The sequence below is a fragment of the Lottia gigantea genome (genome assembly GCF_000327385.1).
Source record: "Lottia gigantea unplaced genomic scaffold LOTGIsca_26, whole genome shotgun sequence".
Lineage (NCBI taxonomy): Eukaryota > Metazoa > Mollusca > Gastropoda > Lottiidae > Lottia > Lottia gigantea.
This window is the reverse complement of record NW_008708797.1, coordinates 2489288-2633466: the sequence shown is the minus strand read 5'-3', so window position 1 is coordinate 2633466 and position 144179 is coordinate 2489288. Positions and strand designations below refer to the sequence as shown.

General features: G+C 32.3%; 14 protein-coding genes across 14 annotated transcripts; 8 read left to right on the top strand and 6 right to left on the bottom strand.

Annotated features, from left to right (window-relative positions):
• Nucleotides 1–4406: 4406 nt before the first annotated feature.
• LOTGIDRAFT_160899 (hypothetical protein) lies at nucleotides 4407–7044 on the bottom strand (the record flags this gene model as incomplete). The annotated part of the gene is made up of 2 exons (XM_009056075.1): nucleotides 4407–4747; nucleotides 6234–7044. 2 exons carry the CDS (start codon nucleotides 7042–7044, stop codon nucleotides 4407–4409), a joined length of 1152 nt encoding a protein of 383 aa, XP_009054323.1.
• Nucleotides 7045–11785: 4741 nt separating this feature from the next.
• On the top strand, nucleotides 11786–15594 carry LOTGIDRAFT_117519 (hypothetical protein; the record flags this gene model as incomplete). The annotated part of the gene is made up of 4 exons (XM_009056074.1): nucleotides 11786–12173; nucleotides 12515–12651; nucleotides 12929–13112; nucleotides 15317–15594. Coding segments are annotated over 4 exons (987 nt in total), but the record flags the coding sequence as incomplete, so codon positions are not given.
• A 19511-nt stretch (nucleotides 15595–35105) lies between these two features.
• Nucleotides 35106–41055, top strand: LOTGIDRAFT_215301 (hypothetical protein; the record flags this gene model as incomplete). The annotated part of the gene is made up of 10 exons (XM_009056073.1): nucleotides 35106–35178; nucleotides 35430–35524; nucleotides 35850–36055; nucleotides 36274–36384; nucleotides 36589–36916; nucleotides 37860–38063; nucleotides 38405–38650; nucleotides 39021–39203; nucleotides 39559–39716; nucleotides 40118–41055. The coding sequence occupies 10 exons, from the start codon at nucleotides 35106–35108 to the stop codon at nucleotides 40341–40343; spliced, it is 1830 nt and encodes a 609-aa protein (XP_009054321.1). The 3' UTR covers nucleotides 40344–41055.
• Nucleotides 41056–41757: 702 nt separating this feature from the next.
• LOTGIDRAFT_189008 (hypothetical protein) lies at nucleotides 41758–43367 on the top strand. Its single transcript, XM_009056072.1, has 3 exons — nucleotides 41758–41826; nucleotides 42005–42760; nucleotides 43009–43367. Exons 2-3 carry the CDS (start codon nucleotides 42029–42031, stop codon nucleotides 43195–43197), a joined length of 921 nt encoding a protein of 306 aa, XP_009054320.1. The 5' UTR covers nucleotides 41758–41826; nucleotides 42005–42028; the 3' UTR covers nucleotides 43198–43367.
• A 209-nt stretch (nucleotides 43368–43576) lies between these two features.
• LOTGIDRAFT_215291 (hypothetical protein) lies at nucleotides 43577–58131 on the bottom strand. The gene is made up of 23 exons (XM_009056071.1): nucleotides 57602–58131; nucleotides 56971–57034; nucleotides 56652–56756; nucleotides 55968–56008; nucleotides 55808–55859; nucleotides 55372–55518; nucleotides 52221–52316; nucleotides 51853–51934; nucleotides 51384–51537; nucleotides 51101–51145; nucleotides 50652–50738; nucleotides 50244–50294; nucleotides 49673–49731; nucleotides 49452–49529; nucleotides 49166–49237; nucleotides 48977–49037; nucleotides 48618–48687; nucleotides 48309–48413; nucleotides 47942–48013; nucleotides 47549–47625; nucleotides 47362–47460; nucleotides 44992–45228; nucleotides 43577–44959 (listed from the first exon to the last, which is right to left on the bottom strand). Exons 1-22 carry the CDS (start codon nucleotides 57716–57718, stop codon nucleotides 45109–45111), a joined length of 1854 nt encoding a protein of 617 aa, XP_009054319.1. The 5' UTR covers nucleotides 57719–58131; the 3' UTR covers nucleotides 43577–44959; nucleotides 44992–45108.
• Nucleotides 58132–58239: 108 nt separating this feature from the next.
• Nucleotides 58240–62027, top strand: LOTGIDRAFT_189002 (hypothetical protein). Its single transcript, XM_009056070.1, has 4 exons — nucleotides 58240–58385; nucleotides 59991–60167; nucleotides 60830–60970; nucleotides 61879–62027. The coding sequence occupies exons 2-4, from the start codon at nucleotides 60000–60002 to the stop codon at nucleotides 62002–62004; spliced, it is 435 nt and encodes a 144-aa protein (XP_009054318.1). The 5' UTR covers nucleotides 58240–58385; nucleotides 59991–59999; the 3' UTR covers nucleotides 62005–62027.
• Nucleotides 62028–63523: 1496 nt separating this feature from the next.
• On the bottom strand, nucleotides 63524–77438 carry LOTGIDRAFT_232214 (hypothetical protein; the record flags this gene model as incomplete). Its single annotated transcript, XM_009056069.1, has 12 exons — nucleotides 63524–66102; nucleotides 69316–69479; nucleotides 69755–69875; nucleotides 71491–71602; nucleotides 72386–72496; nucleotides 72746–72966; nucleotides 73186–73321; nucleotides 73673–73818; nucleotides 74237–74420; nucleotides 74660–74831; nucleotides 77080–77196; nucleotides 77368–77438. The coding sequence occupies 12 exons, from the start codon at nucleotides 77436–77438 to the stop codon at nucleotides 66053–66055; spliced, it is 1605 nt and encodes a 534-aa protein (XP_009054317.1). The 3' UTR covers nucleotides 63524–66052.
• A 1699-nt stretch (nucleotides 77439–79137) lies between these two features.
• Nucleotides 79138–101031, bottom strand: LOTGIDRAFT_160891 (hypothetical protein; the record flags this gene model as incomplete). Its single annotated transcript, XM_009056068.1, has 17 exons — nucleotides 79138–79170; nucleotides 80803–80926; nucleotides 82674–82781; nucleotides 83106–83206; nucleotides 83480–83656; nucleotides 83984–84139; nucleotides 84491–84655; nucleotides 85403–85492; nucleotides 85673–85794; nucleotides 86514–86578; nucleotides 86817–86887; nucleotides 87043–87198; nucleotides 89717–89810; nucleotides 91372–91477; nucleotides 91852–91875; nucleotides 99543–99597; nucleotides 100993–101031. The coding sequence occupies 17 exons, from the start codon at nucleotides 101029–101031 to the stop codon at nucleotides 79138–79140; spliced, it is 1686 nt and encodes a 561-aa protein (XP_009054316.1).
• Nucleotides 101032–102183: 1152 nt separating this feature from the next.
• Nucleotides 102184–103626, top strand: LOTGIDRAFT_160890 (hypothetical protein; the record flags this gene model as incomplete). The annotated part of the gene is made up of 4 exons (XM_009056067.1): nucleotides 102184–102316; nucleotides 102594–102793; nucleotides 102986–103078; nucleotides 103558–103626. 4 exons carry the CDS (start codon nucleotides 102184–102186, stop codon nucleotides 103624–103626), a joined length of 495 nt encoding a protein of 164 aa, XP_009054315.1.
• Nucleotides 103627–104091: 465 nt separating this feature from the next.
• On the top strand, nucleotides 104092–109028 carry LOTGIDRAFT_160889 (hypothetical protein; the record flags this gene model as incomplete). The annotated part of the gene is made up of 6 exons (XM_009056066.1): nucleotides 104092–104219; nucleotides 105370–105442; nucleotides 105911–105994; nucleotides 106387–106526; nucleotides 107523–107560; nucleotides 108904–109028. The coding sequence occupies 6 exons, from the start codon at nucleotides 104092–104094 to the stop codon at nucleotides 109026–109028; spliced, it is 588 nt and encodes a 195-aa protein (XP_009054314.1).
• Nucleotides 109029–112372: 3344 nt separating this feature from the next.
• LOTGIDRAFT_74414 (hypothetical protein) lies at nucleotides 112373–112600 on the top strand (the record flags this gene model as incomplete). The annotated part of the gene is made up of 1 exon (XM_009055895.1): nucleotides 112373–112600. A coding segment is annotated over one exon (228 nt), but the record flags the coding sequence as incomplete, so codon positions are not given.
• A 3270-nt stretch (nucleotides 112601–115870) lies between these two features.
• LOTGIDRAFT_232212 (hypothetical protein) lies at nucleotides 115871–119708 on the bottom strand. The gene is made up of 8 exons (XM_009056065.1): nucleotides 119630–119708; nucleotides 118812–118832; nucleotides 118359–118466; nucleotides 117826–117920; nucleotides 117504–117606; nucleotides 117243–117416; nucleotides 116760–116920; nucleotides 115871–116484 (listed from the first exon to the last, which is right to left on the bottom strand). The coding sequence occupies exons 1-8, from the start codon at nucleotides 119700–119702 to the stop codon at nucleotides 116386–116388; spliced, it is 834 nt and encodes a 277-aa protein (XP_009054313.1). The 5' UTR covers nucleotides 119703–119708; the 3' UTR covers nucleotides 115871–116385.
• A 2247-nt stretch (nucleotides 119709–121955) lies between these two features.
• LOTGIDRAFT_160886 (hypothetical protein) lies at nucleotides 121956–125161 on the top strand (the record flags this gene model as incomplete). The annotated part of the gene is made up of 7 exons (XM_009056064.1): nucleotides 121956–122001; nucleotides 122412–122432; nucleotides 122701–122802; nucleotides 122973–123073; nucleotides 123461–123554; nucleotides 124744–124904; nucleotides 125063–125161. 7 exons carry the CDS (start codon nucleotides 121956–121958, stop codon nucleotides 125159–125161), a joined length of 624 nt encoding a protein of 207 aa, XP_009054312.1.
• Nucleotides 125162–128986: 3825 nt separating this feature from the next.
• LOTGIDRAFT_117641 (hypothetical protein) lies at nucleotides 128987–136892 on the bottom strand (the record flags this gene model as incomplete). The annotated part of the gene is made up of 12 exons (XM_009056063.1): nucleotides 128987–129113; nucleotides 129672–129877; nucleotides 130120–130205; nucleotides 130579–130681; nucleotides 131121–131234; nucleotides 133058–133155; nucleotides 133396–133444; nucleotides 133562–133647; nucleotides 133898–133948; nucleotides 135789–135883; nucleotides 136213–136349; nucleotides 136656–136892. 12 exons carry the CDS (start codon nucleotides 136890–136892, stop codon nucleotides 128987–128989), a joined length of 1389 nt encoding a protein of 462 aa, XP_009054311.1.
• Between the last annotated feature and the right edge of the window lie 7287 nt (nucleotides 136893–144179).

The window sequence follows — 144179 nt, the reverse complement described above, 5'->3', positions numbered from 1 at the left end:
AACATTATAATGTGGATGTGTTTAGGCTGAAATCTTAGATTTAATTTTGAAAATCCATAAGTTATTACACTTGTCTTGAATTGAAATGACTTGAATGTAATGGAGGATAAGATTTTGATGTCTTTTTTGATTATTAAGGTTTTTTTTTTTAAATATTCTACAAAATTTCTTACTTTTTGGTGACCATTCATTTTACATTGCAGAAATTAACATGGGTGAAAACGGAATAGCAGTAACATCTATTAGTACCGGTAACTCAAACATACGTTATATTATCCATGTTGATTCTAATAGATATAAGGATAATTGGAAAAAGGCAATAAATCTGTGTTTGAAAGAAGCTGATGATTTGAAACAACATTCAATAGCTTTTCCAGCTCTTGGAACAGGTAAGACTAATAGTGTTGGAATGATATGTTAATACAATATGACATGACATAATATGTACTGTATAATGTGCTCATGTATTGATAGTTAGTGATGCCAGGTGAACCAGACAAACATGTACATAAAACTTAGACATCATCCAGATATATAAAAATTCAAAAGTTCAATTTGTGAAAAAAAAACAGTGGCCATTGACACTTTTCTTTTTAGCACAATAAAAGCTACAAACAAGATATAAGGTACAAACCTTTGTGTATCTATTTGCAATATATTATATCTATAGTCAGTATTAGTCAGTTTATATACTAGTTCGAATGTTGGCATCTTTATTAAAACAAAATCTGTATTCTCTTTTTCAAAAATGATTCTGTTTCACTGCACCTTTAAAAACATTTCATATTAAGTATGTCAATGAAAAGGTAAAGATTCTTTATGTCGTTTTTAATAATGATAGTCAATCAGCTATTTGGAATCACTTGTAGATATAATATAACGTATATTAAAATACATAGTGTATTACAGGGGTGTGCATTTCAGTCACACTCAGCACTTTGCATTAGAGTTTACAATAATTTCAATCAGACTTTAAACTAATATTTATCAAAATATTTCTTTTCATTAACTGTCTTGCTCCATGAACTACTACAGTACTAATTTTTTTATGTGTTATAATCAAGAGGTTGTAATTGTTATTTACTAGACTGTTAATATAGTTACTTTTCTATATTGGTGTATATTGTTATCTTGCTAACCAATACTGCAACATGATTTTATTTTTTATGGTTCATTTTTTATTTTATTTAATGTAGGAAAATATGGAAATTCTATGGTGAAAATAGCTGAGTCATTTTATAAAGCTTTATCTGATACAAGTAATTTGAAAAATCTAAAAACGGTTGAAATTGTAATTTTCCAATCTATTGATCTGGATACTTTTGTAAATGGATTTACTACAGTCTTGAATGAAAAGAATAAAACAAAGAAATCTTTTATAAGAGGTAAGTTGATATTTGGAATTTGGTTTGTATTTGTATTAGAAAAAGATAACATTTTGTCTTAACTTGTTTTGAATTTTCTTGAATCAAGGCAAAAATCCATTCTGTAAAGTTTTCAGCTACTTATTTAAATTGGTACATGTATATTGGGTATATTATGTTATTAAAGAAGTGTGTTATACCATAATATATTCCCTTGTGTTTCTGCTACAATTGGGCATATTGTCAAATAAGTATAAAAGTATAAACGCTAGAAACATTTTCTGAAATATCAACTAAAATGCAAGTAAATATCAATACATCACATGGGTAAAGGTTGACAACTTACATGTATGTACCTGTTATTGTATCAAAATCTAGATTTGCCCATTTGTTGCATGTTGACCTACTATAAACATATATCACTAAGATTATTATTGATCAAATAGCATCAGAATAAATTAGAGATACAATTTGGTGCACCTTTCCTTTGTCTGGCAATATGTTTTCATGTTTGTTTTTGTTTTTATTGTAGGAATGCCTATAATAGGTAAACTCTATTCCTATTTAACAGAAGATGGTAATGATGATGGGTATGAAGTGGTTCCAGAAGAATTTGAAGACATAGATGAACAAGTAGTACCTGTCCCTAGTAAAAGTATTGATGATGTCTCTTTATCATTTTATTCTGATGATACTAAAGAAATTACAAAAGCTATGAACCAACTTGACAAATCAATCAAACTAGAAGTTCAAGAGTTAAAAATTCCTGTTGATGATGTTAAACTAACTGATGCACAGGTAGTTTTTATGCATTCACTCACTTTTATTGACATGAACTTTTGATAAACAGTTGTGTAGATGATGCCATCAACTTAACCAAAATTTATTCAACGTATTACATGACATTGAAATAGGACCACAGTGTCAAAGACAATCAAATGTGAAATATATTTGAAATTTATTATGTGTTATGCACAGTTGAATCAAAATGAAATATAAGGGTGGTCTGTTATCTTCACAATGTCAAGCTATTGCAAACTTCCTTTTTATACGCCCACACGTAAGATGGGCGTATATTGTAATCACCCCGTCGGTCCGTCATCCGTCCGTCCGTCTGTCCGTCAGTTCACATTTGGCTCGTGCTCACCCTACAGGCTACAGTTCTTTATGGATTCTTTTGATTTTTATTTTGTGTGTCAATGTCATTATGAAGATGATCCCTATTGATTTTCGTGATGATCAGATAATTTTTCACCGAAATATCGTGTCTGACTTGACGTTTTACTCTATTAGCTATATTGTGCAACTCATGCTCACTCTACAGGCTACAATTCTTTACTGATTCTTTTGATTTTTATTTTGTATGTCTATGTCGTTATGAAGATGATCCCTATTGATTTTCATGATGATCTATCGATTTTCATGATGATCGGATAATTTTTCACCGAAATATCGTGTCTGACCTGACGTTTTACTCTATTAGCTATATTGTGCAACTCGTGCTCACTCTACAGGCTACAATTGTTTACAGATTCTTTTGATTTTTATTTTGTATGTCAATGTCATTATGAAGATGATCCCTATCGATTTTCGCGATGATCGGATAATATTTCACCGAAATATCGTGTCTGACTTGACGTTTCACTCTATTAGCTATATTGTGCAACCCTGTAGTCACTAAAGACTGTTTAATCATTTCTGACAGCTGCCAGTGGGCGTATTTTACCTTGCCTGGCAAGCTATCTTTTACCTTGGTCCCTCTGTCAACATTTGTGTGCACAATAGAGACTTCAGTTTTCAACTGATTTTGATGAAGCTTTGGAATTGATAAGATGTTGGTCAAGTTCGAATTTGACAATTTTTCACCAAACAGATTTAGAGTTATTGCTCTTGACTTAGTAAAATGGTGTCAAACTACAATTTTTATACTCCCATATGGAAATGTGGACGTCCTTATCTGTCGGGTCTTTCAACATTTCTTATTAACACAATAGAGAAGACTACAGTTTTCATCTGATTTAAATGAAATCATTGATATTGATGCGATTTTGGACTGACTTGAATATGAAGGTTTTTCGATGAACGTTTTTTGAGTTATTGACTAAAGAAAAACGTGTCAAAGTTTGTTTGTGAACACTATAGAGACTACAGTTTTCAACTGATCTTAATGAAATTTGATGTCAATTATTCTAATCGGAATTTCAAGAAACAGTTTTTGAGATATTGCTCTGTATTAATAACATCAGAGCCGACTGATTTGATGAATTTATTTGATTTATTTGGGTTACAGATATTGATATTGAAAAATGTGTAAAAAAAATTTGGCATAAACAACTAACAGTAAATATATAATAAAAACTCCAACACAAGTTTCTAAACATTTTGACCATCATGGCCTTCTTCATTGGAATTAATTTACAACATTAAAAAATAAGCATTACATCAAAACGTTGGGAAACTTGAGTTTTTATTTTTCAATTAATCAGAGACTCTATATATAATAGTAATATCAAAAATATCAAACTACAAATGCATTATAAAGACCTTTAAAATTAAAAAATTCATATTTTACTCACTAAAGACTCGATTAACATTAGCATCAAAAACGCATAACATTTGATGTGATCATAAATATTGATGAAATATCGAAAAAGTGTGCATTTGACTAACAGTTATTGAGTTCTTGTACTTGACGTAAACATGTCAAATTTGTTCATGCGCTCAATGGAGTCCATTTTTTATTCGATTTGAATCTTTGTGTTAAGAGTGAAGAAGTTCCTAAAAACTTCTATGTAAAGCACTGGCCAAGGTCACAAATAAAGAGATAAATGTTCAATACAAGATAAGGTGAAGTTAGCATAGTTAGTATTAAGTTAAAAAAACAACCACGAGTAATCTAAATAAACAAAAGTCTATAATATGAAAGTTTTCTTGTTACCAGTTCTAAAAGAAAAGAGTATTTATAGGTTCTGAAAAGATAAACATCTATATATAAGGATTAGAATATATTAAACTTAATGAGCTAGAAAATAGAGAGGGGGGTCAAGTATTATTGGATTCAATGGGATCGAGTCTACCACGGACCAGAAAATTACTAAGGTTTTTATTGCGCTTATAGGCAATTACAAGACGTTTGGTATATACATTCGGAAGTCTGTTCTGTAATTCACTGTAATACTGTTTGACGATGGATGAGGTTTTGGCAGCTGTATGATTAAAGGTGGCAGCAAATGGAATCATTTGATTATCATGCTGGATGTTAAGTCCATTTGGAGCCACTGTTTGGAGTTGGTCCATCCAGTAGCTTTCTCTCTGTAATCGTTTGGTTTTTGGTTTGATAAGATCAGAGTCAGGAATTGATTCAATAGGCATGATAAGTAGGTCTTCAATGGAATGGTCAGGTAAATTAAAATGATGAGAAATTGGTCTATTTTTGCTATGAATTATATCAAAGCGATGGCCGCTAAATCGAGTTCGCAACGCGTTCTGGGTTTCGCCGACGTATTGTTTGTCACATTTTTTACACGAAATTAGGTAAATGATGTTTTTATCCGTACATGTGAGACGTTCTTTAATTTCAAATATTTTTCCGTTTTTTTTATTTTGAAAATAATGAGACATATAGATATGTTCACAGGTGCGACACCGAGAACCTCTACATGGTATTGCGCCAAAGTTATTTATTGGAGGAGGGGGTTCATTAATTTTCAAAAGGTCCAAAACAGTGTCATTTTTAATTTTGCGCAAGAATCATTTGGAATAGCCCCTCTCTCTTAATTTACTGAAAACTAGTCTACAAGCTGCATCAAAATCTACTTTTTGAGTGCAAATTCTAAAAAAACGCAAAATTTGTGATTTGATTATTCCTGTAAAAGTATGTTTTGGGTGAAAAGAGTTTTTATATAAAAGTTGGTGAGTATCCGTTGGTTTAAAAAATACTTTGATGTCTAATTTGTTTGTTTGAGAGAAACTTGGTCCTTTGAATACCGTAGTATCCAAAAAATCCATACTTTGTTCAGAAATATTCGCAGTTAGTTTTACAGAAGGGTGGTGATTATTTAAAATTTCAAAATATTGCCAAAAATTTGTTAAAGACTCGGTCCAAATAATAAAAATATCGTCAAGAAACCTTCCATAGAAGAAAGGTTCAAAAGGGGAAATGGAAGAAATTTCCAGTATAAATGTATAAAAGTATAAATGTGACGTTGACGGACTTCGGGTTTTGCTGAAAGATATTCATATTGGGAATCAGAAATAAATTGTTTGTTTACTAAAGTTTTTAAAATATTGTTTATCTTTTGCGCAGTTTCCATGAAAATAGGTTGATCAAGTACACGGTAATGATTAACATTGTTCAATTGTTTCTCTAATTCAAAAATGTAGTCTTCGCGATCCTGAATGACACAGCAACTGCCTTTGTCACTCTTTCGTAGTATAATGTTCTGATCGTTTTTTAGGCTATTCAAAGCTTTCCTTTCAAACTTGGTGAGGTTGTGTTTTTCATTCACCAGAGGTAAATGAGATATTTCTTCATGTAATTTATCGCAAGTAGCCAAAATATCTGAGTCAATCGCGCTGTCTGGTGGAGTCCAACCAGACTTTTCAATGAACGGTATTCGCTTGCCTCTGCCGAGTCTATTCCAAAAAAAGAAATTTAACTTAAAAGTCCTATTGACGTGTTCAACCGACGATAAAATTGGTTCATGGGAAAGAGTTTTAGATGTCGGAATAAATGTTAGACCTCTATCTAAAACTCTTTTTTCAAGGGGAGAAAGTTTTCGCGAACTGAGGTTAACCACAGTTTCTCCTAATTTTAGAGCATTTTCCCCCGCGTTCAGTTTAAATGGGAGACCCATGAAAAATAAATACTTTTTGCAGTGGGAGACATCCAGTGGATGTTATCCGAAATGACACTGACCACTCCTTTGAAGCGAGGAATAGTATGGGCATTGGTAGACGGTTTATGATATAATAGACTGTTGAACTTCTGGAGGTTATTGACTAAATGAGGTTCAGCTAATTGTAGCTCCTTTGAGTAAGGAATCTGTGTGACGTAAAGGGTAGGAGACGGAAATTTCGACTTGGCAAGTTTGAGGAGTTCCAGCATTCTTCTGTGTATGGATTCTCCTGATGCCTGTTTATTATTTAGGCCAACATGAAATAACACCTTTTTCGGAATGGTTGTTGGAGAGATCTTGGAGAGTAATGTATTGATATGCTGAATTCGGGCACCAGGGTAAGATTCGGCTTGGGTATCTGGATGTAGGAACGGGATGTTGCTGATGTTGGAAGATCCAATGATAACTGTTGGGTTGGTGAGTGTGGGAATAGACCATTTGGATTTATCCTTCTCATTATTATGACGTCGTGGTTTACAGGCTGGAGATGAGGGTGAGGTGGTTAAACTTAAGCGGCGGCGAGTATTGGTACGTTGAGGTTTCAGTGTTTTAGGGTTCGATCTTGGCGTCGTCATTGGTGTGGATGGAGTTGCAGTAAAAGTTGGTAATGATAAAGTACGTCTATCAGTGTGAGGTTTCTTGCTTATGGATAGTGGTTCTTGCGAAGTACTAAGGCCAGAAGGTGATGGAGTTCTTTTGCGTTTCGGCGTAGGTCTTACATCTGCGATTAATGGTAACTGGTGTCTGTTTGGTGTAGAAACTGGTTGAGATTCAGCTTCCATGTCTTCCACCACACCTACGTCTTTAAAAGAGTCTATGATTTTATCAAATTGATCAAGGTTATCTTTTTGGAGTCGACGATATGACTTCTTAGCCCAATTTATTGCTTCGAAAGTGAATTGTTTAAATTTGATTCCGAAATATTGCGTGCTTTGATCAAGGAAATTTTTTCAGCCAGCTGTGAATCATAATGATTCTTAAGTGCTATTGCCACGTTTTTAGTCCAAACATTATTTACTGTCTCGATAGCCGAGGAAATAGCAGAATTTTTTAAAGCTAGTTTAACAAACCGATTGAGATCCGAAATTTTAGAGATAAAACCACGTGTGGGAGAACCACTGACTTGCTTTGAAATGACGGAAGCATGGTGAAGACATTGTAAGATTTGGAATAATATCTTCACTGCTGGATTGGTCTCCTGTCTTTGGTGGTTATCAGGATTGTATGGACGACGGTAGTTGTTCTGGCGGTTGGGATTAGTGTTTCCTCTCTGATGCTGGTTTTGTCGATAGTTTGGTTGATTATGCCGATAGTTTGGTTGATTATGCCGATAGTTGGGTTGATTATGACGATAGTTGGGTTGATTATGACGATAGTTGGGTTGATTATGACGATAGTTGGGTTGATTATGACGAAAGTTGGGTTGATTATAGAGATACGAATGCTGGGGAAAGTAATTTTGCCTGGGATATTGCCAATGAGATCTAAAGCGATGGTCCATGGTAGCTCAAAGAATAAATAAATATGATGAAAGTACTTAAAAAGCACAAAAAATACTTAAAGGGTAAAAAGTACCTAAAACGGTAAATTTTTATTTGAGAAAACAAAAAAGTGGAAAAAATATATAATAACTTACAACAAATATCTTACAAAAATTAACAAAAAATGGGGGGCTCCTCGAAATATACGATCCGGATTTCGCTATATTAGCTTCTTCAGGTATAATGTGAGTTAGATGGTGATGAGAACATAGTCTCATGAAAGCACTGGCCTAGGTCACAAAGTAAAGATTTATGATAAAACAAGGTACAAATTAAAGGTTAAGATAATGAGATATGTTAACTAAGGATGTCTCTGTAATACTATCTGTGGTAGTATCATTTCTTTAACTGAAATAGCTGAAATTATAAGAGTCAACATTTTTCTGATATATCAATAATCATCTAAAGATAAAACCTGTATTGTGAAACAAAATCTTTTCAAGTATCTATAAGAAAATAAGCATTATTTTGTGTGATCATTGGAATTGATAAGATATACTCCATTTCATTCCGTGGGAAAAAGTTCATCCAATCTGAAAGCTCAGAAAAAAAGACATCTATACCATACATTCCATCAATTCACACCCAAAAAGACCTATATACCCTACTTTTCATCATCAAATTAACTCATTTAAAAATAGGATGAGTTTAATTTTAAAACACGAACAAGAAAGATTTAAAGGAGATGGTTTCATCTCAGCACTAACTTCTCTAATTCCAAAAGTAGCTATCTTTGTTTCAAACAACAAATCACTTAATTCATCCGGAAATAAACTCTGGGGAATGACGTCATTTATGATCAAAGATATACTCTACCATGTCTACACGTTATCTACATAGACTTTCAGGCCTTTTCTCTTGTTTACAATGATCGTATAAACGCCACGTTTTAGTTCAATAAAACTGTAAACATCTTTAGTGTAAATTCATATTCAGTTTTAAATTTGTTGTCAAATTTTTTACGAGGATTCGTCTAGATAGGAAGTCATGCAATCCTGTCTAAAATACTAAAATAGTACTAGTAGTAAAATGGCGAATCAATATGTGCTTGAATGCAAATTCAAACCCATGTTCCTTTAGCAACGGTACGATGATTATTCATATCTAACCATAGCTTGAACAAACCCATATCCTCGTTATTAGAGACTAATAACCTCCCTTGGCAGACCATACGTCACCATTGGATATATCCAATTGGGAATCTCGTAATATGTGGAGTTAAAGGACGGTAATTGAAAATGCCGGTATTCTTTGAATCATTGGAAACTGATGCAGATTCCCACCAACCCAATTGTCAATCAGTGATCGATTTGAAACTTGACAGAAAGGTACATAATGTGTACCAATTTCAATTACATTTTTGAGTCATTGATTCGCAAGTCATTTGGAATAAATGTGAATATTATTCGAGGAGCATAAAAATTGTTTTATTCTTGTTCTGAAAATTATCAAAGCTGTTTGGCACTATGACAACATCTCAACCATGAACTTTGAGATTTAAAAGAAAGTAAATTTGGTACTTCAAATTATGCGCAAAATGTTGTTTGAAGGAATATAATTCGTAGAGATGTAAACTCTCTACCAATCAAAATTAATGACAAGAATATGGGATTGTGAGAGCAACAGCTAGATGATCATTATCATCGTACCATTGCTAAAGGAACATGATTCAAACCTGAACATATTATGAACTATTTTCTATCGGCTTATGAAAATTGAGTTGTAAATCAAATTTCGTGGTATGATAACATTTCAGACAGATAAGAAATCAACATCTATTTCTTTAATGCTTAATTTTTGAACAGAAAAACATTGAGTTAAACATGGTGAAATTGCAGGTTTCACTTACAACATTCGTGTTGAAAAACTCCAGGCCCAACAATCTAGACCCATACTAGAGAATTTATTAACATAACGTTAACGGCCATCGCTGTATTATTTACCTCGAATGTCTGACTACCAGATTTGTTCATGTTACAGTCATATATAGGTGTATTCAATCGAGATAGATGGCATGATTATTTTCATTAACACCGCATCGCCATAGCCATGACACTCAGTTTTCTGAGTTTTAGATTTTAGTTCTCATATATATTGACATTAAATGCTGTCATCGGAACTGTTGTCGAGCTCTAAAGAGTTGTGATCCTTGTCTAAAAAATCCAGGCATTTCCTTTAAGAAAGTGATGGATAGGCGAAAACTGAAACGGGATTCTCACTACTACTCACTATTGAATCAACTGCGCTTCTTGTCTTGTTTGTCTTCTATGTCATCACTCGGTCACGTGAGGTGGACCTAATTAAAGATCGGCTGGGTTGCACAGCTTGATTAGAATTGTGTCTTTTTTGCAATTTTTGCACTGCAGATATAATTTTTTTTTCTACCTAACCTCATTAGTACATCTAGCCCTGCGCCACACATTTATTCCTTTATTTCGATCTTGTTGTAAATGTAAACATGACTTATTGTTTACAGACTTGCTATCGAGAGCTCTGATAGACTGTATTTGCCAGCATACAAGCCAATCAAATCGCTGATTTACCAATTTCCATGATACAAGAAATGTGGCTAGGTCATGGTAAAAAACGAAGTTTGTAATAGCTTGATACTATGAAGATGGGGGTATATTGGTACCACCAATGTCTATCAGTCAACATGCACTTTCACAATTGCTTGCAAACACTCTACAAGGATGCAATGCTTGACAGGTTTTGAGAAAACCTGTTGACTATGACCCAAAGATTAACCCTATCAAAAAAAAAAGAAAGAAAAACCTGTTCTTTAAAACCTTGTCAATTTTTAACTTATGTTTATTCCAAAAGATACAAGTCAACCCTTATCAAAATGTGAGTAAATTGTGGCTCTCAATTGTGATGGTACAATTTCTTACAAATTTTGAGGAAAGTCTATCCGATGTCAAGAAAGAAGAAATATTTTTTCAGTGTTATGGCTCTTTTTCTTTAAAATGAATTCTAATATTAACAAATCCGCAGGTGAGCTCGCCTCTTTAAAGTCAAATGTACTGTACATGTATGTAGGATAATCAGTTTAAAGGAACATTCCCCTTTTTTGTAGGTCGGAAATCTTTTTGCTCATATTTGTGAAAAATATACATCAAAATCTAGAGAAATGTGTCCCTTAATGTATCCAAAAGTTTTATCTGAAAAAATCCAGCCATTAATTTTTTAACGCCAAAACTATTTCAAAGTTTACGTAAACTTTTAAAGTGTTTATTTAGAATCTGTTGGAAAACCACTGTACAGATTTAAGTACAGCAAACGCCTAATTGTAGAGAAAAATGTTTCAAATGTATGTTCTAACGTTTTCAACTAATAATATTGAGTCAAAAGCAAAAACTAGGTCAAACTGCTTAAATAACAAATGTTACTCTCCGTTTGTAATTAGGGAGCCGCGGTGTCTCAGTTAGTTAGACGTTTCCTCGCTAACCTGAAGGTCCAGTGTTCAATCCCGGCATAGGTCGAGATAATACCTCTGGATTTTTCAACCCGGTTTCCCCCTGTCAGTGATGCAGGTAAGAGGGGCTGACATGGAAAAAGCGTCTAGTCATTCGGATGGAACAATAAACCGAGGCCCCGTGTGCTACAGGCTGTGCACGTTAAAGATCCCTGGACAGTTGGAAATCGAAAAAGAGCAGGCGAATGCCGCTGTCCTAGCCAAATTTCCCTCATGGCACTCTGCATGGCATTGCCCGTTTTCATTAGCCCACAAGGTGCAGAAGAGTAGGAAGTAAATCTCCATTCATTTAATTTCATTTCATTTTCCGTTTGTAACTATCCCTTTTAAAACAAATTTAGTTTGATCAAGTAGATACATAGATATACATAGCATACTTAAGAAATATTTTCAGGTATAATTTATGATGTTTGTGATAATGAAAATGTTTTCCACAAGAAAAGCAGAATGTCCCTTTAAACAGAAAACTACCTTTAATTTGATTGTACTTTTCTGCTTCAGAAGCGAAAAATACTGTCTTATGAAGAATCACATTCAGTGGTTGTGAAAATAGATGAAAGATTATTCACTATAGTTATTCGAGGTCTAATGGCAGATATAAATGAAGTTAGTAGCAGAATCAACAGTATATTACGCAATGCATTAACCAAAGAACATGAAGCGAAATATTCAGCTGTATTAAAAGATGTTATTCAATGGAGTTGGTTAGATAATGGGAAAAGAAAAGAATATCCTAAATTTGCGAACACTAAAATTGAAGGGGCATATGTCAGTAAAGATTCAGATTTCAAATTGAAGTATTCAAATCAAAAGTTAACATTTGATTTTGATAATATGGAAGTAATTGATGAACATGGAAAAACAAACCCATTGTTACGTCAAGATAAGATAAAAGGTAAATTAATGATGCTATATTATTAAATAATGAATTTTGTTTATCAACTCACTGTTGATAGTTTGTATAAATAATGTCTGATGGAATATTTTTATGAATGTTTTATACTGTTTTCAATCTTGTCCAATGGAATGAATTGATAGACTTGTTTTTGTAGAACTATGATGACAAAATCAATGTAAATTTATGGTAAATTCATCTGTGAGTATGCTAGGAAAGATGAACCGAGTTGACAATGTTTATGATAGGGGTGGATACACAGATAGATGTATCAAATCTAGATTAACATGGAATCATTCATCATTTTATTCATTGTTTATTTACTCCAGAAGCTACAGAAGCAACAGGATTACCTACAACATGGACAATAACAAATGACACAAATTTGAACATAATTAAGTTACAAGCTGGAAGTCCCGAATACAAACAAGTGGAGAGCAATTTTAATGCAACACTTGGAGGACCGGCCATACCAATAGTTAAGGTATTTGAAAGATATAATACTATGAAAAAATCTAACTATGAATGAAGGATTGAAGGTGATTTATACAGCAACATGAATATGCTGAGATAACTGTTTGTTTTTCTGTCTAATAAGTTAGTTTGAGTCATAATATTATGACAATGTAATTCTTTGCTTGATAGCATTTAGGATAAAGAATATAGTCTGTGTGACTTTGGTTTCTAGTCAAATATTGTAATATCTGCTTAAAGACAATACAATGAATACTGAAAGTGTTTATGTTTATTTACAGATTGAAAGAATAGAAAATAGTTCAGTTTATCAACAATATATGGCCAAAAAGAAGCATATGGAATTGGAATTGAAAAACACGTCTGCTACAGTGGAGAAACCTGTATTATGGCATGGTACTGATCAACAGGCTGTACATAATATCAATAATTATGGTTTCAATAGAAGTTATTGTGGTAAAAATGGTATGTTGTGTTTGTTGTTATTTCTGTTTTGTTTGTTGATGAGTATCAATAATCCAAATCATATACAGTATACTCTGCGTAATCCGACATACACTGGGACTACAAAAAAATCTCTAGATTAGCAAGAGTGTCGGAGTACTCTACATTTTTTAACATTTGCCACATGTTACTATTTATAGCTCAGTGACTCACATTCTACAGACGGCACGTTTCTAATAATAAGACAATAATAAAAGACAATTCAGTTGTATTTGTTACTATCATTTAATTGTTCATATTTTGAGCTACCGTACATATGCTTTTTATTATACGCCCACATGAATCTGTGGTCACATATTGTCGTCGCCCCTGTCCGTCGGTCCGTCTGTCAACACTTCTTGTGAGCACTATAGAGACTACAGTTTTTGTCTGATTTTGATAAAACTTGGTGTGATGCTTAAGATTGATAAGATCTCGGTCAAGTTTGAATTTGACATATTTTCGATGAACGGTTTTTGAGATATTGCCCTTGACTTAGAACACCTTGAAATTTGTTAAAAATTGATCATGAGCAGGATTGAAGCTACAGGTTTCAACCGATTTAGATGAAACCTTGGTGTGATCATTGGAATTGATAAGATCTCGGACAAGTTCTAACTTGACGCATTTTCGATGAACGGTTTTTGAGTTATTGCCCTTGACTTTGTTAAAACACATCAAAATTTGTTAAAAATAGTTCTTGAGCAGGATTGAAGCTACAGTTTTCAACCGATTCTGATGAAACTTGGTGTGATCATTGGAATTGATAAGATCTCGGACAAGGTCTAACTTGACGCATTTTCGATGAACAGTTTTTGAATTATTGCCCTTGACTGTGTTAAAACGTGTTGAAATTTGTTAAAAATAGTTCGTGAGCAGGATTGAAGATACAGTTTTCAACCGATTCTGATGAAACTTGGTGTGATCATTGGAATTGATAAGATCTCGGACAATTTCTAATTTGACGCATTTTCAATGAACGGTTTTTGAGTTATTGACCTTGACTTTGTAAAAACGCGTCAAAATTTGTTTGTGAGCACAATAGAAGCTACAGTTTTCAACCGATTCTGATGAAACTTGGTGTAATCATTGGAATTGATAAGATCTCGGACAAGTTCTAACTTGAGATATTTTTGATGAACATTTTTTGAGTTATTGCCCTTGACTTTGTAAACACGTGTCAAAAGTTGTTTTTTGCCCTTGATTAGAGCTGTGTGATTTAATTGTTTGTTGTATTTGGGTTATTGATATTGATTTTAAAAAATTTTTGTGGAATTATTCAGCATAAATAATCTCTTCAATATGAGAAAATTCGTACTTTAGTCAATAAAGACTGCTTTATTATTTCTGACAGCTGCCAGTGGGCGTATGTTACCTTGCAACGCAAACTATCTTTGGAATTAATATTGTCCGCAAACTTTGATTTTCATTCTTCTTTACGTTTTAAAATGCTGCTTATTGTTGTTCGACATAAGCCAAATTTCATAGCTTAATATTTCTGCGAAGAGTGCGGCACTTTTTCATAATCTTCAATAATTTGCTGTTTCATATCCAGAGACAAATCAGTATGGGCATGCTTCCGCGAAAATTGTTAGCTTGAGAATTTTGATAAAACGCGTAACAAAGAATGGTTAAGTTGCATATTTCTGTTCTATACAGTGTAACGAATGATACGAATACCAATGCAATTTGGTCTAAAGGCAATGACCTTTAGTTCAGCGATCTTTTGTTTTCATGTGATTTGATCCGGATTATCAATAAGATAAGCGATTATCTAATTGACGATTAAGTGATTAAGATGTGTAGATGTCGGATTATACAGTTTTTTCTGAGTGTCCGGACCACTGATTAGTGTTGTAATTCGAAATACACAGAATGTCGGAGTATTCAGAGTTTTTTAAACTAGCCTAAGAAGGAAATCAATCGAGACCAGAAAATGATGTCAGATTACGCAGAATGTCAGAATACTCAGATGTCAGATATCACAGAGTACACTGTAATACCGATACATACAATACATGTTGACATTATGTCATAACAGGTGGCAAGATTCCCTACTTATTACATACTGTAAGGCATTAATCCTATCAAGAGCAGAAACTTTGGATGAGATATATTTTCATGGTGCAATGATGATACTTAGTAACATGTTTTGGAGTCAAAATGTTTTGTTTTGTATTTTGTAGCCACTGCATATGGTCAAGGAGTTTATTTTGCTGTTTCATCGTCTTATTCTGTTGGATATGCCAAGGGAGTACAAGGACAAAGGCAGATGTACCAGTGTAAAGTGTTGGTGGGTGAATATACAAAAGGAAACAGTTCATATAGAGTTCCACCAGCAAAACAAGGATTATCTAGTGTTTCTAGTGTTTATGAGTCTTTAGTTGATAATGTTAGTAATCCATCAATGTTCGTTATATTCCATGATACCCAGGCTTATCCTGAATATCTCATAACATTTTAATCTTAAATATTACACACAATGTTCTAATTGTTACAGAAAACACAAAAACCTATCATCTTGATATAACAAAAAAAATGCATTTTTGATAATTTTTCATGGCCTTGTTAGTGTTTTTATAACATATATACATAAAGAGATTGTGGACTTTTAGCAAAAGTATTTGTCATAAATTATCTGGGTGATTATTTCTTGTATTGATATTAGTATCATGTAATATTTTGTACATGTATTGGTTATAGCTACAGGACATATTTTAGGGAATATATATTCTTTGATTCAGATTTGTACTAAAGTCATTGTGTCAAAACCATGCCCCTATTCCTCATTCTTCCTCGAGAAAAACCTTACTTTGGAATATTAACTAATATTAATTAAGAATGTGTTCTTATCTCTTCGAATAGGCGGCGGCAAAGCGATGTTGTGTTTTGTATACATGACCTCATTACCGTTCTACCCATCTGATTGGTCAGTTTCAATCTCATTTTTATTTGTAGAAAAGGAAGTGTAGTGGGCTTATTTTATTATGGGTTAATAAGACCATGTCAAAACCCATATTTGTGATACAATGTACTAAAGTATATGTGAAAAAATAATATCACATGACTAAAATTATCAGTTTGATCATAATAAAATTTCAGATTCATTTTTGTTGTGATTTGTTGAAAATGATGCAGAGCATATTTGTTATAGATTATCATATATTAAAGGGACAGGTTCCCCCTCTTTTTGACCAATCGTACCTGAGTCTCAGAAATGGCATGTTTGTGGCTGAGCTAATCAGTTACAGCTCACCATTGAAATTTGAACCTTCAAATCAAGATCAAGACATATGTATAGAAAAAGAAAAAAGAAATTTCTGGTTAAAAGTATATTTGAAGGGATTATTCGATTTTAGTGAAGTTCTAGTATTCTGAACACTATTAATATATTTTCAAGACCAAGAATTAACCAGGGAAAATTGTCAACCATGGCCTTTAACCTTTTTATATTTTATTTTATTATGTCATTGTGTAATCTTAGCTTTTATTTCAGCATATATTAAAATCATACTTTTTGTTTGTCTGTCTTTCTGTCCATATGTTCACTATTATCCTGTACTCACTCTTCAAGTTACAATTTTTGATTGATCCTTTTTGGTTTTGGATTTTTGGATTTCTGACGATTTTGATCAGACAATTTTTCATCAATTTTCACCATTGGGTTAAGCAATTGTGTGAGGTATAGGTACTTTACAGACTACAAGATTTGATTAATTTGTTTTTATTTTCAGCCTGTATAAGACATTGATTTTGATGATGATGGGACAATTTTGTCAATAATCTAAACAATCAACTTAATTTGTTTTCTCTTTTTATACACTAATGAAAATCAGAAAAATATTTAGCATGTGTTATTGCCCTTGTTCTTGAAAACACGTTCATTTTTTTAGCTCATTAACACTATAGATGGCACAATTCTTGACAGATTTTTACAACACTTGGTAATATTATTCAGTATCGCCTCAAAAGGTTAAAAAGAAGTGTTGAATATTTCATACTGGTGATTGTTACTGTACTGAAAAATATTTTTATTCAAAATCAAGCTTCCAGTGGGCCTATATTACTTTGCCTGGCAAGCTATCTTTTATTTTGCTATTTACAGGGTAAAACTGTGATTACATGTGTATGCAATTGCAAACTCAAACACAATTAAAAACTGACAAAAGCAAACTGTATCCAAATCATTAAGAAATCCACAAGTCAGATTTCATTCGTTTGCAAACTCAAACTCAACACCTCTCTTAGAGCAATGGATGGTTGAGCAATTTTTTGTGCAATGCAGACAGCTTGTTAGGTGCCAAAATGGTGAAATTGAACTTGAGTTGCACTTACGGATGCATTTAATTGCAGCTGAAGGTTGTTAGAAAGTCAGATGATAATTCAGTGTTAATGTTATGGACCAAAAGCTTGTATTTGAAGTTTGTTGTCATATATGTGCATATAAGACTTTGCATGGCTAAGGTTGTGAGCTTTTTAGGTTAAACTTTTTCAAAACCCACCTTCTTATGTTATGCCTATATCATAAAATAATCATACAACTTTCATAATATCAACATTCAGCATTGCGTAATGCAATAACAAGTCTATATATTACTGTTGCTTGTTAACTTTAAAAGGTTGGTATAAAATATATATTTCTAACGTAGTTAATATAATGTTATAGAAGGTGGATCAGTAATTAAAAATTTTGATACAATCTGGAGGTGATAGCATGCATAAGATTTACTGTGAAAATTGTGTGAAATGTAGATTTGATTATATTTAATAAACAATATAAATAAAATTTTGTTGTTATTACCAATCAATTTCATGTGGAAGGCGGAATGGCTTTTTATACGCCCACACATAAGATGGGCGTATATTGTAATCAATCGGTCCGTTTTGATTTTGTGTGTCATCCCTATTGATTTTCATGATGATCTGATAATTTTTCACCGAAATATCGTGTCTGATTTGACGTTTTTCTCTATTAGCTATATTGTGCAACTCGTGCTCAGTCTACAGGCTACAATTCTTTACAGATTCTTTTGATTTTTATTTTGTATGTCAATGTCGTTATGAAGATGATCCCTATTGATTTTCGTGATGATCTGATAATTTTTCACCGAAATATCGTGTCTGATTTGACGTTTCACTCTATTAGCTATATTGTGCAACTCGTTCTCAGTCTACAGGCTACAATTCTTTACAGATTCTTTTGATTTTGATTTTGTGTGTCAATGTCATTATGAAGATGATCCTATCGATTTTCGTGATGATCGGATATTTTTTCACTGAAATATCATTTCTGACTTGACGTTTCACTCTATTAGCTATATTGTGCTCACTCTTCAGGCTTCAATACAATTTTTTGCCCTTTATCAGAGCTGTGTGATTTAATAATTTGATGTATTTGCCAATGGGTTATTGATATTGATTTTAAAAAATTTTGTGGAATTACTAATATATATAAATATATATATCATTGAATTTGAACTAATAAAATTTCTTTTATATGAGAAAATCTGTACTTTGATCACCATAGACTGTGGGCGTATGTTATCTTGCCTGGCAAGCTATCTGTATTCAATGATCTTCATTGCTATTTCTTAATTCCAAATTCTAAATTCTTGTCTCTTTATTTGCACTCTTAATATAACATTTGTTATTGGAAATTCTCTGAAACCAGCAGAATATTACCAATTTTGAACTTGACCTAGATCGTTCACTATATACATACATACCAATTTTCATAAAGATTGTTGCCTCTATGTGGATACAAGCCAATTTTGAGGCATTCTTACTAAGTCCAGGACAATAACTCTGAAACTGTTTATCCTATTATTACCTAAATTCGGACTTGATTGAGTTCTCATCAATATATACATGCATACCAAGTTTCATCAAGATCAGAAAAAAATGTTGCTTCTATCCTAAGCCAAATTTGACATGTTATTTCAAGGGCAATAACTTTGAATCAAGATCAGATAAAAGCTAAAAGAAAAGAAATGTAGACGGACAGATGGAGAGACAGGGGCTCTAGCACACTCTCAGTCCATTGGCCCCCACTCATCTAGTTGAGTCACTGAATTTCACCAAGAGCTTGCAATGTTCTGCTGTTTGGACATTAGCAACATAAATCTTTCAAATCATTTAATGTATTTCTAATCAAATTCTATTCATAACAATGAATTATCTTAAGAATAATTTTCTGTATACATATATGTGTAATTTGAGTTATGAGTGTGAAACAAAAAGAGAGAGGAATTGAATGTCATTTTTGAACATTAGCCTATTGTCTCCTGTGCTATCTGAATGGCTACATTAAGAGTAGCATTGTTTTCATGTCTGATTTTAATCTAAAAATTAATAATAAATCACTGTGAACTCATAAAGTGTTATATTATACATACCTTATTTACAAACCAAACAAGTCTGTACAGGTCATACAGCCCCCTAATCACAATGGTGTCATTTGTTTAATCAAGTTGAATAGAGTTAGGAATAAGATTAATCTGAACGGTCATCTGGTCAATTTAACTAGTTTATGATAGTTGTGATCGCAACTGGTCAGTCTTATATATCAACTAAGAATGTTTAAGGGTCAGACAGACAGGTTGTGAAAGAAAGGAGACATGTTCTTATGTCAGTTATATTTGAAATTAGTGTGCATGTGATCAGTGTTTATTTATAATCAGTAGGTACAGACAATTAATATTGGAAAATGACAGTTAAACTTTGGAGGAACTTTAATGATATATTGAGTGAAGTTGGTTAAGGTTGAGTGGACACTCTATGGAGTGAGTGAAAGGTATTGATAAGATCAGTGATCAGAAGAGGTATTGATATATTGAGTATTAGTATAGGATTGTCAACTAGTTCACAAGGTAAGATATCCAATCTCTTTTCTCATTCTATGAGTTAAAATATATATCATGAATAATGGCAGATCTGACAGATTTCTGTATATCTTAAGTGTACCAATGTCTCTACAATATAGAATTTAACAGGCCATGGACATTTTGATTGCAGATCAGTATTGTCATTAGTTAGTTATTTAAGTCTTACTGTTCATCCACCCCACAGTGAGTTCCGAATTGAAGTTTTTCTGTTAGTTAAAAATATTTAAGATAAAATTCTAAATTGCATGTAATACGTCAAAGTAATAAACACACTTCCCTTTTTGAAAGTTTTGTGGAAATGACACACTTTTTGAACTGAATTACCTACTGTAAACTTATTTTTACAGTTTACAGAGTTAGTTACAGTCAAAATGAAGGATGAAGTCTTTGTTGTTTAACATTCATTAGTAATATCTGACAGCAATACAACTGTAAATGTAAATCTTGCACATGTACATGGCAATGTCAATAATTAAAATAAGTAAAAAGATGACATAAGAAATATCAAAAGAATTATAAATCAAAAGATATATTTCTATGTACATATATATTTATTACTTTAGTTCAGTAATCTCACTGCTAGTATAAATAATCATACATAGGCTACTTAGAAAATACACCAGCAAACACTTTTACTATAGACCAATAAAAATATCAATGTCAAACTGTAATCTAATTTTTAAAGTTTTCAGTGCACTATGAGTATGGACATTGAATTTAAATTTTCTCTTTCAATACATAAAATGACAGGAAAGTTAAAAACTTGTCTTGTTTATTGTTATGTTTGTTGTATTAAAGCTTTTTTAGTTATGTACATGGTCAAATAAAAATATCTTAAGTTACAAAAAGTAGGAAAAGATTCCCCCAGAACTGATAAAGACAGAACTCTGAGATAAAGTTAGGTTTTTCCAAATGCTAAATATTTTAACTATGAGTGGCAGTCTTAATTGCCTCTGTGGGTGAAGAAGGGGTGCCCTATATCTTCTACCATATATTCCACCATATTCCTGTAAATATATTGTTTAAGATGTAGCAGTATATGTTTTGAAAATATTTGTACAGAGAATTGTTTAGATAAAGTATTAGTATGAAACATTTAGTGTGTAAACACTCTAATGATTTAATCTTACAATTTCTTATAGACATGTTAAATGGTACATGATCGTCAAAATGGTTACAAGTGTGGCGAAAATAACCTAATAGCAGATAAAGAAAGGGTGATGAACTTGTAGTTGATACCATCAACATGGATATGTTACCTGAAGACTATGAGACTATATCTCTATCAGAAATTTTGTCACTTCGTGATGGGTATTTGAACGAGGAGGAGCTATGGGCATTATGTCGAGAATGTTGTTTAACGTTGGAATATGTTAGAGATTCTCAAGAATTATTTCAAGGTTTATGTATCACACCAGAAACCGTGGCATTTGATCACAGTGGTAGTGTTTGTTTTCTAGATTTAGATGAAGGTAAGTCACTGTAATTTTATAGACAATCTATAGAATAGGAACAGTAGAAACTCAAATGTTTTTGTGGCGCATTTCTACTTTCAGTACTTGCAAATTCCTTGGCAAGACATTTCCATTGTCCCTACTTTCTACCCCCAACCCTGCACCTAACAATTCATAGAAGTGTAACTGTCTGTATTTAGGTGAAATATAGACGAAATATCTACTGATATTTCTTAATGGTGGTTTATATAGGCCTACTATTACTTACAAGGTAGAGTGAAAGGCTTTAACTATAATCTAATTCAGTTTAATTCAAGGATCAATTCAGAGTAGGCCTAGTAGAGTATTCTAACATTGTGTCCCTAATACACAATTTTATTATAATCTTATATGATTTTGAGATTTTGAAGATAATCTTGCAAGAAATTTTAAAAGGTTATATATTAAAATTCTGTTATGGATTTAAATGATCTGAGGTTCCCATAAGTTTGAACTCAAAGATTTGATGTTAATAGATTTTGTAAACAAGCATATCAAAGATCTGGATAGAATTTATTCAAGATGTCACATTAAAAAAAGATTCCCAATCAATACCTGAATATGTATAGTATGAATATGATAAGATAGACTATGAATTAAAGAATTTTAATTGAAACCTACTGTAAGATAAGAGATAATAGTATATATTGTAAATATATTGAAGTGTATAACCTCTATTTACCCTTCATATAGATATTAATTTAAAATCAATACCTACTGATCTTATAGCAATATATAACTTCTTTATTCTCTATATCATAATAGTCCACTATTCAAAATCAACAATTATCTTATATCTTAAAGGTTTTTTAAATGGCTTCCACTCAAGTATTGTCCCCATTAAACTATTTTGTACCTTTACAACATTATTATATATGACAGTAGGTGAGAATTATATAAGAAATGATTTAATATATATATTTACATGGAATTTATATTACTTAATATAGCTTACATCATATGATCATACACATTTGAAAAATGGATTAATTTTGCACTTTTTTACTTCAGATTTTATTCACTTTTGTTGAAATATATCACTTAAGCATTAAAACCATTCAAATCACATCTATAGCCATATACAAAGTCCTGTGACATTTTGGTAACAATCATTTATCTTTAATACTTAAATACATTCCATTACTGTCCTGATTAAAGTTTAGGCAAACAAGTATCCATTTTTTAGCATGAAACAACAGTTTTGTAATTTGAGAAGTTTAAAAATTGATTATCATGTTTGTGAATGTTGTCAAGAAGCAGTAATATTGATTCTGTCAATATAAAGCTATTAATTATTGATGATGTCAACTTGTATTTTATTTGTACTATATGTATAGAATCATTCATTGTATTAGCAACCTCTACAGCTCTATATGGTAGTTTACCATTCATAGTATATTTAGTAAGTCCTTGCTTTCTGGAAATAGTTGTGGATAGGCGTACCAGTATGTAAATATTGTCTTCTCTTCAAGGCGTATGTTTTGATATCCAAGATACCTATGAAGGTTATATAAAGTACAATAGTAGAAAAGGTAGGCTTTGCCAACATTTCTATACTGGCATTTATAGAGGAAGTACCCTCATACGGGTATCAGTTTTGAATTATTGATGGATTTGTGGTCATTTCTGTCCATTTTTTACTTTTAAACTCTCACCATGTTGAAGTGCAATTCAGGATATTGGCTTTAAACTTCTAGATTTGAGTAATTGGTTATTGGCTATATTTGGTCTAAGTGTAAGAACGTGTCTTTTTTCAAACAATAGCTATTTTGTGTCAACAGTACCTAATTGACTTGTTAAAGATGGAAATATTTCTCTACATTTTGTTATTCTACCAATGTTTGTGACGCAAATACAACACAATCTTGACCTTACCTGTTTCCATCCTCTCGTCACAGGTTTGAGGATGTAGTATGACAGGCTTTAGACAACAGTATTTGGTTACAAATCAGTTATTGTTACATACTTTATAATATGTACCTTGTGGAGAATGGTGGCACTAGACAGTTGTGATAGATTGCTATATTTTCATTTTAGACGACATGTTCAATGTATTAAAAAATATCAATGGTAAATATTGACAGACATGTTCATCTCAGCTCCCAGATAATTTAGCTTCATAAGTCAAAAGGCAATCACAATTATTGTTGAATGGCATTAGGTAAAGTCTCTGGCCTCTATGGTTGCCGCTCTTTCTATGGGTTCGTCTGTCTATGTTCTTTAATCTCATGTCTGTGTTTTTTTACTTTGCTGGGAGGTGACTCTGGACAGCAATGCTTGTTGCGTGTTACATTGAGAGGAATTTGTATCAAGAGACACTTATTTTCTAGCATAAGAAAATTAAAGTCACTATTGACTAAGATAGCCGTTAACTGTTTAAAGTGTTTCAAAAGAGGTTTTCTGAATTAACAGCATTAATTTGCACCATTTTCAATCAGACGTCCGTGTTTCCTGGAATTTCACTAAAACTAAGTGTTTTATGACGTTACTAATAGAAAATTGCTTTATCACGTAAAGTTCTTCACGATTAGTGACATCATCAAACACAATAATTTTTTTGGAATTCCAGGAACCACAATTGTCTGATTGAAAATTGGAATGGTGCAAATTGATCAGTATTCCTGTTACACATAAAAATTTAGGAAACTCTTACGATCCCTTTAAGCATACACTATTTTTTGTTCCAATATTCTGACCAAGTAGACTAATCTATAAAGCTAGAGCTTTTATTAATAGCTTTAATTATTACTATCTTTCTACTTTGTTTAACAGATAACAATAGGCAAAGGTTCAAATAATTGCTTCTATAAAACATTAATATTATAACCTTTAGATTGTTTCATTATAAAAATCATTTGACTGTACATAACTTATATTCCTAACCATTGATTTCTTATAGAAGTTAATACGATATTTCTTTTCAATCAGTGCTTATAATGAGATCAAACCTTCAAACTTCTCTTTACTAGTTGTTAGTGCAGGTACTATATTAATGTTAGGACAGCTTTTATTGATGTTGATTTGTTACAATTAGTTTTGCTTTTGTGTATTCACTAGCAGAGTTTATGTATTTTTTTTTAAAACAATTGATTCCATTACTGATACCATTGGGTTTAAATTTGCTGTTTAATAGATATCTTTAACCTAGTTGAACTTCTTGGTTAATAAAGTTACAATTTACAAGAAGGATATTCTTTAGATTGCATTCTTGAAAGGATATGCCAATACATAGTGACTAAATACCAGTATTGGAGACTAGATAAAAGTCAGCAAATTAAAGCAAATGATGTGTATCGTGACAATTAATAAAATGATCCGGAATAATTCAAAAATGATTGTTAATTTGAGTTTGATGAAACATCATATACTCTATTGCACTTGATTCGAACATTTTGAAGAGGCCATCTTGTCTACTCTTTTTGATTACTGGTCTTGCTGTAGGTTGTAGAATATAGAATCTATTCAGATTTATTCAAAGAAGAAGCTTTTCCGTGTCAGTTCTATTGTTCAGATGGAATTTTCTATCTTGTCTAAAGTACAGATGAATTTCAAGATTAGCTATTTAACTTCTACTTTCTACAATTATTTTCTACTTGTGCTATATTGTCAGTCATGTAAACTTATTTCTGTCAACATATTTATGTAAAGATTTAATTAGATTTGAGATAAATCGACAATCCATTAAAAAGACATGTATTTCATGAGACTAAATTGAAACTTGTGTTTACTAAACAAGTTGTTTGTACAAGTGCAGCCTTTGTCTACATCTGTGTTGAAACTCTTTTCATTTTTTTTCTATCCATTACATTTTCATTATTAAATTTTATTAACGAGCATTTGAAAGAAGTATCTCCCCCTATATCAAAAGAACATTACATGATTACATTACAATAATATCAGCATTCATCTATTGATTAATTGTTGTATGCTTACTGAAAGAATTATTATAACATATGTCATGATCCTTAATAACTTTTATGAACGAGGTATGAAAAGTTGAATGATGGTTATCTAGTGGGAGGTTTGAAAGAGATCTTGCTTAAGGCAATGATTTGAAAAGGGATGTATGTATATCAGTCTACACATTATATAATATGGCATAACATATAGCTCAATAACTGATTGATATCTCAATATATTCATTTTATTGCAGTTTAAAGATTTTAAGCCAAGGATTTATGTTTTCAAAGCATTACTACTGTATTTTCTTACTTGAATAGATTTTATATTAGAATCGTTAATTATATTGTTTTAGATTCTAAGGTTTACAATTATTCTACATTTTACCTAAATCTGAGTATGTCCAAATAGTATTTTCTTCAAACTTAGAGTCTTGCATAATGAATAGAAAAATAGTTAAATAAGTTATATGAAATCTTTTAAATCACATGAAGTTTCAATGATAAGTAATATAAGCGGAACCTGAAAATTAACCTAGGTCATATACCTATATAAAGTATGTGTATAATGCATTAGGATATATAATTATTGTATTTAAAACTAGGGTTTTCTTTAATTACAGTAGAAATGCATTCAATTTGATATTTTTTAAACAAATTTGAACCCAGAAATGTAGTTTAAATATTTGATTGAGTTATATGTATAAAGGTATAATTGTTATACGTATGAGTGGTTATTTATAAAGAATTAAAACTTATTATATAGTTTTATAATCCAATTGTAACCTACAATTAGTAAGAACTATATTTTGTCATGCTCTTTGATCATATCTTAAGACTTTCAATTCAAATCTTCTTTAAACTGACTAATTTCTCTTTTCTATAGTTCACTGGGCACACTTAAACTTTGATTTGGCAAATTGTTAGTATTTACTCCTATTGTGTTCTTTGATTTTCAAACTAATGTGATGGTAAATAGTTTGTACAAATTATATAGTCTAAAACTAAATTAGATATAATTTCTTACAGAACCTGAAGCACTCTACATAGCACCTGAGTATGAAGATGTCGGAAATTCATTTAAGGTTAGTAGATTTATTATGTAATATTCATGGTAGGCATGGCCATATTTTATTTATTGATTGTCTTGCATTTTAATCATTGCACTTGCTTTCAGTAAGTACTTGCACATATAAAATTTTAAATAGGCATGAAGTTTTGATTGATGACTTGACTCATTATCATTGTGCAGAAAATGATAACACATTGTACAATATTATCACTTTTGGAGCGCAAAATTCCTTACTTTGATTTTCAAAATCAAAAATTCATCGGCATTAATTTAGCTACTTGGTAAAATGATTGATGTCTGTAAAACCTGACATGTTTGATAAGTACAGCGCTTGTTGATTAAGTACACTTCTGGTACAGTACTTGTACAGAAATTCTGACTTGTTGGCTAAGGAGGTATACAGTACTTGTCCAGTAATCATTGACTTGATGGTAAAAGTAAAGTACTTGTCCAGAAATCCTAAAGTGTTGGCCAAGTACAGTACTTTGTCTTAAAAACATTAGTGGTGAAGAAATCCTGAACAATTTGGGGATTTAATTTTTCAACATTAAGACATATTTATTTTACCTACTGATTTGATATTAAAACTTGAGATTATAAGATTATATTAATTACTGTAATTAAGCTAGTCATTCAATTAGATAATTATAGGTCAGAGTGGCATTGATTTTATTTCTTAAACTTGACATGTGTTAGATACTAGCTTGTTCCCACAATTACATTTATTTTGTGTTAAGCCATCCATAGAACTGGTTTGTTTCTTTTTGTATTCACTTTTTTTCTTATTCCCTAAATTTAAAGGGTCAGTCTTTCCTCATGAATCTGACTGAAAATGTGTTCAGATAATCAGGCACAGATCAATGTCAAGAGGTTCAATTTAGATTGAAAAAATTTAATAGCAATTTATCACACCAAATTTTATTTTTGCTAATCAAGTACAATTTTTATTCACATTTTTTGTGCAGGGTATGCTTTTGTTACCCATGTCCGTTTTACCTCCGTCGGTCTTTCTAGAAGCACAATTTGTGATCGATTTTGCCAAATTTTGGTGTGAGTGTTTTAAATCACCCAAGAATGAACCCTTTGGAAAATCGAAAAATATTTGAACGTCCGCATATGGTGAAATTCTGGCCTCTTGAGGCAGAAATTATCAAACAGGATAGATATTTTCCTCACAGCCTCTTGAGGCAGACAGCTTAGGTAGTTCTTCCCGTCTGGTTATAGAGTCTTCCAAGAGTTGACTATATTTCTCACATTGGGAGAAAATTCTCACAAATAAACACAACTTGATTTGATTCACAGATCATCTTGATAAATTTTAATATTTGCTAATCATAGGAAATTTTGGATTGCAAAAGTTCATTTTGACTCACAAACTGAAATTGAACCCTGTCAGGGAAGGGAACACATAAAGATAGAACCTTCTATCTTTGTTGAAAAAAAGGAAGTTGCCCTCTTTCTACCTATGATGAAAATAACTTAAACATAATAGAGCTACAAGATTAATGTATACTCAAAGATGGGTTTGACAAGATTTTCAGATCTGAAAATGATATTGGCCAGAAGTGTAGCCCTAATCTGAGATCAGAAGTGAGATATGTATTATGAATGAATACTATCCAATCAAAATTCTTTGTTTCACTTTTTCTTCAGTACTTCATGAATGATTTATTCTTAAAAGGAACACTAATAAGGATTTTATTTTGTGCCATCTTTTTAAATTATGCTCAATTTATTATTTCAGTCTCACCTGTTTTCGCTTGGGATGACTATGCTCTATGGTATTGAATACAATATACAAACAGAGGAACCAAAGCATGAATTATCCAGTCAATTGTCAGATTTACTAACTAATTTGTGTGCCGATGGTCATCAACAAAGACCTTCTATAGAACAAGTTATCAGAAAGTGTGATGAAGTTTTAAAAGAGAAATCATCTCAGGATATTTGTCATTGTATGATAGATAATTTTATTAGAGGTAGTCCCTTACAAGATGGTAAGTTATCACATGCTTTTTTTACTGCGTAGTATTCAATGATGAAATCTTTGCCAGATACATTGTCTGCAAATTATTACTAATTTGACATTCTTTCCCCCCGATGTGCTTTATGCCTTGCCATGTCAGCACCTCTTCCTTCCATCATTGATTGTACAAATAAAAGAACTAAATGTATAAGAAAAGTAAGTTTAACCAGAGACTGCATACTAGGTAATGTTATCTATTGGTATCTTCATGACCAGCCTTAACATCACTTTTGAATCTAACGTTGGGATCTTTCCTACCTGGTTTTAGGAGGATACAAAAGAATATGACATGTCAGCAATATACAATAATACCTCCGTACTATACTATACTCATTCTCTGCATGATTGATAGTAGTCTGCCCATGGTAAGAATAGGTACAAATTTGCTACCGGTAATGTTAACAGGTCAGTTCCCATCGTCACTATTGCCCTTTTTCTAAATGTATAAAAGAAATTCGCAATATTCTGAAGTTGGTATGACATATTTCAACTTTAGAAACCTAGCTATTTGATGACCCAACACTTAAATTATAGAAAAACATGTAACAATCCTAGCCACACTAGTGAAATAACTTGGTGTTTGGGATTGACCTTACAGACTGTAAGTTACAGTACATAGTTAGATATATGGGTAATTTAGGTTAATCCTATACACAGATTATCTTTAATCTCTTTATTATCTTATTATCTAATGAACTAGTCAAATTTTTGTGGAATTTCTACACGAGTAGTTCAGTAGAAGAACTCATGATTGAGGTTGGGCAGTGGTTAAAATAGTCATTTTTGTACCTCAAAATTAAACTTCATAGCAGTGAATGTGTCAAAAGATGGGTACCAAAGAGTATTTGAGGGATTTTTAGATTTGCTCTGAAAGCACTGTTTGTGGCTGAAATAATGTTGTATGGTTTCAATATATTGTAGGTAGTAGCAGTATTTTAGACTTATCAGCAGGTTTAACATCCTACCTTAACACACAGTCACCTCACAGTCCTCGGCAATCAACACCCCAAGATCTATACCGACAGACGGATGTAACAACCAATCACAAACCTGAAAACATAACACATGACACAGAGCAAAGCAATGCAAAAACACTATTTGATAAAAAAATTAATAAAGAGTGTTTAGAAACTGAAAGTGATGAGTATTTACTATCGCGTCTGTTAACATCAGAAAACGAGGATTCCAAAACATCTGAAAAACAAACTGATAATCCTGACCAATTTCTCCTCTCCAAATTGTTAGATTCCTCAGTACCAGCTGATACGGGGAACTGTGATGACGAGTTAGCAGGATTAGATATTTCTAATGTTAAAGATGTTGATGATGAAAATAAGGAGAATAGTGATAGAAGTATAGTGAAGGAAAACAGAGCAAGTTGTGATAACTATAAACCAAGTGAAACTGTGATAAAAAACTCAGATTGTATAATCAAAAACAGTGATAGGAAATATTCTAATATATTGTTTACAGGAGAAATGGAGGTGGGTATAAAATACAGAGCTCTGTCTAAACCTACAAACTGTTCTCATTTATTTAAGGGAAAATTTCTTACTGCTCACTTTATTATTGAACTTTGAATTTCCTTTAATATTTGATTTTCATACTGTGGTCTGAGGTAGAACAAGGCACATAGTTTTTCCTGGATAATCCCTTCCTTAGTAAAGTAGCCTGACAAGACTTTGATTGACAATAAAAATGTTAAAAATGGCCGACATAAAGCTTTCTTACATATTTTTTTTTTCCAGTGTTTGGATTTAGCATCAGTTTTAGAGATAACTAGAGAAAAGCTTGATAATCTGGACTTATGGTCTCTGATTAGTGAAGGCATTATTGCTATCAGGAAGAAAAAACGTCATTTACGTAAGTCAATATTTTTGCTTATAGATCATGGTGATTTTGGAATACCTTGCTTATGTATTAGGTTTCTTAAAAAAGAGAAGCTTTCTAGCTCATTAATTAAGATGCTTGCTTGCCAAATTAGAATTTTGAATTTTAAAAAAATAAAAAAAGAAATTAAAATAATTTTGTTCATAACAGCTGCATTTATATCACCTGAGACAACTGTCATCAAAGAAAATGGAAGTATTATATTTACTGGTGTACCAGACGAACAAAAACTAGAAACTAAATATATGGCACCTGAATTACAACAGAAAGGAATATTATCAGAAAAGGTAAATCTAAACTAGTCCCTCTTACAGCCAACTGAAACAATGGTTTTGATTTATTCCTATATATCATGATGTCATAATTTTCATAAGGGCAAAGTCAGTGTCAGACATGAATTATGCGTGTTCATGTGTATATATATTTTGATGAAATGGATACTAGTTTCTATCTATGAAGCTTTCTGTCTTCTTCATTGCATGTTATGTCTCCCTTCTCACACATTTGTTTCAAACAATAAGAAAATATTCGTTGTAACCTCTGGAGTGTTATTGGAATCTTCACAAGAGCTTATATGATCCGACATATTGGAATTTGATTCTGAAAGCGGCTTGTGATAGCTTTATTCACAGTCAAACTAGTACAAATGGACATCCATATTCAGTGTGACCCTTCAATAAATGGCTACCAAATATCAGCAATTTTCTACCAAAATTACCTCTATTCAACATCACCTTGTTGACTTGAATTTTTTCTTCACATATATAATTCAATACTAAATGTATAATTTCAGACATGTTTATATGGATTAGCAATGACGTTACAAACTTTAAGTAGTAATGAAGATTTGGATGAAAATTTACAAGATTTATTGTTATCAATGTTACATAGTAATTGTGATAAAAGACCTGGTATTAATCAGGCTTTAGGAATTTGTGATAACCTACAATCAATGTTTGATATTACATCACGACAAGGTTGTAAAATATTATTACAGCGTGCCTGGAATTATTATAGTGATGATGAAACAGACTATCAAAATAATAATTCATTACATGAGGTAAGTTACCTTATTTATTGTAAACTTATAAACATTCCTACATGTAGCCCGATAGTTTTACTTTGACACGTAGTAAAAAGTAATCAAAGTGGATGAAAGCATATCTTACCCGGCAAACTATAAGAACAACAATTGATGGTAACTTTTATTCAATCTATTTTCATTGTGTATTCTAATTTTAGTCTGAACTACAAGAATCTAGTATTGAAAGCAACAATACCTATATCGAAATTGAAACAACAGCTCCCACACCAGTTTCTGCTTTTAAACCAATCCATCCCGAAAATAGTCCCAAACAAGTTACAATTGGTTCTACATCTTCAGCCTTTAAACCAGTTGCAGTGAAGCCTCAAACCATATCTAAACCAAAACCTCTCTATGAAAAAAACTTTCATGCACACATAGCTAAACAAGAAGAAGAGCTGACAAATGGTTTAAATCAAGATGATGTTAAACAGTTAGAAAAGGCACCAAAAGTCATGAAAAAACTGAAAGACCTAGAGAAACATTTATCTAGACATCGCCCAGTTGATGAGTGTAAATTTAGTGACCAGGAAACTAATGAAGTTAATAATAATAGTGACACATCTGTTGATAAAAATACTAATTCAGACTTCAAACCTGGAGATTCTTTGGGGAAATTATTACAAAAATTTGATGGTCAGTTACCAGACACAGAAACCTTGGCAACAGCCATAGCTCAATATCTACAAACACAAATCAGTGAAACATCACAAAAATTACCAGTAACCTCTCCTACTAAAGACTCAGAATTATCCACTTCTACATCATCAGCTTTTCCCAAATCAGATCAAACTTGTAGTGCTAGTATGATTGAGTCTTCTGTTAACACTTCAATAGAATCATCTTCGGCAATTCAAACATTTACTATGCCAATTCAGAATATCACAGGCCAAACAACTTCCTACCCAATCCAGTTACAACTTCAACAAGATCCTAAGACTGGTTTTGTTCAACTGATTCCAGTTGGTGTTATGCCTTATGGAAGTGTCCTGCCTCAAACAGCTGTGCCTATGAATACAGGTCAAAATTGTGTTTCAGAAATTGAAGATGATACTATTCCTGATAAGAAAGCTAATATCCCACATAAAAATGTAGTGGGTAAACCTCCAATCCAAACTCGTAGTGTAAAACAAATAGTAAAGAAACCATCGAAACCTCGCTCTAGAAGTAAATCTCAGGGATATATGTCAGATTCAGGTATTCTGGAAAAAAGTGACCATATGGAAGATGGTTCTTTCCTTCAGTTTCCTACAAATAATGCTCGCAAACAGATTCGTACTCTTCAAAACGAACTAGAACAAAGTTTTACCGGCAGTCATACTTCTGGTACAGGACAATCAAAACTTAACAAGACATTCCTATCAGATAGTGGTCATTTTAACCAATCTAGTGGACAGAGGTCATTTCATCAATCTGGTAGTCGGTCAGCCAATACCTCACCCTCTTGGTCTAAAGATAGTGGTGTAAGTGGATTACAACCACCATGTAATACTGTAGGATATAATGATAAAACATTAATAGAAAGATTATTAAATACTGATGGTTCACAGCATCAACATATATTGGGTGAAGTTCTGCGAGTTTTACGTGAAAACCATGTCCTTAATGATAGTGATTATGATGATTTTACTGCTGGTAAGCTTCATCTTTTATATAAAAAAAAAAATGATAACTTTGCAAAACTTATATTTTAGCAATGTATTGGAGAATAAACTTCAGTCTAGGCATGGTTTCTCCAATCCAAATATATAAGATATTCAACACATTAGCTGATTATTTTCCATGAAATTTATATGAACGATTAAGTAATTTGAAAAGATACATAAACTGTAAATGTAAGGATCAATTTTGTTTATTTCAGCCGAATATATAACATCTTTAGGTAATCTACGTATTGATACATTTACTGGTGCAGTTAGTGAGAAATATCATCAAATAGATTGGTCATATACATTGCTTAATACTTTATATGGTATTATTAATCATTCTCATAATAGGTAAGGATTAGTATTTAGAATACCTTATATCTATTGCAGCAGCATGTACTCTGTACTCTATAGTGTACCATAAAAGAACAGGGGTTTATTCCAATCTTATTTAAATATGATATATTTACTTTTTAGAAATATAATACCAACAACTACAAATGCCAGTGAGAAAAGTTATGATGACCACAGACGTCTTTCAGCACCTTCTTATGTGCAGAACCAGCCGTTTCAATCACTACCTGATTCAAACTACAAAAATCCCCAATTATCTGCATCATATTCTGATGTTAAATATAATCCGCCATTACAATCTAATCCTCCAGAATTACAACGATCTCATCCTTTAAGATCTTCATTATACAGACGTACTAGTGGAATTAGTGAAACATCTGATTCAACTGATACAGAAAGACAAGAGAAACGCAGGAAATTTAAAAAACGGTACCAATTAGACCGTAGTAAAAGCTCTTCCATGTCCAATATTGTTAACAATTCACAAAATCAGTCGCCAGAACATACTAGTAAATTGAAATGTGAATCGGAGTCGTTTATAAGAGAGACAAATAGAAGCCTGACAGTAGATGTTCCATCACCAATAAGTAATCAGTATTGTGGTGATTCATCGCCTGGTAGTGTTTCTATGAACTTAGAATCCGATTATGTCCAACTATCTGGCAGCGTTCATGAATATGAGAACATTGATTTTATAGATACTCCAAAACACATTTCACAAAGACAATATAACAGGCCAGTGTCAGATTGTTATTCATTCAAATCAAACCAGACTCAAAATGGTGACCAAAGTAAAGTTGGTAAAGTAAATCGACAAGATTCTTTCAGACAAAATAAACAGTTCAACAGAAATCTATCAAAAAGTGAAAATTTACAAGTTGCAGAATTGCCAAAATCATATTCTGAACGATATTGTTCACCAGATGAAATATCCTCCAACTCGTCTTCAAGTAACATCAAATTAACACCTCAGAACCAGTCTTCTAATACCTCACAATATGTACCTAAAATAAGAAAATATGATGCCAAACCAAACAACAATCTAACGAGGAGATATGTTAATAAATATAGTAGTGATTCAGAAAGTAGTCGAACTGATTCTCAACCATTGAAAGCTAGACATGATATTGGCTCACAAATTCAAATTGGTGAAAAACAAGCATCGAAAAAAACACTCTCAACTTTATTGGAGAAATCAGAAACTTTGTTGCCTAGAAAAATACAAGTTATACATCACTGGGCATCAGTACATACAGATTTTAGTGGGGATTTAGAAGAATTTTCTAGTCATATTGTAAGTGTCTATTGTATTTTTGATATTTACTATTAACATATTCTATCCCTCTAATGTTTTACATGGTGTTTGGATCAATATTTCTTATTCCAGTAAGCAAAATACATGTACATATCTCAATTGGCCAATAAATTTTGAAATGAACTCTAGCAATTAAAACAATGCTGGTCTTTGGCATACAATTTTGACAAGACTAGGCACTAAGTAGAGAGACATTCATTCATGTTTTAACACATTTAGTTATCAATATTAAAATAATGTTTTTGTCTGTAGGATGAAGGTGATAAAGCAGGAATAGAACACCAATTACTATCAGTACAACAACAACTTGGTATGGAGAAAAAAATGAGACGAAAAAGTCAGAAGTTTTATCAAAAATTGATTGATCCTGTGAAAACATCTAAAGGTTTGTACAGAATGGAATAGATTATCATTTGTCACCATTATTTTGATATTACTTATTTGCTTCTTGCCTTCACTGAAATAAAAGTGAAGTATTGAAATTACTGTAATTATTGTATGGTGAGAAAACACACAGTCATACAAAAGGGAGCTCTCATGACTGACAGACACAGTCAATTCTACAGTTTGCCTCGCTACATATTACCACATATTTTTAGAACAAATTTTATTATAACAATGGTTATTAAATTGTAGATGATCAGAAAGGGGTAGCAATTCAAGTATTGAAAGATTTAGAAGAAATGACAAGGAAAGTTCATTTTCTCCAGTTGTGTCAAACTCACTTACAGGTAAGTACTTTTTTCAACATATAGAAATGATATAGTTATATAACTATCACCATGAAGATACATGGACTTAAAAACTATTAATTTAAAGTTTGGTCAGCATATTAAAAGTCTTCACTTTCTTAACTCTACAAAACGTTCAATTCTATTTAGAAGATCTATTCTGTTTATTGAACCAGATTAAACAAGGAATAACAAAAAGTGTATGTGACAGTCTGTTACAGATGTGTCCCTTCTACATTATCCCAATAAGATGCAGAACAGTAAAGTGTATACCTGTATGTTGTTTCATTTAGATTTTTTTCATTCATAATGTTTTATATTTCAGATGTTATTAGCAGAATTTAATGGTATTCATCTACAGTATTCCTATAGTTTATCATTAAATATAGTAAATGAGACATTATCATTAAAACCTTATCCAGAAAATCCTTTACTACAGTTTCAGTATATGGTAGATCCTAATTCTAATTGTGAGATACAAGTTTTACAAGCTGGTGAAACTCAAGCCTTAATGGCTTATCTTTTTATTACGTGAGTACATTGGACATAGTATAATTTATTTTAATAAATTTTAATTTGATTTCTTTAATATTTTAGATTTGATTTTGTTGTGAAATATACTGAGATTATAGTTTGTATTGCCACCACTTCTTGTATCTTTGTGATAATGAAAAATGTTGGTTGTATAGGTGATCAAACCTGAAAGTACTTGTTTTTTTATTATCCTATATCAAATGTTTCTGTTTCAGATGTGCTATAAGTAATGGTTTTATACACCAGTTTTTATATACTTATAGATATTTCTTATCATCTGATAGTCTATTAAACTTTATTATATATCGATATACTGCAGCTTCAAGGTAAATATATTTTTAGCAGTTTCACATGACTTATTGTTACATTCCTTTTCAGAGGACAAAACTGGACATCAAAAACTTGATATTTTGCAGTTGACTTTACCATTAGTGGAATTGTTTCCTGAATTGAAATTTTTTCAAACAGGAATTTATGCCACTAAAATTTAAAAATAAAATTCCTAAACACTGAAATTTTTTTCATTTCAGATCCGATTCCAAGGACCCTAGAATTCAGTGTATAAAACAGAGAGCTTTAGATATTCTCTATTATTGGATGGAAGGTTTTTATACCATAGATTTTCAGCAAAATAAAACATTGTTATTCCGACTGGAACAGTTTTTCATGACACAACTCTCTTATAATGATGATAAACAGGAATCTATCTCAGAACTTCTGCGACTTTGTTCCAATGGTTATAAAATTAAATTCAATAATTCTAATGATGAGAAAGATGAAGGAGAAGCCACATTATATTTAAAACTGGAATCACCTAAGAAGGTAGATATTGATTATAATCTTATAAAACTGTATTTTGTAATAGGGATGTATGAATATCTAAGATTATTAGATCAAGAAAGGTTACAGAATTTTCATCAAAATAGCATATTTCATCTGGCATATAAAAATCAAATTGTAAGATTCTGTTCACTGAATGAAATTTGAATTGCAATGTGAAACTTGGTGAAAGGTAAATATTGTGATTAATTTTATATCTAAGGTTAGAGAGACAATGAAAGAGGTAATATTTGTTTTTAGTTTACAAGTTTATTTTAGTTCCTTTTTGCTATTGTTTCCTTTTATCTAGTTCTAGCAAATGTTTTCACATCTTTACTTTTATCAACACTTTCAAATCATCAATAAATTTTACATGAACTTCTTGTTTTACCTTTATCACAATCATGATAAATATATATTTTAAATCAAGTATTAGAAAAGAAATCAACCTTTTATTTTGATCTAGGTGTACATGTAGTTAAATTCATTTAAATTATTGTTTTTTGGGCAGTGAATCATTTTTTTGCTTCATCCAAATGCTAGAATACATGTGAGCTGTTGTGGCTCAATGATTTAGATGCTTCCTAGGTCCATGGTTCAATCCCAGCAGGCCTATTGGTTTAAATAATACCTATTTCAACATGGTTTACAGCTGTTAGTGATACATGCATAAAATAGTCTGGTCATTTGGATTGGACAATAAACATAGCAGCATGTTTTACAGGATGTGCATTTGAAAGATCCCTATCATTCTTCGATAGTTGGAACTTGAAGAAAGAGTAGTCTAATGCCACTGTCCTGGCATTGTCCATCTTCATTTGCTAAATCAGTTGCAAAAAAGTATGATGTTTTTTTGATGTATAGAATACTTTTATATTTGTACTTAACTGAATATTTAGCTGTTGTTAATGAAACATGGATTAGATATCCTCGGGGATGAATTCAATAGTAACATTTTAAATAAAATTTTTGTCATTTTCAGTGGAATTCCTTCAAATCATTAACTAGAAGATCACCAGCTAAACGAGTCCAATCATTTAAAGATTTAACTAGTATAACTAAAGCTTGTAATAATAATGATATTGATGATGGATTTTACCCCAGAATAACAAAAAGAAATGATGCCTTTACATTATTAGATTATACACCACAAATATTAGTTGAACAGTTAACACTTATTACTCAGGTAAATACTTATCTTCTTACTATAGTTATCATGATTCCTTGTCACATGACTAATGATAGAAATGACATTGAAATTATTTGCAAATAAGAACCGAAACTTATCACTTTGAGTTGCAAGAAATATACAGTTTTGCAGGTTTTACATTTGATATGTTGAAAGTTCACTTATAATAATATCCGAACAATAAACTGAAAATAAGTCTGTATAATCTCCTAACCATGTATATCTACAGAGACATTCTAAGATTATCATAATTTCTTAGAAAGACTAAGATGTGTTTGTGAACTATATATGTTAAAGATGTTAATCAACGAGAGTTCAGTATTGTTTCTTTTCTTCAGGAAATATTTCAACAGTCACATCCAATACAATATTTAAATTCTAAAGCTAATGGAATATGTGTAGCTCTATCATTACCTGGTCTCTGTACACCATCTATGATACGAAGAAGAGAGAGTGGAGGTGAATCTAAAAATCTATTTCTTGGTCAATGGATGCCAAGTAAAATATTAGATGAATTGATCAGTTTATCACACAATATATCACAATGGGTTTCTGGTGAACTAGTAAGCTGTAGTAATCCTAAGGTTAGCACAAATTAACACTTCAATTATTTGATAAATGATTATAATTTTATCAATTGGTTGCACTTTTTTTTTGGATAAATTGTAACTAATTGAAAGAAATGAATGCAATCTAAATCTTTAAGATACCCTGACACCATAACAATTAACAGTTGCGTATGGCTGTGAATAATGAAAGTGGTCATGAGTAACAAATACAACTTATGATTCAGAGTTGTGTTTGAAACTTGTGACAGTTATTTTTATTCGCAACCTTAGGCAACTAGTGATCACAATGGTGTGAGGGCCCCTTAAAACTTTTTAAAATTAAAATTTTTTGTTTTTTTTAAATGAATGACTAAATTTAGTTAATCATGTTTCTTTATATCAATAGGCTCAGGTTCAACTACTGACTAAATTTATCAATGTGGCACAGATTAGTGAAGAAATACGTAATTATTCTCTGTGTGTATCAATTATTGATGGTTTAGAAAATGTGATAGTAAGACAATTACCAATATGGAGAAACATCTCTTCTAAATATATTTCAACAATGGAGACATTGTCGAAAATGAAGGTAAGAACTTCACTTAGTCCACATATAGGTGTAGGAAATGGGATGACAGTTAAACAGATTTGGAGCACACCACTGGTATTTTTTTTTAGTTCCATGATATAAAAGATGAGAATTCTTATCATGCAAATATTCTCAGCACTCCAACACCCTAAAATTTTGTTGATTTCTATGTCAATGATAAAACAAGAATATTACTTTGTGCTACCTCTTGCTGTTTAAAATATCATTTCTTGAGACACATAAATAAAACAGAAACAATTTAACAACTTTAATATCATATTGATTGTAAGATTAGAAATATGAATTATTTACTCTCGACTTAAATGTAGATTTAAAATGTTACTTTATATTTCAGTTGAAATTAAAGAGTGAGCCATTTTACTTAATACAAGATAGTAACTATACTTTATATCCTACCATACCATATACATTATACTTCTTACTACATGTACAACAAATAGAAATGGGCAGTTTTACATTAGCTAATGGCTTCATTAAATGGACTAAAATGAGGTATGTAATATAACTGGCGTCAGCTATGTAATAAGGGAACATAGTTTAGTTTGTATATGAATGGTCGGAATCCATTGTAAAAAATGGCAAATTACCTTTGTGAGTTACAGTAGAATTCTTTCCCATAAATTTTATCAATATTGAGAACATTTTCAAGATGATGGAATATCGACCTACTCTGAGCACACTTTTTGCATAACTGTCTAGGGCTCAATTAATGCTGTCAGCTTGTGTTAGTTGTAGGACCTATTGTCACAGCTGGTTTTGAAATGAGAATTAACATTGCAGATGACCCTTTTTTAATCACCATTGACCTTGTAACATTGCAGCATTTTGACAGGTTGATTAACTTGAAGTTTGTTTTTTAATGAAATCTAATTTTTGTTAACTTTTAATTTCAGAACTATCTGCCAACTTATCGATCAAATAAGAATATTTAGATCTAATGAATATGGTTTTGAACCAAATTTTGATATTCAAGACAATTTACTACAAAGAATGGAAGAATTTCTTCATTTAGATATTCAAGCTATAGCATCACAAAATGATACCAATTTTCGACGTATGTCAACTGGTGGTTTACAGTCTGTTCTACGCAAGATGAAAGATAAACTCGGTAAACCATAAAAACTTGTGATGAGTTTATCTTTAAGACTGGACTTGTGATTAGTGTAATTCGGACTATTAAGTCATGAAGGAAAAATCATGGGAATCAATTCTCTGTAAACAATTATAGTAAATAAGTTTGACATTTGATTATTTGTTAATAGATATTTGAAGTGCTGTTATCCCTTTATTATCAAATGACATATATGCTATATCTTTGTAATTCAATTTATTAACTGGAATAATGTGGTCATGAGTTGAAATTTAGTGTGAAATAAATAACAATGATCTGATAAATACGTGCTGTATAATGTGGTCATGGGTTGAGATTTAGCGTGAAATACATAAAAATGATCTGATATTTACGTGCTGTATAATGTGGTCATGGGTTGAGATTTAGTGTGAAATAAATAACAATGATCTGATAAATACGTGCTGTATAATGTGGTCATGAGTTGAGATTTAGCGTGAAATACATAAAAATGATCTGATATTTATGTGCTGTATATTGTGGTCATGGGTTGAGATTTAGCATAAAATACATAAAAATGATCTGATATTTACTGCTGTATATATAGAACTGGAATATGACTATTGATATTATTTGAGATTTATTTATTTTTATATTGAATTGTATTTAAAGTATTATTTTGGAATCTGTGATATTGTTTATTTCTTGTGATGACATCTTTATTGATCTATATTGACTGAATAAAATCTAAGTCATACAGACATTTTGTTTTTACAACCATTTTTTTGAGATATTACATTAAGTTTCTGCTATATCCCTACAATGCTAATGTCATCAACATTCAGAATCTAGTTAGAGAAGCTAAAGAGTGTTACTTATTCATATTTTACACAGGAAGTGTAGACTTGTAGTACTAACTACTACTTAGCCCAAATGCCTTAAAGTAAGGGGTAATTAACCTGTTTATGGTTTGTTATCTGAGATCATGAATCCTATGGAGTTCAATGGAAAAGAATTAACCGAACAAAAACCTAGGCAGGGTATTATGTGTAAGAAAAAATTATCCTGTGGCATTTGTTGTCTGATAATATTGTAAATTTTCAAAATAACTGTAAGGAAAAAAATACATGAAAAATTTTAATGAGATTGTTTTCACAGGGCATTAGTTGTCTGATAATATTGTAAATTTCCAAATAACCATAAGGAAAAAACATACATGTACATGAAAAATTTTAATGAAGTTGTTTTTGCAGGGCAAAAAATGAAATTTTATATATGTTTTTCAACTCAGGAAGGAAAACAGGACTGTAATAACCTTTTAAATCAATTTCAACATCCAAAGATAGCTACAATTAGTTGTTGTTTTGTGGTGTGAAAGGTTTTTAAGTTACTCCCCTTGCAATGGTTTTTAATGAAGGAGGTAAAAATAGTATTTTGTTTACAATATGGCGTCTTCCTAGCAATAATTTTTAGTAAATCAAGATTGCTTCTAATGAACTAACAGTTGCAGGTTTGAAGATCCATTGATCTGAGGTAAAAAATAAACTTTGTTGTAGTTAATTGAATTTCTTTACTCATTTCACCCAAAGTTGGAATACATTTTTAATATTAGATATTGCTGTTTTTTGGTCCACAATATTATAAAGTTTGATAATTCTACATGTACTTTAATAAGAAAATATATAAATTACATCCTTTTACTTATTTTCAGCTTGTTGTAAGATATGAAATATAAATGGATCTGCTAGAAATAGAGAAATTAGTAATGCAAGCAGCAATGAGAGGAGATGAAATTGTGAATTTAAGTCATCGAGGTATAACTATCATAACAGACAGTTTACGCAAACTTGTAAATACTAAAAAATTATCTTTAAATGACAATAAATTGTTGATGCCTCCAACAGAACTTAGTGCTATGACCAAATTAGAGGAACTTGTCTTAGACCATAATCAGTTGACTGTATTTCCACCTGGAGTTGGAAAATTGAAAAATTTAATGTATCTCAGTATATGTTACAATCCCCTAGGAATGCTTCCTTCAGACATTGGACAATTAACGTCACTTACACAATTGTGGTTAGTAGAATGTCAACTTATGAATATTCCACGTGAAATAGGGAATTTGCACAATTTAGAAAAATTGAGTTTAAGATGCAATAATTTGTCATCTTTTCCTAAAGAGTTTTATAAATTACAAAAACTACGTTGGCTGTGTTTTGCTGAGAACTACTTTCAAGAGTTGTCATCAGAACTTGCGAATCTGACATCATTAAGTTATGTGAATATGAATCATAATCGTTTTGAAGATATTCCTGAATGTTTTAGTGAGTTACCTAAATTAACTAGTTTAAATATGAAAGGTAACTATATACAGACTGTTAGTGATGATATGTTATTAAGTTTATCAAACTTAACCAAGTTTGATTTAAGAGACAATCAAATAGTCACCAAACCTACACATTGGAAGGTAAGATATTCAGTCATTTATAGTGAAGGATATCATTGTGTCCTTATTCATATTAGATTTAATTTACACGATGGTTTCGTCACTGTCGCAATAGACAAGTGCTACCTATGTTGGTTTCAGTACATCATTATTATATTAATTATATTTATGGAGTAAGATTTGAGAAGATATTGAGTATATTGAATATCATTTCATATTTGTAACCAATATGTAATATTTGAGTGTTAAGTTGTATCATGAACTTTCAGGGTTTAGAGTACATACTAATAGGTGAAACAGGGTCTGATATTATATCAGCCGACTCCGATTCAGAAGGTAGATTTAAGGTAATGAATGATACAAGTACAGATAATGAAAGTAATAATTTAGATGAGGAAAGTGAAGAATGCTGTGAAGAATGCTCTGAAGAAGAAAATACATTCCAGAAAGAAGACTAAATATACTAAAAAAAAGTATCTTTCACCCATGGAATTCAAAGTCAGCATTATATTATTATGTGTTCTGATACAAGTTATGTTATTGTTTTTCTACAGAAAAAGATTGATTTTGGTTATTCTTTTGTTCTGTGTTTAGGCTCACCAATAAAGATGATACATATTTTATAATGATTAAAGCTTTGGTTCTTAAGCATCTATTTATTAACACAGGTTCACTTTGTGCTGTAAAAAGAGGTTATAGAATTATGGAGTCCTTCAATTACTTAGTAAATGAATACTTACGATGATGCTCAAACAGTTATGCTGCATATACAGATAGCCCGGCCATTACAATGATAGGTTTTTTGCATTTGGCTTTCTGTATAAAAAATGATCATATCTTGTAAAAATTTCACATTTATTTACATTCAGATATATTTATGACAATTACTCTGGTTATCAAAACTTTGTTCAAAAATGATTGAAATAGTTAAATGAAATTTCAGTGATAGCTAAGTAACAATAACAAAGAATAGACAACATATGAATGAGTGAAATTAATGAGACTTATTGTATCACAGATGTGTCAGTGGAGTTCAGAGGTTTACATAGGTTTGTACATAAATTCTACATAAAATAGGCCAAAATCATTGAATAACCCGTATTTTTAAAATGAAAGAAGGGAATACCAGTCAACTCGTCTACGTCAACAAGGAGATACATTGTTGTGGTTGGCTAATACATGTTCTATAAATAGATCATTTATTCCCAGACATAAGAACCATGGATATAATTATAGGATGTCTGTCTCGTGAATGTAATCTTATGGCAGAAAACATGGCCTGTCTACCCCAGTCAAACTTCTTAAACTTTTATTCCCTCTGTCAAACAATATAACCTGAATTAAATACGATTTTCATAGAAATGTGATGTTTTACTTAAATATTGAAATAAGGTCACAATAAGTTTTAACGGTATTGTTTTGATTAATAAATATTTATAGAAAGTGCTCAACGTTGTAGCTTTAATTGCATCTTTAAGATTTGTGTGCCATACATAACAAAATATCATAAAGTGTACTACCATTATTGATAAAAAATCTGACTTAATCATCATGCATACAAATACAAGATCTAGAATCATGCTATAATTATATATAGTTCTAGAATCATTCTGTAACTATAGGCTACACTTCTGAATTATGTGGTAATTATGGACTACAGTAAAGTAAGTTCTAGGATCATGCTGTTATTACAGACAATTCTAGAATCATGCACCACAGTTCTAAAAATTATGCTGTAGTTATAAGCCACACTTGACTTCTAGAATCATGCGGTAATTATACATCAAACTTCTATAATCATGCTGTAATTATACAGCACACTTTAGAATCATGCTGTAATTTTAAACCACACTCAAGAATCATGATGTTATTATACACCACACTTCTAGAATCATGCTGTAATTAAAGAACACACTCAAGAATCATGATGTTATTATACATCACACTTCTAGAATCATGTAATTATAGACCACACTCAAGAATCATGATGTTATTATACAGCACACTTCTAGATTCATGTAATTATAGACCACACTCAAGAATCATGATGTTATTATACACCACACTTCTTGAATTATGCTGTAATAAAAGACCACATTCAAGAATCATGATGTTATTATACAGCACACTTCTAGATTCATGTAATTATAGACCACACTCAAGAATCATGATGTTATTATACACCAACTTCTAGAATCGTGCTATAATTATACACCACAGTTCTAGAATCATGCTATAATTATACACCACACTTCTAGGAATCATGCTATAATTTTTACACTACACTTATAAAATCATATCGTAATTGTTAACTACTATATAGACATTAGGCTTCAATGGTTATAATGAAGACAGTGATGAGAGCTTGTTTAACCAATAGGTTGAGTAGACTTGATTAACCATTTCTTAGCTTCATGCCTTCCTTGTTTTTCCATTTCTTCTCCTACAACTTGTTGACAGAATGAATGATAATCATTTATCCAATTAATCTGGAAAAAACAAACAAATAAACCTTATGTTACAGAGACAGGAAAAATATGTTCAAAACACTGCAAGTTTAGACTCCAAGGTTTGATTTGTGGTAACAGTACAGTCAAGTAACCTAATTTCGTGCTAACCTATTTTTCGTGGATTTCCGGAAATGATTAATTATTTATATGTGCGACCTCGTGCGACCTCTGCATTTGCTTGTTTTGATAAACATGGGTTTTCTGTACAATATCAGCTTGTAGAATGAATTCAGTAGTTTCAAGCATAGTAAAATGTATTAAAGTATACTTTGACAAATACAAAATGGCGGATTTCAGATATTACCAAACGTCACCATTTTTTATCGGCCGAATTTCCTTATAATCCCAAGCGGTAATCGGAATTCCAAGTGTCGTCTGCTGTTGTTGTCCAACGAATTAAGTCACGTGATCAACTAGCAGATTCCGTGCATACATGTGTACAGGTCGGGAAAAAAATCTGGAGATTTGCCTTGAAAAATCTGGAGATTGGGTGAAAAGTCGGGAGATTTTTCCAAAGCGCGTAAATTCGTGATTTGAAACTCCAACTTGATCGTTTTTTTCATTTTTTTTTCAAATAAGCTTTAAGCCTTGTAAATTAATTAAATTGATCATAGGCCTACATGACACAGTTAAAATTAACAATCTATAATTATGGATAATTCTAGAAATAGTGCCTTATATTTCAAATTTAGGGGCCCAAAAAAAAATTTGATTTTATCATTCTTCAGTAGGCCCTATTGATTGAATCAAAATAATGTCAAGGTGAAATGATGTTTGAAAACAAGAAAGCAAGCATGATCCCAGCCCTCTAAATTAAATGGTACCGGTAGGCCTACATGTAATACCATATTAAAAATCAGTATGTTCTGAAAGCAATATTTATTAAATAATATGAACTGGCAATGTTACTTTTTCCAAAGGTGTAGTTCATGACATCTTAAATATCTCCAGTCCGATCATTAAATACTTCTCCTGCAACACTCTCACGAAGTATTGAATTGAATTTTCCGCTTCCATTTTGACGTTCTTCAGAATGGAAAGTAAGCCCGTTATGCAGGCAATCAAATGGATGTTTACAGGCTACAGTAAAATTACAAAACGATTTTATGAAACGAAGTTTGAGTTTACATTAGAATTAGACATCCAGTCGCATATGATAATCTACCGATAATGAAAAATAATTCTGAAACGACGTCTATGTTATATAGGCCTATTATAGTCCTGGCAGATTGGCACTGACGGTATAAAATACTGAGAAGACTTCAAGATTTCGTTTTTTAGTAAAAGTAGGGCTACCGTAAAATTTATTATAAAAGCGAAAGTAGAATTTACCGGATGTTGTTATAAAAAGTGTGTCACGTGGGCTTAAAATACACATTATTGGGTGAAAATAGATCAAATTACCATCTTAATTGGGGGATTAATTAATCAGGCAATGATAATATTATTACGTGATGAGATTAACGCGTGTTACTGGCAATTAAGATACAAGTGATGATAGATATTTTGTTGATTTATGGTAGAGAATTTGAACGTTGAAAACGGTAGGTCCCGTGAAAATTTGATCAGGAAAAAAAACAAAAATCGGTAGAATCGGGTATCCCGCCGGTAGAGCGGTAGACAACATGCAAAAGCGGTAGAAACCCGACAACATCGGTAGATTACACATGTATGATTCCGTGTCGGCAGAAAATTTCTATCGAACACAAAGTGGACCATACGCTTATATTGTTTCAGTGACTTTTAGCAATAAATCACGCTACATGTCTTATTTTGTCCGTCCGTTCTTTGAAGGAATTGTCGATAGTTATAATGAATTGATATTAAAGATAAATACTAAGAGAAGTTAATTATACCACTAGGTATGCATACAACGTGTTTTTCTGACTTATTTAGAGATAACATCTTTTGAACCAACTGCAAAATCAAAGCATATCACATTCTGAATTTTACATCTTATGTCTGGGTTTTAGTTTTATCTTGATTATGACATTAAAGCCACAAATGCAAAAATGGCCAGAATTCAAATTGTTAACATTCCTGTCAGAAATTTACAACATAATAAGTCAAACTTTAATATTTATTAGATATGAAAAAACAAGATACACCTACTTCTTTTTCTGTCAATAACTTGGGATCAATTAAAGATGTTTGTAAGGGAACTGGTGTTATGGTTTCAAATGTTAAAAATCCTTTATTCTTAAAATCATACTGAAACAAAATAACAACAAATATGAAAACAAATCCTTTTTCAGTAATCAGAAGAAATCAGTTTTAAAATGTCAGTAAGAGCCTTTACCTTAGTCTCAGCTTTTTGAACTAGAATTAAACTCTCTATTCTTACTCCAAAATCTCCATCTTCATAATATCCTGGCTCTACAATGAAAAGTGTGTTGTGGTCACAGACAATTGTTTAAATTTTCTTCAAAAAAAAATTACAAAAAATATAAGCTTAGCATAAAATAACACATACATTGACTCAGCAAATGGGATCACTTACAAAACTAAGGCAAATGGGAAAACCAATTTGCACAGTCGGGTAATGTGTTCTCGAAGGATAAAAATGTCACACATGGCTGGTGACACCAACCCAATATCATTATATAACATATTTTTTGCAGATGAAATTTGGTAATTGAATAAAATAACAATTTAAAATGTTAGTCTTAAAATGGACATAATGTCAACCTACCATTAGACAATACCATTCCTTCTTGTAAAGCTACGTCTGCTAATGATACTTTAGAACTAATACCACAAGGACCTATGAAATATAAATAGAATACAGTCAAACTTGAGGAGGCTGCTTAGTTGAAGTGTGATGCTGAAGAATATGAAACAATATAACAATAACAATTATTTCTGTTAATTTGTGACTTCATATTGTTATCAAAATCTCCACAAATATTATTCAGTTTATTCCATTTAGTTTACAGAACTGTTAGGGTAGGCAGATATTCTTGGTAAACCAATTGCATTTAAATTGGCTGCACAGTAACAAGAGCTGTCTTCAGAGTATGGTTCAGTAAATAGAGAAGAGAATATAAAAAAATATACACCTTCATGTACATTAAGAAAATGGCCTACACCATGCCCAGTACCATGTAAATAATCTAAACCAACATTCCATAATGATGTTCTAGCAAGGGTATCTAACATATGGCCTGCAAAAGTTGTAACATTTTTTTAAACAAACTTATTCTGAATAAGAAATTTATTCTCAAATCTTCATGACGCAAAGCTTCCTTTACTGACCATTGGCTACTGCATATTGTCATGATAAATTAATTTTTGATTATAAATAAGAATTACTTTCTAGGATGTCACCATAAAACTCATTTCAATACAAAGATAAATAAGTATTGTACCTTTTACTCCATTAGGAAATATGACTGTTGCTAAGTTAATATGACCTTTCAATACTCTAGTAAAACATTCCTAAAAATATAGATCAAAATATATCCAGGAACTGACAGTTACTATCAATATACTTAATAGATAATATATTTTCCAAAATTTAAGTTTTGTCATATGATATAAGGAAACGAAAAGGGTACAGTTGATATGCTACGTATGATAGTTATAAAAATTCTGCTTTTTACAGAACTGAAAATGTACAATAAAGAATTTAAGTTTATCAAAAATAAATCGAATTACAAAAAAATAAATTTGTACGCAATAAGAAATTGAGTTACTTTGAAAGAAATATTTAGAATGAAAATTTTACCTTTTGATACTGAGTAGGTATACCTAAATGAAGTGTTCTAGTTGTATCTGTTGTTCCATCTCTAGAAATTTATTAACAGGTTAGTTATAGTATGATTAAATGAAATGTATGATTCACTCTGGATTTTTTTGAGAAAGTCAAGTTTATGTCTTGAATCAATGGTCGAAATGATAAAAGAAGATAATTTACCTATATTGGGCACCTGAATCACACAGATAGATCTGATCTGTAGTTATTGCTTTATCAGATTCAGGGGACGGTCTGAAATAAAAGACGATTATAGCAAAAATTTTCATAAATATACATGCATACATCTGCACATGGCAAAGGCAAGTAGTATCCAATTTTACTGATAGGTAGATCACTACAAGTTTTAAATGCTTGAATCTTTTGTTATCTACATTGCACATTATCTACACAATTCTTCTGATTACAATCCTGTCTCTTAAATTTAGTGATTAAAAATGCCACTCACTTATAATGTATGACAGCACCATTGGATCCAGAACTTGAAATAGTATCAAAACTTAAACTAACAAATTCTGCTTGTTCCCTGCAAAACATTGACAAATTTATTCATTTAACATCTATGTATTAATTACCTTTAAATATTTTCATGAAAATGATATTGGTCTCTGGGTTTATTCTGATAAATTTTATCAATGCTGAAACTAGCAGAAATGTTAGATAGAATACCTTCTGAACTGCTCTAGTTTATCAGCAGCTTTTATTTCTGTTAAATTACCAGATTTAACCTGTAAATAAACCATTTCTGGATGTAATTTATATAACATGAATATTACCCTGGTATCATGGGGAATAAATGAGAGAGTTTGGGATAATAATAAAACAGGACAAGCACATACAGCCTGATATGAGGAAACTTAGACTGATAAAAAGACTATCTATTTAGTCTACATATAAATATAAATATACTGTTTTAATAAGCAGAATTGACTTAATGTCTCAGTATCAAGATAGTTATTATTATCCATAAAACATCTATCTTGCCACTATTATTGGCCTGTCATTTACTTAATTACATGTACAAATAACCTTAAGTTGGATTTTCATTTTGAAAAGTCACAGAGGCAGCTTGAATCGAATCTATTCAGTCAAATGAATTGTACACTTTAAATAGGGAATATTTGTGGATGAAAAAAAAGAAAGCTGTCTTTGGAAAGAATATGCCAAAATTATGATCAGTAGTCAGGTAAGTTGAGTCAAAAGGTGATCATGATAAATTCCTATAAAAGAAAAGACTTACTTCCTTTTCTAACCATCTAAAATATTCACATAGGGCTACAGCATCTCGTATCTATATACAGAAAATATCTATATAATTACATACATACACTCTCTAAGCTTATATACTTTCCTTTTTAAAATTCAACATCAATTTATATTGATTTACAATTAAGATACCACCTTACAACCTTTAATACAAGGTATCTTACATACCTATCTAGCTCCAACACAAAGACTGTAAATGTATGAATGCCTACACCTATAACAGTTTTTACTGTTAAAATAAATTTTAGTATATATCCCTCATTTACAATAATAAAATATTTTCACTTTTAAGATGATGTATTTCTATCTATCATTTTATGTTGAGTTGAGACAAGTTTTTAAACAATAATGTAAACTATCATTATCATAGAAAATAAATTACCTGAGCATTTTTCATTCCTTTAATTTCAGTTTTATTTTTAACAGATTTTAATAGAGCAACTGGGGACGGTTCCACAAGTCTTTTTGACTGAAATCAAAATGTTATTCATTGGAAAAAGTTCTGAAATCAGGGACTGCAATAGTACAATTCTTGTACTATGTCAAACCAAATATATCGATTTCACACCAATAAATTTTATCCATACCATGTCTGGACTATTTACAGCACAATTTACGAAACTAATGAGTTGAAGCAAACCAATTGTAAATTTTTGAGAGTTCTCCGTATGGATGAAAATCTTCTGATGTGCATACCTAACCTGTAAGTAGTTTTCCATCAGCCTACAAAATTTCAAATATTATAGTTGATTGCTGGGTATGTCAAATAAAAGTAATAATTATGTTGAAACATCAAATTCAAAGTGTAAAACTGAAATGAGTAAATCTAACCTTAGGTATTGCACTGTGTAAGGCATAACTAGATTTATCGCTGATCTGTAATGTATAATCAAAATTATCAACATATTAATATATAGCCAATCACATGCCAACTACACACAAAATTATTCAATGTTATCATGGGCATCCAAAATATTTTCCTTTGCATTTTAGCAAACAAAATGATACAATTCAAAATTCATAGAAATCATCCAAAATATTAAAATTTCAGATTAATTAACCAGAAATCAATTTACTTGCAGCCTTTATCAAGAACCAAATCCACAGATCTTACCCAGATTTTTTTCTCGGCACTTTGATGAAGTTTAGCAAGAAAATCTTTAATACTGTTATAGTCATGTTTAATAACTAGGGCGCCATTGCTGGTATCAGATAACTCTAAATGTTCTGACACACCATTTTCTAATTTACTATCATCAATAAACAAACTGGAATAAAAAACACGTTGACAAATGATACGCAATAACAGAACTATAGCACATTGAATCCTTACATGATTCAATTGATTGGTCACAGCATAGCACAGCATTCTAATCTAGTTCTAGTCGGTGTGTACAAGTCAAGGTGACCGTAAATCTTGTCTTGACATTATCCAGTTGTTCCAGCTGTAAATGGGTATGGATATGTTATTCAAGATCAATACCAAGAGGTTTGGCCAAGAACCAGCTGGTAGACAGAATCCTTCTGAAGTTATTATCCTTGCAAAAAATTATTGTCTTTTTAAAATAGAATCCGTAACTTACTGTACTTTATCAGTAGTAACTACTGTATAGGCAAAAAATACAGGATTATAGACAATATCAGATCCTCTTAAATTAAATAACCCTGAAAAACATATTATTACAAGAACTACATTTTACTGTTAAGGTGGTTGTCAATGTGCAACTTGAAAAGCAAGACAGTGGTATAACCTCATAAAGAACATAAGCTTTTATAACAAATATAAAAATTGTTTTAAAAACATAAAAATGCTTTAAATATGATATATTTCATTTGATTGTGGCTGTTAATGTTAGCAATTAGGCAGTATCTTCCAAAGAGTCACCAATATACAAATTCTTTGTTGTAACATTTTAATTCTAATTACTCAGCAGTTAAACAAAATACTTACAAGCTATTTCATCAAGAGCTGTTAAAACAAACGCTACTGATTTTTTTTCTGTTAATTTGCTTTGAATTTTTTTCACTTTTTCTTGCCAACTTAACCCTGTAATGAAGTATGTCAGCAATATAATAATACTAATTATAACTAAATAGAGAAATTTTCTTGTTTATTGCAGGGCGTTCGGAAGCGAACGCCCTGCTTTGTTTTCGTATTGATTTTTTTTTTTTTTTTTTTTTTTTTTTCCGTCCACGGCAGGCCGGTTTTCTCGGAAACGGCAACAGGTACGGGAAAACGGACTTCGTGGCGTTTCGTAACTCGTGGCTAATCCCAGCTTAAATGTAAAATGAAAATTTTCTGAGCAACATTACGCAATGTTGCAACAAACGGAAAATGGACTCTAGAGGGCGTGTTTATCAACCGATTTTGATCGGGTTTTCTGCATCGTATTTCTTGTAACAAAGGACAAATGATAGCAGTTGAAAATTTTCGATTTTCGAAAATTCGTTCATTACTTTTTTTTGCCGTAATTAATCAGAAAATACTATTTCGGTTGTAGTTTGGTGGATTGACTTGAAACTCACATAGTGTAGACTGCCAGCATAGTGGAATAAAAGCACACATTCAAAATTTTTTTATCACTTCCGGTTTCGATGTTAGTACTTCCGGTGGTATCACTTCCGGTGAAATTGAGTTATGTCCAAAATAATTTATGCATTATATTACTAGCCTTAATACAAACTTATTTAACTAAAAAAAATCGCACCGGAAGTAACATGTAGGCCGCCATTTTGGTTTGCCTCATTTTCCAGAAATTGCTATTCAGAGGCCATTTATCATCTGATTTGCATAACTCTTGTGTCATACGATACGTTTAATGTCTGTCTACAAAAAATGGGAAGCATAATTTTGATTTTCGGTTTTGCCTTTTTTGTACGACCTGATGTTGTTTTTCAAAGATTGAAGGCTTATAACTCATGACCTTGACCTTTGATGACCTTTATATTGACTATGTCGATAAAGGCTGTCCTTGACCTTCTCATGACCTTTTGGGTCAAACAACAACTTCTGATTTTATAGGGGTCTAAATATGGTCAAAATGACATTTTTGCAGTGCTGTATCTCAAACCCTAATTGATTTAGCGCCATACCACTTTCAGATTATTAATGCACTTAATAAATGGTTACAATTCATGTGGCATTTGATGATGTCAGAGTCACATTAAAGGAAATGTTGCAATTTCCTTAAATCTTTAAATGGGTCTATCAAAGGAACTTGGCCTCGGATGACGTTGATATTTACATTAATGTTTACTATTGACTTCAGCTTTTACATGATGCTAATATTTTTTGTGTCCGACACGTGGTTTCGGTTTTATGGGTGTCACTGAAAGTTGATTCTGCATCTTTAAAGCGTCCTCACATGTGCCCTATTAGAGGTAGAGAAATAATTCTGTCGGATTCAAAATGCTGAGATCCTGCGCTTTCCAATGATATATAACATGCATGCCTTACATGCAAATTCAAAACCCCATTCACTTAACATGGGACTATTATTAGATAAATCGGCTAATTAGATTAACCTGGCTGTCAACCCCAATATTAATCAAAGTTTAAGTAGTTTTAAAGAGACCCTGCCTTCTATATTTCTTTAAAATGTTTTGTGTCCAGTTAAGGTATATAAATAAGCTCTAGGATGGATTGAACAGTGTTATACTGTAAGTTAAGCTTCCGGAAGCACATTAAAGGGATACCTCCACTTAATTTATCAACTTTCTTATTTCTTATCCGATTTTCATCAAACTTGGAATGTATGTGTATAATCAAATTCTAAATTTCATGGAACAATCGAATTTGCTAAGTGCGCATGCGCATTGCCAACTTTCTTATTTATTATCCAATTTTCATCAAACTTGGAATGTATGTGTATAATCCAATTCTAAATTTGATGGAAATATTAATTTTTGTTTTGCGCATGCGTATTACCAACTTTCTTATTTCTTGTCCGAATTTCATCAAAATTGGTATGTATGTATATAATCCAATTCTAAATTTGATGGAAATATTGAATTTTTACTGTGCGCATGCGCATTACCAACTTTCTTATTTTTTATCCGAATTTCACCAAACTTGGTATGTATGTGTACAATCCAATTCTAAATTTGATGGAAATATTGAATTTTTGTTGTGCGCATGCGCATTATAAACTTTCTTACTTCTTATCCGAATTTAATCAAACTTGCTATGTATGTGTATAATCCAATTATAAATTCAATGGAAATAACCAATTTTTGTTGTGTGCATGCGCATTACCAATTTTCTTATTTTTTATCCGGATTTCATGAAACTTGGTCTTTATTAATTGACAAACATTCTTTTATTCCTAGTCAATATACTTTAAACTCCAGGCACTTTTGGATATTTGAATTTAGAGATGCAGAAAAGTATTTACATCAATGTAATTGCAATAGACTATCTTTGTATGTACCTCAATGTCGTAACACGCCCAGCATCAGTACTGTTATTAGAACAGTTCTAGTATATTATTAGTTAGAAATTTAAAAGTTGGAATTCATATCCATTTTCTTCTTGTCACAAGTGACTTAGAGACTGGTTACAAAATAAATTACAGCCATTATAATCATCTTTTAGCCAATTTGGATTTTACTCAAAAATCATATGGAAATGTTTTTCTCTGACGATTTAAGGTGCGAGTCTGATATTTTTATTGCCAAATAGAGTCTTGTCCAGAGTTTCACCGACTGGCACGGGCACAAACTTTCCAGTAAGTCTATTTCCACTACGTCGATAATCACATGCGGGGCATGCAACTGATTGGATGATGACGGTCTGTCTTTCAGATGAAAAATCTATTGGAGACAATTATCAAACTTGTTTGATATTATAAATCCTGTCTGGAACGCGATAATCTTGACATGGAAGCATAGGCAAACACAAGATTTTACTCAAGACTCTAATTGGTGACAAAAATCTCCAAACAAGACCACTCGTGTGCAACTTAAGCAATTATGCAAATTTTTCTGTATAAGTGGATATTTCAACACAAATATGCATGCTATCAGTACTGAACAATAATTAAATGTTATACGAGGTATGTAGATTTAGGTTTCTTCTTGCCCTTAATAATAATAACAATTACCTGTATATGTGTCTGACAATATTATAAGATTATTGTTTGGTGGAGGAGGTTGTACATCATTCCATACAATATCAACTAAATTCTTATCAACAGCTATCAATGTATGACCATTAGTTTTCAATGACTTCTCTAATGGTTTCCACTTTTCTAGAATCATATAATAAGATTGTAATAACATAAACCAGTGTCTGTGAAAATCAAATGTCTAATTATAGAGTGGCACTTTAGATGATTTATAGGCTAAAAATTAACATAAGATTTGCTGTTATTGAGAACATGATAATGTGAGTTCTAGACACATGTATCATAATATTTTTCCCTTTATAAATTGTCATATTCCATAAACTTTTAAGCTTGAAAAACATCATGTATTTTTAAATAAATTCAGATTAGTTAAAACAGTTTGATGCATTAGATATTATCAAATTTAGCTTACCAAGAGATAACATGAAAGGATCTGCTCCAACACTACCCCCTACTGGTAATATCTGAAAATATAAAAAAATATGATTAGTTTTCAAATACACTGTCTATTTAAAATCAGTATCCTAATACATCATCTTTATAATATGATAGAGAAAAAAAGAGAATCTTACCTTTGTTAACCAGTCAGCTTGAGTTGGGGTTTCCTTTAAACCTGAATTATATATTACATTAAAAAATTTAATGTTTTACAAGTACAAGCCAAATTACAATTTACTATTCCATCGGAGTTCATTTAATTATGTATTTTTACTAGTATCTTTTAAGGTTGCAAAAGAAAATTTAAAACAAAATTTTGATTGATGATGTTTGAGTGAAACACAATTACAATGTTATGTTTGATGAAAAACAATATCTTCTATACCTGTGGTTCCCATCTGGGGTGTTTTCACCCCCTGGGTTGTGGGACTTAGGTATAAGGTGTGTGGCCAACTGGTGTAGGAGAAGAATTTGTTTTGAACTGAGAGAGAACCTAACATTATCACATGCTGGAAATGTGAATGAAACAATTTTTGGGGGTGTGAAAGGTCTAGGTGATTGCTCCAGGGGTGTGAAGGCTGAAAAAGGTTGGGTAACACTGTTCTTTAGCTACAGCTTTTTCTACAGACTTAATTCTAATAGACAGATAAGCACTCAAGGTAGAAATTAATATGTTATTTGTAACAAAGTTAAAAGTGTGGAGCTTATATCAAATGATCCTTCTTACTTTTGCTAAATTGCTGTATATCGCGAAAGAAAAATGGCATTAAAATGTGTTTCATTACAAAATAAAAGACAGAGGATTTAAAAATACTTACCATCTTTCATCAATGTCCAATTTGAATCCAGTTGTTTCTCAGCTTGCAAAAAATATCTACCATCAACCCATAATGCAGCTTGAGTTTCAGTAATAATGGCTGTACCTGTTACACAATTTAAATACTAATAAATCTAGATCTAATGATACCTTAGACAATTTAGCACTTTCCACGTGTCACCATCTAGAATTCCTAAAGACACCTCTTTTCTTCAACTCTTTTTCGGAGATAAGAGTTCACATATTTCACATAGTCTTCATTTGTGATCAGTTTTTTTCATTTATTTCCAAAGTGCCATAAAAGGTTAGAAAAATGTTACCTGCAGATCCTGTAAAGTTACTGATATAATCTCTTCTTTTATCGTGATCAGAAACATATTCACTCTGAAATTTACAAACTCTGACTATGAATGTTGTCAAGTCTGTTCCCTAATGTTCTTGACTAACACTAAACAATTCTTTAGGATATACAATTTGTACATGTGATGAAAAGGATGCCTAGGATATCTAGATCAAATTCAAATTCAATCATCTTCATTATATCATTAACAGCTTTTCTATAGATTCAGGTTTCATTACATCAGTATCCAGTTTAAACAGTAACACGTCAATACGGTAACAAATTTGAATGGTCAAAACAGTCTACTTTATATAGGATTGTTGCCAAACAATCATTTTTTGGGGAGCTTGTTTTGAATTTTTCTCGTGAAGGAATCCGAAAAGATGCACCCTAACATACTCTAATGCCCTAGTTCTCAACCTTTCATATTATTTGTGCCCCCTCTTCCCAACAATACACGATCAAGGAGTCTATATTCCAATTGAATTCCATAATATATCTGTTAGGCAATAAAATATTTTCTTTGAGGGAACCCCATGATGTGCTCCAAGGTATTCCCAGGGGGGTTTTAATACCCCAGGTTAGAAACAAGGGTAAATAGTCTATCTTACCTGGTGGGCATCTCCAGTGGGTATAATGTAGGCATGAATTGGTTCACAAACATACTTAGTATTTTTCATCAAGCTCCTTATCTTTGACAAAATAACAGCTGTGTTCTTGACACTCATTTTAAACTGTTCTCTTAGTATATGACAGAAATTGTTTAATACAATATATTATACTATCAATAACTATCAAATGGAGCAGTTTATCAGGACAGTTATCCTTAAAATAAAAGCTTGTCAAATCAAATAAAAAGAAAACAAAGAAAAAGTAAAATAGCCTAGCCTTATTGATTGTGGTCTGAAAAATTAGATCTATCAAGCATTAAACAAGTTTTAGATTCGATTTAAGCAAAAAACAACAACCAAAAAACGATGGTTGAATATCTTAAAACGACTGTATGACATGTATCACCCTCGGTAAGTTTGCAAGCAAGTTGTCAGTGGCTAGAGACAAATCTCGGGGAATTAGTTCCTATGCAAATATTTTCTAGCTTTTGGATCCAAGCTTTCAAGAAAATTATTGGATAGAGTTGTCCTTCCTTACGATTCTATATCCGTTTCCTGTTTACACCGGAAGCTTTCTTTTAAGAACTTCATCGTCCCAAAACGGTACGACATTTCTTCTTTGGCCAACTAAATCCACACCAATCGTCACTTTTTCAAGGAGAAAAATTAATCAAATTAAGGCTACTTATCATTAATTTTTCTGAGATCTTTTTACGACCTTGATGATGTCCAACGCAACGGATTGTACAACTTATGTTATCTTGGAAAATGTTGTTGCACACGAGTACGATCAGACCACAATTTCTATTAAAAAATACACTGCAGCCATAAGCAGTCCTTCGTTCAAAAACACCAAATAAGTAAAGAGAAGTCTCTCAAGAACAGATAAACAGCTTTGGTTACATTTGTGCCTGTTGTACCTTTGAAAGCCTTTGTTTTTCTATAAATTGACACTATTTTCACCACCTTGCTTATATTTTTATACGCTCATACGTATGGGCGCATATTGTGGTTGCCCCTGTCAGTCAGTCCGTCGGTCTGTCGGTCCGTCTGTTCACATTTGTCTGTTCACATTTACCTCGTGTTAGATTCTTTTGATCTTTTGTAGTCAATATCATTATGTAGATGTGCACTATTGAATTTGGTGATGATCCAGTGTTTTTCTTCAGAGATATCAGAGTTATTGCTTAAAACTCTGATATCGCGTTTTCACTAATATGCTTATCCCCACCCTAAAGACTACAATTCTCCAAGGATTCTTTTTATTGTTTGTATGTGTATCAATATCATTATGAAGAAGTGCACTATTGAATTTGGTGATTTTCTTGAAAAATATCGCATAAAACTCTATCGCTTATTTAACACTTTTTGGCTTGTGCTCACTCTACAGGCTACGATATAGAGTTTGTTTTACAGTTCATATTTAGCTCTTTATCAAGCTGCTGATGGGCGTATTCACTTGCGAGACTTGTCGCAAGTCTATGTTATTAATACTGAAAGAACTTCAAGGGCCTGTGATCAGACCACTGTGGCTTCTGAATGAATCTTTTTATATGTATATCACCGATGCCTTAGAGCAATAGTTTTAGAATCAAATTGTTGCATGCATGTAATGTGAGACATCATGCCATGATACATTTTTTACGTCGTGAGGTTGTAGAATGATACTTGACGATACCTTTCATTCCATTAAAAGTTGGGATATTTATTTAAGTTAATGAATGGAATCACAAATTTTGTTAGAAACTACTCATAAGACTGCCAACGTTAACCACTCCTATCAACTGCATTGCCACATATCACAGTTGGACTAGAAAGTTGTGAATTAATAAAAAAAAAAAAGGAACCCTTGAAGATATAATATTCATGATTGTCCCATTACTTCAATCCTCGTATCGTGACCATTCTTGACATGATTGGCGAAACCCAGCTCTACTATGTTTACAGAATTGTATTTGCAAATCATTTCTATGTGAATGGATACGTCAACTCCTGAAGTACCATAACTGAGACTCCAGAGACAAATTGTTTTTGGTAGTTTGGGTTGATTGAATAAGTGAAATGACAGAAAACAATTACATTCAGAATGAAAATGTTTGACGAAGTTTGCAGTCAACTGGTTACATTCAACTGGTCAATTACCATTGGCTGTCTTTTATAAACAATAAAATTCTTGGATATGAATATGCTTACCGATCAAATTATTTTTGTTGACAAGTTAACTTGATAAATTTTGTCAATATGCACTGCACACAAGGAAAACATCAAGCAAAAAATATATTCCTGTAAGCAGTTGAAGACAACATTCTTTTCTTGTGAAGGGCTCTATTTAATATACAATATCTCTTTACTTTTTGAGACACTTGATTTTATTTTCTTTCAATTTAAGACCTGAACAATGAAGTTTAATAAATTGGTATCAGCTTCCAGGAGGAAGAACAGAAAGAGGCATTTCACAGCTCCTTCAAATATCAGAAGGAAAATTATGAGTGCCCCTGTATCTAAAGAATTAAGAACTAAACATAATGTTAGAAGTGTACCAATTCGAAAAGATGATGAAGTACAGGTATTGATGTCTATATATTTGGCCAAGAATATTCTTCCAGGGGCTAGTCAGACTACTACCTGGCTATGATAGTAATCGCAATTTTTCTGTTAGCTTATTACCTACTTGATAACTTTGACAACTTTGACAGTGCATTCAACTTTCTCCATATGTATCCGTTTGGTAAAATTAGCTCTGAAAGTCCAATACTTACCCATCTTCACAACGGTCTTCATCTTATTTCTAGACTGTAATAGCCCACTTTCTTGTTCGCTGTCAATGATTTGATTGGATTGTAAGCTAGAATAATTTTATTTTTTACACTCGGTCCGATTGGCTGTATTCACTTGCGTAGGATCTAATCAAGTTGATGCATTCACAAACTTCTGTGAAATAAGAAAGTGGACCATTTCAGTCAAGGTTTAAGATGACATAACACCTTACCATTGTGAAGATGAGTCTAATCTTGCAATGAAAGTTTTACACATTGTCTTCACCATCCTAGCAGGACTTTCAGCCAGGGTTACTATCTTAAATTTTTTTCTAATGTCCCATTTCTTCAGGTTTAGAACTGTTGGAATTATGAATTAGGTTCAAATTCGAGGATGTTGAAAAATATTTTATGTGTTATTGATTAATTAGATCTGATACTAGGTAAGTCATTGATAAAGTTTATTTTCTAGGTTGTTAGAGGCCATTACAAAGGGCAACAAGTTGGTAAAGTTACACAAGTTTACAGAAAGAAGTATGTTATCTATGTTGAAAGAATTCAACGTGAGAAAGCTAATGGAGCTACAGTTCATGTTGGTATTCATCCATCAAAAGTAAGTTGTAAGCTAATCATAGCTCATTGGAGTTTTCACCTTTTTATACGCCCATACAGAACATTCATTTACTGATAACTCTTGTCAACCTCCTGGACAAATTAGCTGCCATTACAAATGTGAGCATGTTACGATGACATCGCTATTTTTTATCTCATAACACTAATAATGCATCCAGACGACTAAAGTTAAGGCAGCTTAACTTCAAACCGTTCTTCGAGCCCATTTTTTTAGTCGTCTGAACGCGATAGGTTGAAATTAAGCTGCCTTAACTTGCACCTACTTTGGAGGTGGCTCGAAACTTGTCTTGGAATGTTAAGGCAGCTTAGCTTGTCCCTCTGAATGCAACTGGCTAACAACAAGGCGGATATTTGCGCGTGCGCATTACTCTTAACAATTTTCCGCCATTGTCGTTTATACATAATGCGCATGCGTAACGGCATTATGACCTCTGAACTTTCCGATGAAATCCAGGTCAATATCCAAGCTGGCTTAACCGTCTGAACGCCCACAAAAAAAATATAAACCAGTCTCGAAGAACGGTTTGAAGTTGAGCTGCCTCAACTTTTTGAACGCAATATAAGAGGCTAGATTCTTTTGACAAATCTTTTCGGTGATTGGTACTGTACAGTCAAATATTTTTATTTATTTTTATTTTATTTTTATATCAAAGCTACCTTTGGGCATATATTACCCTACGTGGCAAGCTATTTTTTAAGAAGCATGATGATAAAGTTTCGATTTGAATGCTTCTCACTAGTAAAGGGCATTGTTGAAATGAAAATGGACATATTGTTGTCACTTCATTGTCAAACCGTCTTTAGTTGAAATTTTGCACAATATTTTGGTAATATCTTGAGTATGAAATAAGGCGATTTGTGTTTTAAACGATTCATATTTATTTTCAGGTTGTTGTTGTAAAATTGAAAATGGATAAAGATAGGAAGAAGATTCTAGAACGTAAAGCTGCTTCCCGTAAAGGTTTGGCTGATAAAGGAAAACACACTGAAGAATCTATTATGGAAACCTCTTAAATTAAAAAAATTGTAAAGAAAAATTGTTTTTCATACTAGCTCCTGAAATGCCCTTATTGGATAGATTTTGTAATATATGTAACGGTTAATGTTTGGAAAGGGGATAGGTAGTACATTGACAACAGTTTTAAGGGAATATAAAAAGGTTGCAAACTAAGTCCTGAAAATTGGCAGAGTTGTCTGGGATGTGGATCAGTAAAATCAAGGATTCTTTGACCACTGTAATTCCTTTATTTCATGGAAGATGGCCGATATTTGGATAAGTCACCAAGACAACGGTTTATCCTCATTTCTTGTCCCTTTACACACACATGGGTGCACATTGAAAGATAGCTTGCCAGGCAAGGTAATATACGCCCCCTCGCAGCTTTGATTTTAAATTAAAATATTTGGCAGTACAGTAACAATTACCTGTATGAAATATTCAACCTTCAGACATACACTTTTGAACTTTTGAGGCGATACTGAATAATATTACCAAGTTTCATCAAAACCTGTGAAGAATTTGGCCTTCTAGAGTGTTTACAGAACCAGGACAATAATATTTTTCGGTTTCTGATTTTCAATAGAGTTCATTACATACGCCCACACTAAGTTTCATCAAAATCCATCAAGAATTGTGCCTTTCAGAGTGTTTATATGCTACAAATTCAACGCATTTTCAAGAACAAGGGCAATAACTCATACGAATTAATTTTCTGATTTTCAATAGGGCTCATCCTTAGGTGACAACAAACACTCGAACCAAATTTCGCAAAATCTGTCGATAATTGAACCTAGAGCATTTACGAGCTTAAAATTAATCGCGTGTCAAGAACAAGGGCAATAACTCGTACTAATTATTTTTCGATTATTCTGATTTTCAATAGAGTTCATCCTTGGGTGATTACTAATACTCATACCAAGTTCCATCTAAATCCTTCATTGAGCCGCGGTGGCTCAGTGAGTTAGACGCTTGCTCGCTAACCTGAAGGTCCAGGGTTCAATCCCGGAATAGGTCTAGATAATCCCTTCTGATTTTTCAACCCGGTTTCCCCCTGTCAGTGATGCAGGTAAGAGAGGCTGACATGGAAAAAGCGTCTAGTTGTTTGGATGAGACATAACCGAGGCCTCGTGTGCTACAGGCTGGGTATCCCTCGACAATTGGAAATCGAAGAAGAGCAGGCTTATGCCGCTGTCCTGGCAAAATTTCCCTCATCGCACCCTGCATGGTGTAATCCACATGGTGCAGAAAAGTAGGACGTAAAACTCGATTCATTTCATTTCTAAATCCTTCAAATTTGTGTCTTCTGGAGTGTTTACGAGTGTTTTAGGAAAAAGGGCAATAACTCATACTAAATATTTTTCGATTTTTCTGATTTTCAATAGGTTTCATCCTTGGGTAATTACAATTTTACCAAGTTTCGTTGAAATTGGTCAAGAATTGTGCCTTGTAGAGTGTTTACGAGCAATTGTGGACGGATGGACATGGCTGACAATTTATGCCCCTTATTTCATGTGGGCGTAAAAAATAAGGATTAACTGGTTAAATTTGGTGTTTATTAACCTTTAACTGATATAATTTACACAAAATCAAAAGCCAAGTGGTTAAAAGCAGTCACTCTGAATCTACACCCAATCAAATCCTCAATCTTTCTGCTAATAAAACCCACTAATTCACATGTAATAAAAGGAAAATTATTCTCAAGGATGTGTGCCTTTTGAAACAGACTGTTCAGAAACAGAATTACCTTATATTCTGGGATATTCATTAAAACATTGAGTTGTACAGTTGGCCCACTATTTTTGCTTTGGCAGTATGAACTTCTTTTAATACCATTAGTTCACATGTATTAAAGTTATGTCTTGGTAACTTGCTTAAAAACACCAAATGAGGCATCTAGATCTGCATTTTAATCAGCTATTACATTACAAGGTTGGCTTTAACAAAGAGTTTGTAATCAATTTGATATTACAAGCCTGTTTGTCTACAATGAAGCAGAAATTAACATAAACAATATGAAGAGAAATAACCTACACACTTTTAATAATAACACTGGAATGTAAACAGTAAAATGAGCTAAGATCGGCTATATAGAAGGGACAAAAAATGTGGTGAATTTTGAAGGCAATAGTCGCAATAAAGTTATATATGTGAATAAATAACTGATGTATGCAGGGGATAACTGAGCAGTTCTAGGCTCTAATGTCAACTAATCTTTTCTTCCCCTTACCCTACTTTTACTAGGATTTTCTCATTGAATTATAGGCTATCATATTTTCAATTCATTCATGCTTATTCAAATTTATTTTGAAATCTGAATTGTAGTGCCCTTGAATTCCTCAGTCTGCCCCTGGATGTGTGTAAAAAGTTCAGACTTAATTGATTATATAAAAAAAAGTCATAAGTAAAAAAAGGCACAAACATTGACATGAGATTCAACAAATTATAGACTGATCAAGTATATAAATATATTCAAAATTGATGTCCTGTTTGTTCACTAAAATTGAGATATGTACATGTAAATCCACAACAGGTCAAAAATGAGCCTCGGATTCAACAGAAAGCACATGTGCCTTTTAATTAGTTCTGTGTGCTACTGTAGTTAATAATATCAATAGATAACTTACAATAAACACAGTCTAATCCATACGAGGCAGAATCAATATTTAGAAAATTGCTTATTGAAACAACAATATAACATCACAATATCGTGGGTGACCGCTTGAAACCTTGTATAACGATATCTGACGCGGAATTACTTTTCGAGAAAAACGCAACAAACTATTTGTACGCGTATTTTGTTAAAATCTTTTTGATTATTTTTTTTACCGCTATACGTGGTTTTCATTCTTGGAAAATATAAACCTCGTATAACAATTCGAAATCACCAAAAACCAAAAACTCGTATAATAATACAGAATACGAGGTTTTTCATCTTCATACGCAGAAAAGGAACATTCAACCTCGTATAATAATATATTTAAAGAGGTTTTAAATCTGACTGTTTATATACGTGTTATTTAATTAGCGCTTTTTGAGTTATTTAGAATCAAGCTAAGAATACGAGGATTTGTTCATAAGATCCGTGCTTTTACGAGCTTTCGTACGGTATCAAAAAGTCAAAATGACCAAACACAGCATATACGAGGTTTCAAGCGGTCACCCACAATATGTTAAAGTATACAAATTGTGTTAATTAATGGAGGGTCATAAGATTCAAGTATCACAGTTGTATAATAACACTGAAAACCATACATAATGGTCATCAAATACCCACTCACTTCACTCCCTCCACCCACTTCTCTAAAAGTTTACTTAACATGATTTAACTATTACATTAACAATCAGACAATATAGATGATATGTCAAATAAATATTTGTGTCATGTCAAATTTTGTACTCCCATTCTTATCATAATATTATTCATGACACTTTCAATAGTCTTGAGAAACACACGTAATCGATAACTTACGACAATTTTACGTTCAGTCTTAAGTCATGCTAATTATTGAGAAAGGGGGCCCAGATACTTATAAATATACATAAAATTTTGGAATTAAACAATATTAACTATTTCAAAATACAAATTATTTACAGAACATCAATATCTCTATTGAGATGTTTATTTTTCTTAAAGAAATATTATCTCAATGGATAATTAAAACAAATTAAAACAATTATTCTAAATTGTCTCAGTTTACAAAAGAGAAGCAACAAATATGACTTTTAGCTATGTCCCTATCCTGTAAGGATCTCAAGCGATCCAAGATAAGATTTGTACACTAAAAGCTTAAACTGGCTTCTTGAGATTAAATTAACAAAAATTGCTTAAAATGAAAAATGATATTAAAAAAAACTATTAAATAGTCAAACAAATATATATACATCTCCTTCAATGATTAACTACAAACTTTACACACGACCAGTTTTTCTTTAAGAAAACTAATGGAAGCAGCATCTTAAGGTTTCTGCTTTGTCATTTCCTATAAGCTGAATTGTGTTGAAGCTTCAGAATAAATGGTTTTGTGTTGAAGATTTGTGATCACAACCTATAATCATGCTGTTTTATTCTTCATCAGAATTTCTTCCTCCAGTTACCATAACCAGATGACTCCCTACAATGTACCAAGAAAAAAATTGTCTCCAACTTTAAAACACACCTATTGTTACCAAAAAATGGGACACATTCCAAAATTATCCTCATTTGAAAGCTAAAATAACGACTTATCTTTTCTTAAGACTGCCATATAATAGAAGCTAGCTTGCGAGGCAATGTAACATACGCCCACTGGCAGCTGTCAGAATGGCTAAAACAGCCTTTAGTGACTAAAGTATGAATTTTCTCATATTGAAGAAATTTTATTAGTTTGAATTCAATTACATATATATATGCCAGTTATTTATGCTGAGTAATTCCACAAAATTTTTTAAAATCAATATCAATAACCCAAATACAACAAACAATTAAATCACACAGCTCTAATCAAGGGCAAAAAACAACTTTTGACGCATGTTTACAAAGTCAAGGGCAATAACTCAAAAAAAGTTCATCAAAAATATCTCAAGTTAGAACTTGTCCGAGATCTTATCAATTCCAATGATCACACCAAGTTTCATCAAAATCGGTTGAAAACTGTAGCTTCTATTGTGCTCACAAACAAATTTTGACACGTTTTACAAAGTCAAGGGCAAAAACTCCGAAAGCGTTCATTGAAAATACCTTAAGTTAGAACTTGTCCAAGATCTTATCAATTCCAATGATCATAAAAAGTTTGATCAAATTTGGTTGAAAACTGTAGCTTCTATAGTGCTCACCAACACATTTTGATGCGTTTTTACAAAGTCAAGGGCAATAACTCAAAAACCGTTCAGCGAAAATGCGTCAAGTTAAAACTTGTCCGAGATCTTATCAATTTCAATGATCACACCAAGTTTCATCAGAATCAGTTGAAAACTGTAGCTTCTATTGTGCTCACGAACAAACTTTGACACGTTTTAACAAAGTAAAGGGCAATAACCATTCATCGAAAATGCTTCAAGTTAGAACTTGTCCGAGATCTTATCAATTCCAATGATCACACTATGTTTCATCAGAATTGGTTGAAAACTGTAGCTTCAATCCTGCTCACGAACTATTTTTAACAAATTTCGACACGTTTTAACAAAGTCAAGGGCAATAACTCAAAAAACCATTCATCGAAAATGCGTGAAGTTAGAATTTGTCCAAGATCTTATCAATTCCAATGATCACACCAAGTTTCATCAGAATCGGTTGAAAACTGTAGCTTCAATCCTGCTCACAAACTATTTTTAACAAATTTTGACACGTTTTAACAAAGTCAAGGGCAATAACTCAAAAACCGTTCATCGAAAATGCGTCAAGTTATAACTTGTTCGAGACCTTATATGAATTCCAATGATTATGCCAAGTTTCATCAGAATCGGATGAAAACTGTAGCTTCAATCCTGCTCATGAACTATATTTAACAAATTTCGACGTGTTTTAACAAAGTCAAGGGCAATAACTCAAAAAACCGTTCATCTAAAATATGTCAAATTTGAACTTGACCGAGATCTTATCAATCTTAAGCATCACACCAAGTTTTATCAAAATCAGACAAAAACTGTAGTCTCTATATTGCTCACAAGAAATGTTGACGGACGGACCGACGGACAGGGACAACGACAATATACGACCACATATTCATGTGGGCGTATAAAAAGACATACAATAATAAAATAATTTCACTGTTGAATAGTGCTCATTACAGCAATTGCAAAGCTATATAGAAACACTAAACAGAACAAGAAAAAAACATGTTGTTACCCAGAGAATCATGCTATGCAATCTTCAGACAACAGAGCCATTTCCAGCCTGCATACCTACTAAACTTGGACAATTAAGAAAAGACACATGGAAAAGAAGATAGCTTGCCAGGCAAGTGACTTACTTAAGTACGAATTTCAATGATATATAAATATTATTATATATTTACTGCCCGTTATTTATGCTGAGTAATTCCGCAAAATTTTTTAAAATCAATATCAATAACCCAAATACAACAAATTATTAAATCACACAGCTCTAATAGGGCAAAAAATTGTTAATTGTGAACTTGACCAAGATCTCATCAATATAAATAAAAAGACTCCATTAATTTCATTTCATTCATCATAAAAATCAATAGAAATCTGTAGTTCAGTTCTATTGTGTTCAGGAATTAATTTTGAACCATTTTTTCCAAGTCAAGGGGTATAGCTCAAAAACCATTTATCGAAAAATCATTAAGTCCCAACTTGTCCAAGATCTCATCAATATAAATGATCACACCAAATTAATATATGCCAACTGGCAGCTTTGATTTTGAATACAAATATTTGGCAGTACAGTAACTATCACCAGCATGAAATATTCAACCTTCAGTCATACACTTCTTTTAAACTCAAGGGCGATACTGAATAATATTGAGTATGAGTTACTGCCCTTGTTCTTGAAAACATGTTAAATTTTTAGCTTGTGAAAACTCTAGAAGGCAAATAACTCATTCTAAAAATTTTCAATAGGGTTTATCCTTTGGTGATAACAAACACAAGTTTCGTCAAAGTCCTTCAAGAATCATGCCTTTTACAGTGTTTTCGAGCTAAAAATTGGATGCATTTTGATGAACAAGGGCAATAACTCATCTGAATATTGTTCAATTTTTCTGATTTTCAATAGGGTTCATCCTTGGGTGATCTCACATCAACTTTCGTCAAAATCCATCAAGAATTGTGCTTTTAGAGTGTTTACGAGCTAAAAATTGAATGCGTTTTCAAGAACAAGGACAATAACTCATACTAAATATTTTTCGATTCTTCTGATTTTCAATAGAGTTAATCCTTGGGTAATTACGAACACTCATACCAAGTTTCGTCAAAATCCGTCAAGAATTGTGTCTTTTTGAGTGTTTACGAGCAAATGTCGACGGACCGACGGACATATGTGAATGTAATATACTCCCCCCATTTCATGTGGGCGTATAAAAATGACTGTCAAAATAAAATAGTTGTGGTGTTTATTCTAACACGATTCTGTTCTAAGAGACCACCTCCATTAAGAGACTGTTTTCCATTATTCCTTTGAGAGGTCTCTTAATACAGTTTGTACTGTACATAAATTCTTGTTTCTATGAACCTCAAGACTTCTACAGCAAAGAATACAAACAAATTATGACAAACAAATGACAAACAAATTATGGTTCATAAATCTGTTCAAATATTTATAAACCATAGTTTATAAGGCAAGAGGCAATCATAGGACACATAAATTCAAAATAAATAACAAATACCTGAACCAAGATCAAGTTGATCATCATGATAATTTCTATCTCGAGCAAAGTCAGGATTTAAATCCAATGGTGGTTCATCATCATCATCATCTTCACCTAACATAGCATTATCTTCATCATTATGAATTCTTAACATACTATAACGCTTAGCTTGACGATAACTTCTACAAAAATAACAATTATTGGAGATGGTATTTAGATAATTAAAAAATAATGTACTATTAGGTTGTTATTACCATATAAATATTGAAAAAAAAACACATTTTCTTATTAAAGAGAATGATGTCCTGTTACAATGTAATCCTATATATAGATCTTTTCATATGAGTTATCATTTCTTTCTCAAACATTGAAATGCTTAGATCTTAACTTTGAGCACTGTCCATGTATTGCAATATTAAAAGAATGTATTTACAAGTGACATGAATTAAATTCTAACCTTCTATAGTATAGAAAAACCAAAGTAGTCAAGACAACAATAACAATCAATACTGGTACAGCTATATATACTGGACGTAAATTAGGTGAATTATTCGTATTAGTGGTTGGTGTTTCTATATCTACAAATACATATCATTAATTAAATGTTTAATATTCTACACTAATGGATTATAGGGCTTTCATCTTCTTAAAGAATGACTGAAATAAATGAAATGAATGGAGTTTTACATCCTACTTTTCTGCACCATGCAGGCTAATGCAGGTTGCAATGAGGGACATTTTGCCAGGACTGCGGCATTAACCTGTTCTTTTTATTTTTTTTTTTCAACTGTCAAGGGATCTTTAATGTGCACAGCCTGTAGCCTCGGTTTATTGTCCCATCTAGAATAGCAAAAAAACCTTTTAAAAACACCTTTCAAAGTATGCAACAAAGTTCATTCGTTTCCATGACCATTCGTAAATTTTGTGCCCAACTGAGATTGGCTGCCATATTGTTTACATTATGCCGCAGTGTGTGGCCTATGCCCTATGGCTCTAACAATCGAGGAGGGGAGGCAGGGTTTTACACAACATACTACTTACGATGGTAAACATCGTGCCTGAATATATTAGATCTACCTGTGCCTGATTTAGTGAAAAAAAAAATGTAGGCTAGACCGATGTGGCAATAGGCCGATGGCGATCATTCTGATTATGGCTGAGTAATGATTACGATATTATAGTTTTAATACAGCATTACGATTTCGAAGTTGAACACAGCCTTTTTCTATTATTGCGTTATTATTATTGTTAGATAATCGCGACTATAATTTAAACCAATAGAATCCATCTAAAGCAGTTGATTTCATGCCAAATATTATTATAGTATAGGGTCTCGTTGCTTTCAGTTGCAATACAGCTAGGCATAGTGCTCCATTTACTTCAGTTGGGCACAAATGACGTCACAAGGTCACATGATCGCCCAGCTCATTAATTTTCTACTCCTGCCAATGAAGGCTATTTTAAAAGTGTTTTTTTTTTACTCCAAGTTTTTTTTTAAAAATCATCGATTGAAATTAACAGAAGTATGAGTTTACTTGAAAAATTGAAAAATGTTTTTGATCACATTCAAAGATTTTTATTATTCCTCTTCACTCATCCTTTAAAATGTCACTAGTTATCATTTATAGAGATTTAGTCAAAAAGAAAATGGGGCCCTAATGCAAAATGTGATATACAGAAAAGACATATATGGGTATAGTAAAGTAAGTAAGTGAGTAAAATTCCTAGTTTGAAGGAGAATCATGCGATATTCAAACATTTCTAGTACTTCTGGAGACTATTTTCATATATTCAAGATTCAAATCAATCCTCTTAAATACCGCAACTGTCCCTTTAAATAAGAATCACAGAATCAGTTTTTGTCCATATGTATTTTAGTTTAGGGTGTGGAGGAAAGGGATCTAATTTCTAGCTCTATTCATAAAGTTTTAAAACAAGTATAAACATTTTCAAAGTTAATCCTTCAGAGTTATAGATTAAAAAAAAACAATTTTATGGATGGATAAGTTTATGTATTACTTTCAACGTTTCAATGTTGTTCTCACACATTATATTCCTGATGAAGGTGTGAGAATCACATTGAAACGTTGAAAGTAATAAATATTCTATAAGTATTCATCAATAAAATTGTATTATTTTTTTGGTGATTTCGTGTAATTAGCTATTATTTTTATAATAAATATATAAACATACCTGAAATTAGTGAGGCACTTTTAACTTGTATCTGATGGAATGAATTTTTAGAGCCATCTAAATTAACACTTAAATCTCCATTATTAACGATATCAATCAACTTCTTGGCCAACTAGAAATAAAACAAGCCATACTATTTAAACTAGATATCAATATCTGTGTAGCCAATATAAATAGCATGATACATAAAATCATTCTGAATTTCAAGATACCAATTAAGAAAGAAATGTCATACCACTCACAGTACTGACATATTATGTGATAAGATTTTTAATATTAGTTCAAATGTTCCATTCACAGAAAACTAATTACAATTCTATTATTTTATATAATTTTATATCTAAGTGTAACATCTTCTTCCTTAAAAATTTTTCACAGGCTAGACAACTTACAGATTTTCAACTTATTTCTTTCTTTTCAGGGTCCTGTTTCCCCCTTTCCCCTATAAATCCTTACTATTTCAAGATTTTCTCTTAGGTTTTCCCTGCAATCTTTATCAAATGGATTATCTTATTCATGTCAGAGAATATAGCCTGACAGAAGAGTATTAATCATAATTGTCCAAATTATTTATGCTAGACTACAAAGTGCCTTATTACCCTCCAAAAATTGTTACAGAATCAGCCCTGTCATTAGAATGGGGTCTGTGGGGGCTGGGCCCAAACAAGTGAGAATTAAGCCCCAGCCAAACCTTCTTCAGTTCTGCGGAGATTGATTCATTTACAAATTACAGTGTGTTTGTACAAAATCCATAGATCAATAGATTTTGATACCTTTTTTGGTACCTCGAAATTGTACAAAATCTGAGCCCCATCACCAATTCATTCCTGGCGACAGGATTGTTCAGTATAGACTTATCTTGATATCACCAATAAATTAGAATTAAAGAACTTACATCTTCATGTTTAACTTCCCCTGTATCACCTGGTACTAATATTATATCTACACTGAATGGTTCCAGTTTATTCTGATGAACATCCAGTCTACTGTCTTCAATTCCTAGGGCCTGTAAAATGGGCATCAAATGTGCCAAAAACAATTACCATGTTGTGAGGGAAAGTATTTCATAACAGTGGTGGCACACATTTTCAGAATCAATATAATTGAAAATGAGTCTTTATATTATGTCCTAAAACATGCATCAAGGTAACATGGCTTAATAATCCTTTGAAATTTTCTTAGAAATTGCAGACGGGGAACCATGGATTTTAATTAAGACACCAGTGTAAATAAAAAAATCTGTAACAAAACTTACATTCATGATCTCTCTTTTTAACAAATTCAAAAATAAGACTCTAGTTTGAAGATTGCTATTAAAGTTATATATATTAATTCTTGATAGAAAACCAAATCTCACTGTACTTGTCTTTTCTAAAGGATAAAATAACAATGGAATGGTAATATTAGAATAATAATCAAAGTAAGATTTTTCTCTGTTTAGCATGTTTTCATCCTCAGCCAGTTTCTGACAAAACACTAAAAATGAAAATGTTTTTTCATTTCATTGGTCCTAATCTCTGTCTGCCTGTGACAGTCTGGTCATTTTTTTGTCTCAATATTCTAGTCCACCTACCTATGAAAGGGTATAGAAAACATCATTTCCATTTTGTTTGTCTAAGAACTAGCTGGTAGAAATAACTTTGAGAATATAAGTTAATGTCCTTGTTAAATAAAGGTGTGTTTTCATGAACTTACCAAATACTTGAATAGTAAACTGTTTATATACTGAACTAACAGAATTCAATGTTTCTACACTACCATGATATAGACCGGATTTATTATATGTATGATGTATTGTTTTTAACCAGGACAGTTCAGGATTACTACCATTCTATATAAATAAAAATTCATTTAAATATCAGATATCAGTGTTTGACTACCATCCAAAAATATTATCTGAAAGTTATATTATTGCTTATTTTATTGTTTTATTATAAAATAGAATTATTACTCTACTTCACTTTTAGGTTGAATTAAAAAGACATTTACTTTGTCAAAATCTGTCATGAAATAGTCATGCCAATGGAATCAAAATTTAATATCTGAGATGCCATTTAAGATTTGAACTAATGTAATGTTACTTCAAAACTTTATACTTCTTGCTTCATCTACAGGGTCTTGGAATAATCATAAGACATAAAAACAGTAAAAACAATTAATAAATAAACATTAAAATATTCACCTCATCGCCCCATGTCCATACAAATAATGTATGATTAATATTCTTACTTAAAGGAAAGTAACTAAAACCAGTAAATACTTCTATCATGGTAGATTTCTGACTTTGTGTAAATTTGGGCACATCTAGCATCAATAATGTCACTTTCTCTAAAATTAAAAAATCAAAAGAAATAAGAGTTACCTTTTGATCCAATCACAAATGATAAAATTTCATTTAAACTAATTCAAATCCAAAGTCAAGCTTTGATTGTTGATTAATTGTAGAAGATGACTAGAGTAAATATTCATTAATTTACTGTACCAAACAATAGAAATGGTACATAATTGAACTAATAAACAATATATTTTTTATAATTTCATATAATTTGTAATTTATAAATAAATATTGTTTTACACAGCTGATATACTAGAATTATGAGAATTGATCTGAACATTTAGGCAGACTTTGTCGGAAAAGAAAATATACCATGGCATTTTTTATTACTGCTAACCGTCTTCAGATACTCTATAGATTTGGTTTTATTCTTATCAATTATTCATAATTATAACTTCTGTATAAAATTACCTTCAACTCTAATAAAGAGATGAGCTTCTGATTTTCCTTTATTATTACTAGCAATAAGTGATATGTTATATTTGCCATACTTTTTATAAGTATGTTTAATTTGAGTTGATTTCTCTAGCCCAGTAATAGTCTTTGTTTGATTATCACCAAAATTCCATGTATAGCTCGTGGATATTCTTGATCCCTAAAAGAAATTCAAAAATACTTTTTATCAAACATCACAAAAAAAACTTTTCAACCTCCAAATTCTGCTGTATTGTAATGAAACTATCACTTGAAAACAACAAAGGAAAATGAAATACTTTTCTTATCCTGATTTCACTGTTGTACTGCTGTACAGATTTGACATAGAATATATCAGATTGCTCTATGGAAATAAAGTATTCACATTCCCAAACTGGCTACTAGATGAAGAGTATTTACCCCAGCCTGTGTTAATTCAATAGTAATAGGTGTATTAGTTGAGATAACATTACTATCTGTATGTAAAGATAAACCATTAGGTGCTACGACAGAACAAACTTTAACAACTGGTTTATAAACATCAGATAATTCTATACCGCCTTTACATTTATCTGAAGCAACTTTACGATATCTACAAAAGTTAATAAAAAAGATTCATCTCAGTATTTCTTATTGTGCGCAAATAACATATATATAATACATAATTTTCACCTGCCCTTTGTATGACCCATATTCTCAATTAGCAAGATTAGCAAGCCCTTTTTTAAACTGTGTACTGTTTGCCTCCTGTACAAAAACAGGTAGCAGATTGCTAAGGTCAATAACCTTTGACCTTGTTAAGGGGAAGGTCTGGCAGTTGACGTTGGTCATCAAATATGAAAGTACAAATAGATTGCCAAGGTCAATGACCTTCGATCCTACAAAGGTCGAGGTCAACAAAGCTCAAGGTAAAAAATATGAAAATTCTAAAACCTTTTTTTTTTTAACTACAAACAGCCCCATTATTAGGGTGAGGTCTGCAGGGGTTGGACCCAAGCAAGTGAGAATTAAGCCCCAGCAAAAACCTTCTTCAGTTCAGCAGAGATTCATTCATTTACAGTATGTTTGTACAAAATCAAAAAGAAAAAAACTTGTGTAATATATTGTCAGAAAGAGCTTGGACAGCTATAAAACCAGAAGAAGAGGTTAAATATGAAAGTATCAACTGATAGTCAATGCCAATGAACTTTGACCCAGTAAAGGTCAAGCTCATCAAAGGTCTAAGTCACAAAATGTGAGCCTTCAAAAAAAATTCAAATGGAAATTGCAAAAAAGCAAAAGCGAAATTAAAAGATAGCTTGCGCACTGGCAGCTGTCAGAAATAATAAAACAGTCTTTAGTGACTAAAGTACGAATTTTCTCATATTGAAGAAATTATTTATGCTGAATAATTCCACAAAATTTTTTAAAATCAATATCAAACCCTCCCTTCCCCGAAACCAAATACAACAAGTCAAGGGCAATAACTCAAAAAATATTCATCAAAAATATCTCTTGTTAGAACTTGTCCGAGATCTTATCAATTCCAATGATCACACCAAGTTTCATCAGAATCGGTTGACAACTGTAAATTCTATTGTGCTCACAAACAAATTTTGACGCGTTTTTCGTAAGTTAATGGCATTAACTCAAAAACATTTCATCGAAAATGCGTCAAGTTAGAACTTGTCCGAGATCTTATCAATTCCAATGATCACACCAAGTTTCATCAGAATCGGATGAAAACTGTAGCTTCTATTGTGCTCACAAACAAATTTTGACGCGTTTTTACAAAGTCAAGGGCAATAACTCGAAAACCGTTAATCAAAAATGCATCAAGTGAACTTGTCCGAGATCTTATCAATTCCAATGATCACAACAAGTTTCATCAGAATCGGTTGAAAACTGTAGTGTAAATCCTGCTCACAAACTACTTCTAACAAATTTTGATGCGTTTTAACAAGGGCCATAACTCAAAAACTGTTCATTGAAAATGCGTCAAATTAAAACTTGTCCGAGATCTTATCAATTCCAATGATCACACCAAGTTTCATCAGAATCGGTTGAAAACTGTAGCTTCAATCCTGCTCAAAAACTATTTTTAACAAATTTTGACGGGTTTTTACATAGTCAAGGGCAATAACACCAAGTTTTATCAAAATCAGATAAAAACTGTAGTCTCTATAGTGCTCACAAGAAATGTTGACGGATGGACTGACGGCAGGACGGACCGACGGACTGGCGGACAGGGGTGACGACAATATACGACCACATATTCATGTGGGCGTATAAAAATCATCTTCCTAGTTTCTTATCTTTTTTTATGCTCTTTCATTTAACACCAAAATCATCTAAATCAGATCGGCCACAATGTCTGAATCAAAATCGCACAATTCAAGAAAATCGAAATGGGGCCAAAGCATCACTTCCTGAATGGATTTTATTTTAAAATCAGCTTTAGAATTACTATGGATACTAATCAGCATAATTTTGTTAACTTTTATCAATTGCACTGGAAGTTATTCAAGAGGAAGTTAAAATCTATTTCCGGTTTAAACCGCAAATGAAGGCAAAAATTTACTGCACCACTTTGTTTTCTTTAGTAATCGATCTTTGCACAAATACTTTATTGTTTTGGTCCAAAATTGCAAAATTTGGCCGGAAAAGGTTGTGACAAATTTTTGAATAATATTTTGCAACTGCTTTCATATCATATGAAAATCCTGACAAAATTTCATAAATGCACCTTTTAGAGCCAATTATTTACTTTTCGCACATTTTGAGACCATTTTTTGCCTTTGCAAACCAAAAAATAAGGTCTAAAAGTCTGTTGCAACTATTACAGTTAAAGCTATACTTACCCAACACTTTTATTATATTTCTTTCCTTCTGAACATTCCACAGAGGGTTCATTAGGATCAAACCATGATGATGGTTTACATTTACCATTTTCATGAGAACCTTCGTAACCAAAATCACTAAAATAAACACAACAATGAATAAACCTTTACCAATGTACAGTAATTACAGTCAGTTTACAGGGACAGTATGATGACTTAATACAAATAATCTTCTATTTGACAGGGCAGACAGTATAACTTACCATTCATAACCTTCTATTTGACAGGGCAGACAGTATGATAACTTACCATTCATAACCTTCTATTTGACAGGGACAGACAATATGATAACTTACCATTCTTAATCTTGTATTTGACATGGCCACTTAATATGATAAATTATCATTAATATCATTCGATTAAACACGGCAGACAGTATGATAACTAAGAATTTCTATTTGACAGGGTCAGATAGCACAATGACTTGCCTTTTCCTATTTGACAGGGCCAGAAAGCACAATGACTTACCTTTTTGACAGGGGCAGACAGTATGAATAGTTACCATTCATAATCTTCTATTTGACAGGGTCAAACAGTATGAATACTTACCATTTATAATCTTCTATTTGACAGGGGCAGATAGTATGAATACTTACCATTTATAATCTTCTATTTGACAGGGTCAGACAGTATGAATACTTACCATTCATAATCTTCTATTTGACAGGGTCAAACAGTATGAATACTTATCATTTATAATCTTCTATTTGACAGGGTCAAACAGTATGAATACTTACCATTTATAATCTTCTATTTGACAGGGGCAGATAGTATGAATACTTACTGTTCATAATCTTCTATTTCACAGGGGCAGACAGTATGAATACTTACCATCTATAATCTTCTATTTGACAGGGTCAGACAGTATGAATACTTATCATTCATACTCTTCTATTTGACAGGGTCAAACAGTATGAATACTTACTATTTATAATCTTGTTTTTGACAGGGGCAGACAGTATGAATACTTACCATTCATACTCTTCTATTTGACAGGGTCAAACAGTATGAATACTTACTATTTATAATCTTGTATTTGACAGGGGCAGACAGTATGAATACTTACCATTCATAATCTTCTATTTGACAGGGGCAGACAGTATGATTTAAGAGTGGTTTATAATCAACCCCAATGTGACACTTGCTTGACTGTTTACGTCTTTCAAACCGCAATGTCTGACCTAACGTACAATTCTTCTGTAAAAACAACAGATTTATCTGGATTAAGTTTCTATATATTACTGTTTTTGGCTATGCAGACTATTTTCCTACTGTTACTGTTTTGGTTTAAGAACAGTGGCTTGGAACCTTTCATAACCTTAGTTCAGGACTTTGTCATGTTATAAGATAGCTTGCCAGGCAAGGTAATATACGCCCACTGATAGCTTTGTTTGAAATTGAATATTTGTTAGAAAATAGCAAACATAGACACCAGGAAATATTCAACTTATACCCAAATCCATCACAAACTGTGCCATCACAAGTTAAAAATCAAACACATTTGTAAGAATAACGGCAATAACTTGTATTTTATATTTCAAAAGGTTTAGTTTTGATTGTGATCAATTTCATCAAGTTGTCAAATTTGTTATAGACTTCTGCTTTGTAGAATAAAAATTACGTGTTTTACAAGATTTTTGATCAGATTTATCCTTGGGTGATTTCAATAAGTCTGTCATGAATTGTGTATTTGCAGATTATATTCAAGCAAATTAGGTTGAAATATTTTTTTAAAAGTTTTATGTATCGAGTTTATGACAGGTGGGAGTTGCTAATATTTACCACCTTTTTTCTCCTGTTGAATTGATTCTTTTTACATCCTTACATTTTTTTTCTCGAAGATTTGATTAGTTTGCATGAAATGCAATGGATTTGTAAGTATACTTGATTGCAGCTGTCTTGGCTAATAAGGACAAGAAAAGAATTGAATTTTACTATTATGACAGTTTATCCATTAGCAATAATTCTATAAGTAATTACTGCTCAATGTGCCACAGGAATAAGAAAAAATGTGATAAATTAACAAAGTTTTAATTCAAATAATAAAATAAACTAAAATAAATACAAAGCACTGTGTAAAAACAACAGTTATAAAAATAATAATATGTACACTAACACAAATCTATGAAATATACTTATGATCATGCGACTACTTAGGACTGGGCACAAATAATCAATATATAATTTTGATTATCGAATTTTGTAAATGATTAAAAGTCAGTTAAATTTGTTTTTTTCAACATGATCTGCTACATGGTAATTGGACAAGTCACATCAGATTATATGTGATGATTATATATTTTAGAAATTCAATGAACCAGATATCAATAAATGACAAATTTATACAACCATATACATCAATAGACGGAAATCAGAAGATTTCTTCATTAAAATTTTTGATCAGTAGCCTGTTTTCAATAATCGATTTCAAAATAATTAACTTGGTATAATTCATACTACATATTTTTCGATTTCCCTGATTTTTCTATAGGGTTTATCCTTGGGTGAATACGGACACTCATACCAAGTTTCGTCAAAATCTGTCAAGAATTGTGCCTTCTAGAGTGTTTACGAGCTAAAAATTGAACGGTTTGCAAGAACAAGGGCAATAATTCATACTAAATATTTTTCCTATAGTAGCCTACTTATCCAGCAACTCAATTTAATCTTCCAAGAAACAAAACCTTTCCCCTATGACCCATGTTTAATTTCATTTTTGTATCAGCACAATTGGTGAAAATGAAATGATTAAGCAAACCTTTTCTCTTGAATGACATTTATAAAATGAAATCAGATTAACTGCTGCATCTTGGGATGTCACATGACTAGCTATGATTGGATATCTGTCTTGGATTTTCCACTTGGTCTATTTATAGTATCTTATGATGCTGTACATGTATGGTGGCTGGCTAGGGACATGTTAAATGATTAAATTAAATTTTCTTATTTGTTAACCAAAATAGTTTCTCAGGAAAATATTGACATCTATTGTAAATTGTGATTATGAACAAAAAAATTGTGACTTCTAGAGTCTGTCAAGAATTGTGCCTCCTTGAGTGATTACGAGCTAAAAATTGAACGCGTTTTCAAGAACAAGGGCAATAATTCATACTACATATTTTTCGATTTCCCTGATTTTTCTATAGGGTTTATCCTTGGGTGAATACGAACACTCATACCATGTTTCGTCAAAATCTGTCAAGAATTGTGCCTTCTAGAGTGTTTACGAGCTAAAAATTGAACGGTTTGCAAGAACAAGGGCAATAATTCATACTAAATATTTTTCGATTTCGCTGATTTTCAATAGGGTTTATCCTTGGGTGATTACAAACACTCATACCAAGTTTCGTCAAAATCTGTCAAGAATTGTGCCTTCTAGAGTGTTTACGAGCTAAAAATTAACAAGGGCAATAATTCATGCTAAATATTTTTCGATTTCGCTGATTTTCAATAGGGTTTATCCTTGGGTGATTACGAACACACATATTAAGTTTCGTTAAAATCCGTCAAGAATTGTGCCCTGTAGAGTGTTTACGAGCAATTGTGGACGGACAGACGGACCGACGGACATGGGTGACGACAATATACGCCCCCCATTTCATGTAGGCGTATAAAAATTGATGCTTTAGATGTGTAAATGATGAAGAAACATTATCACTGAGACTTATCAAAATCTGAACTTACCTGCGTATGATCACCTGGCATCCAAATTTCATAGTCTTCTTTTTTACATTTACTAGGTAGTACTTGCTCAAACTTAATAGTTGCTAAAGTCCATGCTGTGGTTCCTGATGTATGACCATAAATACTGAAGTCAGAATGTAATCAAATAAATGAACTTACATAGAAACAATCTTTCTTATCAAAAAGCAGGTTTGTCTGCCCCAATGGGATGCAAATTTATAGACAAATCAAGTGCTCCATAATATACAATGAAACTGGCCTAACTGACACATTATTAAGTGCTTCATAATATACAATTAAACTGGCCTTACAGACATTATAAAGTGCTCCATAATAAATAGTCTACATCACACTTATACTATATATATATGAATATACTTATACTATATATATATGAATATACTTAAACTATATATATATGAATATACTTATACTATATATATATGAATATACTAATACTATATATATATGAAAATACTTATACTATATATATATGAATACACTTATACTATATATATATGAATATACTTATACTATATATATATGAATATACTAATACTATATATATATGAATATACTAATACTATATATATATGAAAATACTTATACTATATATATATGAATACACTTATACCATATATAAACTAGTGTCCAAAAGAAACGATACCGACTTATTTTCAAAATTGTTTTTTACTAAGTGAATTGTCTAATATGAAAACATGCCAATTCGTATTGCACATCCCAAACACAGCATAGTCGATAAAAATACCGGGAACACGTGATTACTTCCGGGAAAAAACGTAAATTTCATGAAAGTGACATTTCCCTCTCTAGCATGTTCTGCACGTGCATAAAAATTGTATAAAACGGCTGATCAGACACGTTGATATCACAGCAACAAAAAGAACACAAGATATGCCACGTTTGACAGCCATCGAGAGAGAGAGAGCCGTTGGAATGGTCCAACAAGGAGCGACACACGTCGACGTCGCCAGAAGGTTGGGCTGCGCACGCATCACTATCACCAGGTTGATGCAGCGGTTACGTCAGACAGGTCATACGTCAGACAGGCCCAGGAGTGGAAGACCACGAGTAACCACGCCCCATGAAGATCGTTACATTCGGGTATTACACCTGAGGAAACGCACCGAAACAGCGACGTCCACGGCGGCTACAGCACTGGGACATAGGATCAGTCGACAGACCGTCTACAGGAGACTACGGCAGTATGGTATCCCGGCCGCAGTCATCCCTACCGCAGACCGCTCCTGACGCCTCGACACCGCAACAACAGACTGATCTGGGCTAGGCGAGTTCGACGTTGGCAACGGCGGGACTGGGCACGTGTTATGTTCTCTGATGAGAGCAGATTCCTCATCTTCAAAAACGATGGACGGCAGCATGTATACCGACGATTTGGTGAAAGTTTGGCGCCTAACTGTATCCAACAGGTCTGGCTGTTTGGAGGTGGAGGGTTAATGGTTTGGGGTGGCATATGTGGTGATGAAATTTTTGTACAGATGTTGTGAAAGGATTTCTCAAAAGCATAACACCAATCCTAAACTTCTGCATTGTTTAGTTTTTCTTTTATGTCGTTGCAAACAGGTGGTATCGTTTCTTTTGGACACAAGTTTATATGAATATACTTATACTATATATATATGAATATACTAATACTATATATATATGAAAATACTTATACTATATATATATGAATACACTTATACTATATATATATGAATACACTTATACCATATTGCACTAGAACTTAACCACTAAAAAATTCAGACTTTTGAAAGATGATTGGTTGACGAATCTTAACTAAAAATTTTCTTCTCCTGAGAGAATAATGTAATCAAATGAGTCTATACCTTAAAGATAAGGAGTTGATCTCTGGTTCATTCAATGCACCATCTACTTGTAGCACTTTGTCCGAAAACTTAAAATTTTGCCAATTATTTCCTTGATCATATGAGTAACTAGAAAGAAAAGAGATTAGCCATGTTAATTTGGATTAAAATGTTAAATGCAATGATGTTTATTTTAACATCTAGATTACACTTTCCAATTCTATATTTCCATTCTCATTCATGCATGTTCAAGAGGCTGACTTAGAAAAAAATCTAGTCATTAGGACCACCACATGTTATACAGGTGAAAGACTACAACAAAATCAAAATAAAAGAACAGCCAATCAACTTATGAGCCATATTTTCGAGAATGTATGTTAACTATGAAGAGACATTTGTTGAGATACCTTTACTTTAGTCTTTTATATAAAGAACATTTTTTTAAAAACTTACTAGATAATATTGGTGACACCATATGTAGCTTCTTTAACAGCTGTCAATATACTACCCTGATCTAAAATATTAAATCTATACATTCCACTTGGTAACCCAGCCTAAAACAAACAAATTTCAATATTTCTGCAAAGAAGATAGAAGCATCCATATTTCACAAAAACTTGAGGTTCTGTTAGTCATACTTCATGGTCTATCACATAACACAAGTATCCCTTTTCAGCTGTGCCGATTTGAATAATGAGGAAAAATGCCTTATATCATACCAGACTTTTACATTCATGTTGACAATACTAATGCCATTTACTAATGCTGTCTTAAATAATCATACACTCAGTCCACGCACATGGACATTAATCGACAGTCCTACTTACATTTTTCCAAGTAACACCACCATTTCGACTAACATAGACATAGGTATTGTTTGGATCTAACTTATCACCAACATTACCATGAGCTAATACTAATCCAGGAGCTTTCGATTCTGATAGTATACCTGGTGCTGCTAAACTACCTAAATCTAGATGAAGATGTAGGGAACAATCTGTAGCCTGTAGAATATCAATAGAATCCTATAGTAAATAGTGGATAATAAATATTTAAAAGATAGATAAAGATTAACATAAAATGATACTTAGGCCAAAAACCAAACTGTATGAAGGGCAAGAGAGAAAAAGTCCTTACAAGGGCCGAATTGGCATGGATTTTTTAAACTGAGTTCCCGCATGAGAAAAGTTGGTAGTGGTGCATTACCATTTCCTTACGATTACTACTTTATTACTAGTTTTTGATTATTATCCTTATATTCTTTTAAGCTGCAATTTCAGACTTTGGTATATAAAATAACAATAAGAACATATTCAGATAATAGTACTTACTTGTTTACATTTAGAAGTTTCCCCTACAGGTACAGGTATAACAGACCACATACCACCTTTATCAAACGATATCAATGTTTTTACTTCTATTCTAACTCGACTATTTTCTGTTATTGATCTTTGATTGGCTAGATAGATTCCTTTCAATGATTTTACCTAAAATGATATCAATATGTTACAAATTACAAAGAACTTACTCCATAGTTCTGAAGCAAATAGTTTACAGATAGTGTGTGGATGTAGAAAAGTTAGGGAAATCCATTGGACAAATTTGAATTGAAAGAACTAAAAAAATATTCCTTGTTTGTGCACATGACTAAAAAAAAAGGTCCAGATAATGCGACCACAATTCATATCATTATTAGCTAAACCAAGTTTGACTGCAATATAAAACTAATGTAATTTAATGTATTTTGTATTGATCATTGTAAACAATCATTGAGAGCCTCAAACCTCAGTCTTGGGATGAAGTTAAGAAACCTAAGATAAATATCATAGTGAGCCCACCTCATGGAAATCAATCCAAGGAATTCCTCGTACCACATAAAGTAAGTCTGTTAAAGTAGGTACATAGTATTGTCCTGTTGTATCAGACAAATACAATGTTACACCATCAGTATTAGTTACACCAACAAATACCTGATCTTCATCAGCATTCATTATCAAAAAATGCTACAAATACAATGAAGGAATTATAATTCCAAATATAAATTTATATAACATAGTAACCATAAAATTTAACAAGTGGTTGCCTAGCAAGATACGCCCACTTTCCTGATACATTTTCAGAATATCAATGGCGGTTACCAATCTGTGTCAAATCATACCAAAAATCTAATTTGTGCAAGATATTGTTGATTTAATCAAACACACAAAATTTGATAAAATTCTGACATAAAGCCAACAAATTTTTATGTGTTTTTACTAAGTGAAGGACAGTAACTCAAATTCTGTTGATCAAAAAATTGTCAAATTCAATCTTGACTAAGATCTCATCATTGTAAATGATCACACCAACTACACCCTAACACCAACTTTCATTTTTATCGGATGAAAACTGTAGTCTCTAATGAGTTCACAAACAAATTTTGACACATTATTCATAAGTCAAGGGCAATAAACCGTTCATCAAAGATCGTCAACTTCGAATTTGTCCAAGATCTCATAAATATAAATGATCACACAAAATTTAATCAAAATCAGATGAAACGATTGTCTCTATTGCCTTCACAAGCAATTGTGGGCGGATGGACCGACTGCCGGACAGGGGCAGACGACAATATAGAAAAAGATTATAATGTGCATTTCATAGCACAATGTCTATTAATAAGTATAATCCTATTGAATCAAACTTATCAATTTGTGTCAGACAAAACAAGATGAAGTACATGACTAAAATCATGTAAACTAATAAATTACCTTAGGCAATGTATTTGGTGGAAAATAAGCCTTTTTAAAATCATTTCTTTTATATGATACATACATTTCACTCTTCTCTTTTTTCAGTTTCTAAAGTAAGATATAATATGTATTAATATGTATTATTTCACACATACCAATATAAAAAAAAGATTTTTCATGCAATACAGTTTGACCTTGCATATTTTAGTCTTTAACAATATTCTTCATTATTTGGGTTCATTTCTTCTTTTTTAATTCCCTTGAATATTATCAATTAATTTGTATTACCTCTACAAATACATATTGATTGATAATGAGTAAGCTTATTGGTTGAAAACTTCCCAATTTTCTATCAGTGGTATCTGTAGCACTACATTTCTCCAGTGCACATTTCTTATAGTGGGCACTATCTGAAATAACATTATATAATCAAGATCTTTAATAAAAATAATAACATTCTAAGTAAAATTGATGTTGTCTGAGAAGTAACAATGATGTTGTCTGAGAAGTAACACTAATTTTTGTGATAAATCAGATACATAACAATGAGTCATTTTGAGTTAGTCAGTCTGAGATGTATCACAGTCATTCTGTGATGTAATACAAAGTCATTCTGTGATGTATGATTAGAGTAATTCTGTGATGTAATACAAAGTCATTCTGTCATGTATGATTAGAGTAATTCTGTGATGTATGATTAAAGTAATTCTGTGATGTAGGATTAGAGTAATTCTGTGATGTAATACCAAGTCATTCTGTGATGTATAATTAGAGTAATTCTGTGATGTGACACTAAGTCATTCTGGGATCTAACTCATTCTGTATCAGAGTCATTCTTTGATGTAACACAAAGTCATTCTGTGATGTAACACAAATTCATTCTGTAATGTGACAAAAGTCATTCTGATATGTATCAGATTAGTTCTGTGATGTAACACAAAGTCATTCTGATATGTATCAGATTAGTTCTGTGATGTAACACAAAGTCATTCTGAAATATATCAGAGTCATTCTGAGATGTAACACAAAGTCATTATGTGATGTAACACAGACACAGTCATGATCAGAACAATTTGTTAATATGAAATGTAACCAAAAGTGATTCTGTGAGGTAACTAGACATACATACCTCCACTGGAACTTAAGATTTCTAAATGAACTGTTGAATTATCAGTGTCTACACCAGGGATATACCTTCAAATAAAAATATTAATGTTATGTTAGTTTTACAATAAGCACTCAGTATAGCAATTTAAAAATTTAATGTACATTACTTAGGTAGAAAAAGTTTGATCAGATATTCTAGTACAGAATTGGAACAGGCTTGATACCATCTGTCATTCTGATGTAAAAGTGATTTTGCAACATTAAAAATCATGATACCAATTCTATGCTATTTTAGGGTGTAATTGGAATGCAAAGACAGACTTACCAATAAAATTTTGGAGACACTCCTGTATGTAGAAGATTCCATGTCTTGCCAAAGTCTTTAGAATATCTTAACTGTAAAAGACAAAATGTGAAATATATATATATATATATATCATACAGACTATGACGTTGTGTCTATATCTCTTTGTTGAATTGAATCAAACGCCAAATAATTCTCATCTCAAACTGGGTTTCTTCAGCAAATAGTAAGATATATATAACCTTACCTCTCTAGATAAAAAACTATAAGCTAAAACCCAATCAGCTATAGTAGGATGTAGAACAAGTTTATCTATTTCAAAATCAACTACCACTTTATTTGTTGTTTTTAATTCATCAGTTGTGATATGCAATGTTTTATTGTGGTAATCAACAAATATAGCCTAAAAATATAGAAACAAATTTACAAGGTAAAAATCACTGCTTACAACCATAAAACAATTATTTTTGAAAAATATCACTAAATAGCTTTAAAATGAATCAAACAATTTATTTGGATCAATAAGGGCCAAAAACTTTAATAAACAAATTGAATGAAATTCTATAATAACGAAATACAGAATGGTCTGTCATTATGATTTGTTTTTTTTATCATATCTTACTGACATTTTATTCATTTTTCAGATGCATTACTCCTTAACTTTTTGTGAATGCATTAAGTATGAAAATAAAAATAGCATTCAAATTTTCCTGTGTATTTTCTTTTTTTCAACTCTTTTATGAGTAACCTAACCTATAAGTAAATTCACGTATTAAACACATTCACAAATTTTGCAATAACAGTAAATATAAAGCCTTTGACCATAACACAAGTATAATATAAACAACACCTGAATATACTACATGTATTTTCAAATATCTAAACATAGATTATATATAAAACTGCTTTCTTTAAGAACTGAGAGACATTCTGACAAGTACTACTAAACATTGTAAGCTTATATAAAAAAAATATGTTGTGATATAATACAGGGAACAAAATAAGCGGTATCACATCGCAGTTAGTAATACAATTTTTGGCAAAATGCGATGTAATTTTCGTCAGTAGAGCAAATTTTTTGCAATAATATTTTCTAATAATAAAAGAAAATGATAGCTTGTCAGGCAAGGTAACATATGCCCAGTGGCAGCTGTCAGAAATGATAAAACAGTCTTTAGTGACTAAAGTATGAATTTTCTCATATTAAAGAAATTTTAATAGTTTGAATTCAATGATATATATATTTACTGCCAGTTTTTATGCTGAGAAATACCACAAGATTTGCCAGGCAAGGTAATATACGCCCACTGGTAGCTTTGATTTTGAATACAAATATTTAGCAGTACAGTACAGTATGAAATATTCAACCTTCAGTCATACACTTCTTTCGAACTCTTTGGGGCGAAACTGAATAATATTGAGTATGAATTATTCCCTTTGTTCTTCAAAACGTGTTCAATTTTTAGCTCTTGAACACTCTAGAAGGCAAATATTCAATCTTCAGCGTCGGACTGAATAATAAAACCAAGTTTTGTCAAAAATCCAGCAAGAATCATGCCTTTTAGTGTTTAAGAGCTAAATTTGAAAGCGTTTTCAAGAACAAGGGCAATAACTCATACTAAATATTTTTCGATTTTTCTGATTTTTAATATGGTTCATTCTTTGGTGGTAAAGAACATTCACACCAAGTTTCGTCAAAATTTGTCAAGAATTGTGCGTTTTAGAGTGTTTACGAGCTAAAAATTGAACACATTTTCAAGAACAAGGGCAATAACTTATACTAAATATTTTTCGATTCTTCTGATTTTCAATAGGGTTCATTCTTGGGTGATTACGAACATTCATACCAAGTTTTGTCAAAATCCGTCAAGAATTGTGTCTTGTAGAGTGTTTACGAGCAATTGTGGAAGGACCAACGGACGGACATGGGTGACGGCAATATACGCCCCCCATTTCATGTGGGTGTATCACAAAAATGAATATCAATAAACCAAATACATTAAATTACCGCATCAATATACATTATCACACCATGTTTTCTTAAAATCAATTGAAAACTATCTATAATGTTCACAAACAAATTTTGATGCGTTTTTCCTAAGTCAAGGGCAATAAATCAAAAACCGTTCATCTAAAGATCTTCAAATTAGAAGTTGTGACCAAGATCTCATCAATATAAATGATCACACCAAATTTCATTAAAATCAGTTGAAAACTGTAGTCTCTATTGTGTTCACAAGAAATGTTGACGGACTAACAGAACAACGGACTGGGGCGACGGCAAAAATCCTAAACTATACAACTACTAAATATCCTAATCTTTACTACTAAATATTCTAATCTTTACTAACAAATATCCTAATCTTTACTATTAAATATCCTAATCTTTACTAATAAATATCCTAATCTTTACAACTATTAAATATCCTAATCTTTACAACTACTAAAATACTAAAAATCCTTATAACTACTAGATATCCCATTATAACTACTAAATGTCCAAATCTATATAACTATGGTACTAATTTTCCTTATCTATATAATTATGGTACTAAATGTCCTTATACAAATACTAAATGTCCCAATCTATATAACTATGGTACTAAATTTCCTTATCTATATAATTATGGTACTAAATGTCCTTATACAAATACTAAATGTCCTAATCTATATAACTACCAACTATTCTAACCTATATAACTACTAAATATCCTATACTACAAATCTACCAAATGTCCTAATCCATTAAACTAATGTACTGAATTACTCATAGATAAATCTTTAGTTATAATCGAAACTTCAAATTCAATTAATTTTATGCCCTAAGGTCAGATGAAATAATTCACAATTTCAAAATGGTTTCAAAACAAGTTTTAACCACTTAACAATAAGAATAAATTTTATTATAAATCATAACTTACATTTTTATAGTTAGCAGGAGACACAAAAAAGAATGTTATAACTGCATCACTTGGGAATGTTTCTTTTTGATATGTACTTCCATAATCCTTGGAACTAGAAATAGAAACAATTTTTACAGTTGACACCAAAGAATTGGTGCTTTCGAAGCTCAACTTACAGTATAACACAGTTCAATCCATCCTAGAGTTTGTTTATTTACCATCACTGGACATACAACATACTACACAATTATTAAAGGGAGGGTATCCTTGAATGAACATCTGGAACTTTGATTTTGATTAGAGTTAACAGACAATAACTACATATTTTCAATTATGGCACCATGTTAAGTAAATGGGATTTTGAATTAGCATGTAAGGCATACATGTTATATAACCCTGGACAGCTCTGGCTCTCAGCATTATGAATCCCAAAAAAATACTGCTATATCTCCAATAGGTTAGGATGCTTTAAAGATACAAAGTTAACTTTTATTGACACCCATAAAACCGGAACCACGTATCGGACATAAAAAATATTGACATCATGTAAAAAAAAAGTAGTCAATATGCCATTGAAATCATCAAATGCGACATTATATGAAACTATTTATTAAGCGCATTAATAATATGAAGGTGCAATAGCAAAACTACAAAATGGACCATATTTAGATCTTGTAAAATCAAAAGGTGTGGTCAGGTCAAAGGGTTACAAGAAGGGCAAGGTCACGGATTATCATCATATTATTATTATTATTATTATTAGGACACTTATAGAGCGCCATCTTTCACAATATGTGCTCAGATGCGCTGTACAATACAATTCATAAAATATCAACGTATTGGTAAAATTAGCAATTAAGTATAAAAATATAAATGAATAAACGTAAAAAAATATGTATAAATATAAGGAATAAAGCAATTTATAAATTAAAAGCTTTCTTAAATAAAAACGTTTTGAGAAGAGACTTAAAAGTTACTAAAGAAGTGCAGCATCTAATGTTAAAAGGTAAAACATTCCAAAGTTTAAGGGCCTGGACGGTAAAAGAGCGCTCACTGAAAGTTAAAAGTCTGGCTGATTTATGTACAAGTAAAAAGTTATCAGAAGATGAGCGGAGAGTGCGGCTCGGTGTATACATTTCTAATAGTGAAGATAAATAGTGAGGTGCAATATCGTTTATACATTTAAAAGTTAAAAGGAGGATCTTGAATTGAATTCTAAAAAAAATATATTGTTTTAGTCCTCACAATATCTACCTATTAGTATAAGTTTCAGTGACATTCATGATGTGGGTCAACCTGAAGTTTGCACGTTGATTTTGTGAAAACTGCAAGTGATGCTAAATTTTTGACTGTGCCAATATGTATTTTGTTGTGATCTGTTTTAGCACCAGAAATTTCAAACCAATTAGACAAAAAGCACAGAAAATAGAAATTTGCCCAAAATTGTATGCTGTGAATTTTCAAAAGTCGAAATTTTTTTAACTGCTAATCTATTGGATATTCTTGCGAGATTCCAGACATGAAAACACCTACAAAATCACTCCAAAAAAGCGCCATCTCGAGCCATCTATCTATTTTTTGCATATATTGCAATATGAAAATAAAGTTTGTTTTACATTCAGCACATAGTTAGCAACAAGTTAGAAATCCTCATGAAATTTGTTTTATCGTACCTGTTGCCGTTTCCAAGAAATAACCTCCCAGGTGGATGAAATATTTGTAAATAGGAAAACAAAGCAACAATGTCATAAACCAAAAAGATATTTGGGAAGCGGAATTCTGAAATCCCTTATAAAAATCCATGTTAAGAGAGTGGCTAGAAAAATTCAGACAGCCATGGAATGTATATCTAATTAGTCGCATGAATTTTTAATTTCATAATATTCAAATCTTTTTATAAACTAGTTGAAAATATCTTATCTAGTTTTTATAGTTATTATTTAAAAGGAAATGCATTTAAGTATAATTTTTATGTCAAACATGGCTATTCAGTGAGCTTTTTTTGTAATACTAATACCACCTTGAGTTTTATATATATCCTTTTGTCCATTATATCATTAAAAAGAACATTATGAATACTGGTAGTTATATAATAAAGTAAACAATCACCTCCATACTGTACTGCCAACAATTTGACCTGTTGTTAAACTTACTTGTCTTGTCAATACAAAGATTACCTGTAAAAATAAAAGATTATTTTTTACATGTTGCCATGTTACTGATAACACTTTAATATAGACTAGTTATAAAACTGGCATTAAAATATCAGGCATAAAAAAAAACACATAAACAGTTTTTTTCAAACATCCATTGACATGTCTATTTCTTGTATTTTAAGTTAATTGTTAATGTTGTAAAAATTCTGACCTATCTACCTTACTTTACTACCTACTAAGGTTACTTTGACATTAGGTTAGTGAAAATGACAAATCAATACACCATGTATGTAACATGAAATAGCTTTTATACATGAAAAATTAAAACATGTCTGCTACTCGTGAACTCTTATGAATATTTTTCACAATATCGAATCAGAAACAATAGCCAAAATTTAATAGGGATTTTCTCAAAGTCAGGTTTTTAAAACAGCTGCCTTTAAAAGACAAGAATAGATATAAGTTCATTTAAAGTGACATCTTAATCATTTTTAAGAGCTAAATCAAGAAAAGCTGTTTGATTTTTCTTAGAGGCTTATCTAATAATTGGGAAAGTATCATCTTACAAAACATGGCATTACCAAACAAAATCAGATGAAGAAATATTGTTCATGAAGGATTTAGGAGGATTTTAAAATGAGTTAACTTATACTTAATATCCTTCATGAACCAACATATCATTAAATTAAATGACTAAACCTAAAGCTTTTTATAAGCTTATTTATAAAATCAAGCAATGTTTTATCAAGGTACATGTAAAGTCTTTTAATATCAGACTTCATTGAATTTTTATACGCCCACACGGTCAGTTCACATTTGGATCGTGCTCACCCTACAGGCTACAATTTTTTATGGATTCTTTTGATTTTTATTTTGTGTGTCAATGTCATTATGAAGATGATCCCTATTGATTTTCGTGATGATCGGATAATTTTTCATCGAAATATCGTGTCTGACTTGACGTTTTTCTCTATTAGCTATATTGTGCAACTCGTGCTCACTCTACAGGCTACAATTTTTTACAGATTCTTTTGATTTTTATTTTGTGTGTCAATGTCATTATGAAGATGATCCCTATTGATTTTCGTGATGATCGGATAATTTTTCACCGAAATATCGTGTCTGACTTGACGTTTTTCTCTATTAGCTATATTGTGCAACTCGTGCTCACTCTACAGGCTACAATTTGTTACAGATTCTTTTGATTTTTATTTTGTGTGTCAATGTCATTATGAAGATGATCCCTATTGATTTTCATGATGATTGGATAATTTTTCACCGAAATATCGTGTCTGACTTGATGTTTTACTCTATTAGCTATATTGTGCATCGCGTGCTCACTCTACAGGCTACAATTTTTTACAGATTCTTTTGATTTTTATTTTGTATGTCTATGTCATTATGAAGTTGATCCCTATTGATTTTCATGATGATCTATCGATTTTCATGTTGATCGGATAATTTTTCACCGAAATATCGTGTCTGACCTGACGTTTACTCTATTAGCTATATTGTGTAACTCGTGCTCACTCTACAGGCTACAATTCTTTACAGATTCTTTTGATTTTTATTTTGTATGTCAATGTCATTATGAAGATGATCCCTATCGATTTTCGCGATGATCGGATAATATTTAACCGAAATATCGTGTCTGACTTGACGTTTCACTCTATTAGCTATATTGTGCAACCCTGTAGTCACTAAAGACTGTTTAATCATTTCTGACAGCTGCCAGTGTGCGTATGTTACCTTGCCTGGCAAGCTATCTTTTAATATGGAAATCTAAATATTTCTGGCTGGTAATTGTTGGTCTAGATGGTATCTGGTTATTTTGGACCTCACATAGCTTGTCTTTTAATATAAACATATTAACAGACACAAAGACAAGTGTCTGATTTTTGTTATCAAAAATAAGCTCATATGCCAGGTTGTTTCGAAATAAGAGCTCCACCATTAACTAAATTAGATATGTAGATTCGAATAAAAACAAAAGTAATTTAAAAGAAGTATTATTCAAGTTTCTCTGCAATTATTATATAATTTGTGTGGCCTCCATTTTACTGTACTACAGCTTGCATTCAAGGGATATGATTTCAGAAAATCACAAGTAAGCTGAAAATCAAACTGCTCATATTTCGAAACAACATGTAGAATAATCAATCATATCTTAAGTTTATAAACATCAAAGATCACTTCTTTTAGATATCCCTGTGAGCCATTCTTTCTGATTGTGATTAGTTACGATATTCAAAATGAATGTTGATTATTACTTATAGTACCAGTACTTAAAAGCAATGTGTAATAGGGCTGCAACGATTCCTAAAGTGGCGATCCGATACACTGAACGATACTCGTTCAACGATGCGATTTATATCAGATCCCACGCGTTTATCTTCCACTTGGCATATTAATATGTTCTCATTTCATCGTTTATAACAAAAATTAAAAACGCTGAAGACAAATAAATACGTGAAAAGCAATTTTTTAACATTTGAACATGACACAATTTCTAAAATACGTGAGGATTCCGTGCTATTAGTCATTAAAGGGAGTTAATTATATTTATGAGAATCGGGCTAATGTATCGCGATTATTTTTTTCTTCCGCAATGCATCGATAAGAAAGAACGAATCGCGGTGAATCGATTCAACGGTGAATTGTTGCAGCCCTAATGTGTAACAATTTTAAACCAATCATACCTTAGACTCAGAAATGGGAATTTTTTTATAGCTAAGCCAATCAGTAATAGAGTTCACAGCTCACTGTCTAAATTTGAGCCTTCAAATCTGTCTTTAGACATAGGAAAATAAATTAATAGTTTGAGATCATTCTGAAAGAATTATCAGGGGTCTACACTGAACTTTTTTCCCAACTTGTCCGGTCGGACTAGTGGGTGGAAAAATTATTAGCCCTGACCAAACTTTTACTTGCCCAGACCTTTCATATTAAATTTTGAGAAAACAATTTTCATTAAAAGCACACTTTTTCTAACAAATATAATTGCCTTAATTAATACCGGTAATGTAATGTATTTGTGTAATAAAATGAACACAACACAACTGTAAGTTAACTGCAATCTGAAATATTACTATTACAATTACAATATCCAAAAATTTCTCGTTTCATCTTTCATCTTCAATTGTATTGTCAAAAATGGAAATCGATGACCACGTTGTAGATATGTAGAATGATTAAGTTACTAGTCCAGTCTGGCTAGCCCTGACCTAAATACCATTCGTCTGGGGAGACCCGACAAGTTCTAGTGTCGACCCCTGATTAAGCAATTTTTACATTTTACATTTCTAGTAGACTATTTACATATATTCAAGATTCAAATCAACCCCCCAAAATGGCAAACCTGTCCCCATGATTTTAGCTAGGATTCCAATGCATGCTTGATTAAAATGTCCTTGGAGGGATGTTACCCATGTAAATGTACAAAGTAGCCTTGCAAATGACAGGAATTATATAAATAAAATAAATAAGATATTTGCACTGACAGATAATGAGATTGAGTGTCAAAAATGGTTCTTTTTCCTCACCTGACTGTTTTCCTTTCCAGACCAATGAACATACGCCTCATTATTATGTTCTGTGCCTTTCAATGAAAAAACACTTGTACTTGGATTGTCAGCAGATCGTTTTGTCCTTTGAAACAATGGTGAACTAATCTTTCTTAAAGAAATTTTGATGTTTTTGTTTACATCGTCATCTTTGATTGCCTTGTTTAGAGCAAGACCAATATTTCTCTCAATGTTGTGAAGAGACAGTTTTTTTAATCCACCATATTCAAATCTAGTTTGGTCAATTCGGTTCCACAATGTACTATGGCACAAAATAATAAATGTAGAAAGTAAAAGACACTGTACAATCATTTTCATTTTATTTTTATAATCAACTTTGTTATTACGCAAACAAGTCAGCCATCTTAAACTTCCGCCTTGATAATAATAAATGGAACAAATTTGATTGGTCAATATATTTTACTTTCAGTTTTGCGGTATCCCACTTCCGGTGAATACATTGAGTGTTTGGATTCGTGGCGTCATACGTGCAGTTCTTCACATGCTCTATCATTCTCTACATGATCCAGTACTCTGCAAATCACGTTTGGGCAAACTACACCTGGCAGCCGATCGAATAATTTATTGAAATTTATTATAGAGTGAAGTTTTAGTTGATATTTCACGAGAAAATGTGTGCTTATATCAAGTGTTAAATTATTACAAAAGCTTTTTAATTTTTTATCAACGCACAGTCTTTTTAAGAGTATCAGTACTACACTACAGTGAAGCTGATATTCCAATTCAGATTAAAGTAATTATGTTAAATTCGATTCACCAACAAAAATGAGAACAGAAAAAAGAGAATTGCCCCCACTCCTTATACTCATATACCCAGCCCCACAAATCCATTTTGTAAGCCTCGCCAGAGTTGACAACCTTTTATTTCAAGCTTTGCTTATGACTTAATTCTAGGCTACTCAGTGTCGTGTTAAAAACGTTGAACTTCAAACTAAAACCTTGATTTCATATCTTGGGTGTTAGTAGAATTAAAGAGTTAATTCTAAGTTTACTTCGTGTGTAGTAGTGGATGTAATGAAAAACCTCTTATGGATTACAATTACTAACTTTATTTGAGCAATGTTTCGACCAGTGTTCTCTGGTCTTTATCAAGCAATGAATAATATTACAAAGATAAACAGTGTAGTAGTGGAGCTCAAAAGCTAAACAACAGTAATTTCATATTTCTTTCTATTGCAAAGTTTGATGCTCATTTTCTTTTTTTCATTTATTCGGACCGAAAGAGTTGTTGTATTTTATGGAGGGGGATCGTTGCCAGAAGTCTTTACATTACAACGTCAAACTTGAAAACAAGGCCTCGATTGTACAAAGTCATATTTCAACATTACAAAATTACAAAATAAAATCAAAAAGTCACTGTACTAATTACAAAGTAGAGATATTGATAGTTTACTTTTCAAACTTTATTTCACATCAGACACCATTCAAACTTTCCTTTACAAAAATGAATTCTTAACTTCGCATTATTGACAATATCAACTATGTCTTCTTGACTTTGCATTCGTGAAAGATGTAAGTTCGACCACTGTATTCTTGAGAGTTGTAAAGTCAACTTCTGCATTCTTGAACGTTTACTATATAAGGTAACGTGACCTACTTCATTTACATAATCCAGAAATTCACGGAAACTAACGGAAATATAAATCAATAATTGTTCCTTGTCAAAGGGATTTAACTTTAAATAAGCCTCAAAACCGGATGTTCAAATGCGGCATTGGTCAATTGACACTTCGTCATTACTTCAGTGGCTGGCCAATTTTTGTGGCCGATGGATACACTAATTTTTTGGATTGATTGTAATTGTTGTAATTAAATCAAAAAAACGAAAAATTTGTAATTCATTTCTTATTCAATGGTTTGAATGGTGTGAATGGTGTCTGATGTGAAATAAAGTTTGAAAAGGAAACTATCAATATCTCTACTTTGTAATTAGTACAGTGACTTTTTGATTTTATTTTGTAATTTTGTAATGTTGAAATATGACTTTGTAAAATCGAGGCCTTGTTTTCAAGTTTGATTTTGTGAATACTTTTGGCAACGATCCCCCTCTATAGTATTTTGGCTTTACAGGTGGCAACTTTGAAAGGGAACTGAAATCGTCAATGTAGGCCTATTCTGGAACCTAATTTCGACTTAAAACTATGTAGCTCAGTGTTAATCTTGTGACTCTTAGAGTTCGGCTAGATCTACTTGGTGAAGAGTCAACATGTGTTTGATAAGTGGACTATATTAAGATATTTACATGCATGTATAATATACTTATGGATGTAAATTTTTGTTTTCAAAATTGAGGAAACCTTCCTTCTGGGTCCTTTTTTTAGATGTAACCCTTTAGGATTGTTAAATTTTAAGTGGTATAATGGAAGGCTTTGAGAGGAAGGACGACTCTTATGGAGTTGTTCCGATGCCAATATTAATTTCCTTGCAAAATGACAAAAAAATACATATGTCGATTTGTTAAAGTACATTTGTCGCATTGTAATTTGTAGAAAATACATTTGTCAATTTGAGAAATTTCAAATGTATATTAGTAATTTAGAGATTGATTTGTAAATGTTCATTTCAACCTCAATTGACTCTTACCGGATGCCAAGAGATGTCCATAAAAAAGTGGTAGACCTATGCGCTGTAATATGTGTAGTTTCCTGTTCGCGCATTTAAGGTGTTTTTGGCGCCAGGTTGAGTATATATTTCTTTATAGTGTCAGGTCTATAAATTTTAGACAAAGTGGTTGTCTCGGCTAAAAATTTGTATTAATTGGTGTATCTATCCATTACGACCCCAATTCGAAACATCTGCCCCTATTCCAGCCTCTGATAGACATCTTGACAGTGTTATCATCGGCTGAAGTAGAATCAGTAAAACTAGGCCCTGTTTTAATGGAAATTTTCCACACCTCCGAAGATTATTTTAATCGGATCCGCCAAGCCCAGATATATAATTTCAAGTTACGATTTTGCAGACACTGGTGACCGACGGCAGTGGCTATTTACATTTATTTTTGAAAAAAAAAATGTCGTGTTTGTTTACAAATAAATGTCAAGGCCGACTTTGAAGAGTCCCTAATTAACATGAACTTCGAAACAAAGAAATAAATAATGTAAAAACCGCTAAAGTTCCTTAAAATTCTCAAGAAAGTGGAAACATGGCCCACTTTTCAATTCGATTCATGCAGCATTAAACAATTTTATTGCACCCAGAACAAATCTTTTTTGTTAATCGAACAGTTACGTCAATTTTTTAACCAATCAGAAACGGGATTTTTTTTTGGCTAAGCCAATCAGTAATAGTGTTCATAGCTCACCGTCAAAATTTTAGCCTTCAAACTCACGTGTGTCCAGAATTATCCGTGTTTGAAACTAGTATATAGAAGGGATCAGTAAAAATACAGATATTGATAGTGTTTGTCTGTTGTATGTAGTAGAGGTCAGTAATGATACAGATATTGATACTTTTTAATTGTAGTATGTACTAGTGGTCAGTAAAGATACATACATTGATAGTGTCTGACTGTAGTATGTAGTTAAGGTCAGTAATGATACAGATATTGATAGGATTTGATTAGTACTTTGTCAGTAAAAATACAGATATTGATAGTATTTGACTGTAGTATGTTGTCTAGGTCAGTAATGATACAGATATAGACTAATACTACAGTCAAACACTATCAATATAATATGTATTATTACTAAACTCTACTACATACTACAGTCATACGCTATAAATATCTGTCACATTACTAACCTAGATTACATACTACAATCAGACACTATCAATATATGTATTATTACTGACCTAGACTACATACTACAATCAGGCACTATCAATATATGTATTATTACTGAGCTCTACTACATACTACAATCAGGCACTATCAATATATGTATTATTACTGACCTAGACTACGTTTTACAATCAGACACTACCAATATATGTATTATTACTGACCTAGACTACAAAATACTACAATCAGACACTATCAATATATGTATTATTACTGACCTAGACTACATACTACAATCAGGCACTATCAATATATGTATTATTACTGACCTAGACTACATACTACAATCAGGCACTATCAATATATGTATTATTACTGACCTAGACTGCGTACTACGTAGTCAAACACTATCAATAACTGTATCTTTCCTGACGTCTGGAAACAAACAAATCAGTTAGCTCAAAAGAGTGGTCAGTCGAGTCTAAGATAGTTTTTCAGGCAATGTAACATTTGTCAGCTTTGTTTAAATTAAATTTCGAAAAACGAGAGCAATACCTCATATTTGAAATTTCCCATTTTTTTTTCAATAGGGTTCATCCTTCGGCGATGTTAAACATTTGGCAGTTCATTATACTCAACCCTTAGCCAAACACTTCTTCCAGACGTTCTTTTTTTCGTTTTGTATACGGCTCTTCTCTATGTGAAACAGAAAAGTAGGACGTTAAACTGCATGAAAATTAATAATTCCGGTCCAATCTGCCACGAACTGTAAGAGTGTGTTAAAGCTTGAAATATAACTCTTTTCAAAAGACAAGGAAATAACTAATTACATAGTTTTCAACACTTTTAATGAGGTTTCTAAAAGATTATTATGAAGTTTTATGTAAATTTATCTAAATTTATCAATAATTGTGCCTTTTACATTTACTAGCTAAAGAACAATTTATATTGTTAAGTTTCGTCCAAATCGTTAAGATTTGTGCCTTCTCGAGTATTTACAAGCTACAGACTGAACGCATTTCGAAAGACAATGCCTCAAAACAATCAAAACATTGCAAATGTTATGATTTTTCATTCATAATAATCACTCATATGATAATATACTAATCAAATAAGCAATTAGATGCTCAGTAGGATTAGGCTTTGCACCAATTGTCCAAATATAGGAACAGTGTCGACAAATCCTACGCATATCATCCGCCGCATTGAGTCTTTTTCGAGCTTTAGTTTTGATGACTAAAGTGTCGAGGTTCGCTTGGGTTCGTCGTGTTGAAGGGCACCAGAAATCCTGAAACTTTATAATTCTTCTCCTACAATAGTTAGTCGCACCTTACACCTCAGGGGATGAAAAGAAACCCACGCTGGGAACCAGGAATATACAGTATTATAGCTTGGAATTTAAAAATTCAATAAAAGTCTGTCAAAAGTATAGCTTTAAAATGTATATATAAGCGAATTGCTGACGCATTCCTTATGGTTCACATCATATAGCGATTGTAGAAATGTTTTGGACTGTGAAATTTAGCGTCCAAAACCACAGTCACCGATATTAAATATGGCGGATATTTTCCTTCGCTACGGATATTAAAATGCTTATTTTAGTGTGCTAACAATGTGAAATGTGCCCAATATTTATATTTTTGAAACCTCAAAAGTGTGATTTTTTGAAATATTAAAAAAAAAATTGAATGAAATCCCCTAAATGAAAAAAAAAACGTGGTAAAATTTAAATACCACGTTTTTTCTCAATAGACTAGCATGGTGACATTGGCCTTTTTTAACAAGTTACCACACCGTGGTATATAGCTTATGACTATTTACCACGCTTACCACGCCAGTGGTAAATAGCCACTGCCGTGACCAAAGCATCGTGGGCCATGCGATCTCGACTTCTTCAATAAATAGTATGGCGATTTTTTTTATTAAGTCATTCTATACGATATTTTTGAGGAAATAGTCAATATGTGTCTTGATTTCCATTTTTATAATCATTCATAGTATGTTGTATATCCTACAGTGACATTAGAAAATTCCCTAATTTGATATTCAAATATATGATTAATAGCTGTAAGTGCTATAATAGCCATATTTAAAGTGTTATTGTTGTCTTATAATAAGCTCCGATAAAGATCAAGTTCATATTCATTCATGAATTATTTGACAGTATTCACACGTACATTGTGAGAATGATTGTTAAGGTGACACTTTTCGCAATTTTATTTGCAAATGTGTTTGGACTTCCTCAACTAAATAGAGATCGAGATTTGGGAGAAATATATGGTGAGAATAATTTATCATTAGTATGCATTATGCAATGAAAATATATAAAAGATATAATACACATATAAGTAATTATAATGTGAATATTAAGTAAAGATAAGATGAAAATGAGTAATTATAATTTAATTATTAGTAAAACTAAGATGAATATGAGTAATTATAATGTGATTATTAATAAAACTAAGATGACTGAGTAAATATAATGTGATTAATATGTAAAACTAAGATTCCTATGGGTAAATATAATGTAATTATTAGTAAAACTAAGATGACAATGAGTAAATATAATGTGATTATTAGTAAAACTAAGATGACTGAGTAAATTATTAGTAATAATACATTGTAAGACTATGTAATGTCAATCAATATAAATGAATGTAAGTGAAAAGATCAATGTAAATAAAGAGAATATAGCCGCGTTTAGACAGCCACAATTTATCCAGGCCAGATCCGGACTCGGTCCGGACCGAGTACGGTTCGGCACAAAAAGTGGCTGTGTAAACGGGTTGTGAGGTCTCGGCACCGTGCTAGTTTCAAGTGGGCCGAGTCCCGCAAGAAGAGGTGGTCTCGGTCCGGACCGAGTACGGCACGGCAAAATATTAGTGCTGTGTAAACGCGCCACTGGGTCGGGCCAACTTGGCCCACTTAGCCGGGGCTTGTGCGCATGCACAATAATGACCTTGACCCTCGGTTCGCGGGAACAGCAAACTAGGGTAGACTTTGCTGTGTCTCTCAAAAAAAATGGAGATTCTTAAGGTTCGTTTGCGCTTTAAACGAGACAAATTCAACAAAAACTTCAAAATCATAGCTTTGTTTATAGCGGGCGCTATTTTGTATGTTTGTGTTTTTTTCGCCTCCTCTGACTGGAGAGCAGGTCTACTTTTGATTTTGGCCCAGTGAAAACAGTGCTGTGTAAACGGTACAGGCCAACCGGGCCGAGTCCGGACCGAGTACGGTTCACTTCAAGTGGGCCAGTTTTTATGGCTGTCTAAACGCGGTTTATGAATACAAGTAAAGCATGAAAAAAATGTGAATGATCGGAGTTGAGAATTATGATTGTAAGCCAAAAGAACAATGGTATAGATCTTGATTAAGCATCAAGGATTGTTAGAGGATTTTCAATACTAAAGGATTGGCTGCTACTGTTTCAGATGTAATCGATCAAATACAGATACAAAGCCCAGGACGTAGCAAACGGTCCCCGGAATATTTTCCCCCCAATCTTCATGTCAACTTTAAATCTAAAGGGGAAGATGTGCTATTGAGATTAAAGAGAGCTGAGGCAGTAGATGTTCCAGTTTACCTTGCTGATAATGGTCACGTTAAACAGACTCAACTAGAGAATAATAGTGTAAGGGTTATTTTACAACATTTTTTTTACAAAAGATCGACCCACATATTCTTATATCGAGCTTTTAATTAACACCAGTTTTGACAGTAGTTCTAGAAGTCAGACAACGTAAAACTGGATCTTAGTGCCTTATTCCACTCCATGTTGGTTAGGTAAATAGTTTATGTTTCTATCGAAATCCTCTATCTACAGATTTCTGCTATCTATCATGATATCACAAGTGGATTACCAATTCATGTCAAGGTATCGGGTACGGGCGAAAAGTTCGGACAACTCTATTCCTTGGTAAGATAAGACTATATAACTCTTAAAACATCTACACATGAAAGTGTATCATCCTTATAATTTCTTTTTTTCTGTTCAATTTAATGAAGACCACAGCGCCATGTAATGCACAACGAATTAAGGAAATATTTCAGTGACATCGACATTATTTGTCGCACTAGTTTCCGGTAGACAAATACACCATAATGATGATTAACATTGATGAAAGCTTAAAAAAACACATCTCAGATATTGAATATTGAAAGTTAATCAATTAATCCTCTCCGCCACTCCTCCGATAATATGCCCTTTCGGAATATGCACCAATTTCATTCCTTTTCTACAACAGGAAGGGACAATGGTGCTTAAATCTCAAAACCTGGGAATATCACCCAACGACGTCGGCCAACACGTTTTACGCGATATTGAGAACTTTGATTTTGGTAACGATGAAATATTTGTTAAAGGTAGTTTTATTCATTTTTTATTTATTATTTTAGAAATACCGCAAATCACATGTGGGATTTGATTCCCACATGTCTTCTAAGTTCACATCCGCAATGATTTAAGTTCGCCCAAATAGATCGTCAGAGCAACGCATATATATTGCATTATCGACAGGCTCGTAGCTAGACAAAGAGCAATTCTAAGGCTTTTAATTGTCTGATGGCCTTTGAACACCAAATAATAGCAGGAATTGACTTAAACTGTTTATAAGTAGGTTTGCTGTACAACACCCTCGCTTACAGCGGGTGTAATTGTTGATTATTATCATTGTTGATTGTCAACCCCATGAAACACTAAAACACACATTTTTCAATGTATATATATAGTTTCTTTATTGACTTTTTGAATCATATAGTTGAGCCCCCCATAAAAAATGTAGCTACGGGCCTGATTATCGACCAATTAATTTGATATTTACCATCAGGTAAATACTTATATAAACAAAGACGTCAATTCTAACCCAAGTTCTAACGTTATCAGCTAGCTGTTGGTATCCATAAGTGAAAATTGTATTTGAAGGAAGAGAAATGAAAGATAGAAAATCAATAAAAGAGATGAGAGATATATTAAAGAAAAGACCAAAGAGCAAGTCAAAAGATGTTACAGTATTTACAGTAGAACTATTGATGGTAGCTGATGTTTCGGTGAAAGACAGGTTTGTTCCGACACAAAGTTAACAATACGATCGTACATTTTTATACGCCCACATGAAATGGGGAGGGGGGGGGGGGGCGTATATTGTCGTCACCCAAGTCTGTCCTTCCGTCCGTCGACAATTGCTCGTAAATTCTTGACTGATTTTGACGAAACTTGGTATGGTTGTTTGTAATCACCCAAGGATGAACCCTATTCAATCAGGAAAATCGAAAATGTTTTAGTATGAGTTATTGCCCTTGTTCTTGAGGCGCTCGTAAACACTCTAGAAGGCGCAATTCTTGACGGATTTTGACGAAACTTGGTGTGAGTGTTTTTAATCACCCAAGGATAATCCCTATCGAAAATCAGAAAAAATAAAAAAATATTTAGTATAAGTTATTGCCCTTGTTCTTGAAAACACGTTCAATTTTTAGCTCGTAAACACTACAGAAGGCACAAATCTTGACAGATTTAGACAAAACTTGGTATGTGTGTTAGTAATCACCCAAGGATGAACCCTATTGAAACTCAGAAGAATCGAAAAATAATTAGTATGAGTTATTGCTCTTGTTCTTATAAACGCGTTCAATTTTTAGCTTGTAAACGCCATAGAAGGTCAATTATTGACAGATTTTGACGAAACTTGGTGTGAGTGTTTTTGTCACCTAAGAATGAACCCTATTGAAAATCAGAAGAATAATTAGTGTGAGTTATTGCCCTTGTTATTGAAAATGCGTTCAATTTGTAGCATGTAAACACTCTAGAAGGCACAATTATTGATGGATTTTGACGGAACTTGGTGAGTGTATGTCGCCCTTGTTCTTAAAAACGCAAACAAGTTTTACCCTGTAAACACTCTAGAAGGCCCAATTGATGAAACTTGGTAATATTATTCAGTATCGCCTCAATAAGTTCAAAAGAAGTGTATGTCTAAAGGTTGAATATTTCATACTGGTATAATTGTTACTGTACTATATTTCATAATATTTTTATTTAAAATCAAAGCTGCCAGTGGGCGTATATTACCTTGCCTGGCAAGCTATTTGTATATAAGTCTTCAGTTGTTCTTTATTGAGATGTTTTAAAAATAAAATCGCAAGGTACTTGACTGTATTTGTTTAATCATGTCCAAATTGTTTTAGTTTGACCATTTCATTATCCTATTGTAGATTTATGGCACTCTACAGAAAAAAGGATGCTTTAGGGGTGTTGAAAACATACTTTGAATTGATTGCTTTTTCAGTAAGTTTATTAATATTACTGAAGCTATAAGCAGTGCTTCTCAACAGGTGAGGAAATAGAAGATCATGGGGAGGAAATATTGCCAGGTTGAAAGGTGGAGGAATCTGCTTCTGCCATTTTCTACCACGTATTTAGTTGAGTGCGGGTCCAGCACGGTTAATGATGTACTCACAAGGAAATGTGATTTGTTCAAGATAACTGAAGTGAGGTGTTCTTCGACTGAAATTGTCGTCATTCATCCCGGACATAAGGCTAAAAAAAATCGCCAACGAACAATTGGCCCAAGGGTCACATTGACTAATTTATTTTGGGGAGGAATAGATTTGGAAGAACTCTCCCAGGGAGGAATGATCTCACTACGGTTGAGAAGCACTGTTATACACTGTAAAGAAAAGTAAGTCAATACTCTACACAATGCTGATGGCTACAAGAGTTACAAAACACGATACTTTAAGTTTAATTCTCTAGGTTCAAGACAGGTTTGATTCCATATCCGAATTATACCCCGATACAGTTGTGAAAATAGAACTCAGTGGAATAGTTATCATGAATGTAAGTTGAAAATTTATGTTCAAATCGCTATTGCTATGAATGTAAGCGTGAAGTTATGTTCATTTTGTAAGTTTTCTACCATAGGATCTGACAACAATATCATATGTATTTGTCCTGGAAATTGTCACAATAAGTAAAATATTATTTTTGGCCCATCCACCTCAATTTTTTTTATATTAAGTATTGAAAGTCCATTCAAAGTTCTGCGCACAAAGTCCATCAAAAAGTTTTTTTCAATATCTATAGCCGTTTATAATAGCTCATTGTACTGGGTGAGGTGCAGAATAGCCATAGTTTCCCCAACTCGACCGAAACTCTAAGGCTACTTCACTTCCAATTACATGTAGTTATTGAACGACGAGGTGCAATTAATTTCTTTTTTTTCTCTATAGACAACAGATGATGCGCCTTTCTGTAGAGATAATATAAGAAAGGGTTATCTCCAATTTGATCCAGCTTTAGATGACTTTGCAATGTGGTCCCTGGAAACTGAGGATTTGCCACCTCATGATCATGCAATGTGGATAACAGAGTACGTATCTGCATAAGTTTATAATTTTTGTTGATAGGCCTAGACATATTACAGCTAATAAATCATGAACACCAGAATATGTAGTTTACAAGCTACATATGTACTGTATGTATAAACTAGCAACAAAAAAAAGTTCTGCTAGCGCTCTGCAACATACCACGATGATAAATGGCAGCCATTGTTTACTGGAACTATGTCAATATTGTCACGTGATCATCTGATTCTAGGACTTCAAACACCAGAGACTTGTAGCTCGCAACTACAAACAAATCCAATATAAACAACACCTTCGTAAAAAAAAAGTAAGATTTGACTAAGCGATAAACTCAACGTAGAATTTTAATGCATAACGTGTCACTATAATCCCCAAACGGCACTAAAGTTATTCATTGCATTTACGTCGCAATATTACAATCATTGCACTATACCGGAAGAAAAGAGGCTTGCCCTACAATTCATTACGGCATATGTATACATTATCAGCTTTACTGAAATTGTCGAGGATTGCCAAATGTACAGAATTATTGTATCACCTCCCCGGCAAGTGAATTCAATTTTTATACGCCTACGCGTCACCCATGTCCGTCCGCCCGTCCGCTGACAATTGCTCATTAACACTTTAGAGCGCTCAATTCTTGACTGACGAAACTTGAATGAATGGACACAACACCATTGAAAATAAAAAGAATCGATATATTTAGTATGAGTCATTGTCCTTGGTATTAAATTGCCCGTAAACACTATGGAAGGCACAATTCTGGACAGAATTTTATGAAACTTAGTGTAAGTGTTTGTAATCACCCTATCAAAAATCGAAAAAAGAAGTGTTTGACTGAAAGTACAATATTTCATACTGGTAATTGTTACTGTGCTGCCAAATAGCCTAATTGTATTCAAATCAAAGCTGCCAATGGGGGTATATAACCTTGCCTGGCAAGCTATGTTTTAATTTCTTAAATGTAGTAGGCCTAAGCTTCAATTTTTATATACTTATAGTGAAATTTTAGCTCATGGTCGGGATACGTCTACTAATGGTAAGATTTTTCATTGATTGCCAATTTTTTAGATTAATTTTTAATGGAACTTTTCCACGGGACAATTTTTTCGCGCGAAGCGAAATTTTTCGTCGCCAAATAAAAGCGTTCGACGAATTTTGATTTCCACTGTCATCGAAGATCGACGTTAACGCTATTTTAATGTCCTTGCCCATCAGCAACAAAATGACCTGCTAGCAATCTAGCGTTTATATTAGCTAGTTCTAATTATTTGCGAGATTTTTGTTTTATTTCCTATGGATCCGAGGAAATTCGTGTGCCTAGAGTTTGTTTAGACTGATAAGTCGGCTATACCGTTTTCTGCCATCTTTGACATCATGACGACATGACGTTGACGCATCTGATTTGATAAGCTAATGGCGCGAAAAATTTCGTCGCGTAAAAGTAGAACCTATTCCTACTTTTTTTGCGATCGTCGTGACGATTTTTTTCGCTGCAAATTCTTAGGCTATACTTCTTATCAATGCGGATGCGCCTGCACGAAAAGATCGCTTCGCGTGAAAAAAATCGTCCCGTGGAAAACAGCCGTTAGTAGAGAGAATGTCTCGACAGGAAATTTAGTCGCTAGGGACGCCACCTGGTTGCTAACTTATTAATCAATGGTAAAGACTCAATAAAGACTTGAAAGTTGTGTTATAAATTTTATTAATTTATATAATATATACAGCGGTGTAACCTATTTTCGTGCATATAAGGATTCGACACCTAATTTCGCCAAAGTTGAAAAAACGGAAAATTTGTTTATGTCTTAGATGTTTCCTTATATATTCTACAAAATAATTAAAATTGGTTTGTTTTGATTCCCTCATTTGACCCATATTTCATGAGTAACCAAATGCGTCACCTATTTTGTGTACAATGTTTGATCTATAAATAAGTCGAGAAAAACACGTTGTATGGATACCGAGTGGTATAATTAACTTCTCTTAGTATAACTAGTGACAATTCCTTCAGAAAACAATGATTAGGGGAAAAAAATTGTGACTGAAAAAATAAGATATGTAGCTTGATTTATTGCTGAAAGTCATTGAAACAACACAAGAATATGGCCCACATTGTCTTCCTTGCTTGAAACTACTGGATTCATTCTACTAGCTGAGTTTGTACAAATAACCCATGTTTATCAAAACAAGCCATTGAGGGGGTCACGCGAGGTCGCGAGGTAAATTATTAATCATTTCCGGTAATGTACGAAAAATAGGTTAGCACGAAATTAGGTTACTTGACTGTATATATATATAAAAAGCCTAAGTATCTATCCAAACTGAGTAGGCTTACTTATTTTCGCATGCTATGTACTTCTATTTTTGACATTTTTGTAGGCGTATCGTATATTGGAATGGCTTGTACTAATGGTAAAGTCTCCATAGTAGAAGATTATTATACGGGAAGGACAGGCCATATTGCAGCGCACGAATTAGGACATAAGTATGCTTTTTATTTCTAACTAAAGGGTTGGAATATCCGTCTAAAACGTCAATTACAAAAACTCCCAGTGGGATTCGAATCCATGTTATCAAACCAGTGGAGCACAAACCTCCCTTGAGGTTGAATTTGGACATTTCCTAGGCGTATCATATATTGGAAAATATATAGGTGACGCATTTTGCAGCCGTCGTCGAGTTACTCATGAAATATGGGTAAAGGTGAGGGATTCATGCAGAAAATCGAAACAAACTAATTTTAATTATTTCATAGAATATCTGAAGAAACATCTAACGCAGAATTTTTTTTCCGTTTTTTTTATTTTGACGAAATTCGGTGATTCCTTATTATATGCACGAATATAGGTTACACTGACGCCCAACTATACCTGTCTATGACGGGGATATAGTCTGGGAGTGTTCATCGAAATTTCGATTTTTCGAACAAAGAATTAAAATTCGAAGACATAGCCTAGTCATAATAAGCTTACTGAATTATTTTAATTGATTTTTTCCATCACCAAAACGGATGTGGATTTACAAAAGCGACTGTAGCCTTGGTCAATTACAAAGATATTCAGCAACTTGTCCAGACCCTCTTTCATCGAACCTTCCATCTCCGAATTTTGGGCGGATTGATCTCGTTTTTGGTTTGAATGTTCAGTATAGCTGAGATGGTCAGATAATTTTCAAATGAATTAGCGCGAAACAGCTGGGATTTGCAGGTACCATCGACTGTTTTGATGGAGAATTTGTACATTATAATCATAAGATGATGCTTGCAGATTTTGTTGATGATTGGACGATTTTCAGCAAATGAACACCAGGTAACATCTCGTGCACACATAACAGACTACTACCTATGAGGGATTGCTGTGGTTTTTTTAGTATGTTGTTTCAATACAAGATAAAGATGCTGCCCGTCAGTTTATGTGATAGTTTATCACTGATATTGACTGAGATTTATTTGAAATTGGCTATCATGTTTTTGCTACACTTGGTGTGACTAACTTTTTATTCTCTTTTCAGTTTAAACGCTATACATGATACTGGTCACAGAAAGAAGAAGTGTTATAATGGTGTAGGTTATATAATGACACCATTTTCCTACTTTCCAAGATTATTAAACAGAAGGAGTAGACCATTTCAATTTTCAGAATGTTCTGTAGATGAAATTGTCTTCTTTCTTTATGAAGAGTATGCATTTTTCATTAACAATTATTCTTTTTTTTATGGATTTATGCTGTGATTTCAAATATTGTAACGTAAATAGCGTTTTATGTTAATGAGATTACTTCGACTTTTCGAAACTTGCTGAAGGTTGCGACATGGGCGTATCTAGACTTGCTTTCTACTTCCAGCGATGATTCGAAATGTTTATTAGAAGATGATAATGGTTTCACAAGAAAATTAAAATCATACAAATCAGGCGAATCATTTAATGCAGATATTCAATGTAGAATGGCCATGGATGATCAAAACTCCTTCTTTTGTCGAGTGAGTATTTGTACATACGATTATTTGGGACCAAGATGTTCATACTGTATAAAGCAGTGCATTGATTTATCTGGCGTCTTAAAGACTCCGTCACACAACATCATTCTGGTCAACGTTCTCTGAACGTTCTAATCGTTCAATTTTCGAGAGTTCTAGGGTGAGGTGGACACATCTGGCATGTGATTAATGTGTGACAGCGACCAAGTAAGATACCAATGAAAACCATTAGCGTGTGGTGACGTGTCATCAGTTGTTCTTTTGAGATTGAACAGTGAACATCATGGCACGACGACGAAAAAAGGGTGTGGTGGGGGCTTCTGCTACTAGCGCTGCAAGTAAGAAAAATGCCAAGCTTTCTCCAGAAATGCCTTCGGACGAAGAAACACACCACGAGGAAGAGCCCATCCGAGATGTAACACACCATGTGACACGCCCTGAAGACCCTGACGACCCCAATGGAGTTCGTTCAGACCATGGCAAAGAGAGGGAAGAAGCAGAGGAAGGACTGCAGGATCTAAGACCGGGCGGTGGAGGATAGGGGTGATGTTGACGAATTTGCTTAAGGTCCTGTCACACTACGTCGTTCTCACCAACGTTCGAGTTACGTGTTGCGAAAAGTAAGACGAGCGTCGGCAAACGTTTGGGAACGTCTAGGGACGTCGGCGAACGCTGAGAGTGAAAAATGTTTTTGGATGTGCACAAAAATTCACGACGTTCTGTCAAATCGCTACTTACGCGTTAGAGGAACGTTAAACGAAAGTTGGCGGGCATTACTCGAACGTTACTCGAAAGTTAGGACGTTCCCTGGACGCTAGGCGGACGCCGGCCCGTCGAAAGTCTGTCCAGCGTCTCACCAACGTTTCTCAGTGTTCGCTGAGCATTATTAACGCTCATGTAACGCTCTTTAAACGTCTTCCTTACTTCTGTCAGCGTTCTGAATTTTTCCAGCGTCTGTGTAACGTCCTTGTAACGCACCTGTAACCTACTGGTAGCGTTCAGGAGCGTTTGGCAACCACTTGCCATATATAAGGGGCTTGCACTCCTTGCAGAGGCCACCGCCAGTCCTGTTGAAACTTTCACAGAGTGAAGACCCCAGAAGAATGACAGACGGAGAGAAACAAGATGTCCAGGCAGAGTCTAAGAAGAAAAGGAAGAGAAGAGGGGGAAAGTCCTTGGTGGATAGGAAGGCGTTAATGACAAGCTGATGGCTGAACTCAGAGCTGAAGACCAAGCCTCCTTCCACAACTTCCTGCGGATGCCACCAGAGATGATTGATGAGCTGAGACAGAGAGTTGGTCCCAGGATCACCAAAAAGGACGCTCGCTTTAGACCTGCCCTCGACCCTGGTATGAAGCTGACCCTATTTTGCGACACCTTGTCTCTGGTGCCATACTGGACGAGTACCTGGATGCTGACCTGCCCCAGTACGCCAGAAAGAGTGCCCGGAAGTTTCTGACAGATTCTATCAGAGGTGGATCTTTCCCATGTCCTGGGAGCTCTAAATAGCTGGAGAGGATTTTTCTAAGATTATGTAACTTGCATCCCATCCATTTGTATGATCAATAAAATGTGTTAAATCAAATAGCTAGCATGTGGCCATTAGATGTCCTGACAGTGGCTCTTTTCCATCGTGTTGGTGGATTATGACTAAAAGTTCGTGTTGCCAGAACTTGGAGGCCTGTGATCAACATCCGATGCCCAGATCGACAACTATAGTGAGCTGAAATATGGAGCTGAAGAAGACCTGCTTGGGTACCACAGCTTACACCTCACCTACAAGACACTACAGATGTTCCATACTTCTACATTGGAGATGACGCCTTTGCCCTGAGATCCTATATGATGGTGTATCACAGGAGGAGCTACAGACAGAGCCAGAGGGTTCGTGGAGAACGCCTTTGGGATCCCTGCCAACAAGTTCCAGGTGATTCTGGGCACTTTGCAGAACAAGCCAGAGACTGTCAAGCTGATAGTGATGACCTGCTTGGTCCTTTACAACCTGATGAGGGTTAGGTACCCAACGCTGCAGAACCAACAGCTGGACCAGCAAGCAAGTCCAGAAGAAGATTTTGTGTCTGGTGCCTGGCTTCAATCTGGAAGACACACAGGTTGTTGCAGACCCCAACACTTCTACCAAGGAAGCCAAGAAGCAGTGGAACACTGGGTGAACTCCTCGGCTAAGCTTTGCTGCTATTTCGACCGCAAATGTCGCCTGACACTGAGCGAACGCTTTACCCAAGCGTTACAAGAACGTTATAACAACGTTGACCTAGAAACTCAATTTGAAGAACGTTGACGTTCCCCAACATCCAACAAACAGGAACAGGAACTTTAGAACGTCAACCCACCTCAGCCCTGTCCGTGTCCTCCAGAGGAGGGCCAAGGAGAGCGGCGAGATGCTGACGATGCTGCGTCAACGAGAGGACCAACTATGCCTAGGGTACCGCAACTGTGAGGGAAGTTCCACTTTGTTATGAGCTGGTTGGAAGTTTCACGCCAGGCTTCAGGACTGCTTGGAGAGGTCATCACCTCATCCAGGTACTTGTCAACGATCGCCCAACATACTTCATGGACGAGGACGGAGATTGTGTTTGATGGATTGCGCCACCCAAACTTCATGTCAGCATACCTAGATACAGAGGCCAAGTCGCAGTGTCACCGCTAGTTTCAGGCCAGGTACGAGGGGCTCTCCGAAGAAGGTGTGCTGCTTCGTCAATCTGCCTCATCAAACATTTAAAGTAGCATGCGCAGTTAGTGAAGGAACTGGAGTCCTCCAGGCGAAGCTCAACCATGAGTTGGTCGTACAATCCAAACTCTTGGCGTCTCAATATCCATGATTTATCCCAGCGCTGTCGTCTTCTCTGCTGGCGATGTCCCTCGATGTGCTCAGCTACGTTCATGTTCAGTCAATCTACTTCATGCTGGACTATAGCAAATATAATAATATATACCTTCCAGTCTTTCTGAATCATCCATAGTGGGTGTTCTCTACGGTAGCCCAAAATCAACTGAACCCGGCTTAAAAAGCATCGGTTTATATACCCATATACATGGACGTTCGGGAAACGCTCAAATGATGATCATTGCACGCCGAATGATGTTCGTTTGACGTTAGTCACACGCTGCGTGCGATAGGGGTCCGTTCGGTGATTGTTGACAGGTCGCCAGTGAGTTGTTCACCGCAAAGCAAACGATTAATAACAACCAAGTAACGCTAGTGTAACGGCTGACAAACGATAGCCGAACGCGTGCAACGTTGGATAAACGTTAATGAAACATTCTAAGAACGTTCTTCAGAGTTCTCCAGCGTTTAAAATTACAGGTTGAAAAACGCTGGTCTCCATGAGAACTTTTGTGCATGATCAAAACTTTTTTCCGGACCAGCGTTCTCCGTCGATCACCGACGATTACCAGCGTTCACTAGCGTTCACGCAACGCTCTTCCGGCGCTTTCCCAGCGACAATGGACGATAAACAACTTTTCCTCAAACGTAATAGAACGCTGACCAGAACATAATGGTGTGACAGCCCCATAAAATGTATTCGCTTTCTTACTTACCGGTTGAGCTCTCAGCTGCTATTATGATTTTACAAATTGATATCAGATAGGTTTTTTTTTCAAAAATGTCAGATCGTTTTATACTTTCTCAAATGATATATTCATTTTAAAGTAAATGAATAAATCATTGTTTTTTGAGTGCCTTTTTTTTAAAGATTTTTATTCGGGTAGGCTTTTAGGTCAATTTTTCTGACACACTAATTTGCGAGTTTTCACGCCTTTAGATTTAATTACAGCCTATGTATTTTATATCATTATAGTATGAACAGAGTGTAAATTCTATAGATAAATTATGTATCAATCTACATTGTTATGATCCAGAAGAAGATGAATGTGTTTCTGGTTATATTGCATTAGATTATACAGTTTGTGGTGATAAAAAGGTGGGACAATAAAGAACAGCACTATTTCAAGTTATGATCTATTTTTATACGCCCACATGAAAATGTGGACGTATATTTCCGTCGCCCCTGTCCGTTGGTCCGTCGCTCCGTCGCTCCGTCAACATTTCTTGTAAACACAATAGAGACTACAGTTTTCAACTGATTTTAATGAAATTTGGTGTGATCATTTAAATTGATGAGATCTCTGTCAAGTTCGAATTTGACGTTCTTTCGGTGAACGGTGTTTGAGTTATTGCCCTTGACTTAGAAAAACTCGTCAAAATTTGTTGGTGAACAAAGACTACAGTTTTCAATTGATTTTATTGAAACATGGTGTGATCATGTATATTGATGCGATAATTTGATGTATTTGGGTTATTGATATTAATACTGTGTGTGAGTTTGTGTAATCATCCAAGGATGAAGCCTATGGAAACCAAAAAAATCGACAAATATTTAGCTTGAGTTATTGCCCTTGTTCTTAAAAACGCGTTCAAGTTTTAACCTGTAAACACCAGAAGGCCAACTCTTGACAGATATTGACGAAACTTGGTAATAGTATACAGTATCCCCATAAAAAGTTCAAAAGAAGTGTAAGACTGAAGGTTGAATATTTCATACTGTTAATTGTTACTGTATGCCAATTTTTGTTTATTCATATATCAAAGCTGCCGGTGGGCGTATATTACCTTGCCTGGCAAGCTATCATCTCTTTGTCAGGTCGGAGGGACTGACTTCGGTTGAGACAATAAACCGAGGCCCCATGTGATACTTGATGTGCACGTTAAAAATGGGCATCTTTAGAATTATCCTCATAACTAAATTCTGATTATTTCAGTGGTGTGTAAAGGGTCAATGTGTAGAAGATGACGAAGCACCATCACAATCAGGTTAGTCTATTGATAGCATGAAATCTTGTTTCTCCAAAAATATATAGTCATAAAACTAATTTTCTTATAAACCATTCCCACTTTGACATTCAAACTTTTCTAACCTTATCCAAGTATAAGATTTCAGGTAATGACTCTTAGCAATCATTCTGGATTCTATGATAAACTATATTTAGTATCGTTGGATCAAATTCATGACCTCAAAGTATATTTAACCGTTAGATGCATTATTATAAACTTTTCTGTAGCTAATTGTGTTTGTTTTAGAGAATTGTCCTCAAGGTGAATTAGTTAAAGCTAAATGTGATGTTAGAGATTGTTCGAGATATACTATAGAAGAGAAAGCTGATTGTTGTGAACAATGTAGATATGCTTTACCTAAACATGTTTGTGATACCGAGAGAAACCCGTACAAATGTTACTGGTGTCATGACAGACCCAGAAGAATGAGGAAACGTGAATGTGACAGATATCGTACAGATTAGAGTACTTACATGATGGATGAAGCAGAGCATTTTGAGGTTATAAACATTTCTCATAGAAAAACTAAAAATAGTATAGAAAAGAGCTATAACAAGCACAGTTTTCACTAAGCACTGAAGGTAGTCTCAGGTTGATCCTGCAACTGGCAGAATATGACATTTGGATTTTCTTTAATTTTCAACGACTGCCAACTATATCTTGCGATATCCGATCAACCGATCTGATCAACTTCTGGATTAAATGTGCATATCGACCACAGAAAAATCTCAGTTGCCACTAGTTGTCGTCGGTTGATCATTTTCACTTTCGAGCAAAAATTGCACATTGTCGTCGACCGGAGTAGTTGAAATCTGCCACTACCCATTTGATTTCAGTTGTTTGTAGTCAGTAAATTTTTCGACGCGAGCCCTTCGCCAATGTTGACAGGGACAAATCCGACTCTGATTGGCCAGTCGACTTGAGCTCACCGTCTCAAGTTTTTTATCTGTACGGTGGAGGCGTAAACGTGGTTCTTTTGTTAAATGAAATAACACGCCCTGAATTTCTACATCTTTCTGAACTTTCGTAATTTAACAGAAATTTAGGAGAGGTTTGGATGTCAAATATACATGCATAGTAGAAATTGTTCCAATGGTATTAAGGCAGGTTGGTACTTCGGTCATAAAGGCCTGAAAAAATAACACACACAATTTTCATAAATCAAAATTATAAGCTGTCTGATACTCAAAACACAAGATGGAGATAAAATATATAAAATATAACATTATCATTGATCCGATACATAAACGATAGGAAGCTATTATGTCAATCAATTAACTAAAAAGTACATATAATTGGCAGAAGAGGTGGCTTAAGTGAAAAAGTGTTTTACAAAGCTTATTTCGTTTCATCAGATCTTCAAACGATTATCACGAAAACAGATGTTTTATATGGGTTAACTTACACTAAATTTATCTGGAGTTGGATGTTCATATCGTTTTGAGTCGAGATCAGTTGTCATAGCCCACCCAAAACCATTAAGATCACCACCATTGTATAACAAAAATACGGGGAACATACTTTGGCAGGATAAATCTTCGCTCAAATCATACCAATAATGTAAACCTGGAAAACGAATTTGTACGTCTTTAATGATCACAGAAATACAAGAAGTATTCATGATTGAAAACCCAGACAAATGGAATCATTAGATATATCTCTACACTTGTTAGGGGTAGCTGTCTAAGATTGTCGTATAGAACAGTACCAACAATGTTCAATATGATATTGTGCATGATAGATCCTAAACAGCGTCAAACAATCCAGCTCAAGAAAAGGTTCACATTGTTTGTATATTCTAAGAGAATTCAAGGGAATTGGACCACCGTGCCACATTCCATAGCCCTACCCTAAATATTAGTAAATAATACTTTGAGCAAAGACATACCCATGCTAGGGAAACATTTCCCCTTTACCCATTTGGTATTCTGGAGATCATCTGGTTTCATGGGAATTTTTACCAGATCTTTCAGGGGATTCGTACTGTTTTGGAAATAAAGACCTGTTCCAGTGCCTTGTGTATCGAACTCGCTTTGTGATCTACCAGATTTACAAATAGTAGCTGAAATTGTATTTAGAAATATCTAATCAGACAACATAAAACATTTAACATGGGGTTACTTTGTACTTGAAATTATATGCTACTTACATGGTTCAACAAAGTAGGCAGTAAGGTAGTTGTAGTCACCTTCAGTGACAAATGGTGGTTTCTGACTAGGGAAGGGATAGCCATTTGCCTGTCCATTCTTCACCTACAAATAATGAAGAGTATACAAGAAAGGGTCCAAAAAAGCACTGAAGACTAATTTTGACGAAACAAAAACAAAAGCTCTCAGAATCAATACCAGAATCAATGGCTGAGGTTGTGAAGACGAAAGGGAAGGGTGTGATGAAGGTCCAATAAAAATATGGATACATTCGATTTAAAACAAATCAAACTACAAATTAATACCAATATTTATATTATTTACCCCAACTTGAAGACCAGCAATGAATCCCTGTGTATCGAAGATAAGAATTACTGCATTATCACCATTCTTAATATATCTATAGCCTTCAAACAGTCCTAAAAATTACAATTCAAAATATGTTTTCCTTTTAATCACTGAAATTCGTGTATCGTTTTCCTTTTTAAACGTATGCGGGTCCCGTATGGTTGCACAAGATAACTACATAAGTGTATACAGATTAACATGTTTGCTAGGACCTGAAGTCCTGGTTATGGCAAATAACTGTTCCACACCTTTAACATCATTACATGTTCATGTGTACGTCATTGTATTTGACCTTTGGTTTGGCTTATGGCAAATAATGCTAATATCGATTCCATGCAATAATGATATTCTAGACATAATGCATTATTCATATTGAACTAGATTCTGAAAGCCTATCATCTTTTAAGGGAGGCAACCATAAACATGACGGGCAGCTTATTTGGACATTCAAATTTTTAAAATACAATCTCTAGTACGATTAAGACTAAATTAAACATCACGTATTATACCTGAACATGTTTGAGAGAGTAGTTGATAACCATCTGACTTGGCATCAGCAACAGTTCTTGGTAAAGATGAAAATACATTTTTACTGAAAATATTCAAGCCCCATGTAACTGTAAAGGAAAAACACGAAACTTTAAGCTTACGAGGAGATCTCGGATATAGCTGGTGTTGATAATAATCTAATTTAATTCAAATATGAACTATTTCCCCTTAACATAATTCAAATTCAGTAGCCATTATTATCCAGACACCTATAGAATGGGATTCGAATTTTGGTATTAAGTCAGAATAATAGTTTTCCACATTTTTTTATTTTTAACATTTTGTCCAGAAATACCTACACTGTTACAATGGTACTCAAGTCAATAATTTCAATAAAAATGTCTATGATGCATAGATAAGCTATCGACCATTATCTAATATATTTTGTTCTTTAATTAAATCATAACACAAACCTTTCAAACCATTCCATTTGGCTAGAAAAGAAAAGAAATATCATTCATTATGCATTTGTCTACGGAAATCTAGAATTAATAGTACCTGAAATGAAATGAAATGAAATGAATGGAGTTTTACGTCCTACTCTTCTGCACCTTGTTAATAATACCTGAGTTAATTTACGGAAGATATGAATTTTGTGAATAACCTATAGAAAGTACTAAAGTTACAGTGGTTGAAATGGACCTCTATATCACCTAGATTCCATTGATCAGACTCTACGTGTTTTAAATATGCTATTTCATTGAATGGAATGGGAACAAAGAGTTTAAAAATCTGCTATAAAAAAAATATGACAAACCTGATTTACCAAACAAGAAGGCTGAAGTGACACCCACTAGAAGCAGTGAAAGAAACTGACCACGCATTGCAGCTCAAAGTTAGTAAATGGAAGACATATAATAAAAGAACGCAGTGACTTCTAGTCTAAGATAAGATTAGAAGTTCATATAAATATTTTGTTTAGCCTTAATCTTGTGATTTGTGTATTATCATATTCACGATGATTTGGCATTTTCTGGAATTTACAATAAACTTTATACCAATCCTAATTCTATTGATTATATTCATTGAACGAATTAAAAATTTAAAATAACTTACAATGCAAAATTCTTTAATTCTATCTCTGCTGCTACGGAATGTTTATAGGATAAATATATCCATCGAAAATATAGTAGGCCTAATAATATGATTGAATGAAAACGTCAGATCTGCAATGCGTACATGTATTAAAGAAAACACAGTAACTCCTGGAGTTAAAAATGCTATACATTACCTCCAAACCAATTGAAGAGAAAACCTTCACAACACACTACCAAAAATAATACGAGAATAACAGATAGCTTCATCTTCAGACACTAATTTTAAACTTGAACGCAAAGTCTTGTGATTATATAATTCAGGTCTGTGTGTTTCCAAACAAAAACAGATGGTTTTATAACAGATGAATAAACTAGTATATTGACTCAGTGAGTAACATAAATGTGTTCCAAGCCTTTTTTACGTGCTGTTTTCTCAATTAAGTATTTAAATGGAGTTTAAACACCGGTACACTAAAGTAAATTGATCTACTTTTTAATAACAAAGAAAATGCTTGTAAAATTTGTATTATAACCTACCAGATATTGTTCAAACTCGCACAACTTAAACCAATATCATCACACTGTATACTGTTCTATGATGACATAAACTATACATAAAAACCAAACCCTATGTCAAATTTTAATTTCAACCTTCAATTAGAATATTTGAATAAGTGGTCATGCTCAATTAAAGCTCTGTGAATCAATCTCTCGACAAATTTAAGGCAAATGCTAAAATGTTTACAAAAATGACACTAGCTAGATATATCTCATTTGAACATCTATCTATCTATAACCATTCAATAAATTAAGATCATTTGTTGAAATACAGATTATGGCTAAGATCACAATTAGTGTTAGAGTGAGATGAGAATACTATTCTCAAAAAAGCGCTGACATAGGTTGTGAAATAGGAAACAAATCAAAGGATGACATAGTGTAAACAACAGTATAATGTAGTTATAATTAATAAAGTGTATACTGAAAGATGAGGTTTGACAAAGATAAAATTAATTATGAAATTAGTTGATATAAAAAGTGATAATATGGAAAGATTTGATACAAAAGTAAATACAGCTATGGGTTTGGAAAAATGCTTTATAGTGGTTCAAGTTTGCCATATATAGACTAAATGATTGCTGAGATTTTTATTCTTCTTGAACGCAGTCACAATTCTTTTAGTATAAAAAAGCAAAACTTTATAGTGTTTTGACAGATTTGTCGCACTATGATTATACATAGTAATGAATGACATTTTTGGTTATTGAGCTAAGATGTAGACCATTCGGTTTTACTGGTTCATCCAATAACTCATCTATGTTTTGGTTTAATGTTAATAGTCGGCGCAACAGGCTCGATAGGTATAATTATTAAGTATCAATGGAGTGGTCGGTGAAGTTAAAGTGATTCGCAATCTGTCTGTGTTTGTCATGTTTGTGCGAGAGTCAGCCTTGAATCTACTTCCTATATCAAGAGAAACGACCATTTTTTCCCAAACTATAATTTGAATGAAAATCCACGTCCAGTTAAAACCTTGTTAAACAAACTCAGACTGTCAGTACTGTATAGATTATGACATGTTTAATGATCAAACATTTTAAACTTGCCGAAAATTATCTAATATTATGAAATTATTTAGGAAATGATAATAATTCTAGCAACTAATAGATCGGTGGTTCCCAACTGTTTCCAGCCTTCACACCCTTGGAGCAATCACCTGGACCTTTCACATCACCCCAAATTTGTTTCATCCACATTTCCAGCATGTGTTGATGTGAGGTGCTCTCTCAGTTCGAAATAAATTCTTCTCCTACACCAGTTGGCCACACCCATGACACCCTAGTCCCACACCCCCAGGGAGTGAAAACATCCCAGGATGGGAACCGGGGTAATAGATTGTGCATCTCAATGACGTATTGGTTCATACAAAACTATACGTATGGTTCTTACGTAGAAATAACACACACGCACGCACAAACATTTTGAATCACTTCGCCGACTTAATAAGTAGAATTTTGAAAAAAGCTTTAATATTTCAACTAAACCTTGAAAGCAAATGGCTTTAAATGTGATTTGAAGGAATTGTTGATATATTAAAAATGTTATATCAACATTATTTTATATGATTCTGAACTTTTAAGAACTGAAGTGTTGACCTAATTTGACTATACTGTCATACCATTGAATCTGTTAATTGTTGTGAAAGAAAGGTAAAAAATAGATAAAATACACGGTTATTAGTTATGTTTACCTACTCGCAGAATGCATAAGATGCAAATTCTTGAGTATATATGTCTCACACGCTACAATATTTGCTTAGATGATGAGCTTAAAGAGAAACTCTCTGCAATTTCAATTAACACCTAAAACATTTTTCATTTTTGATTGCGTCCAGACCACATCAAAGAAATCTATTTACCGGAGTGAAATATTGGAATAGCCTCACTGGAGTATAAATGAAATGTCATACTAGTATACAATTCTATCTATGGTAGTTGTAAAGTAACACATTTTAAAAGAATGACAGACAATTTTTATAATCTATTTAATCAGAAGGACATGACAGGTAAATCATATTTTTTTGGCTATAAAGATAAGACCAGAAGACGAAGTTGGTAGTAGATACAATGATGATTGCAATTCAAGTCATACTTGTGCTAACCTTCGTGGTAACATTGGCAAATGGTTTTATATTTGGAAAAAATGGTAAAGAAACTTGTTTACTTAAAAGTCTTCGTCATTGTCTAAACATACTGAGACACTAAGACACCAGAACTAGATCTTATCCGAGTTAGAGTCTCTCAAATATAGTTTATACTGTTCTACTTGGGTATCATCATTGTTTAAGTTAACTGAAATTGAATGTTTTTCGGTCCCCACCATTTAGGCTATGGATAAAAAATACTCAGACGCCATATGCCCCCTCTTCTTTGAACTGTGATTGTTATGGTACTGTTCTATTTCTATTTTTTTCAGCAAAATGGGATGGGCTAAAGGGTAAGTATTGTATCTTTAAGCTGAAACTTTATAAGAAAAGGGTGAAACATATGATTTGTTGAAACAATAGTACAGTTTTAGTGAAAAACCGCATCATATCCCTTCATTTAAACAAATGTAACTCGTTTTGCGTTCTAGATATAAGGCTCAGAATATGAAAAATTATGTCATAATAATCATCGTGCCCATGTATTCGTTATTTTGCTTAATCATGTCCGAGATGTGAGGTTAAATAGAACAGAAAACAGATTTTTTTTATTATTTTCAGTGACATTTGGTGCACCTTTTTCTGGAAATAGTTTTTCCTCACTACCAAGATCAGTACATGATGCTCATAAAGATGGTTTCAAAAAAATATCTGGGTGTGATAGTAAGTTAATTATAGCATTAAATTGAATTATTAGGAGGCCAGTGATTAGTAAAATGTAAGTTTTAGATGAAAGCCTTATTCTTGTCAAATTCAATGGTTGGTGAGTTATTGACTCGTCAAATTTCGGACATTTAAATCGATCGTGTATGATACTGTATTTCGTTTTCCAGATAGCTCACCTTTCAGAGGTGAAAGATATGTTAAAGATGGAGACTATGCTGTTGTCTTGTTATTTGATAAAAATGGTTATATTGCTGGTATTCAGGCAGGGGTAAGAGACATATGAAACTATGTGTCGTTCTCTTAGATTTCAGACTAATTCTGGTTCGCGTTGTTTCGTACATGGTGGGTAATAATGATCATGTATGACAACAAGTTGAATTTCAGAATTCCAGTATCAGATATGCATACAGAATATTAACACTTCTCCTTCCTTTAGAATACATATGAGTAACTGCCTGTTAACATGAAAAGTTTCTCTGACGACAATAATCTATTTATAAACATATCATAGTACGTAATACGTTATACTATAATACTATAGTACGTAATACGTTATACTATAATACTATAGTCTCAATAGAAACAAAAATCAGCTCTTATAGGAATTAGCTCTGATGGGAATTGATCCAAACTAACCTAACTCAATTTTAATCAGGTGAAGGTGAATGGTTACCCATTTAAAGAGATAACACCACCATTTACAAAAGATGGAGACCGCTACTTCATGACAGCTTATTTTACAAATCCATGTAAGACTTACATTCAGTGTTAATGATAAAGCATAATCGGCTTTTTCAGATTGATGCCGATTAATACTACCCATTTCAAGTAGACAACTAAACTGAAAAATAGCTTTTTTGCAGGCATAATATGAATCTTTGTTCATCAGTGGACTTACCTAGTGTCAAAACTGCAGTAAACAGAATCCCTCTATAATTCAATCAATCCATAAAACTAAGTAATAATCTATTAAACAAAGTAATTTTGAAACATGCTTAGGAGCGTGTTTCAATTATTATTTAGTTTATTAAATATATCATATGATACGGGGATTCTATTCTTTAGTTATGGCACCTGGTAAGTTCAACTGTTGAATATATAGCCTACTCTTGTTGACAAAGTTTCAGACTTTAAATTTTAGGTCCATTCAGATTCTATCAGGTAGTAATCCTTTAAGATACAGCCTAACAAATCACATTGAATTTGCGCTTGACTGCTCAACTATCACGACCCAAAATTGGACAAGAAAGAGAGGAAATCTTATAAGCACAATGGTTTCACACCCTTTGATAGGAACGAAAGAAAGAAACAACTATATTTTACAAGGATAACAACTTATCAGGTTGGCCAAACCTCTAGGTATTGATCTTTCCCGAATTCTTTACCCATTGACCGGTTGGTTGACTGGAATTATAAGTGAAGATGACTGTTTAAAAGTCAGACATTATTTGTTGAGAGGTGCCTTCTTTTTTAGCAACTATATGCAGTACGGGGAGATCACAATCAAGGTTTAATGCAGAAGGAACAGGAAATGAACTGTATATACAAAACGGGCCAAATCCCTCTCATAACCTGCTGAAAATCCCTCACGAACAAACTGCTCTTGCTGGAACCAAATGGACAAAGGGGAAATGTTTCCCTGCTATGGGTTTGTAAATTATTAACCATTATAGTTATTAAACACGTATTTAGAATGCACATATATGGTTTTAAGTTAATTTAACATATTCTCTTTTCAAAAAACTGTTTTTTATTACTTTCACTGCCTAAATTAATGGTTTTATAGTATTCCATTTACCATTTAAACTATCGATTATGGAATAAAAATGACGTTTATACTGTTTTTATTGCATTTTCGATACCTTTAGTTCTTTTTGTGTTTAAAATTTATGGATATTTTAAACATAGTTCAATTGAAATGACCTTAAATCATTTTAGGCATGCACTATTGGTATGATCTACATACGGACTCCGACTGTCATAAGATGTTTCCAGTGTTTCTATTATACAATGGTGGAAAATTAAATGCATTTGGATGGGCAATGATTGCTGACTTAAAATCTCCAAGATATGAACATCCTGGACAATCAACATTTACGGTAAGCTTGTGGGATACCTTGGATTGGTATTTTCAATGGCTGGTCCGTGTCTATCCTTACACTTACTCCAAGGCAAGGCTTTTTGCAATGTTTTTCTCGATTGTTTTAGTTTTAAATGCTCGAAGATATTTTGTTAAAGCTATCCTTTTATATTACAGGCATTTATGAATGAGGTACCAACTTGTTTGAGATCTGCACCAAAATTATCAACTATGCATATCTACCTTACTAATAACCCAGCTTTAGATTTATGTTAATAAATTTACCAGTACTATTTATATTGGGTAACAGATTACCTAATATGTCGTGATGAAGAACTGCGTTTTACTAACACTCTCACCTCCACAATTATTGTTCCCATTGTAATGTAACAAGGTATCTACCACAGTCGCATTTTAGTGACGGTATATCCAACCAATCCAAGCGTTCCATGTAGAACAGTAGAAACTGTTTTATGATAACAATGATGAATGATGGTATAGCGAAACCCAAAATAGTACGATACAACCTATTCGGGTTTCTCTATCCAATATTCATTATGTTATCAAGAAATAATTAGAATAATAGACACTACCTTTGCCTTCTTTTGAAGACGAGACGTAGCCACTGCATAAACATTCAAGGAAACTTCAAGGATTTGTTTTAAAACGTGACAGAGACCAAACAGCGGTTGAAGCAGTGAAAACCTTTGACTTCCCGAATGGTTCTACATTACACAATCAGCATAAGCTGATCTGACAAAAGTATCAGAAAATATTGAATTTAATCAAGTTGCATTGCTGTGGCATACTTCCATGTGGACGTAGAAAACTCAAGACAAATGATTACAGATTTTATTGGCAGAAAAAAATAATGACATGGATGAATAAAGAAACAAAACAGATAAAATTGTGTGACAGTTATAGTGATTACAATTTTTTATCATGTGATGTATATGAAGAAAGTCAAATTACGAAATCAAGAACACACCACATCAAAACAATCCATAATAAAACATTTGAAATTATCGGTTATGTATCAAAAATCCTTGTGAAAAAACAGTCATGTTATAAGTAGTCCAGGATGATATATATAAGATAAAAGCTCTCTACATTTATAAATTGATTATGTTTCAAGAGAAATAAGGGAAACTATTGCCTACTTAAATGTCTATTCAAAATAATGTTTATCAAAAAACAGAAATTTGTGTTCTGACTTAAACTTTATGTTACATCCATTTGAAATATTGTCAGTGATCAGTATATGATCAACATAAATAAATAGATGTAAATCAAACAGTGTGTCAGTGTAATATGAAAATCTGTTCATCTATTTCTTCTATATTTCCAGAACTACAAGCTCACTAATAAATGACATCATATTGAAAATGAATAATAACAATAACTAGACATAAATGACCAATATAAATATTGCAAAAGGTCAAAATTTAAGATTTTATAATCTCAAAACTGATTAAAATAATAAATTCATTAAAAATGCAAATCTTTTAATTTACAAAATGATTTGTTTTATATGACCACAGTTATATCAGATGAGTATTCAGTAATATCATTTGCTGATAAAAATGAAACCAAATTATTTATATGTTAATCCAATCTCAGTAAATCTCTGAGTAAATATTATAATACAATCTGTCTTTGTTGCTTCAGTAACTTATTTATACAAATGTCTTTCTAAGAATAACAATTTTTTTACTATAAAGATAGATTTAACAATATTTAATATCAATAACAAAGATCCAAATAAAAAAATTATCAATGTGCTTCGTGTAGTATATAACAATTCTTAATTAAATGCCAAGGAAAATACAGTCACTGAAAAAGGGAAAATAAGAATGCAGAATGCAGTTAAATAATTATACAAATTATTGACATGGTGTAGTCAGAATTTTCCTAAATTATAACATAACAATTTTTGTAAAAAATTTTATTTAATCAAAAATTAACTGAATCAAGAATCAACAAAACAAGAAAGTGATATTATTATCATAAAAACACCGGCCAAGGTCCCAAACTAAAGATTCATCAGTTATAATAGTTAATAGAAAGAGTAACACTTGTTTGATAGAAAGTTGGAAGCTCTTCATTATTTCCTGATAGTATTTATTTTCTTGAAAACTAGAATTTAGTTCAATATATTGTTCTGCAGAACTGGTCAAAGATATTTTTATTTTAGCACATCCAGGTCTGTTCAAAACAAAAACAACTAAAATTTGATGTAGAATAACTAGGGTATTGAAACTGAAAGTGTGACTTCTGTTGTGGCAATTACTACTTACACTTTCTAAAACTGAAGTGGACTGCATGTGTTTATGTTTTGCATGACAATATGGAATGAAAAAAACTGAGAGATCAATTTTTATGAAAATAAGTGGGACAATAATGAAATAAAAATAAAAACGAATAAACTCAACCCTGTCATTCCTTACTAAAGTTTTAAAAAAACCTTCAGTTTTACAACCAAAAAAACAAGAATTACACCTAAATTATTTACAATATGTACAAAATGTAGTTTTCTCCTGGAATGATACATTGTAATATCAAGGGCTTACAGTCAGAAATCTCAGAACCTTTATTAAATCTGGTAGATATTGGAAATTTATGTATTTATATCTAACTTATTAACTTTAAAGTTGTAATGTGCCCAAATGATTGCAATAGTTAACAAGTGATAAGAAAATGTCCCACACCATTATTCTATAGTCCCACTAATATTGCAGGTATAGTAATTGTTTGGTTCACATTTAACTTAAACCTAAATTAAATTCAATAACAAGTCTATTCCTACAGAGGCCAGATTTTATTTCTCCAAAAAACCTGAAAATTGCAACATTCCATTTTTGGAATCTAAAAAAGTCCTAATAGCTCTACAAACTATAGAGTCAGACTAAACAATTCCTACTAAGGTTCAATGCTTTAGACAGATTAAAATTGTTAGAAATATGACCAAGCAAGATTAAATCATGAGATTAGACATATGTTATATTATTACTAAGAATGTAAGTCATTTTCTATATTCAAAACTGATAACTTCACAGCTGCCACAATTTACTGATTAGAATATTATCTTATCTTAAACAGTTTGATTGTCATTTGATTAATAACATCAAAACTTTAATAGAGAGCTGAACAATTGGGAATATTCCAATCAATAAATTAGTTCTCAAAGCAGATATGAATTTATAGAATTTCTAGTTTCAAATTCTATTTTAAAATAATTTAAATCCTTCATAGCCTACATTATTCACATATGAACTTCAAAGAGATATATATTTAATAGTATTCTTCTGATTCAAATTATGATCAGAATAGTTCATTTATAATAATTCAACTGCACCTGTGTCATCATCTTGCCACTAAAATTGAGAATGAAAAAAATAAATTTAAAACAAAAGAATACCTTGAAAACTAGACTAGAAAATCTTATTTTTTCTAAAATGCCTTTGATGCTACATAGAATTAACTATGATATTGTTATTTTACCAATAATCAATATAAATATACACTCAATATGACACTCTAATAAAAAGATATGGCTATATTCTATAAAGGTAGTATTGGTTCTAACAATCTAATAACATGTACTCATCAAATTACTGCAAAAAACTTCTTTAAAGTGAAAGAATGCCTTGAGAGAATAGCAGTTCAATCAAGCAGTTGAACTTTGATGTTGTATAGAATAAATTATGTTCAATGTAATTTTACCAATAATCAAAAAAATTGTGAAAAAAAAGGAAGAGAATTCTTATTCATAAAGTTGATGATATAAAATAAAACAGTAAACTTGTTTGTCCCGAGATTTGTACATAAACAAAAAATTCTCACTGTTAAAATAGTGCTTTATACATAAATTGTGGAGCGATATAAAAATACATAAGATGCTTAATAGCTTAAATGCAATGAAAAGAGGTTATCTTGGTTAGTTGATTTCTGTCTTATTTAAACAAACAATTTCTTTAATACCACAACAAAACAAACATCATTTAGTTTTAGAGGTCACATAAATAGCTTAAATTCAGTTCTATCCACTAGTAAAGCAAACAATTATAGAACAATGTTTCCTTCATCTTTGGAAGAATGATATTATATCTGTATTTTCTCTACTATCATTGTTAAAACAATAGAGAAATTCACCCCACACGAAATACCTAATACCAGAAATAGTGCCATCATCATTCCAGCAGTTCCAGCATACTCAGGTGCGACCAATCTGAAACAGACAATTTAAAAAACATTACATGTATATCTTCATTCCAACAAGGATTGTTTTAAATAACAGCAATAAGACTGACTTTACACCCATTTACTAATTTGCTGTCTAAGATACTTGGATTTCACAAGAAATATCATACTAGTAATCCGGTAATCCGGAAAAAAATTTAAAATGAAAAAACAAACATAGTGGACCACAGCCATATAGGCCCACCACCGCTTGCAGATGGTAAAAACGAAACATCCATTTTAAGTTTCATCAAAATCGGTTGAAAACTAATAGAGTAATAGCATATTCAAGATTTTGAGGCAAGGGCAATAACTCTGCTTCACATAGAGAGATGAGGACGTATAAAAATTACCCTCATTTTTTTCGAAATCCCTACATCCATGTTACATGGGAAAGGCTGTTGAAAGGTTTACATGTAATTATCATTCAACAAAAATGCAGTAACAGTAAAGAATCCTGACCATGATACATCTCTGTATGTATATATAGTTAACGGTTTGCAAATATTACAATATTAAAAACATTTATCAATTGATAGCTACTCACTTTGGTGCATACATCATAACCAAACTACTATAATATCCACTTGTAAATGCCATTAAAGCTGCTGTGACTATATAGACATAATCATTAGGTATATAGACTGGTATACCACGGATGGTACCACGTGGTAAGTAATTACATAACAAAAATATGGGAATAAATATCAGTACACGCAGTAAAACTGGTATCCACACAAATCTTGGACCAGGCTACAAATAAAAGGAAGGAAAATGGAGTTCAATATTCACTATATATAATGATTAATTATTAAATTTCATGCTAACTTCACTAAAGCAATTACAGTTTGTCCAAATAGGCTCCCTGCAATTTTATTCAATTTTGGAGAGTTCTATACTTGTTAATAGTTTGATCTTGTAGTTCAAATCAGATTCCAAAGTAAAGTAAGAATCTTACTCTCAACTATACACATAATAAGTATGTAACAACTTACAAATTTGATGAATTCTGTAACAAAATTTCCCAACATGGCAAAGAAATTGAAGTTCAAGAAACAGAATATGGGTGCCCAATACGCATCTGAAATTACATTACAAGTTAAGGGAATATCATACTTTTATACATCAATCATTATCCATCAAAAAGACATTTATACAGTATAAGATAATGAGGTTTTGTTTTCTCACAATTAAAGGGAGAAAGAGAGTTACTTTTGAAAAAACTACTTGTGAGCATATAAAGAATCCATAAAGATTTGTTGCTTAAAGACTAAGTTGGAAATGACACAAAATAAAAAGCAAAATAATCTGTAAAGAATTGCAGCCTGCAGAGTGAGCACAAGCCAAATGTGAACGGACCGACTGACGGGGCAGTTACAATATACACCCAAACTATTTGTGTGGGCATATAAAAAAGCATCTTATTTTACTAAGAGCCCTTGAAGTATCCTTACCACTGATAGGGAAGTTTATTCTACGTATGTCACTCTGTATAGCTGGAAATAATGCCAGGGTGACAAAAAATACAAACCATACACAAAATACCATTACCCATATCTATAAATAAATGTCAAAAAATCAGTTATCTTATGATTCAGTTACTAAAAATATTCTCTTAATATATAAATTCTATTGACAATCTCAGAAAAAAAGAATTTATATGAATTAATTTGAAGGTGGAATTTGATCCATTCCTCAAGCAGAATCAATTACATCTGAGGAGAGAAAAAGAAATGGTACTCTTCTGCACATAATTGGGCTAATGAAGACACTCTAACCATGTCAGCCCCTTCGACATGCATTCGAAGGTATTTTTAGAGAACGCAAGAAAGTGTCCAACTCACTGAGCTACCGTTGCTCCAATCTGAGGATCAGGATCAAAAATTTTCACTTTAAGGGTCCATAATTTACAACTCTGTGAAAAGTATGAGAGACAATTGTTATTATGAGCTATTTTTATCATATTAATTCTACCCATCAAGTTATTCATACTCACCTTTTTAAACACAAACCAATACCGTTTCAATCCTGTCAAACATGTCTCATCACCCTTTTCTGTAATAGCTGCCTGTTTTAACTCAACGATAGTGCAGAAATGACGATAGAATTTCTAAAAAATAAAAATAAATTACGATCTGAAAATATTACTATTGAACTTACTGTAAAAGGAGAATATAGTACAATCTGAAAACATTACTATTGAACTTATTGTTAGAGGTAGAATATAGTACAATCTAAAAACATTACTATTGAAGTTATTGTAAAAGGTAGAAAACATTACTATTGATTTTATTGTAAGAGGTAGAAAACAATACTATTGAACTTATTGTAAGAGGTAGAAAACATTACTATTGAAATTACTATAAGTGGCAGAAATCATTACTATTGAGCTTACTGTAACAGGAAGAATATAGCACAATTTGACAACAGTACTATTGAACTTACTATAAGAGGTAGAAAATATTACAAATGTACTTACTGTACTTGGTAGAAAATATTACAATTTTATTGAACTTACTATAAGAGGTAGAAAATATCACAAATGTACTTACTGTACTTGGTAGAAAATATTACAATTTTATTGAACTTACTGTAGGAGGAAGAAAATAAACTTACTGTACTAGGTAAAAAATTTAATTGAACTTACTGTAAGCGGTAGAAAATGTTACAATTTTATTGAACTTACTGTAAGAGGTAGAAAATGTTACAATTTTATTGAACTTATAGTCAGAGTTTTATAAAAGAAAATATTATGTAGAAAATATTACAATTTTATTGAACTTACTGTAAAAGGTAAAAAATGTTACAATTTTATTGAACTTACTTTACTAGGTAGAAAATATTACAAATTTATTAAACTTACTGTAAGAGGTAGAAAATGTAACAATTTTATTGAACTTATTTTACTAGGTAGAAAATGTTACAAATTTATTGAACTTACTTTACTAGGTAGAAAATATTACAAATTTATCAAACTTACTGTAAGAGGTAGAAAATGTAACAATTTTATTGAACTTATTTTACTAGGTAGAAAATGTTACAATTTTATTGAACCTATTTTACTAGGTAGAAAATGTTACAATTTTATTGAACTTATTTTACTAGGTAGAAAATGTTACAATTTTATTGAACTTATTTTACTAGGTAGAAAATATTACAAATTTTATTGAACTTATAGTCAGAGGTAGAAAATGTTACAATTTTATTGAACTTACTGTAAGAGGTAGAAAATGTTATAATTTTATTGAACTTACTGTAAGAGGTAGAAAATATTACAATTTTATTGAACTCACTGTAAGAGGTAGAAAATATTACAATTTTATTGAACTTGCTGTAAGAGGTAGAAAATGTTACAATTTTATTGAACTTACTTAACGAGGTAGAAAATATTACAAAACTATTGAACTTACTGTAAGAGGTGGAAAATGTTACAATTTTATTGAACTTACCTTACTAGGTAGAAAATATTACAATTTTATTGAACTTATTGTAGTAGGAAGAAAATAAACTTACTGTAATATGTAGAAATTTTATTGAACTTACTGTAAGAGGTAGAAAATATTACAATTTTATTGAACTTATTTTACTAGGTAGAAAATATTACAATTTTATTGAACTTACTGTAAGAGGTAGAAAATGTTACAATTTTATTGAACTTACTGTAAGAGGTAGAAAATATTACAATTTTATTGAATTTACTGTAAGAGGTAGAAAATGTTACAATTTTATTGAACTTATTTTACTAGGTAGAAAATATTACAATTTTATTGAACTTACTGTAAGAGGTAGAAAATGTTACAATTTTATTGAACTTACTGTAAGAGGTAGAAAATATTACAATTTTATTGAATTTACTGTAAGAGGTAGAAAATGTTACAATTTTATTGAACTTACTGTAAGAGGTAGAAAAAATTACAATTTTATTGAACTTACTGTAAGAGGTAGAATAAAGTAAGCGTCAAAAGCAACCAACAGAATAACAATAGCAGCAACAAAGTAATAAATAGCAGCGGTTCTGATATTTGGTGCTCCTGTAAAATAATGTATAAAATTACATTAATAAAAAAACACTTTTCCTACTTTCATTAAACTATGTATGTTGGTTACTTTAGTAATGTCTTCTAATAAAGCTATTTGCTAGATAAAAATCACTGTTTGAAATGAATAAATGACTTAATTATGCCGAATGTGGACAGTTTCACACATGTCTAATATGAAACTAACAAGAAGTGTAAGATATCGAATTGATTAGCAACTAAATGAAGTTTTACCTGATATTGAGATAATATTAATGACAGCAATTAAAGTTCCTGAGAAATTCTGGAATATAAGGAAATTAATAGTTATGTAAGTTGTCAATATCTAAATTAACAAGAAGCAGCTTTAAAATTAATGTCTATAAAATATTTATAAATATATGAAATCTTAGATACTTACATTTCCGAAGACAATAGCATTAGTGTATTTCATGGGTAGAATAGCAGCTAATCCATACATACTGTTCTGATAAACTCCAGCAGCCACTGTAATATAAGTACAATTTGATGCAATGATCAACACAAATAACAATAGGGTGAACCCTTTATAACTGAAGAAGGAAATTACTATTAGGCTCATTATTGGGCAAATAATGCTTGTTTACACAACACATTGTTCATGATAAAACATAATCAATTGACATGTAAAATGGTTAAAATATCAAATATTAGTTTTACAATATTTTATTGTTATCCTTGATTTCATTTACTTTAATAACATTTGAATATTACTTACTATTGAGTATTACAACCGATATCATAGTCACAATAAAGAAGACAGATTGCCCTGAAATATAAGATTATTCAAATCACTTTTGTTTTTTCACAACAAAATCAAAAAAAGAGACAATTTTACTTTCAAGTACAATTCCTATTGTCTTAAATAATGTATAATGTAAGAGGGGAAGTTTGCCAGGACAGAATGGTATAAATTTTTCCATCATGAAATTCAAAGGATCTAATGTGAACAGACTGAAGCACACACAGGATCCTACAGAAGCGTATTATGGCCATTCATTTTTTTGTTGTTGAAATTTTCAAGTTAGTATGTTGAATTTTCAAGTTAGTAACTTGAATTTTCAAGCTAGTGTGTTGAATTTCCAAGTAAGTATTTAGAATTTTCAAGCTAGTGTGTTGAATTTTCAAGCGAGTATGTTGAATTTTCAAGTTAGTATGTTGAATTTTCAAGTTAGTATGTTGAATTTTCAAGTTAGTATGTTGAATTTAGTAACTTGAATTTTCAAGTTAGTATGTTGAATTTTCAAGTTAGTATGTTGAATTTAGTAACTTGAATTTTCAAGTTAGTAACTTGAATTTTCAAGTTAGTAACAACTTGAATTTTCAAGTTAGTATGTTGAATTTTCAAGATAGTATGTTGAACTTTCAAGCTAGTAAGTTGAATTTTCAAGTTAGTATGTGTTAGTATTTTGAAGAATACGCTTCAGTAGGATCAGTGGCGGAGCCAGGTTAACGTCCCAGGGGGGCGAGATATCTGAGGTTGCCCGAATTTCTAACTTAGTTATGAGAGTTTTGCAAACTCTTCGAGAGAAACATTATTGTTATTGGCAGAGTATTTTCACTCTTTCTAAAACACATGATACTACCCCCCTTAGGAGACCCACAAGTATTCAGTTTAATTTATGGGATGTACTGTTTTCACCCGATGTTGGGATTGAGATTTGGAATGTTATGTTTGTATGGATTTTATTATTTCGATTTTTTTTTTTTTTTTTTAATTTCAATTATCATAGTTATCAACTTAAGTCATACATAGCTTTTCTCCTTTTTTTCATCATTGAAAGTGTCTGAATGACTTTGTCGAAATCAACGTCTTTGGCAAAATTCCTTTCTATATTTATCAAAGATAAATTTGAGAGCCTGTCTTCAGCCATTGTTGATCTCAGATAATTTTTTATTAGTTTCAATCTACTAAAGCTTCTCTCACTGGTAGCACTGGATACAATATCCTGTCATACAATATTTATTGAAAAAAATTGAAATATGTGCCCAAATTGCCTTTTTTTGGTTGTGTAAAAAAAAGTTCTAAACTCTTTCGGGCTGCGATTTCAATTTTTGAAATATGTAAAATATAATCATACGAATGACATTCAGGCAGTGATTTCGATCCTTAAATAATATGAATTATAAAATATTATTGTAGGAGAATACAATCGGGCTATCAATTTAAAAAAATACAGTTATAGTATAGGATATTTGGGCAAAGATATGATTTCATTTTTAAATTAAAAAAAAAACCCATAAAATCAGGCCGTTCAAAGAAAAATTTTTTTTTAATGCCTTGCCCAAAAAACTAGCCTTCTGGGCTACGAGGGGCTCTGCCACTGTGTAGGATCCATAGGAACAACCTGATACTTTTATGTCTTGTTAGAAAAACTTTATCCTTTGACGTGATTGATTCATAATAAGACAACCAAAGTGTGTTTTTAAGAGGTTGAACAAATCATTCCATTGCTGAGCATTCACATGAGATAACCAATTCAAGGAAAATTTGGTAACATCTCATTATTCAATTATATCATTTCTAAAGTGAACAAATACCAAGGTTCTTAGTGTGCTAATATCAGCTTATATCTCATTACATATAAAAAATAGTTAGTAAGACTTACAATCTGAAGAATCAATCATTGCTAAAGAAGCTGTCACTATAAAAATTATGACCATAACTAATAAACTAATAACAATACGTACAGATGCCGAACCTCTGAAAGTATAAATACAGTACGTAATTATTTGTGGACATTGTTCTTTTATTCTAATCTCTATTTATCTCATTTGCTTAATTTGACATCATAAATTTTTTTAATACTCAATAGAAGGAATTGTGACCTTTTGAGTCATTTATGTAAAATAATGTGTCTAGAAATTCTTCAGATGTAGTCAAGAAATCGTTAATTGAAGAGATAATTTAACTATTGACAGAACAAGTGTTGCATACAGTGTTGATAGATCATGAATAGCAAGTTTAGTACATACAAAATGACAAAAAGGGTTTGTATTTTTATTTTTGAATAGGGCAAAATGTCTTCTTACCCACACTGACAACAGAAATTAACCAAAGACATGAAAACATTGGGTATTTGGGAAGCTAGACCAACATAATATAGGAAATTCTTCTGATATTCCTTTACTGGACTCACGGTAGAATTCAACTTATAATTCTCAAAGTACTGAAAGTAGATATGAGAGAAATTATTACAAATGAATGAAAATGAAAATAGGGGAGAAATTATGTCAGGAAAGCTGTCTACAGGTTGTACAGTTGCCAGCAGACAGGTTTTATAGTACATGAACAGTTTCCATGAAAATTAGACATATTTATCAGACTATTACCTTGATCATTTTCAAAATTTCTGAGATATTATAGCCAAGTTATCAATTCATAACAACTCAGATAAAGCTAAAAATAATCTAACTAATTTGCATAATATACAGAAATATATACAGAATGTACATATTGATATGTTCATACTTACATCCTTGGCGTTGATAAACATATTCCATGGCATCAATATACCTATACCATGTATGACCATGATTAAGTATACCAATCTAAATCTATCATTAGGTGGATTTTTCTCCAATTCTTCAGCTTTCTGTAATTTTCTAAAATCTTCATCATCAACTGTTTCTAACCCAGGATCAAGTTTTACTGGTGTTAAGAATTTCTCAAGTTCTTCTGCAATACAAAAATATTGATATACTAATATCATGTGATATATATTTATCATACTACCAAATGTTACAGTTAATATAGATTTGGCACCTTTCAAAGAAACACTTCCTCTCTATAACAAAAGATACAACCATTCAGTAACCCAAAAGAATATGCCCACACATCAACAAATATCATGCTTTTAAATTTTTTTATTGCATACAAGTCAATTCTGTTGCAGTTTTGGTAAAACTAAAGTAGGATGCTTAGGTGAAATCATACAAGATCTCATCAATTTACGATATCAATCCTCATTTTAATTATATCAAAAGTTGTGAAGCAAGTTCCCTCAAAATTCAATCAAAACAGTAGCACTTTCTTCATTAATGGTTGACAACTGAAGGGACTATTGCATTTTCACTACTCCAACGAATGGAAATGAGTCCTACCCTCCTGCATCTGAAGGCAAATGAAGATATCTCGCCAATATATATGCATACAAAGTTTCATAAAAATTACAAACTGTAGCCAGATGAACAGCTGTGATGTCGACATAACCAGTCTTGTCGTTAGGGTACAGCGTTTGAGAATTAAGCCCCAGCAAAACCGTCTTCAGTTCAACAGAGATAGATTCATTTACAGTGTCTTTGTGGATTTTGATATGATTTTAGCACCCCAAATTGTCAGAAATGAGTTCTCAGGGTCTTTAACTTTTCTGAGTACAAAATCTGAGCCCCAGCTGCAATTCATTCCTGGCGACGAGGCTGCACATAACAATGTTGTTTTCAAAAAAATACACCAGCCCAGTTTCCTTTTTCCATGATCTCATGCACACATCACAGATATGATGAGAATTGACCACTAATTATCATATTTATAGTAATTTCTCACCCGACTTTCCATTGCCAGGTAATGGTGATGTTCTCCAAGGACTATCATATAATGTATTGGTAACTAGATGTCTTGAATCATCCTCTGTAAAAGTATTCATGGGATGTGATTCTGATGAACTGATGTTATTTCTATGGTAAGACATGATGACTGTGGCAATCTGGTAGGCAGTTCAAAATTTCACTTCATTTCTTCTATTTATCTACAATCATGAAGAAAACAATAGCAGTGTATATATGTGCAAAGTATTTCAAAGAAAAAAAAATACTGTTAAACCACGTAGAAAAAATTATCATAATCGAGCTAATGGTTTTAAATTGAATTTTAAAGAGATTGTAAAGAGGTTTTCTAGCCTTGTTATATGTATTAGGGGACACCTTTGACTTCTATTTGGGACATTCCAATTCTTCATCCGATGCCTGTGGTTCCTGCAATACCAGAAAGAGTTAAGCGGATATGACTCATCTCCTCTGATACACATAAAGAGGCTAGAAATCCTCTATACAATCTCTGTAATTCGTAGGGTGTGTTGAGATTTTTCATTTATATATATCTGTGTGCAGTCAAAACTATATTATATACATGCTGACAAAAACTGAGAAAACCACATTTTTCTCAATTTGAGTAATATAAGACATTACCGTACTGTTGTCATTCCTAACATAAATCTATAAAGGTCACTTGTAATGAGCTCTTTGAAATGAAATTTACCTAAAGGAAAAACTGCAATGCAACTAATTTTTTTCTTATCCGACACAATCTTTTCAAAATAAAGACAGCGGATCATGTCCAAATACAAACACTCACTATCCTGAAATTCTTTGCAGACTTACACATAAGGCATACCACATTTTTTAAGTATCAAATGTTGATAACACAAAGAACAATAAATTACTAGTTAGCTTATTATACAGTATATTTTTATTTCTTGTATTAAACTTTCTGACTATAAGCCCTTAGTCCAAAATCAACATTCAACAAAATCAATTTTCAACAATATTTTTGGCAAAACCAATATTCTTTCAACGTTCTACTATCTAGAAAGCAATAAAAAGACCTATCAGCATATCAGTGTCTCTTTAATTTAATATATAATCAAGTTTATCTTGTTGAGATTAATCAATGATTGGTTAAGAGCATATAAATGATAATAAAATAACTTTAAATGAAATTATTGTCCTTTACAAGTCTTGTCCAGTAGTGTTTAAAGTTGCCTTTGCTTACTTTTCTTGGTCATATCATGCTTATTGTTTGATTAATTGATGTTTAAATCAAGTATCCTTGAGTGCTAAGATTGGGTGAGGATGTAGAAAAGCTTGGGGATCAAATTTACTAAAATCTGATTGAAAAAGCTAAAAATAGATTCCTTGTTTACTCACTGACTAAAATAGATCGCGATTTTCGTATAAAAAATTATTAACTAAACCATGTTTAAAAGACATATTTGTAAGTTAGAAATAATATAATTAAATACACTGTGTATTTAGAAAATAAAAAAATATTGTCTTTTTCCCTATTTTGAAAACATAACCATTGAAATTTGAAAATTTTCTATTGCTAATTGGCTGTTTTGGTAATGTTCGGCTATGAAAAGGCACAGAGTCACCTCCCTTATGGAAATTGTGAGACCTGATAATTTTTATTAAGTGACTGCTCGATCATTGGAATCTCCTCATAATTAGCTAATTACGAGTTGATTATTGACTTCTGAGACAAACGGTTATTTTTCCCAATCGTTAGAACACCTCTGCTTTCGATTTATATAATTGAGAAAGGTGTGAAATGAATATTTTTATTATGTTTTATTAGAAAAAATGAGAATTATATTAAGGCGAGCCCCCCCTTTAAGTATAAATAATTGAAAATAAGGACTTTAATGTGTTTAGAGCCAGTAAGTTTTCAAAATTCTAACCATGTTTAATGGATGAAAAGGATGTGGCTTGACTGATTAAAAACATGTGTTAGTCATTAAAGCACAGATATCACTTAAACATGACATAAACCCATGACAGTAAAACATGTCAATGAAACATAAACATCAAACATTTAATTAACTACATACTAACATGGAAATCAAGCATGTCTTAAGCCCAACGCAGTCGAGGAACATTTCTGTCGACGAACAAGAACATCGAACAAATATATTTGTTTTCCTTTATCCGCAGACGACAAACATAATTCCGCAGACGACGAACATTTAGCTCGAACAATACGTCAGTGTCACAGAAAATCACATGACCTCAAAATAGCGACGTCCAGAAGAAAATGTAAAATTGCGTTAGCTATTATATTAATTTTAAAAAAGACGCCAACGTAGACGGCGAAATAGGAGCATTTAGGTCCGTACCTGGATTCAACGTCGTAAAGAGCAGGGTGTGTACGGCAACCTTGTAAATTTACCGGTTGTTTCCATGGCTTGTGCTATTTCTTGCATCGCAGCGTACTTCTTGTTTCTATCTGAATAGCCGGGCAAAGAAATCATAAACAAACAGGCAGATTGCGACCACATATCTACTAAAATCTGCTCCTTCTCCACAGTCCAAAATTTTGTGTTGGTGGATTCACTGGACGTCGCCATTTTGAGTGTCATGTGGTCTGACTTCGATTGCTGATTGGTCTTTCGTCAATAAATGTTCGGCGCTAATGTACATCGTTAACGCAGACGGCAAACAAAGAATTGTTCGGGAGACGAATAATTTTAAAAAATCAAACATGTTTGATTTCACGAACAATTCTCACGAACATTTTTGTTTCTGTAATCAGCAGACGGTGAAAAAAATGATCGAAATCAAAATTTTTACGATCGTTCGCTTAAAATGTTCCTCTTCTGCGTTGGGCTTTAAAAGCATAACAGTACATTTAACTAAGTGATTAAAATATGGCCACCATTGTTTGATCAATCATACATTAGTTTCAGAACTGGGTATTTTTTTTTTAGTTAAGCCAATCAGAAATAGTGTGTCAAAATTTCAGCCTTCAAATCAATTTAGTTACTGCAATATACATAAAAGACATCTGCAGAAATAGGGAAAAAAATTCCAAGTTTGAAATATTTTTGAAGGAATTATGCCATTTTCGTACACTTCTAGTACTTCTGAAGATTGTTCACATATATTCAAGAGTCAAATCAACCATACAGAATGGCGCTCCTGACATTCAATTATATATGAAATGACAGTGAAATATGATAATTGCCAATAAACAATGAGAGTTAAACAACAATCAAATGTTTCTTTTAAATATGACAATAAAACATAACAGTCAAAAAATTTCTTTTAATTATGACCAAAAAAACCACAGTCAAACATTTCCTTTAAAAATAACATCATCACAATCACAGATGAACATGACTATATCAATTAAATCAACTTAAACAGCTCTGTTCCTTAGTAATCCTTATAGTATTAGTATCAATCTATATTAATTAATCATAAAATGGATAATTAAGAATGTATCATGTTTTTCATTTTATATTTTATTACGAATACAATACTTGAAGCTTTAAAGCGAAGTAAATAAATCATACAATATATTCTTACAATACAAAGATGAACAAATATCAAACCATTGAGGAAAACAACGAGGAAATTATGATGATTACCTTGACATTATGTAAGAAAACATGGAGAGTATAGGTATTACATGGGTGGTGAAAGTCAGTTCTGCTAGTAACATGGTCTCTGTATTGATTATTTCACTAGTTATCAATAACAAATCACCATTAAACTAATACATTTATATCAAACTCATTTGATTAAACCTGGAGTTAATCCTCTATCACATTCAGAAATGTGAAACAGACAAGGGCACCAACAATAAGCATTTACAGTCACATTAGAAATATTAAAACAAACCCTGAAACATCCACATTGACAGGTTGGGCAAAACTAAACTTGCACTGCACCATATCAAAACTACTGATATAGTAAATCAAACAGTTATTGTCAAATTCCAATCAGTTTGTCATTCCCAACAGTTTAACATCATTTACACATGTACATTAACTACTCCCAATAGATACTAGAAAATGGACCATTAGGTCAATACTAAATCCATTATTACATGAAACATTTAAGAGTCAAGAGTCAAGTGTTCACATCCAGATTGACCACACCTAATTCATGTAAATTTGGGGACTTTCCAAAAAGTTCACTAAGCAAAATACTCTGTTGATAGGTCAATTCAAGAAAACTATTTAAGACTATGGTATAATTAGATGGTTATCTAGTTTCAGTCTTTATTCTGAAATATTTTTATAAAAAAAAAAAGCTATCCAAAGTGAACATTCACTTTTGTGGTCAAATACCTCTTAATAATAACAAGTGGTTGCCTAGCATTTAAACAAACACACATTATTAAACCAAATTCTGACATAAACTGTCACATTTATAAACAAATTTTGATGTGTTTATACTAAGTCAATGGCAATAACTCTGAAAACAATCATCCGATTATGACCAAATTCAAACTTTACCAAATTCAAACTTTACCGAGATTTTATCAATATATACATGCATACTAAGTTTCATCAAGATCAAATAAAAATCTTAGCCTTTATCATGCATCACGCGTCTTTACGAAGTCAATGGAAATAACTCTGAAACCGTTCATCCGATAATTACCAATTTCAAACGTGACTGAGATCTCATCAATATATACATGCATACCTAATTTCATCAAGATCAGATAAAAACTGTAGCCTCTATCGTGCCTACAAAAGCCAAATTTGATGCGTTTTTACTTAGTCAAGGGCAATAACTCTGAAACCGGTCATCCGATAATTGCTAATTTCGAACTTGATCGAGATCTCATCAATATATATATATTGATTGAATAAAAACTGTAGCCTCTATCGCGCCTAAAAGAAATGTAAACGGACGGACCGACGGACAGGGGCAACGGCAATATATGTCCACATTTCCATGTGGGCGTATAAAAAGGCAATCAGATGCAAAAATTCAAAGTTGTAAACGCTTAGCTGAAGACCTTATCCTCAACCTCATGGTTTTTATATTCTGCTTTATTAATACCGTCTTCATTAGCCCACATGGTGCAGAAAAGTAGGACGTAAAACTCCATTCATTTCATTTCATTTATTAATAGTTAATTGAAGATTTAATATAGCAATAAGTTGCAATAATTCACAGATTCAAACCATAAACCAGGACATATATCAGCCATGTTAAGTCTGACATGACTTTAAGACACTGCTTAGTACTCAATTCGGTTTAATTTAGATTTCATAGCTTAAAAATATATTTTCTACTATTTTAATCACATCTATACTATAAGGTAAATGAAAAAAGATTTTACCCATACAATCCAAACCATAGAACAGAAGATAATAATAAAAGAAATATTGGGAGGTACATTGGTACCACCTGGTTCTTTTACCAAATATTTTCATCATAATAAACATTTCTAACCTCCAAATATATTTCTCTCTTTTTCTAAACCTAAAAACTTTTACTTTACAAATTCTTTCAAATTGACAGAAGATAACTTGTTAACAGGCAGCCTTTTTAGTTTAAAAACATAATGATATCTAAGATGCGTTTTAAATTGACCGAAGGAAACTTGTTAACAGGTAGCATTTTTTAAAGGGTAGCTTACAAGGCAAGGTAACATACACCCACTATCAGCTGTCAGAAATGATAACAAAATCTTTATAATAGTGGCTTAATGATGAATTTTCAAATAATCAAAAGGTCAGGGCAAAACGATGAACAAGGTCTGATTGACACACATACAACGGCAATAACCATCAGAATATTACCAATTTCAAACTCTACCGAGATCTCATCAATATATACATGCATATCAAGTTTCATCAAGATTGATAAAAACTGTAGTCTCTATCGTGCCATTGTGTCCAAACCACGCACCCATTCCTCATACTTCCTCGGGTAATACAAGTGAGATAAATTACGCATTCATGGCTAAATACTGTCCAATCTAAATGGTCCCTGCTGTCTTGGTAGTAAAACTTCAGCCAACAAATCATGTAAACCAAATGAAAGCAGCATGCCATTACATATTTTGATTAATATTGACGGTATAAAATTAAGCCAAACCTTACTTTGGAATACATGCATTTACATAGAAAGAATGAGTCCTTATCTCTTCAAATGGGTGGCGGCAAAGCTTTGTTTAATAACACAATGTCAACCTTATTCGTGATAAAATGCTATTTTACAAGCTACAAGCTAAATTTGGAGCTATTACCAAGAACAATGACTTCAAAACCGTTCATCAGATTGTTACTAATTTCAAACTTGACCGAGATCTAATCAATATATAGATCAAATCAAGTTTCAACAAGATCAAATAAAAACTGTAGCCACCATCGTGCCTAAAAGCCAGTCAAGGGCAATAACTCTGAAACCCTTCATCCCATTATCTCCAATTTCGAGTTTGATCGAGATCTCATCAATATATACATACATGCAATTCA

What these genes read in the sequence shown, in the direction of transcription:
- LOTGIDRAFT_189008 (XM_009056072.1), top strand. Translation starts at nt 42,029, where the DNA reads ATGGATCTGCTAGAAATAGAGAAATTAGTAATGCAAGCAGCAATGAGA. An exon ending in CCAAACCTACACATTGGAAG is followed by an intron (nt 42,761 to 43,008) that starts GTAAGATATTCA and finishes ATGAACTTTCAG; the next exon opens with GGTTTAGAGTACATACTAAT.
- LOTGIDRAFT_215291 (XM_009056071.1), bottom strand. Translation starts at nt 57,718, where the DNA reads ATGAGTGTCAAGAACACAGCTGTTATTTTGTCAAAGATAAGGAGCTTG. An exon ending in TAACTTTACAGGATCTGCAG is followed by an intron (nt 56,757 to 56,970) that starts GTAACATTTTTC and finishes ATTGTGTAACAG; the next exon opens with GTACAGCCATTATTACTGAA. An exon ending in TACACAGTGCAATACCTAAG is followed by an intron (nt 50,739 to 51,100) that starts GTTAGATTTACT and finishes TTTTGATTTCAG; the next exon opens with TCAAAAAGACTTGTGGAACC.
- LOTGIDRAFT_189002 (XM_009056070.1), top strand. Translation starts at nt 60,000, where the DNA reads ATGAAGTTTAATAAATTGGTATCAGCTTCCAGGAGGAAGAACAGAAAG. An exon ending in GAAAAGATGATGAAGTACAG is followed by an intron (nt 60,168 to 60,829) that starts GTATTGATGTCT and finishes TTTATTTTCTAG; the next exon opens with GTTGTTAGAGGCCATTACAA. An exon ending in TTGGTATTCATCCATCAAAA is followed by an intron (nt 60,971 to 61,878) that starts GTAAGTTGTAAG and finishes ATTTATTTTCAG; the next exon opens with GTTGTTGTTGTAAAATTGAA.
- LOTGIDRAFT_232212 (XM_009056065.1), bottom strand. Translation starts at nt 119,702, where the DNA reads ATGAAGCTATCTGTTATTCTCGTATTATTTTTGGTAGTGTGTTGTGAA. An exon ending in TCTCTTCAATTGGTTTGGAG is followed by an intron (nt 118,833 to 119,629) that starts GTAATGTATAGC and finishes TTTCTTTTCTAG; the next exon opens with CCAAATGGAATGGTTTGAAA. An exon ending in GAAATGTTTCCCTAGCATGG is followed by an intron (nt 116,921 to 117,242) that starts GTATGTCTTTGC and finishes TTCGTTTTCCAG; the next exon opens with GTTTACATTATTGGTATGAT.